The sequence below is a fragment of the Pelophylax lessonae genome (genome assembly GCF_965119305.1).
Source record: "Pelophylax lessonae genome assembly, chromosome: 6".
Taxonomy (NCBI): domain Eukaryota; kingdom Metazoa; phylum Chordata; class Amphibia; order Anura; family Ranidae; genus Pelophylax; species Pelophylax lessonae.
The window spans coordinates 330,379,090-330,500,985 of NC_138773.1; the positions used below are offsets into that span (position 1 = coordinate 330,379,090).

Genomic DNA, 121,896 nt, shown 5'->3' on the forward strand with positions numbered 1-121,896 from the left:
ATATATACCGGACAACTTAGTAAGCTCACATTTACAGGCTTTTAGGCTGAGTGTCACACTCCCCGTGGGTTCTCTGAATTGCTTCAGATGGTAAGTGTTTCAACTTTATACTCAGCTCCTCATCTTTCCTTTGTGTCAGGCTCAGCCATTTACCAACGGTCCATTACTTTCATATATCTTTTCAGATTCGGGGCTGGATCCAATTGTCTAAAGCATCCAGTGACTCTCTTATATCTAGTCTTTATACTTTCAGCACCACAATGATCCCCAAGTTTTAAAGGGGATTCTTTACTTAACCCTTTTCTCACTTAATACTGGTGCACATCTTTTAAGGGGATTCCAGTGTCCAACCCCTTTTTCACTTAAATTGGTGTACGTCTTTTTTGACTTTTACACCACCTAACACTTAAACTTTATAGAACGAGTCCCTGGTAAGTATCCACTCTTAATACTCAAATTACTATCCCCCTGACCAAAGTAATTAGATAAGGAGTAACCATATATACATATAAATTCGCTCTTTTCTTTCTGTTGATTTTAGGGGCTTTTGGCTCCCCCTTTCATACAACGTGATTTTAAATTAAACAAGTATACTCAACTTTATTCATTGTGACGTCTTAATTGGGGTAAGACAATCTAATGCCTTAGTATGTCATATCTACATTCTATAATGGAGGGAATATAGCTCTTTATGTATGCCATTCATCTTTTGGTCTCCTCCATGCCTCCTCTGTGGATGGACTGTCCCTTGATCTATAGCATTCGGGGGAACTAGCCTATCCCTCTCATTGCCCCCCCTTTGGGCTACGTGGTGATTCACACTCTACATCATCTCCCCCTTTTTTCATTTTTCTTTCACATTCATCCCTTTTCTCTTTTCCTTTTCCCTTACCCTTTCCTATTTTTCCTTTTTAGTTGTGGGATGTAGTTCCTTGTCTTTTTGACAAGCAAAGAATAAAGTGATAAATAAGTAGAAAAGTTTTTCTCTTTCTCTTTGTTATCTAAATGAATCTATAATATATGAACCAATACACTAACCAGCTATATCTGTGGGAAATCTATTTTTGATCTACCTATATAATTTTGAAATAATTAGAGTAAAATTGATGTGTTCAAGGCTAAGATAACAATGTAAGTAACATACAATTGATAGCTGCAAATAACAAACTGACAATAAAAATGTTATAGACATATGTGTATATTTATAAATCTAATAACTGTTTTATGTACCTTTAGATTATTAAAGACTGAATCTTTGTTTACATACTTTCCCTTGCTGGACCCTGAGGAAGCGAATAATGCGAAACGCGTAGCTCCAGCATTTTTATCTGTAATTGTACTAATCCTGTCATTATGTATTGACTATTCAATCTATTAGAGTGATATACTTTTTGTTTTTACCATGTACTAATAAAGATTTATGAATTTTTTTAAACAGTTGTGTACCGTTGTTATGTGACATGAACATGTGCATACTTTGACTGTTTGTAGAGGCACATTTAAACCCCCTTTTCTTCTTGTAGGGACTTAGTCTTGACCTCTTTTTTAGGGACAGGTCTATGCCCTTGCTAGAATTTTTTCCATTACCTGACACTTCTATTACTGTCACATTCCTCCCGATCCCTCCATAAAGAGTACCTGTCACTGCTATTACTGTCACATTCCCCCCGATCCCTCCATAAAGAGTACCTGTCACTCCTATTACTGTCACATTCCCCCCGATCCCTCCATAAAGAGTACCTGTCACTCCTATTACTGTCACATTCCCCCCCAAACCCTCCATAAAGAGTACCTGTCACTGCCTATTACTGTCACATTCCCTCCAATCCCTCCATAAAGAGTACCTGACACTTCTATTACTGTCACATTCCTCCCGATCCCTCCATAAAGAGTACCTGTCACTGCTATTACTGTCACATTCCCCCCGATCCCTCCATAAAGAGTACCTGTCACTCCTATTACTGTCACATTCCCCCCGATCCCTCCATAAAGAGTACCTGTCACTCCTATTACTGTCACATTCCCCCCCGATCCCTCCATAAAGAGTACCTGTCACTGCCTATTACTGTCACATTCCCCCCGATCCCTCCATAAAGAGTACCTGTCACTCCTATTACTGTCACATTCCCCCCCGATCCCTCCATAAAGAGTACCTGTCACTCCTATTACTGTCACATTTCTCCCCGATCCCTCCATAAAGAGAACCTGTCACTGCTATTACTGTCACATTCCCCCCGATCCCTCCATAAAGAGTACCTGTCACTGTCTATTACTGTCACATTCCCCCCTATCCCTCCATGAAGAGTACCTGTCACTGCTATTACTGTCACATTCCTCCCGATCCCTCCATAAAGAGTACCTGTCACTGTCTATTACTGTCACATTCCCCCCGATCCCTCCATAAAGAGTACCCGTCACTCCTATTACTGTCACATTACCCCCGATCCCTCCATAAAGAGTACCTGTCACTGCTTATTACTGTCACATTCCCCCCGATCCCTCCATAAAGAGTACCTGTCACTCCTATTACTGTCACATTCCTCCCGATGCCTCCATAAAGAGTACCTGTCACTGCCTATTACTGTCACATTACCCCCGATCCCTCCATAAAGAGTACCTGTCACTGCTTATTACTGTCACATTCCCCCCGATCTCTCCATAAAGAGTACCTGTCACTCCTATTACTGTCACATTCCCCCCGATCCCTCCATAAAGAGTACCTGTCACTCCTATTACTGTCACATTCCCCCCGATCCCTCCATAAAGAGTACCTGTCACTGCTTATTACTGTCACATTCCCCCCGATCCCTCCATAAAGAGTACCTGTCACTGCCTATTACTGTCACATTCCCCCGATCCCTCCATAAAGAGTACCTGTCACTGCTATTACTGTCACATTCCCCCCGATCCCTCCATAAAGAGTACCTGTCACTGCCTATTACTGTCACATTCCCCCCGATCCCTCCATAAAGAGTACCCGTCACTCCTATTACTGTCACATTACCCCCGATCCCTCCATAAAGAGTACCTGTCACTGCTTATTACTGTCAAATTCCCCCCGATCCCTCCATAAAGAGTACCTGTCACTCCTATTACTGTCACATTCCCCCCGATCCCTCCATAAAGAGTACCTGTCACTGCTTATTACTGTCACATTCCCCCCCGATCCTTCCATAAAGAGTACCTGTCACTGCCTATTACTGTCACATTCCCCCCCGATCCCTCCATAAAGAGTACCTGTCACTGCCTATTACTGTCACATTCCCCCCGATCCCTCCATAAAGAGTACCTGTCACTGCCTATTACTGTCACGTTCCCCCCGATCCCTCCATAAAGTGTACCTGTCACTCCTATTATTGTCACATTCCTCCCGATCCCTCCATAAAGAGTACCTGTCACTGCCTATTACTGTCACATTCCTCCCGATCCCTCCATAAAGAGTACCTGTCACTGCCTATTACTGTCACATTCCCCCCGATCCCTCCATAAAGAGTACCTGTCACTGCTATTACTGTCACATTCCCCCCAATCCCTCCATAAAGAGTACCTGTCACTGCTATTACTGTCACATTCCCCCCAATCCCTCCATAAAGAGTACCTGTCACTGCTATTACTGTCACATTCCCCCTGATCCCTCCATAAAGAGTTCCTGTCACTGCTATTACTGTCACATTCCCCCCCGATCCCTCTATAAAGAGTACCTGTCACTGCCTATTACTGTCACATTCCCCCCGATCCCTCCATAAAGAGTACCTATCACTGCCTATTACTGTCACATTCCCCCCGATCCCTCCATAAAGAGTACCTGTCACTGCCTATTACTGTCACATTCCCCCCGATCCCTCCATAAAGAGTACCTGTCACTCCTATTACTGTCACATCCCCCCGATCCCTCCATAAAGAGTACCTGTCACTCCTATTACTGTCACATTCCCCCCGATCCCTCCATAAAGAGTACCTGTCACTGCTATTACTGTCACATTCCCCCCGATCCCTCCATAAAGAGTACCTGTCACTCCTATTACTGTCACATCCCCCCAATCCCTCCATAAAGAGTACCTGTCACTCCTATTACTGTCACATTCCCCCCGATCCCTCCATAAAGAGTACCTGTCACTGCTATTACTGTCACATTCCTCCCGATCCCTCCATAAAGAGTACCTGTCACTAGGGATGATCGAACGGTTCGGGTCGACCATCGGTTCGACCCGAACATTGGATGTTCGATATTCGGCCGAATACCGAACTTTTTGCGGCAAAAGTTCGGTATTCGGCCACCAGAACCGCCCAAAATGCACTGGGACAGGAACTGGGCTTTAAAAGCCCGTGATTGGCCCAGAAACGTCTGCAAAAGCCAATGAGGGGGCAGGAGTCTCCTAGGAACGTGATTGGAGTGACTACGGGGACCAGAGGCCAATCAGGAGTGAATACGCCCCACACTATATAAGATGGCCCCGCCTAACCCCTAGCACAGTTATCCAGAGCCTGTTGAAGAGAGTTGAAGCAGTTCTGTCTGACTCCTGCTTGCTACACTACATTTCCTATATATCGAGTGGTTCTAAAGCTCCATATAGCAGAATTGTATTTAGCTTACAGCCAGTGTAGTTAGATACAGCGATTGTGCTGGTTCTTAGAGTTACAAAAAAAAAAAAAACTTAAGGGACAGTGTCAGTCTTCTGCTGTATGGAGCTTTCTATTTAGTGGAAAGGGATATCTAGTGTAGTTAGGGAACTTTGTACTACATTAGTTAGATTCGAAAATTTAGTTTCTGTAGGGAAAGTGTGAGGGTTCTGTTTAGTGAGCACGTGGCACAGTGCTGCTGTATCACAGCAGGTATACGTGCTTGCTAGGCAGCAAAATACAGTGACAACTTAACGCCTGTTGTTCAAAGCGTTAGGTGCACTGTACAAAAGCCTTTGCAACTGTGCGTGACACGCAACTGCTGTGCTGTATCCAGCGACAACTGTGGGTCGCATAGCAGTGTGCGTTTTTCACCGCACACAGTTGCCAACGCATCAGTGACAACCTAACGCCTGTTGTTCAAAGCGTTAGGTCCACTGTGCAAAAGGCTTTGCTACTGTGCGTGAACCGCAACTGCTGTGCTGTATCCAGCGACAACTGTGGGTCGCATAGCAGTGTGCGTTTTTCACCGCACACAGTTGCCAACGCATCAGTGACAACCTAACGCCTGTTGTTCAAAGCGTTAGGTCCACTGTGCAAAAGGCTTTGCTACTGTGCGTGAACCGCAACTGCTGTGCTGTATCCAGCGACAACTGTGGGTCGCATAGCAGTGTGCGTTTTTCACCGCACACAGTTGCCAACGCATCAGTGACAACTTAACGCCTGTTGTTCAAAGCGTTAGGTGCACTGTACAAAAGCCTTTGCAACTGTGCGTGACACGCAACTGCTGTGCTGTATCCAGCGACAACTGTGGGTCGCATAGCAGTGTGCGTTTTTCACCGCACACAGTTGCCAACGCATCAGTGACAACCTAACGCCTGTTGTTCAAAGCGTTAGGTCCACTGTGCAAAAGGCTTTGCTACTGTGCGTGAACCGCAACTGCTGTGCTGTATCCAGCGACAACTGTGGGTCGCATAGCAGTGTGCGTTTTTCACCGCACACAGTTGCCAACGCATCAGTGACAAATATGCCTGGTAGACCAAGAAAAGGCATACGTGGCCCTGCTGCGGAAAGGGGCACAGCTTCTAGGGTGTCTAGAGGCAGGGGTGGACGTGGTGGTCAGTCCTCAGCCAGGCCACCATTTGGATTGTTCTCCGGCAGTGGCCAAGCTATACGTCCACAGTATGTACAGGAGGTGGTGGACTATATGAACAAACCCTCATCATCGGCATCATCTGCAACTACAGTGACCCAGGCAGAGAAAAGTGGTCAGTCTTCTGCAGTTGTCAGAACAAATACAGATGAGTCCATGTCCACCTCATGTCCTCCCTTAGACCCAATTTCAGACATGGCAGAGGAGTCAGCTGAGCTGTTTGACCACAGTGTCGGCCATCTACTCCAGCCTGATGCTCAGTCCTTTATGGAGTCTGATGTTGGGTCTGAGTTTGAGGAGGAGGCAGAGCAAACAAGAGGGGAGAGCAGACGGCCCGCTCCATCTAAGGCCGCACCTGTTGTCTCCCAGGCCAGGCCTGATGCTCAGTCTTTGATAGAATCAGATGTTGGGTCTGAGGTTGAGGAGGAGGCAGAGCAAACAAGAGGGGAGAGCAGACGGCCCGCTCCATCTAAGGCCGCACCTGTTGTCTCCCAGGCCAGGCCTGATGCTCAGTCTTTGATGGAGTCAGATGTTGGGTCTGAGGTTGAGGAGGAGGCAGAGCAAGCAAGAGGGGAGAGCAGACGGCCTACTCCATCTAAGGCCGCACCTGTTGTCTCCCGGGCCACTATACACACCTCATCTTGCTGGGCCTTTTTTGAGACATCCCATGCAGATAAAACAGTTGCGATCTGCAAGATTTGTAAGAAGGGTATAAAACGTGGCAAAAATGTCAACCACCTGGGTACAAGCTGCCTAAACAGGCATTTGACAACCCACCACTCGGCCCGTTGGCAGGAGCATTTAAAGAACCCACAAAAGGGCCAAAGATTGGTCAGTCGGCCTCCTAGTTCTCCTCGCGCTCCTCCTCATGCTCCATCTGCTCCACCTGCTCCACCTGCACATCAGTCTGTTCCTGGCCCTGCTATAGTCACTCGTCACCTGTTGGCAGCCTCCACTGGCAGGGATGATGATATAGCAGGCAGTGTCGCATCTACCTCCAGCACACCACCAGCTGTATCATCTAGACGCCAAATTTCGATTCCACACATGCTGGAACGAAAAAAAATGTATACTCCCCGCCACCCACATGCCCAGCGTCTAAACAGTAGTTTGGCTAAACTACTGGCTCTGCAACTATTACCATTTAACCTGGTAGAGTCTGCTCCCTTCCGTGACTTCGCAAAATGTGCAGTTCCACAGTGGCAGGTGCCAAGTCGGCATTACTTTTCCCGTAAGGCCCTGCCATCCCTATACCAACATGTGGAAGGCAATGTAGTGTCATCCCTGGCCAAGTCAGTCAGCCGTAAGATACACTTGACGGCTGACACTTGGTCAAGCAAACATGGGCAGGGACGGTACATTTCTGTCACTGCTCACTGGGTGACACTGCTTGCCAGTGGAAGGGATTGTAGCCAGGGCTCGGTGCTGCAGCCAGTGTTGCCCCCACGTCTGCAAACAGCTGGTGGTGTCGCTGATCCGGGTAGATCGATCACTTCTACCCCCTCCTGCTCCTCCTCCTCTACCTCCTCCATGCCCTCCTCTGCAGAATGGTCCTTTGAATATGATGAGATACCACGTAAACGTTCAAAGGGCTATTCTATGTCTCAGGCCAAAAGGTGTCACGCAGTGCTGCAGCTTGTGTGTCTAGGGGACAGGCAGCACACTGCCCCTCAGATTCTTGGGGCTCTGCAGGCACAGGCCCAGAGGTGGTTGACACCACGCCAGCTGCAGCCAGGGATGGTGGTTACTGATAATGGGTCAAACCTCCTGGCCGCCCTTCGTCAGGGAAAGTTAACCCATGTGCCATGCCTGGCGCATGTCCTGAATCTCGTGGTACAGCGGTTTTTGAACTCGTACCCGGGAATGCAGGATGTGCTAAGGATGGCAAGAAGGGTGTGCAGTCACTTCAGGCGGTCGTACAGTGCCACTGCACGTTTGGCCGAAGTGCAGCGCGAGTTTCACCTGCCGGTACACCGCCTCATCTGTGACATGCCCACCCGCTGGAACTCCACCTTGGCTATGCTGCAGCGCCTGTACACGCAGCAGAGGGCCCTCAATGAATACCTATGCGAGTACGGCACCAGCACTGGCTCTGCGCGCCTGGGCTTCTTTTCCCCACGGCAGTGGCTTTTGATTAAGGATGCATGCGCTGTCCTCTCGCCATTTGAGGAGGCCACAAGGATGGTCAGCCGGGACAGCGCATGCATCAGTGACACCCTACCGGTACTGTTTTTGTTGGAGCACACTCTGCGTGGCATTATGGACAGGGCACTGGAGGCAGAGCAGCAGGAGGAAGAGGAGGACTTCCTTGCCTCTCAAGGCCCCCTTTATCCTGAGAATCCTGACCCCATTATGCCTAGCTCCCAGAGGCCCGAGCAGGATCCAGGGGTGGAAGAGGAGGAGGAGGACGATTCTGCGGGAACTTTTGCAGGGTTTGAGGAGGAGGAGGAGGAAGACATGCGGCAATCTGCAAGGCCTAGTTTGACTCCCTCGGGACACTTTGGAGTAGTACGTGGCTGGGAGGAGGAGGAGCCCGTTGAAGATAATGTCGTTATGAGTGACCCCGAGGAGTCAGCTTCTCAGGCCTTCGCTAATTTGCGACGCATGGGAAACATCATGCTCCAGAGCCTGCGAAAGGACCCCAGAATCAAGGCCATTAAAGAGACTAACCACTATTGGTTGGCCACCCTACTTGACCCCCGGTACAAGTGTAAAGTCTCGGAGCTTTTCCCATCCACCCATAGAGTCCACAGGATCAAATCCCTTGAGGACAGTCTCAAGAGGAATCTGGTGAACATGTTCCCCGACTCCCGTAGGGTGCAGGGGCGGGGACAACCTACCATGGATTCTACTGGTGGTCACGAGAGGAGCGTTGGAGAAGGCGTGCGGTTGACGGATGCCTTTCGGTCTTTTTTTAGTCCTCCCCGCCCAGGCCTCTCAGCTGCCACATCGCATCGACAGCGTCTGCATCACATGGTGGACGATTACGTGAGGGCACAAAGTGACACAGAGGGCTTTTCATGTGACGAATCCGATCCACTGGCATACTGGGTCTTAAGATTAGACCACTGGCCAGAACTGGCCCAGTATGCCATGGAGTTGTTGGCCTGCCCTGCTTCCAGTGTCCTATCGGAACGGGCATTCAGCGCAGCAGGAGGATTCGTCACAGACCATCGAACTAGACTCTCCACCGACTCAGTCGACCGTTTGACATTCATTAAGATGAATCAGTCGTGGATATCAAGCTTTGATGCACCTGATGCAGACCTTGTAGACTAGGCTATCGTTGTGATGTGGCAGTTGAGCCTCAGTTTAAGCCTGGACCATGGTGCCACCCTCAAACCCTCCTCTCATTCTCTTTACGTTCACAGAACCTCATTTTGGTTATGACAAAAACGACAATGTTTGCGCACCTGTTCCACAGGTGCACACCTTTACAATTTTTGGGCCTCCTTCAACACCAGCTCTTTGGGGTTAAGGTGGGGAGGCTATGCTAAACAAAAACTACCATGTTTGCGAACCTGTTCCACAGGTGCACACCTTTACAATTTTTGGGCCTCCTTCAACACCAGCTCTTTGGGGTTAAGGTGGGGAGGCTATGCTAAACAAAAACTACCATGTTTGCGAACCTGTTCCACAGGTGCACACCTTTACAATTTTTGGGCCTCCTTCAACACCAGCTCTTTGGGGTTAAGGTGGGGAGGCTATGCTAAAACAAAAACGACAATGTTTGCGCACCTGTTCCACAGGTGCACATCTTTACAATTTTTGGGCCTCCTTCAACACCAGCTCTTTGGGGTTAAGGTGGGGAGGCTATGCTAAACAAAAACTACCATGTTTGCGAACCTGTTCCACAGGTGCACACCTTTACAATTTTTGGGCCTCCTTCAACACCAGCTCTTTGGGGTTAAGGTGGGGAGGCTATGCTAAACAAAAACTACCATGTTTGCGAACCTGTTCCACAGGTGCACACCTTTACAATTTTTGGGCCTCCTTCAAAGCCAGCTCTTTGGGGTTATGGTGGGGAGGCTCCGCCAACACCAAAACTACCATGTTTGCGCACCTGTTCCACAGGTGCACACCTTCATAATTTTTACGCCTTCTTCAACACCAGCTCTTTGGGCTTACAGTGGTATGGCTCCGCCAACACCCAAACAACAATTTTTGCGCACCTGTCACACAGATGCATATCATTGTAATTTTTTTCCTTACAAAGGCAATTATTGCTTTCATTACCAGCACTTTCATAGGGATATGGTGTCAAGGCATCGTCCGCACCACCAAATGCCCAATTTTTAAGCATCCTTTACTTCTATTCAAAGTCAAGAGACAACACTATTCATCCAAAACATCTCTAATCTTGTTCACTCTGCACTACATTGTGGCCCCTACCCCTAACCCTCAATGTATCCGTGCATATATGTCTGTTTCTTGTGAGATTTCAAGTTAAAGAGCACCAAACACCATTTTACATGAAATAAAGTGCAATTACATACATCTTTGGACTTCTTGAAACATTTGGTAATAAAAGCCCCATTGTGGAAATACACCCGTTAATTATATGCACATTTAAAGAGACAGCACCTTTTTCCAAAAAAACCTCTAATCTTGTTCCCAGTGCACTGCATTATGTCCCCATCATACACATTGGCTGAGCCGTTGATTAGGAGCAAAAGAAAGGTGCGGTTAAGCAAAAAAGTCATTTTTGAAGGTTTGGTATGCTGTAATTCTGGTTCTGGACATGCTACAGAGCTGAAACTTCACAGGTACAACTTTTAGACCCCCCAGACACTAAATCCAAAGAAATCTCTTTTTTTTTTTTTTTTTTTTTAATTTTTTCAATAATTGGCTATCTATCAAAAACGACAATTTTTAAGAACTTTTTTTTGTGTGATTAATAGTCCCTGGGGCATGACCCAGAACCCTAGGCACTTTTTAGGGGCATTTATTGGGTTTTAGGGCTTAAAAATTGTGTTTTTTGATTACAGAAGTTCGGGTCCCATTGATTTCAATGGGGTTCTGAAATCCGAACCGAACTTTCGTGAAGTTCGGGTGTTCTGGTCGAACCGAACTTTTCAAAAGTTCGATCATCCCTACCTGTCACTCCTATTACTGTCACATTCCCCCCGATCCCTCCATAAAGAGTACCTGTCACTGCATATTACTGTCACATTTCCCCCCGATCCCTCCATAAAGAGTACCTGTCACTGCTATTACTGTCACATTCCCTCCCGATCCCTCCATAAAGAGTACCTGTCACTCCTATTACTGTCACATTCCCCCCGATCCCTCCATAAAGAGTACCTGTCACTCCTATTACTGTCACATTCCCCCCCGATCCCTCCATAAAGAGTACCTGTCACTGTCTATTACTGTCACATTCCCCCCGATCCCTCCATAAAGAGTACCTGTCACTGCATATTACTGTCACATTTCCCCCCGATCCCTCCATAAAGAGTACCTGTCACTGCTATTACTGTCACATTCCCTCCCGATCCCTCCATAAAGAGTACCTGTCACTCCTATTACTGTCACATTCCCCCCGATCCCTCCATAAAGAGTACCTGTCACTCCTATTACTGTCACATTCCCCCCCCGATCCCTCCATAAAGAGTACCTGTCACTCCTATTACTGTCACATTTCTCCCCGATCCCTCCATAAAGAGAACCTGTCACTGCTATTACTGTCACATTCCTCCCCGATCACTCCATAAAGAGTACCTGTCACTCCTATTACTGTCACATTCCCCCCGATCCCTCCATAAAGAGTACCTGTCACTGCCTATTACTGTCACATTCCTCCCGATCCCTCCATAAAGAGTACCTGTCACTCCTATTACTGTCACATTCCCCCCGATCCCTCCATAAAGAGTACCTGTCACTCCTATTACTGTCACATTCCCCCCGATCCCTCCATAAAGAGTACCTGTCACTGCCTATTACTGTCACATTCCCCCCGATCCCTCCATAAAGAGTACCTGTCACTGCTATTACTGTCACATTCCCCCCGATCCCTCCATAAAGAGTACCTGTCACTGCTATTACTGTCACATTCCCCCCGATCCCTCCATAAAGAGTACCTGTCACTCCTATTACTGTCACATTCCTCCCGATCCCTCCATAAAGAGTACCTGTCACTGCTATTACTGTCACATTCCCCCCGATCCCTCCATAAAGAGTACCTGTCACTGCCTATTACTGTCACATTCCCCCCGATCCCTCCATAAAGAGTACCTGTCACTCCTATTACTGTCACATTCCTCCTGATCCCTCCATAAAGAGTACCTGTCACTGCTATTACTGTCACATTCCCCCCGATCCCTCCATAAAGAGTACCTGTCACTCCTATTACTGTCACATTCCCCCCGATCCCTCCATAAAGAGTACCTGTCACTCCTATTACTGTCACATTCCCCCCGATCCCTCCATAAAGAGTACCTGTCACTGCTATTACTGTCACAAGGAATGTTTACATTACTTCTCACAGCAATAAAAGTGATAAAAAAAATGAATGGACAGTGAAAAAATAAAATAAAATAATTAAGGGAAAAAAAAACATTTAAAGCGCCCGTCCCTCCATGTTCATGAACAGAAGTGAACGCATACGTAAGTCGCCCCCGCAGTTGTAAACGGTTTTCAAACCACACATGTGAGGTATCACCGTGATATAGCTAGAGAGAGAGCAATAATTCTAGTACCAGACCTTATCTGTAACTCTAAACTCGTCACCGATAAAAAATTTTTAAAATGCCTAATATGGAGATTTTTAAGTACCAATGTTTGTCACTATTCCAGGAGCGTGTGCAATTTTAAAGCATGACATGTTGGGTATCTATTTACTCGGCATAATATTATCTTTCACATTATACTAATAATTGGGCTAACTTTACTGTTTTTTTTTTTTTAATTAATGAAAATGTATTTCTGCCTATAAAATTGCATTTGAAATAATGCTGCGCAAATACTGTGTGATATAAAATATTGCAACGATCGCCATTTTATTCTCTAGGGTCTCTGCTAAAATATATATATATAATTTTGGGGGGTTCTAAGTAATTTTCTAGCAAAAAAATACTGATTTTAACTGGTAAGCAACATATGTCAGAAAAAGGCTTAGGCTCCAAGGGGTTCAATGTGTGCATGGAGTGGAAGTCTCTTTGCTGCTGATTCTGCGGAGAAGCTCATTGCTGTGAATGAAGCCTTAGTGCCGGTTCACACTAGGTCGCTCCGACTTAGGGGGCGACCTGTGAAGTCACGTGCAGCGCGACTTCGGCGCGACTTGCACGGACTTCATAAAATGAATGTCAATGCAAGTCGCCTCCAGGTCGCCCCAAAGTAGTACAGGAACCTTTTTCTAAGTCGGAGCGACTTGTGTCGCTCCTATTAGAACCGTTCCTGTACTACTCAATGACCGCAACGTTGCACGACTTGCCAGGCTGTATTAGTGTGAACCGGCACTTAAAGCGATTGTAAAGTCTCGTTTTATTTTTAAAAACAAACATGTTCTACTTCCCTCCTCTGTGCAGTTGATTTTGCACAGAACAGCCCGGATCCTCCTCTTCTCGGGCCCCTCGTTCCTGCTCCTAGCCCCCTCCTCCTGTTGAGTGCCCCCACAGCAATCAACTTGCTATGGGGGCACCTGAGCTGAGCTGCAGCTCTGTGTGTCCATTCAGACACGTAGCTGCCGTTTGGCACCGCCTCCTCTCTCTCCTGTTTGGCTAACCGACTTTGCTTGACAGCCACGAGAGCCAATGGCACCGTGGCTGTGTCTCAGCCAATCAGTAGGGAGAGTCCCAGACTTTCGAGGGACTCGTGGACATCGCTGGACAGAGATGGGGCTCAGGTAAGTATTAGGGGGGCTGAGGGAGGCTGCTACACACAGAAGGCTTTTTATCCTAATGCATAGAATGCAGCTTCTGCCTTTACAACCCCTTTAAAGTGATAATAAACACGCTGTGTAATTTACATTCTTCCTTCTATTTCTGTATGTGGATGACGGCGCTGTAATTATTTTAATTAAAAACCCCATTGAAGTCCCTTTTCCTAATGGATATCCGGCTGTCACGTGACCTGGCTCTCTCCCAAACTGTCTGCAGGGAAACATAAGCAAGAGGAGCTTCTAGTCCTCTGCTTCTGGTCACATGTTCAAAAAAAAACAGCCGTTGGAATACAGAATATATATTAAATAAAATCTTTATTATTTTTTTCAGCAATAACATGGTGTGGGCGGATTTCTGCCAATCATAGACTGTGTCACACCCCTCCAGCCTGTGTCTTAAAATAGGAGGAGGTGAAGCCTCCACCAATATACATGTAATATACCGCCCCCCCCCCCCCCCGTTGTGTTTAGCTGGTTAGTGGGCATGGTGGAGGAGGGAGTGGGAGTGTCATTTACCACTGTGTATACACCCACATGTGTGACTCTATAGTCACATGGGCTGCTCAGATGTGATAGGGAGGAAATGCTCATCATAGAAACTCACTGAAAACTGAGCATGTGCAGAGCTGCCACCACTGGTCTGCAAAATCCCCAACTGCATTGGGGACATGGACAGAAGGGGGAGATAGAGAGCAGCAGGATCAACCAGGTTTTTTGCAGAATACAGAAAATGAATCTCATAGTGATGAGTGAGTATGACCAGCATGGAATACACCATTTATTCATCGATTTTTTTTTTTTATGATGTGGGTTTAGTGACATTTTAAGTCACTGAAAGCCGGCATGTGAATATGAAATGAAATGATAAGAAAACACAACTTTGTAAACATTTTATTAATTTAAATTTATCTTGTTACATTGTGGCAGACTGAGGAGCCATATATAGGAAGATCCATTTCACACAACTCATGGCAACCAATCAAATTCAGACCTGCACTGAAAAATGATCATTGAAGAATAAAAGTTGTAATTTTATTCATATGAGCTGATTCCATTTTTCCTATTGACAGTTTTTTTTTCATAAAAGAAGATGTCTGGCAGTATGGAGACTTCATATTGTTCCTGTGGCTCCATCCACACCAGTACACATTGAGGTCAGGCAGTAGTGTTGGCTTTTATTGGCAGCTTAACACACCTTTAGAATGTAACTCAGCAAAGTAATGCAGCATGTACAGTATATTGTGTTGGAGCGCAATCATTATAAATGGCTAACACAACCTGCTGCAATAAGTGTCAACACACGAAACACGTGCGCTGTGGTGAAGTTCACCCTAAAGGTCACAAACAATAATTGCACTTAAAAACTTTGGTATTTTGCCCTGAGATTCCAAAAAAATGTTATTTCAAGGACACTGACCGCATTATTCGCACTGCAAAAAAAAAAAAAAAAAAATGAGGTACTGTATTTTCTGGCATATAAGACTACTTTTGAACCTCAAAAAAATCCCTCAAAAATGGGGGGTCGTCTTATACGCCGAGTATAATATCTCCACTGTCAGGGTTATTGGGTACATTAAATAAAAGACAATTTTAATTTTGGCATAGTCATATATAGATATTCTATTTTACATAGAAATGAAGCAGTGACATCCATTTTTGTCAGCTTACTAAAAGGTTAAATATCCTTTAACAGAAAAGTGCCTGTTCAGGAAATTCTTAAACAGGTTTACCCCAGACATGCTGTGTTGACCTAAGGTAATAAATAAATAGTCTGTTGACTTTCTTTAAGATAAAGTTTAAGACACTATTCCAAGGTAATCTTATCTCTGTTTGGAATCATAAACCTTAGTTAGTATTTTCTAAAAACCTTAGTTAGTATTTTCTAAAAACCTTAGTTAGTATTTTCTAAAAACCTTAGTTAGTATTTTCTAAAAACCTTAGTTAGTATTTTCTATGCTTAAACCCATTTAAAATAAGATTTAAAGATATACGTTATAGCTTATATGTAAAGGAATATTAACAATGAAAAATATATATACCGTATTTTCCGGCGTATAAGACGACTGGGCGTATAAGACGACCCCCCTATTACATGATCTACCGGTAATACTTATACTTAGGTTACCTTGGAGATATTATACTCGGCGTATAAGACGACCTCCCATTTTTGGGGGATTTTTTTGAGGTTCAAAAGTAGTCTTATACGCCAGAAAATACAGTAACTAGCATACATAGATATGTAGAAAATTGTTATATATTACAATTGTTTCATATTTTGCTAAATTCTCACTTTACTGATTTTGATGACTCATGACTACATGTCAAGAAAGAAAGACTTCATGTTAATCCTTGTAAGTGGCAAAGAATCATAAAAATTTTTCTGGCCTTGCCAGGTGTTTAATTTAGAAGGTCTGGATTGTAAGCTCTGTCAATATAAGGTTCGAAGTTTATTTGAAGATAAATAATGCTGCTATATTGCTACAAACTGAACCTAAGAGCAATGCAATACTGCCATTTTGCTGACTGCTACTAATTGAAGTCTTGGGTTAAAAAGTAAAATCCAATATATTTTAAATAAGATATATTAAATATTAGAATGGTGTTATCAAGATTAATCTTTATTCAGATACCTGGTGGATTAAATGGACATGTCATAGATGAGAGCATGGTTACATTTTATGTTGTTTTATAATAGTCTTAAATGGAGAAATCTTTATTTAATTTTAATATACTGGTTGACCGGTCGTCTACGCCGGAAAATACGGTACTTTAAATATATGGTGCTTGTGTCTAAAGTGAGTCCTGCACCAAAAAAAAGCTCACAGTCTAAAGAGAAGAAGGACTAAATAAAGAAGTGTAGTGTCTACAGCAGCCTTTCTCAACCTTTTCAACACAGAGGAACCCTTGAAATAAATTTCTGGTCTCGGGGAACCCCTGCTAAAAATGAAAAATCTACAATTCATGACACATTAGTGTGACGGTCAGTGGGAAGAATGCTCCTTACCCTTGTCATCATTGGGAAGAATTACTCCCCTTACAGAGAGCTAAAAGGAACAATGGTGTCATTGGGAACTTATCTGAGAGGCAGAAATTGCCCATTGCTCAAGGAACCCCTAGCAACTTCAGGAGGAACCCCTAGCAACCTCAGGAGGAACCCCTAGCAACCTCAGGAGGAACCCCTAGAAACCTCAGGAGGAAACCTGGTTGAGAAACCCTGGTCTACAGTGTGCAGGATGGATATATCTCGTATATCTCAGTATATCGGATACTTAGAGGAGAAAACTATCATCACCTGAAATAAGCTGGGAGAGACCAGAAGCGCAGGGCAGAGTCACCGGTTTTCCAAATAACTGGGTGAGCTGAGAGGGTAAGAGAACCTCCATCAGATCCTCATCTATTGGGCCCATAGAGCAATGTGTGGTCACGGCACAAACAAACTAAATAGCACTTTATCTGTTCTCACCCTCCATTGGTGAACCATCTCATCACTGATATGGCATGGATTTTCTGGGAGAAGAGCCAACCCCAACCATGACTATTCTATGGAAGGCTGATGGACCACCATGTCTTTCCCATCATTATTGGCAACATGGAGTTGTTGCTGTGTAGTCACATGGTATCCAAAGGAGGATCTGCTGAACCACCATGTCACCTATAATACACTAATATTGGAAATGTGCAACTGGGGCTAGCTTTGATTGCCTTCACCTCCACCCCCTTAGCCAGAAGCAGCCAGCTCTCCCCTGTCTGGGGCTCAGTGAGGGAAGATCAGAGTCCCAGAGAATGAGTGCAGCCAGGGCTTTTTTTCTCAGAGAAGAGGTGCAGGAACTACCCACCTCCGAGCACCGTTCCTTGGTTCCATCCCTTAACCACCTCCCAATACTGCCCTTTAAGGCAATGCAGAACAAAGTATCATTTTGTGGTGTTAAGTAACTTGTATGGAATTTGGGAATGATAACAAGAAAAGCAGTGAAATAAATCCCCTGCAGCCAGCAACAATAGATCCCTCTAACAACAATGGACCACCCGCAACAAAATTTCCACCTCAGCAACAATAGACTCCCAGCAGCAACAACAACAGATCTCCCTATAGCCAGCATCAATAGGCCCCTCCCTCAACAGTGAATCTCTCCCAGCAACAACTGCCCCCCCTTGCAACATAAGACCCGCCCCCAGCAACAATAGATCCCCAACCAGCAACAATAAACCTCAGTAACAACAGACCCCCCTGCAAAAATATATCCCCTCCAGTTAGAATATATCCCCCAGCAGTGAGTATCAATAGACCCAGCAGCACACCAAAGCACCCTTTGCCATTACATACAGTCAGTCCTAGAGGTGCCGGAACTGCGTTCCCCCGCGTTCCCGCTGAAAAAAAAGCCCTGAGTGCTGCACATGGGAAGTGGTGGAGCAATGAGCCATGGAGATCCCAGAGAATATGAACCAGTGTTTCTCAACTCCGGTCCTCAGGGTACACTACAGGCCAGATTTTAAGTATTACCTTGGGGAGATGCAGACTATAATACTGCAATCACTGAGCAGAAAATGATATCACCTGGGATATATTTTAGTTTTCTTGCAAGCCTGGCCTGTTAGTGTGCCCTGAGGACCGGAGTTGAGAAACACTGATATAGACAATGTGAGGCTAGGACATTCCCCTCCTCCCTCTCTGCTACTTCACTGATGAGTCCCTGTGTGCTTGTTTCCTGGAATTATTTATCAGTGTTAAGCGATGGCGGCACGCTCTGACAATATTATTTCCCGATCAGACCAAGTGACACTAAGGGCTCGTTCCCGCTTGCTTCAAAATGTGGCATTGGACACTTTTTTAAAGAATTCTGAATACCAATCAAAGCTCCTGTCACTAAATAAAATAGTCACCTTCCAGTCCTGGTGACACATTGCGTTCACTTTGCTTCAAAATCTATAACCCATGTTGCTTTCTTGGTGCTTCAAAGCATCCTCAAAGCCTCCCTTAAAGTCTATGACAACGCTTGCCAACAGCATCTGCAGCTTTTGAGGGGCTTTTTTCAGCATTAGCTTTGCTTTGTTTTGCAGGTATGAGATATCCTAGGATGAACTGGGAAACACAACAAGTGAACTGGAAAGACGTCTTTAGCAGTCACTTCCGGGTTCATGTGTACATATCCTGGGAGTGCAGACGTCACATCTGGTGTGCAGCATGGAGTAGCGAGAAAGGTGAGCGGGGTCCGGACTGGAGCGGAACAACTAGCAGCCGGCACACGTGGTGTGCAACATGGAAATACTATAACGGAAGGTGAGCGGGGACCGGAGAGAAAGGACTGAGCGGCAGAGGATCAGCAGAGCTGGGTGACCAGAACAGGAAAAACTAGCAGATGTCACACGTGGTGAGCAGTGTGAAAGCAATATAGCAGGTGTTGAGTGGGGACCAGAGTGAGAGAAGATTCAGCAAACCAGAGGATCAGCAGAGCTGGGGGTTACTTGTTACTACTGAGCAGGGAATTGGCAGAGCTGGGGGTACTTATACTACTGAACAAGGGCACTAATAAACTAGGCCATGTGCAGCACTTAAATATCGAGTGTAGGTATGTCTATGAAAGAAGAGATGAATATCCTCCACCGACTTCTGTGTGAGATAAGAAAGCACTCCACACCACCGTGAAGCAATCCAATCTCCTTACCAGACAATAGACAAACATGGGCAGTATACAATAGATCTCTCAATGGTTAACAGCAGAAGAGCGATTCAACACCCAAGCAACCAGCCCATGATCCCACTGACCCAGATATTCAACACCGATGAGGTCCAGTCCAGGTACCACACCCTCCACTCAACCCGACAATCCAATCACAATAATCATTCCCAAGAAATGAGCAAGAAGCTCATAGTGAAGTCCGTAGTAACAAGAAGAAGATTTAATAAAATTATACTTACAAGAAACAAACAATGTGTGTGGTGTGCTTTGTTATCTCACACAGAAGTCGGTGGAGGCAGGGCCGCTGATAAGGGGGGGACCACCATCCCTCCTGTACCGGGCTCGGATCTGTCATCTCAGCAGGGGTTGGCCTAGAGGTAGAGTGGGTGGGGACTCCCATTCCTGTCTACCAGTTCGATAATCCCCCGCTGTGCAGCTATTTAGTAAAAAAAGGTCTCCGGGCCCCCTGTGTTCGGTGGGAGCGGGGACAGTAAGTGGACTATTTTATCACTTTTGGGTTTAGGCGGATTAATCAGCCGCAGCGCGCTACACAGTTGAACCCTGACCTTTTCATTATAAATACACCATGACAGACCGGGAGCACTGCAGCGGATTGATCCGCCTAAACCCGAAAGTAATAAAGTAGTCCACTTACTGTCCCCGCCCCCACTGAACACAGGGGAGATGTTTTTTTTTTTAAATAACTGCACAGCGGGGAATTATCTAATTGGTGGACAGGATTTGGGAGTCTCCGCCCGCTCTAACAATGCTGCATTTGAACTCTTGGGTAATACCAAACACGTTGGGAGTAACACATCTGAGGGGCATTGCTGTAGATTAGAGTAGACTAGTGTTGCCCTCTGAAGAGTGAACCACAGTGGATGACTTTTCAGAGGGTGTTTGACAGGTGGCAAGGAAGCATTATGATGCCTCCTCACCATCTGATTTAATCCTTAAAAACCTGCACCAACTCGCTGCAACTGCGTTCGTTTTACATGGTTGTGAGGCGTCCCCATTCAGTGGAGTGGGATGCATTTGGCCACTGAACCTGATGGGGGGATATTTTTGTATACCCTCATGTGCTGCCTTTGCCATTTCCCCCTCCTAGCCACTGCATTCTGTACATTATATATCCCAGAGACCCCTGCATTCTGTACATTATATATCCCAGACCCCTGCATTCTGTACATTACATATCCCCAGGGCTTTTTTTCTCAGGGAATAGGTGCTGGAACCCTCCCCTTTTAAGCCACCCCTTGTCTCCGCCCACTACCCATCTCCACGCCTCTTGGTTCCACCCACTACCACCTTTTTTTAGAGAATACAGAACCAAATATTATTTTGTGGTGTTAATTAATTTGTATGCAATTTGTTAACCATAATAAAAAAAGCAGTAAAATAGATCCCCTGAAGTCAGCAACAATAAGCCCCCATCCCAGGCACACTAGATCACTACAGCAATAACAGACAAATCATCTCCCCCCCATCAACAATAGACCCCACCCCTGCAACAATATACCCCCTAGCAACAAAAAACTCCAATCCCAGCAACAATATATCCCCCCAGCAATTTTAGACTCCCCCCAACAACAATAGATTCCTCACATAACATTATAACCCCCCCCCAGCAACAATGACCCCCTATTACAAAATACCACCTCAGCAACAATAGACCACCCAGCAACAGTATGTCCCCAGCAGCAACAACAGATCTCTTAGCAGCAAGTAACAATAGACCTCTCCCTCAGAAATAGGTCCTTGCCAGCAACAATTGACCCCTCAGCTACATAAGAAGTCCCCTAGCAACCATAGACCCAATGCAAAAATAGATCCCTACCACTTACAATAGATTCCCCAGCAGCCAGCATCATAGACCCTCCAACACCCCTTGCCAATTACATACACTCAGTGCTGGAGGTGCTGGAACTGCATTCCTCTGCGTTCCCCCTCAAAAAAAGCCCTGTATATCCCAGACCCCTGCATTCTATGCATTACCCACTCCTGACCCCTGCACTCTGTACATTACATAGTCCTGACCCCTGCATTATGTACATTACATAGTCCTGACCCCTGCACTGTGTACATTACATAGTCCTGACCCCTGCACTTTGTACATTACATAGTCCTGACCCCTGCATTATGTACATTACATAGTCCTAACCCCTGCCCTCTGTACATTACATAGTCCCGACCCCTGCACTCTGTACATTACATAGTCCTGACCCCTGCATTATGTACATTACATAATCCTGACCCCTGCACTCTGTACATTACATAGTCCCGACCCCTGCACTCTGTACATTACATAGTCCTGACCCCTGCATTATGTACATTACATAATCCTGACCCCTGCACTCTGTACATTACATAGTCCCGACCCCTGCACTCTGTACATTACATAGTCCCGACCCTGCACTCTGTACATTACATAGTTCTGACCCTGCACTCTGTACATTACATAGTTCTGACCTCTGCACTCTGTACATTACAAGTTCTGACCTCTGCACTCTGTACATTACATAGACCTGACCCCTGCACTCTGTACATTACATAGTCCTGACCCCTGCACTCTGTACATTACATAGTCCTGACCCCTGCACTCTGTACATTACATAGACCTGACCCCTGCACTCTGTACATTACATAGTCCTGACCCCTGCACTCTGTACATTACATAGTCCTGACCCCTGCATTATGTACATTACATAGTCCTGACCCCTGCATTGTGTACACTACATAGTCCTGACCCCTGCACTCTGAACATTACATAGACCTGACCCCTGCACTCTGTACATTACATAGTTCTGACCCCTGCACTCTGTACATTACATAGTCCTGACCCCTGCACTCTGTACATTACATAGACCTGACCCCTGCACTCTGTACATTACATTCTTCTGACCTATGCTCTCTGTACATTACATAGTCCCGACCCCTGCCCTCTGTACATTACATAGTCTGACCCCTGAACTCTGTTCATTACATAGTTCTGACCTCTGCACTCTGTTCATTACATAGTTCTGACCTCTGCACTCTGTACATTACATAGTTCTGACCCCTGCACTCTGTTCATTACATAGTCCCGACCCCTGCACTCTGTACATTACATAGTCCTGACCCCTGCACTCTATACATTACATAGTCCTGACCCCTGCACTCTGTACATTACATAGTCCTGACCCCTGCACTCTGTACATTACATAGTCCTGACCCCTGCAATCTGTACATTATATATTCTTGACCCCTGCATTTTGTAAATGATATACAATACACCTGATCCCTACCCTCCACTGTTAGTGCAGTTTTGCCACATCCTTATTTCTCAGAGGCACACAGTCCACACTGCTTCCTTTTTCTCTGCTTGCTGCCTGCAGGCTAGGGGGGAGCGGTGGTTGGACTCAGGCCCTATCAGATAGGGGGGGGGGGGGGGGGCTGTCAGGTAGACTGTACGGGGCCCCATGATTTCTAACAGTGGCCCTAGGTGGAGGATATTTATACCTACACTTGATTATACTTAATCATACTGCATATGAACTTTTTTATTTATTTATTTATTCCTTATCTACAATTTCATGCTGGCTGCTTAGTGATCTTTTGTTTATTAATAAATGTGCATTAGCCTAGTGTAGAGGTTTTCCAATTATTTTACTAATACACTATGGACTTGCTGAACAGGGGTACTAAAGAGCCGGGGATCTGCTGGGTGGGGGCACTACTGAGCCAGGGTTCTACTGAGCTCCCTAAAACAAATTTGAAAGTCAACCCACACACAGGGCATTGGCCATACTGCATTAAAGCTTCAAAAAAAGCATCACAGAGGCATCAAAAAAGCACGCTGAAGTGTTAGGTGCTTTCATGTGAGTTAAAGTAGAAGTAAGTGTAAATGAGCTGTAATAGAGGGATTGTCAGGAGTCGCTGTCCCGGAGATTTGTATGATCCCCGGACACAGTCATAGATCATCACTGGAAGATGATGTGATATTCGGGGTAGGCCTGGATGTCATTAAATATCACAAACATTGAAGGGTTCTGGACGTCATCCGTCACGCTGTCATAAAGGTCGGTGGGGTCGGCTGTATTTTTGGCTGGAGGTGTTATCATCCCATGGCGTCCAACACAGTAGACTCCGGTGAGAACGCGGGCCAGGTACATGTGTTTCTGTCCATCTCCATCAGGTTTGGAGTATATGTCATCAGCAGAGTAACTTGCATTTACTGCAAAATAAGTTCCATTTCCATAAACAGCCGCTGTTTGAAAAGAAAGACACATCACATATTAATATAGGAGCGTTCCAGAGAAGAGGTGCAGCAGGAGAAAATCTGGAGGTGCGAGTGAAACATGGAGTCACCAGTGGCGGCTGGTGCTCAAAACTTTTGGGGGGCGCAAACAGAAAAATGTAATAGGCATTGCTTTGCGGTAAAAAATTGTGTGACTTTGAGGTCATAAAAGTGTGAAAGGGTCCTTCAGTAATCAAGGTATAGTGTGCCCACATCAATGCAGAGTGACCAGTGTGCCCCCTTCAATGCAGAGTGACCAACGTGACCCCTTCAATGCAGAGTGACCAATGTGCCCCCTTCAATGCAGAGTGACCAACGTGCCCCCTTTCAATGCAGAGTGACCAGCCTGCCCCCTTCAATGCAGAGTGACCAGCCTGCCCCCTTCAATGCAGAATGACCAGCCTGCCCCCTTCAATGCAGAGTGACCAGCGTGCCCCCTTCAATGCAGAATGACCAGCGTGCCCCCTTCAATGCAGAGTGACCAGCCTGCCCCCTTTAATGCAGAATGACCAGCCTGCCCCCTTCAATGCAGAGTGACCAGCGTGCCCCCTTCAATGCATAATGACCAGCGTGCCCCCTTCAATGCAGAGTGACCAGCCTGCCCCCTTCAATGCAGAGTGACCAGCCTGCCCCCTTCAATGCAGAGTGACCAACGTGCCCCCTTCCAATGCAGAATTACCAGCATGCCCCCTTCAATGCAGAGTGACCAGCCTGCCCCCTTCAATACAGAGTGACCATCGTACCTGATTTGCAGCGGCGGCTTCTCCTCAGTCCCCCGTGTCTCCCTGCGTCTCCTCCAGTCCTCCCGCCTCCTCCTTCTTGGCCAATGGCATGGGTTCGCCTTTCGGCTAGTCAGGAAACGGGTCTCGGACTATTGTCACACAAATGGGTGGGCTAGGGCCCAGTGCTCTGCGCCCAGGACCCACCCTTTTCTGAAGCCTATTAGAGCCTCTGGCTCTAGTCAGGTGCTTCAGAAAAAAAAACCCCATTGAACTCGGCGCCCCGCATGTAAATTAGGGGGCTGAAGGCATGGATGGGGGGCGGTGCCCCTGCGCCCCCAACGCACCAGCCGCCACTGGGAGTCACACTACGTTTCACTGTGTTTAAATGTAGTTCCAATTTCACCCACCACACATGAAAGCAGCAAATTGGTGTAGACTGGTCCAACTGGAAACAATAGGTTTCAGTACATTATAGCGTTGGGCCTGTGTTGAGAAATACTATGGACGTGGTGTGAATGGGTCCCAAGATACAACTCAAGATGTGATAAGGAAGTCATACTGTACTGACCTTGAGGGAAAGTCCTGATAGATGAGATATTCAAACCTAGCCTAGTTCTAGATGGAGTGGGGAAGGGTTACAGACTCTGTCAAATGTTTAATATCTGATAGAATAATGAGGTTTTAGGACTCAGGACTCTTATAAGTAGGTATACCAGTTGGTTGTAGGAGTCCCTATTGGATCCAGGCAGCATTGTAGCCATAGGCTGGGACCATGGGGTACAGTTTTCAATTAGAAAGAGAAGAGAACACCATGAGGATTCTGATAGTCCAGACATAGCTTATGAGTTGCAGAGCCTTAAAAAACCAACAAGTTATAGCGGATTCGATGGCTCCTTCTTCGGGGCTTTAGACTTTTAGCTGAAGAGATCCTGGGCACAAGCTGGGAACCAGATAAAACCCTTAAACCAGTGAGCAGACTGCATATCAATATACTGTGAATGTATGTATATATGTATATATATATATATACAGTATCTCACAAAACTGAGTACACCCCTCACATTTTTGTAAATATTTTATTCTATCTTTTCATGTGACAACACTGAAGAAATGACACTTTGCTACAATGTAAAGTAGTGAGTGTACAGCTTGTATAACAGTGTAAATTTACTGTCCCCACAAAATAACTCAACACACAGCCATTAATGTCTAAACCGCTGGCAACAAAAGTGAGTACACCACTAAGTGACAATGTCCAAGTTGGGCCCAAAGTGTGAATATTTTGTGTGGCCGCCATTATTTTCCAGCACTGCCTTAACCCTCTTGGGCATGGAGTTCACCAGAGCTTCACAGGTTGTCACTGGAGTCCTCTTCCCCTCCCCCATGATGACATCACAGAGCTGGTGGATGTTAGAGACCTTGCGCTCCTCCACCTTCTGTTTGAGGATCCCCACAGATGCTCAATAGGGTTTAGGTCTGGAGACATGCTTCGCCAGTCCATCACCTTTACCCTCAGCTGCTTTAGCAAGGCAGTGGTCATCTTGGAGGTGTTTGGGGTCGTTATGTTGGAATACTGCCCTGCCCCCCAGTCTCTGAAGGGAGGGGATCATGCTCTGCTTCAGTATGTCACAGTACATGTTGGCATTCATGGTTCCCTTAATGAACTGTAGCTCCCCAGTGCCGGCAGCACTCATGCAGCCCCAGACCATGACACTCCCACCACCATGCCTGACTGTAGGAAGACACACTTGTCTTTGTACTCCTCACCTGGTTGCCCCCACACACGCCTGACACCATCTGAACCAAATACATTTATCTTGGTCTCATCAGAGCACAGGACATGGTTCCAGTAATCCATGTCCTTAGTCTGCTTGTCTTCAGCAAACTGTTTGTGGGCTTTCTTGTCCATCATCTTTAGAAGAGGCTTCCTTCTGGGACGACAGCCATGCAGACCAATTTGATGCAGCGTGCGGCGTATGGTCTGAGCACTGACAGGCTGACCCCTCCCCCACCCCTTCAACCTCTGCAGCAATGCTGGCAGCACTCATACGTCTATTTCCCAAAGACAACCTCTGGATATGACGCTGAGCACGTGCACTCAACTTCTTTGTGCAAGGCCTGTCCTGAGTGGAACCTGTCCTGTTAAACCGCTGTATGGTCTTGGCCATGCTGTATGGTCTTGCTGCAGCTCAGTTTCAGGGTCTTGGCAATCTTCTTATAGCCTAGGCCATCTTTATGTAGAGGAACAATTCTTTTTTTAGATCCTCAGAGAGTTCTTTGCCATGAGGTGCCATGTTGAACTTCCAGTGACCAGTATGAGAGAGTGAGAGCGATAACACCAAATTTAACACACCTGCTGCCCATTCACACCTGAGACCTTGTAACACTAACGAGTCACATGACACCGGGGAGGGAAAATGGCTAATTGGGCCCAATTTGGACATTGTCACTTAGGGGTGTACTGACTTTTGTTGCCAGCGGTTTAGACATTAATGGCTGTGTGTTGAGTTATTTTGAGGGGACAGCAAATTTACACTGTTATACAAGCTGTACACTCACTACTTTACATTGTAGCAAAGTCTCATTTCTTCAGTGTTGTCACATGAAAAGGTAGAATAAAATATTTACAAAAATGTGAGGGGTGTTCTCACTTTTGTGAGATACTGTATATATATATATATACATTTGAACCTCCAAAACACGTTGGCTTTTCCCTTAGGCTCTGCAACTCATAAGCTCTTTCTGGACTATCAGAGTCCTCATGGTGTTCGCTTCTTTTTCTACATTTCAAGATTTTTGTTACTGTCTGTGTCTCTGAAGGGGAGATTTCCTACAATTCCCTCATCTGGTGAAAATGTATGTGTCTGAGAGTGATAGGGTGTCATTAGGACTGGGAGTGAAAGGGAAATCTCTCCAATATGGACACGGACAGAGTTCAGTTGCCGGATTGAATCGTATTATGATCTTTTGAAATATTGGGATGCTTATTGTTGTCAGATCTGCAAAGCTTAAGATTAAGCTTCTCAACAATTTTCAAGTTGTCTTCTGATCGAGTAAACCGTCTGCCCACCCTCCGCTATCTCACTACAACTTCACCAGAGATCACACTTCCAATACTTAGACTGGGGAGGCAGAACAGATAGAGACAAAACCTGGAGGAGATATGTCATGGCGTGTATATAGAAAAATCAGCCCTGGTGCAGTGGCGGTTGGTGCGTTGGGGGCGCAGGGGCGCTGCCCCCCTATCCATGCGTCCGGCCCCCTAACCTACATGGGGGGAGCCAGATGCATGGAGTTCAATGTTTTTCTTTTTCTGAAGCACCTGATTAGAGCCAGAGGCTCTAATAAGCTTCAGGAAAGGGTGGGTCCGGGGCGCAGAGCACTGCGCCCTAGCCCACCCATTTGTGTGACAATAGCGAATGAAAATGCGCTATTGTCGCACGGATTCTCCGCCTGGCCAATCTGGAAGTGGGTCCGAGGCCCACTTCCTGATTGGCCAAAAGTCAAACCCATGCCTTTGGCCAAGGAGCAGGAGGAGGCGGGAGGACTCGAGGAGACGCAGGGAGACCCGGGGGACTGAGGAAAAGCCACCGCTGCAAATCAGGTAAGTGCACGCTGGTCACTCTGCATTGAAGGGGGCACGATGGTCACTCTGCATTGAAGGGGGCATGCTGGTCACTCTACATTGATGGGGGCACACTGGTCACTTTGCATTGAAGGGGGCATGCTGGTCACTCTTCATTGAAGGGGGCACGCTGGCCACTCTGCATTGAAGGGGGCACGATGCTCACTCTGCATTGAATGGGGCACGCTGGTCACTCTGCATTGAAGGGGGCAGGTTGGTCACTCTGCATTGAAGGGGGCATGCTGGTCACTCTGCATTGATGGTGGCATGATGGTCACTCTGCATTGATGGTGGCATGATGGTCACTCTGCATTGATGGGGGCATACTGGTCACTCTGCATTGAAGGGGGCAGGCTGGTCACTCTGCATTGAACGGGGCACACTGGTCACTATGCATTGAAGGGGGCACGCTGGTCACTTTGCATTGAAGGGGGCACGCTGGTCACTATGCATTGATGGGGGCACACTGATCACTGGTCACTCTGCATTGAAGGGGGCACACTGGTCACTCTGCATTAATGAGGTCACACTATACCTTGATTACTGAAGGCCCCTTTCACACTTTTGTGACCTCAAAGTCACGCAATTTTTTACCGCGTTTTTTGCCGCAAAGCAATGCCTATTACATTTTTCTGTTTGCGCCCCCCCCCCCCAAAAAAAATTTTTGAGCACCAGCCGCCACTGCTCTGGTGTCTAGCATGAAGTCAGCCACAGAGTTGCCTGTCCATTGCGTTCCTAATAGACAAACATGAATGAATATTCTGCATCCTCAGAACCTGCAGTTGAGTAAGACATTATACAGGTTGATCAGAATTCCTGCAACAGGGAAAATTCCTTCTGATCCCCAAATCACCATACATGTTACAAACTGACCATGCTATCGACTTAAGATTTACCAAAACTACACGCTATGGGGATTTACCTAACATGTCCAATTATTTGTATAAAATCAGGCAGATCCTTGCACTACATATGAAACAATAAGAAAGGGCACCAGATCAGTATGAGCAAAATTGGAATACAATTTATTCAGTAACATTTACATTTAAAACTACTGTGAACTGTATACAGGGCTGGTGTGGTGTGCTCAGCAATGAGGCAGTGGTCTCGAAGGACCGGAGGGTGGCCGCAGGCACAAGCTGGGACCCGCCACTGGGAGAACCAGCATCGTCCTGGGCTCTCACACACACCACTGATGGTAGATGGAAGCACAGACAGGCAGGCAGAGAGAGAGCAAGGGGGTGGGCCTCAATGAGTTTCTGTAGCCTGCCTCTTTCATCAGGATTAGAGATGGCCTTGAGGTTCACCCGGCGTTCGGTTTGAGGCGAATCTTGCTTGTTCGCTACCCGCCAAATTTGCGAACACATGACGTCGTTCGTGGCAGCCATATTAGTTTACATTGGGGAGAACTTTGACCCATGACACAGCCGTCAGGTGGAACGGGACAGGCAATTGAAACATTCCAGCACATGGACAGTCCCCCTACCCTATAAATAGACCCGATCTGGCGGCCATTTCACATTTCGTTTTTTGCCAGTGTAGGGAGAGGTCTGCTGTGCTCATGAGGGAGAGATTGCTAGACACATATGGCGCTGTGAAGATCCACAAAAGTCCTTTTCAGGGCTGGTATTTTTCGGTATAGGTCTACTAGTATCTTTTGAGTTTAGGGAGAGGTATCCAGTGGTTGCTTTAGGGGCAGTTAGAGATCGGCTGCAGTCACACAAATCGCTCTGTTAATGTCCACAAAAGTCATTTAAAGTGCTGCAATGTCGGTATAGAGTCTATTACAGTCAATTCAGTATAGGGGCAGGTATCCAGTCTGTGCTGTAGGGGCAGATAGAGATCGTCAGCAATGATACAAATCGCTCTGTTAATGTCCACAAAAGTCATTTAAAGGGCTGCAATTTTTTTGGTATTGCCGTGCAGTGCACTAAAAAGGAGGGGGGTAATCCACAGTATAATATACTTTGTAGAAAGCATATTATAGTGGATTAGTAGTATTATTGTGCACTGTGCAGCATTGTGACAGGTGTGGTGGTGAGACTGAGCGTTTCTGCAGCAATACTACACACAGTGACAAAAGCACTTATAATGTATTATAACTGGTGTGATAGACCAATTGCCCCCCTCCCCCCCAATACCACATATTGAAGTGGGGTGTTATCTGAGTATACTTTTATATGTTTATTTGTGTCCAGCAACAATATTTCCTCTTTTGCTGAGTTAAGTCTGATAAACACAGTGCCAAACTCACTGGCCAATTTTTTTGAACTGCTGTGATAGACCAGTGGCCCCCAATACCACATATTGAAGTGGGGTGTTATTTAACAGTATAATTTTCTAAGAGTGTATTTTAGTCCTGCAAAAATTTGGCCTCTTGCTGTGTAAACTGTGCTAAACACAGTGACAACAGTGACTGGCCAATTATTTTTAGAACTGGTGTAATAAACCTGTGGCCCCCCAATACCACAGATTGAAGTGGGGTGTTATTTAACAGTATCATTTTCTAAGATTGCATTTTAGTCCTGCAAAAATGTGGTCTCTTTTGCTGTGTTAACTGTGCTACACACAGTGACAACAGTTACTGGCCAATTATTTGTAGAACTGGCAGACTGACGGACCAGCAGATAGGGAGGAGAGGCAGGCAGAACTTGCATTGCACAAGAGGTACAAAGCAGACTGCAAATGTATCAGGAGCGAGCCATCAACCATGTACAGTCACATCTGGCGATCCCAGGACACCGGCACATGGCCCTGCAGTGTGGGCTTTTTTTAATGTGTCCGTTGCTGACAACAGTGTTGCCATCTGCAGCCTTTGCAGTCAACGCATAAGTCGCGGTAAGCCTAACACTCACCTAGGGACAACCACCTTAAGAAGGCACCTGAAATCCCATCACCAAGCCCAGTTGGAGCAACACCGTCAGAACCCACAAAGCAACACTCCATGCTCTCACCGTCCAGCCTCTTCTCCTTCTCCTGTCACCTCACAGTTGTCCAACACTCCACCTTCCATGATGCCATCGTCACGTTGTTCTGGAAAAAGGCAGGCTTCTGTGGCTCAAATGTTGGAGCGTAAAAAAAGGTGTCCGACAGGTGTCCGACTACATTGGGTTAACGGCCGATGTGGACGCTCTGAGGAGTGATGAACCCCTGGACTACTGGGTGGGCAGGCTTGACCTCTGGCCAGAGCTTGCACAATTTGCAATGGAACTGTTGGCTTGCCCCCCGTCCAGTGTCCTGCCTGAAAGGGCGTTCAGCGCAGCAGGGGGGATCGTGACCGATAAGCGCAATCGCCTAGCTCATGCCAGTGTAGACTACCTCACATTTATAAAAACGAATGAGGCATGGATCTCTGGGGAATTCAACACATGTGACCAGTAGACCATGTTTCATTGAAATTCCTCATGCCAGGCCACAAATATCCATCAGACCACCATACACCCACAGCAATTCCTGGTCCTTGACTTTGCTACATTCAGCGGCATAAAAGGCATTTCATGTCCATTGAATGGCAAATTTTTGGGGCCTTTCAGGGCCGACAATTATTTTTTCTGTCAATGCCTAATGTACCTCCAGCCATCAAATACACAACGTTCTTTGCTGTCTGTTAAACCCATGTGGGCTAATTTTTGGGGCCAATACAGGCCGACACTTACTTCTGTATCCTGTGACTGCTTAATGTACCTTCATCCTTTAAATACACAACGTTCTTTGCTGTCTGTTAAACCCATGTGGGCTAATTTTTTGGGGCCTCTACAGGCAGACACTTACTTCTGTATCCTGTGAATGCCTAATGTACCTTCATCCATCAAATACACAACGTTCTTTGCTGTCAGTTAAACCCATATGGGCTAATTTTTGGGGCCTATAGTGGCCGACACTTCTGTATCCTGTGAATGCCTAATGAACCTTCAGCCACAGAATACTACGTTCTTAGCTGTCAGATAAACCCATGCGGGCTAATTTTTGGGGCCTGGAATGACCGACACTTACTTCTTTATCCTGTGAATGCCTAATTTTTCAGACTGGAAATGAAAAACAATGGGTCTGTAAAGGTTCCGCCAAATTGTGGAATGGATGCGGACCCATTTTACAGATGTGTGAATGGACCCTATATGTATTAGACAATGTATTTACCGGCTGCTGTCAGTTCTGGCTGATTTATGAAAAAAAATATATATATTTTTTGCTGTAAAAAAAAAATAAAACAATTTAGGGCAACTTTTTCAATTGCAATACTTCTGTTATGACATTGTCCATGTGCTGGGACTATTTGTGCACAGCTAGTACGTCTTTTGTGGCTGCAAATATGACCTAAAGGTTTTTAAAGTTCGCCTCCCATTAAAATCAATGGGGCCCGCCGCAAACTCGCGGTTCGCGGCCCCGGCCGATGTTCGTCCATCACTAATCAGGATAACCCGCCCCACACAAGGGAAAGGACATTTAAATAGTCATAAGAAAGAAGCCAATCCAGGATGTACAGAGGCAGAGCCAACTCTATTGGTGGCCAATCAGAGACAGAGATAGGAACTAGCTATCCTGTCACGTAGACTTCAAGTGGCTAATACAAAAACCAGGGGGGGGGGGGCAGTCAGAGTTGGTCGCGGACATATGACTGTTCAAATGTCCGGGTTAGCCTGACAAAAGAGGGGGGACCTTGAAAACACGTTACAACCCGCCCGCTCTCTCTCTCTGCCTGCGCTTCGATCTACCATCAGTGGTGTGTGTGAGAGCCCAGGATGCCGCTAGGTTCTCGCTGTGGCGAGTCCCAGCTTGGGTCCATCGAGACTGCTGCCTCATTGTTGAGAACTCCACACCAGCCCTGTATACAGTTCACAGCAGTTTTAAATGTAAGTGTTACTAAATAAATTGTATTCCATTTTTGCTCATACTGATCTGTTGCCCTTTCCTATTGTTTCACATGCTCATGAGGGGATCCCAATCCCACTGAGGAGCTGTCGTGTGTGACATAGTTACTTTGTTTGGGGGGCCCATGGAACCAAGCTTACCTTAGAGAGGTCGGGAAACTCCTTGTTCAGCTCCCAAGGTCCTTTTTATGTGTAAGTCACCCTGTGTCTATTAGAGGCACAGGGTGACCGAGAAAGTAAAGGACAATTACTTATACTTAAAGGACGCTGAGAGCGGGGTTTGGATTACTTCAAACGGGACAGAATTTTTTATAATCAATATCCCTTAAGAAATTTATGGGCCCTGGGTTTTAAGAGAACACTACACTTTGGGAGGTGGTCTCCTGCTTCTAGTCTGTTTATTAAGGTGTTATGTGTTATTTTGTTAAGTATTCCTCTCTCATTGTTAATTGTGTTAAAGTGATTGTAAAGTCTAGTTTTTTTTTTTTTTTTCAATAAAAATAACAAACTTGTCATATTTACCTCCTCTGTGCAGGTGGTTTTGTACAGAACAGCCCAGATCCTCCTCTTCTTAGGTCCCTCTTTAGCTCTCCTGGCCCCTCCCTCCCTTTGTGTGCCCCCACAGCAAGCAGCTTGCTATGGGGGCACCCGAGCCGAGTCACAGCTTCCTGTGTCCATTCAGACATGGAGCTGCAGTTCAGCCCCGCTCCCCTCTCTCCTCATTGGCTTACTGACTTTGATTAACAGCAGGGGGAGCCTATGGCACTGCCTCTTAGCCAATGAGGAGGGGATTCTGGAACGGCTGAGACAGTCGTGGACATCGCTGGATTGAGAGGTGAGTATTAGGGGGATGAGGGGGGCTGCTGCACACAGGAGGTTTTTTTATCTTAATGCATAGAATGCACCTTCTGCCTTTATAATCCTTTTATTTAAGACCTATTGTCTCTGTCTGCTAGCACACTTTTGTGGAATGTACTTTGTTGTGACCTTGGAGCCCGTATGACCTGTAGATCTCTGATTAATCACAACAGTGTCTGGGTGACATGTTAATGTTAATTATAATCCTGTATACAATGTCCTTTGCATGCGATAACGTGATCAGGCTCCTCTGACCCGGTGTACTATATATACTGTGGGAGTTTTCAATAAAGTGTTCCGGTTCTTATACAAGCTATTGCCGGCTAATCTTGTATACTGCGGCTATAATATCTGGTTCCTATATCCGGACTGGAGGAAGCTCTATAAGAATGAAAACACCAAAGCAGGGTGCTGGATGGTTCCGTCACACAGTGATTGTATGTGTCTCTCCGTCTATCAAGACAATCATCGCCTGCATCTGTTGATTTGTTGCCATAATCCTAATGGACTCAGTATGCCCGTTGCCGCGTCATGTCATTGAAGCGCTTACTCACCTGCTATTCTATAGTGTGTGATTCTGGCCCTTCCACTACATACTTGTTTGTAAATCTAAAGGTGATTGTTCAATCAGATTGTAATGTGTGTGTGAGAGCAGTAGCAGTAGTGATCGACCAATATAGTTTTTTTATTGCCGATACCGATATTTTGATCATCGCATATCGGTATCGGGCGATATTGGCAGATATTTTCGTACATTAAAATTTTTTTTATTTTTATTTTTTAGTACTCTTGTTGGAGGGATGTGGGGGTCCAAAAGACCCCAAACCCCTCCACTGCACTTAAAAGCATTCAAAACGCCAAGTTTGACTGTTTTGAATGCTGTAATTTTTTTGAATTTGGCGCCGAGTACCCGGAAATGATGTCATGACATCACTTCCGGGTTTTTATATGGAGATCCGATCAGAGCCGAATGCGACTTTGATTGGGTCTTCCCTTCGGCGGCCATGCAGGCTGGTTGCCCGGGTCTCCCGGTGGGACGGGAGACCTGGGCAAGCCGCGGAAGGCGGTGGGAGGGGGGGGAGGATTGGTTGTCATTACAAGACAGCCGACCGTCGACTATGGCTGCCAGTACTGGGGTGATGCCTCTAACTGCCAGCATCACTCCGGTACAAGCACTTTCCTGAGAGATCGGCAATATCGGTAACCTCCGGGCCGATTCCGATATATATCGGGGAAAGTGCATATCGGCCCCCGATATATCGGCTTTGATGATAATCGGTCAATCGCTACTCTGCAGGTTCTCCCTGAACCTGTTGGATTACTCCTGCCTGTTGATGGAAGAATGTTCCAGAAAATAATATGCAAGGTTCAACCTCCAGAGTTATGAATATTTATCTAACCCAGCCACTCCCTGAGGGGTTAGCTCATAAGGGGTGGCTTGGTAGAGGATAAATATTTGGAAGGATCTAGTCAGGGGGCTGTGTCTTCCCTGGGAGGCCTGTGTGAGAAGCTGCTGTCTGCACTGTGCCCCAGTGTGTGTTATGTGCTGGTGGCCCAATGAAGAGACTCCTGTGGAAGCTGAGTGGAGAAGGGATCCCTCACTGAGGATGATAGCAGGGGAGATGGGCAGAAGCTGCTGCCTGGGCATTGTGAGAAGAACCCACTGACTATAGTGCCCAATATTGTAGGACTTTTCTGATCCTGGGACTGACCCTCATAGTGCTATTGGACTGTGGTTGCTCTAATAGAGTCACAGCCTTCCCTATATATCTGTGTCACAGCCTTCCCAATATATCTGTGTTACAGCAAGGCTGCTGTTGAAGGGCCTGTCACTGCTAGAATCTCAGTCCTGGGGTATCCTGCACCCTGAACCCTCCTATCTATATTTGTCTGTGTTCTGTAAAAAAACAGTAAGAAGACCCCTGGAAAGGCATTGGTCAGTGAGATACGGGGATGGGTAACAGGGCAGGCATCCTCCAAATAGGTAAGGAGGACCCAGTTACAGTATTGGGAGCCATCGCTACATAGATATCAATGGAAAATTATATTCTCTGCACTTACAAACACATCCAGACCTTTTTTTTTTTAATAATGCAGAGTTTGTTTTTAAAGCTGAACCCAGGAATTCAGACATGTTTTAAAATGCCAGATTAGTATAAGTTATGTCTTACTGAGCTTTAGGAGTACAGCTATCACTATACTCCTGGTGCTCTGACAGGAGAGATCCTGCTTGCTGCTTTCTCACACAACAGCAGCTCTGGCTGCCCTTTCCCTCTCCTCTGCTGTCCATTCACAGAGGGCTTTGTATTTTAGGAATGGGTTTCACATAATACAAAGCATTCTGTGACTGGGCAGGAGGAGGGCAGGGGTGGACAGAGCAACTACATGCAACCAGAAGGTCCAGTGTTGGGGCGGGGGTAAAGCAATAGCTGTACTCCCAGCGCTCAGTAAAAATTAACATTTTAAATTGAAAAGATAAGTCCACAGCGTGGCATTCACCTTGTTGGACTTTTCTCACAGTGACCTGGACCATTTTACTACGTGGCTGAATTTCTGGAGCTGTTATTTTTACTCTGAAATCTCTCACCGTTTCTCCCTGCGTAGCTCCGGTTGAATCCGTGTTGGTTGACATGTTGGATGGAGTCAAAGTCAGTCCCATGGAAAAGCTCTCTCTCATTGGTGGTGGAACCGTTCTTGGAGTCTATGCTCTTCTTCTTTATCTGGTACTGGAGCCAGAGATCTCTGTTCTGTATACGCAGAATCTGGGAGGACAGGACATACAAAGGCACAGATGTATACAATATTCTACCAATAAAGCTCCTGCATGTTCCACCCACTATACAGGACATATTCCATGAAGAATACAGTGACATATCAAGTATCAGACAGGTATGGGGGGGAATATTCTATTGAAGGTTTATTCTTATTATACAGGATTTTTATAGTGCCAAAGGTTTATGCAGGGCTTTACAATATAAAGGGGGACAATACAATTACAATACAGGAGGAATAGAAGGGCCTGGCTCATAGAGCTTTTAGGTAGAGGTGGGGTAGGCTACCTTGAATAAATTTGTTTTCAAGGATTGCCCTAAGGCAGGCAGGGTGGGAGCTGTCCGCACATACCAGGGTAGGGAGTTCCATAGGGAGAGTTTAAGGAAAAGTCCTGAAGGCGAGCGTAGGAGGAGGTAACAAGGGGGCTCGAGAGCAGGAGGTCTTGAGAGGAGTGGAGAGGACAGTTTGGGTAATATCTGCAGATGAGGTTGGTGATGTAGCTGGGGGCAGAGTTGTGGAAGGCTTTGTACGGTATGATTAGTATTTTGGATTTTATATGTTGGGCTAGTTAAATTACCCCCACCTAATCAAGCTGTGCCGTTACCAATGCTGTCCATTGAAATTATGTACAAGATGCTGTATTCATAAATATTACCAAATATATACAGTAAAGAGACTGTACTGAGATTACTGTCCATATCCCAGCAGCAAAGGTGATCTGATCTGCACTTGGAGAGTATTCTCTTCTAGAACATGCTGTGTGGTGGGGGGATGCCACAAGAAATCAAACCACAGAGCTTTCGTGGGCCCAATCACATGGGTGGGTGGGAGGGGCCACGCCTGATCATATCAACATGTTTCATCCCCAGTGTCAGAAGCATATAATAAAGTATTTTGTATATGAACAGAGGTTTCCTTGTGAATATTGATGATATTGCAGTATCAGATATGAAATATGTCAAACTTGATTTTTTATATTAAACCATTTTCTATTCATTGTCAATTGCTGTAATAGTGTTTTGGATTTGGATATTTTGTATATATTATTTATAGATTTGTATATACAGTATATTGGTATATAATTTATATTATATATTTGTATATATTATTGCAGTATATACTATTAAATATCTGGATACCATGGAGCATGCGCTCCAAGCACCAGAAGTCACTCTTAGCTTGTACCCCCCAGGGCAGAAAGGACATCCCCCCCCTTGGTCCAGATGTAGGTTGTGCAGGCTACAAGAAAATGGCTGTCCCATTCCTCCACAGGCAGCAAGATGTCACTTCCAGCCCATCCCCTGGAAGGGGTGGAAGCAGTATGGCCCCACTGAAAGCAATGCCCATCCCATCTGGTCTAACAAACCAGAAGAATCCCCCCAGCAGACCAAGCGCACCTCTGTCCACCCTGCTAGCACTTCCTAGAGAGCCCCTATCCACAGAGACATGAACCCTCTAGACAGGCCCCCACATCTCCTATGTGACAAAAGTCAGCAGGGCACATCAGCATTACCTCATATCATACGGTCTCTGGGGAAGGTAGGAGACCCTCAGGGAAGATATAGCCATACTGCGACCTGCCAAACATCCCCATACCCTCCTCCCCCCCCCCCTTGGCATAGGACCACCTCACCTGTCAGCAGCCAGAGGTGGGGAGAGGCATTCCCGGGCACCTCCTAGGAATGAAGGGGGAATCCAAAAAAACAAACAGGGCATAGCTATGCAGGTGCCTGTAGGAGTTTAGGAAACACAAGAAATGAAGGACAACAGCATGTGGGTAGATTTTAACCTCTCTGTGCTTGTGTTTCTTGTAGGGGAGGAGCCTATCTCTTGTAGGGGAGGAGCCTATCTCTTATGAACCACCCTGGAGGATGCCTTGGAAAGTATTTTATCTCCAGGTTTATTAGAAAGTTGCAAGTGGAACATACTGAAGAGCGCAGCCATAGATGAATTCCTGATACTGTTCAAAATAAGTTTCATCTTTTTCTCTGCAATGGAGGAGATACTCTCTGATTCTAAATTCCAGCTCCTGCTTAGTTTTTTTTACTATGTAGATTTATTGCATAGGCACGTCCCAGACAGGAAGGGTTAACTGTATCTAGCACCCTCCTAGGTAGGTGCTAGGAAAAGCCTATTGTGGCCCTGTCTGCTTATCAGAGGGGCCTGATTATTCAGTTAGGCTGTCATGTGTTTCCAGGGGTGACTTTTGTGTCTGGGGAGTCTCCCCACTGTGTCCAATGAGGGCTCTCATTGGACAGTAGAGGAAACCTGGCTAATAGCACTCCAGGGCTTGTGTCAGGGAAGAACTTGATCAAGAATGGCAGATATGCCAATTTCCAAAATGGCCGCACAGGACTGTCAGGAAATGGCAGATATGCCAATTTACAAAATGGCCGCACAGGACTGTCAGGAAATGGCAGATATGCCAATTTCCAAAATGGCCGCACGGGACGTCCTAATTAGTGCCAATTATCAACATCCACTTCCTATATAAACTCAGCTCTGGCTGTCATTTGTTGCTGGATTATCTTCAGCTAGTACCTGATTTCCTTGTGCCTTGAAACTCCTGCTTGATTGATTACCCGTTACCGACCCGGCTATCCTTGACCTGCTCTGGCTTTCTCCTGCTCTGAACCCGGCTTGCCTTACGGACTTCTCCCTGCCTGCTCCTGATTGTCTTCAGTGTTTGACCTTGGCTTGACCCCGGCTATTCTATCTGCCTCCGCTTCCTGATTGACTACCTGTGTATGACCCTCGGCCTGGCTTCTGACCTTGATTACACTAATCTGTCTGCACTTCCAGTGATCCAAGTGACTGTCTTATCTACTGTGGATCCGATTCCTGAAACAGCTACACCTGCAGGCAACCCGTGCTCCTTTGGGAACAGCACCCTCTGTCACCATCTCCAGGGGTGCTCTGCACTCAGCCGCAAGGGGAGGCCTCTCGTCACCTCAGCCTCCAACCAGGTTTGTGACAGCTTGTATCTATCCCAGAGGGCAGAGTCTGCCGCAATGCATCCTGGGATGGGATAAAAGTCTGAGGGGAGCACATGACAGGGTGTCTTTGGCGGGAAGCAGAGTCCCAGGAGGAGGGTGACGGCTGTCTCTACTCCTGTCAGCGGTAGAGAAGGTGTCCTTGGCGGTCGGCCTGAAGGACAGAAGATTGAGCTGAGCTGCAGAAGGGATCCAGTGTGCTGAGGACCGAGTGGAGCTGCTGTGCAGAAGTTTCAAGGAAAGCAGTGTCGTGAGTACTGCAAACTGCCCAGGGGTCTGCCTAGGAAAGGGGACCACTCCAGAAGGTCGGTGGGATTCAGGAGCCAGCTAACCAGTAGAGGGGGCTTGAAAAGGGGGGTACCAGTGCTTAAGCCCTGAAGATAAGTGTGTGTAAAAGAGGGTGCCGGTGCGGGCCCTGAAGTGTTAAGCAACGCAGCAGTGTACACAAGAATCTACCTCAGTGAAGAGGGGTAAAGGAAGCTTTAATTAGGACTTTGTGCCACTTGAAGGTGTCAGAAGTCAGTTCAGCCTTAACAGACAGCAAGTCAGCATATCCAGCAAAACGGCGGTTAATTCTGCTATATGTTTTTCCCGGGACTTGTGTTAGGCGGGTTTTTTGGTTCTGACCCCCTGGTCCTATGAACATAAAGGGGACAGTGGTCTGGAGCTCGAAGTCACAGGTCCGAGATCTGTTCCTGCCTTGGGTCGCTGCTGGTTTTACTATGACATGTACTAGGGCATTATGTAAGAGGCCACTGGAACCTGGGTCTCGCCCTGAAGACACCAGCTGCTGGGCCTTGTTACACATGGACTTAACCTTTACAGGTATGCCAGGGAAGCACACAGCCTGAGTAAGGATTAGGAAATAGGGATGTAGGGAAAAGCACTGTTCTTGTACGTTCTATTCTGTACTGTTTGGGCACTATTAAAAGTAAAGCATTGAATCTTTACCTTCTGCCTGTTCTGCATTGCAAGTAACCAGTACATTCTTACACTTAGTTACAACTGTGGGTCACTAGCACCTTGGGGTATGAAGATATAGCACTTAAAGAGTTATCCTGGTGCTGCTCAGCAAGTGGTTGCCAGAACGGAAGTCTAGTCAGTCAAGCAGCCTGTTGGTAGCCTGTACCTGTTATAGGTAGAACAGCCTCTAGCAGCAAGGGAGATGTTGTCGGCACTCCTTCTGCCAGTGGTCTGCCTCCCATAGCAACGAAAGCAGATCGGCATCACAGAGGTTCCCACCCTGTACAGAGGTACGGAAGTTTAGCAGTTAAGTCAAGTGCATGTCTGTAGCCTGCGCTAAGTTTCACAGCGTCCACTCCGCTACTGTAAAGGTCGTGGAAAACACTGGACCGTACAAGGCTTAGCGTGTTCCTCCTAATTGCAAGCAGCAGTAAGAGTGTACATTGTCACAGGGACCAGAGAGTTAACTGGAAAACAGTTATGCAGTAAGTGTACACAGTGTGCATTCATCACTAATGTCGGAGACCCACCTTAAGGTTTAGTAATCCCCCAAGGTGGCCTCAGCCTTGCCCCAGGGCATTGATGAACATGGCACAGAGTAAAGGGACCCCATGTGTAGTAGAATGATCCTGTTACAGGTGCCTAGTGTAGCCCAGAAGAACCCACGCCAGGGGCAATTCTCTCATGTGACCAAAACTTGGCGCCCAATGAGATAATTAGGAAAATATGGAGGAAAGTACCATCAGCTCTGTCCTGCCATCAGGCACCTCATTCTGTATTCCACAAAAGAGGCAGGGCAGTTCATAAAGGACTTAATAGAATTTTTTCTCTTGTGTCCACAATCCAAGAACATTGATGTACTTGACTCTGTGGGGTTGATTTACTAAAGGCAAATAGACTGTGTACTTTGCAAACTGAAGTTTTTCCAGAGCTTAGTAAATGAGGCAAAGCTTCACTTAGCAAAGAATACCCAATCACGTGCAAGGAAAATAAAAAAACATCATTTTTGCTAGCATATGATTGGATGATGGAAATCAGCAGAGCTTCTGCTCATTTACTAAACTGTGGAGCAATTGCACTTTGCAAAGTGCACCGTCTATTTGCCTTTAGTAAATCAACCCCTGTGTGCACTAGACTACACATCGTGGATGTGACTAAATCTGAGAGTTACCTCCAGCTCGCTGCCTGTTTATAAATGCTTTATTACTAAGCTTTTGAATCCGGAGTTTTAGCAGATTACTTGGCTTTCTGACCATGCTTCATGTCTGATTCTGTTCCCATATTGTGTACTGTGGCCCTGGGAGATGATGAAAGTGTCCTGCACCCCTGTGTTTGCTGCCACCTTTCTGGACTTCTGGCAAACTTCTAACATCTTAGCATTTTAGAGTGCTAAAAACTCAGGACAGCCACACTCCCAATAGCCAAGTAGTTAAAAAACATCACCAGAAGTCACCAGAAGAGCCTCTACCAGGGGATCTTTCTGGCGTCATCCAGTAGTGTTGTGACCCGGTGATCCTGCATTTCCAGAGAAGTCAAACATCCCCATCTGGTGGCATAGAGGATCCACTTACTCAATGACACATACTTAGTACCACCTCCAGCACCATGTTGGTGTGTCCAGTCCCCATACCATGAGCAGACCACCATCAATCCCACACAGAATCCTATCACTGACATCTAACATCATTCATCAATAGGTATGAGAGCAATTACCTTCACTATTTGGTTTGTACAGCTTTCCTGGATTTTCTGCTGTACAGTGGAGTATTCAGAAGATCCTGGAGTAACATCCACTTCCATCACAAGAGTCTCACCCATTGGCTTCCAGTTTGATGGTAATTTGAGAGATTCCCCATCTGAAAGATAAAATGTGCAGTCAGGACCCCAAAGAAAAACTAGACAAATAAAACTCTGGTGAACAACCTCGCTGGAAGCTGGGGCCATCTTTAATGTGGTGCAAAAGGGGCAGCTGCCTTGGGCCCAGTCATTATTGTGGGGCCCAAAGCAGCTGCTCCTTGTCATGTAGAGTCCCGGTCCAGTGGCCACAGGGAGCAGGACAGTGGAGCTAAATCCAGTGCCGGCAGCGGCATCCTTGGAGTGTGGGCAGGATGATAGCGCCTTGCTCCGCATATCATTTACACACAGTGAGCAGGCGGACCCGGAGACGGAGGCAGTGGGGAAGACTAGCAGCACGAAGGTGGCTAGGACCAAGATCCCGGGAGGGAAAATACCTCCACTGCCTCCCTGACCCACAAAGAGGCGAGCAGCAGCAGGCACAGCATCCCCAGCACCTCCCAAGGCCTGGACTCCTTCTTCAACCTCCTCCACCCACTGTCCCAGCTCTAACATCAACAGGAGGACAGGCTGACCGGGGGCCAAGAGGATGAGGATGGGCAGGAGGTAGGAATTTAGGCATCGCATACACCTACCTACAGACAGGGACTGGGACAGGGGCACAGGAGAAACTGCAGACAGGGGAACAGCTAAAGGGTCTCTCACTTCCCCTCTCTCTCTCACCTCCCTCTCTCAACCCCACTTTTCCTCTCTCTCTCTCTGCCCTCCCTCTCTCATCCCTCACTCATCCCCCTTTTCACCCCCCTCTCTCACCCCCCTTTCTCTCTTACCCCCCTCCCTCTCCCTCCTCTCTTTCTCATCCCCCCTCTGTCACCCCCGCCTCCCTCTCCCTCCTCTCTCTCTCCTACCCCCCTTTCTCTCACACCCCCCCTCTCTCTCACCCCCCTCACATGCAGGCAGGAGAACCGAGTGGACACTTACCGACAGGTGATAGCTAGTCAAGTGTTACTGATCTCATTGCCCTAGCACAGCCACTTATCCCCCTCCCCCCCCCCCAGCACTGACACTTATTCCATCCTCCCCACCACTGCCACTAATACCATCAACCCCTCTGCACTGCCATTGATCCCACGCCCCCTTCTCCAGCACTGCCATTGATCCCACCCCCAGCACTGCCACACATCCCATCCCCCCACCCAGCAATGCCACTGATCCCACCCACCAATTCCACTGATCTCACCCCCCAGCCCCAGCAACCAATGGATGAGCGGTAATGATGTTCAGTAACCTCTAGCAACCAATCAACAAGTAGAAATTATTTGTTGTAACCTCTAGCAACGAATCAGTGAGCTGTAATGTGTGCTGTAACCTCTAGCAACCAGTCAATGAGCTGTAATAATGTGCTGTAACACCTGGCAATCAATTGCAATCACTGCCTGATCTGCTGCAGGAAACAAATTTTAATCAGGTGGAAAGAACGAATTGCATGCGAGCAGGGGACAGGGACAGAAAAGGTTTGCTCAGGGTCCAATCAGTATTAAAGATGGCCCTGCAGTGACATGGCAGCCAATAAGAATGGTTTCATTGTAGAGAAGATAATTCTGAGGTTCCCTCATACACTCAGGTCTCTGTTCTATGGAAGCTGATAAAGCCAACAATCGTACCAGAGAAGCAGATTGTCCACCTTATCCCAGATGGTCTATCTTTAGACTACCCAATTCCCTCCATGTCCCTGCAATGTAGGAACGGGTACCTAGCCAAAGCCAGGCAGATGTGTCACCAGAAATGATGGATCATTATGGGACATCTGGCTGGGTGAATGTTGAGTCCCATTGTGACCTTCCTCCTGACCAAGGCTGGGGCTACTTTCTAGTAAGGGAAGGATTGACACTTCTTAGATTTTTAGAAAGTTGGAATCTCATTGTGTGCCAAAAAAAAAAACTTTTATGACAATTTAATATTCATCCTTTTTCTATTATTATGATTCGTGTCACTTTTAGATATACAGTGCCTTGAAAAGGTATTCATACCCCTTGGAATTTTTCACATTTTCTCATGTTACAACCAAAAATGGAAATGTATTTTATTGGGATTTTAATACGATAGACTGACACAAAGTGGCACATAATTGTGAAGTGGAATGAAAATGATAAATGGCTTTCAACATTTTTTACAAATAAATCTGTGAAAAGTGTGGCTGCATTTGTATTCAGCCCCCATTACTCTAAAACCCCTTACTAAAATCTAGAGGAACCAATTGCCTTCAGAAGTCACCTAATTAATAAATATTGTACGCCTGGGTGTAATGTAATAAATGCAGCTGTTCTGTGAAGCCCTCAGAGGTTTGTTAGAGAACCTTAGTCAACAAACAGCATCATGAAGGCCAAGGAACACACCGGACAGGTCAGAGATAAAGTTGTGGAGAAGTGTAAAGCAGGGTTAGGTTATAAAAAAATATTCCAAGCTTTGAACATCTCACGGAGCGCTGTTCAATCCATCATGGGAAAATGGAAAGAGTATGGCACAACTGCAACCCTACCAAGATATGGCCGTCCACCTAAACTGACCGGCCGGGCCCCTACCAAGACATGGCCGTCCACTTAAACTGACCAACCGGGCCCCTACCAAGACATTGCCGTCCACCTAAATGGACCAGCCGGCCAAGGAGAGCATTCATCAGAGAAGCAGCCAAGAGGCTCCTGGAAACTCTGGAGGAGCTGCAGATATCCACAGCTCAGGTGGGAGAATCTGTCCACAGGACAACTATTAGTTGTGCGCTCCACAAATCTGCCCTTTATGGAAGAGTAAGAAGAAGAAATACATTGGTGGAAGAAAGCCATAAGAAGTCCTGTTGCAGTTTGTGAGAAGCCATGTGGGGGACACCGCAAACATGTGGAAGAAGGAGCTCTGCTCAGATGACACCAAAATTCAACTTTCTGGCCTAAAAGTAAAACGCTATGTGTGGGGGAAAACTAACACTGCACCTCACCCTGAACACACCATCCCCACTGTGAAACATGGTGGTGGCAGCATCATGGTGTGGGGATGCTTTTCTTCAGCAGGGACTGGGAAGCTGGTCAGAGTTGATGGGAAGATGGATGGAGCCAAATACAGGGCAATCTTAGAAGAAAAGACTTAAGACTGGGGCGGAGGTTCACCTTCCAGCAGGACAACGACCCAAAACATCCAGCCAGAGCTACAATGGAATGGTTTACATCCAAGCATATTCATGTGTTAGAATGGCCCAGTCACAGTCCAGACCTAAATCACATTGAGAATCTGTGGCAAGACTTGACAATTGCTGTTCACAGACGCTCTCCGTCCAATCTGACAGAGCTTGAGATCTTCTGCAAAGAAGAATGGGCAGAAATGTTGTCTCTAGATGTGCAAAGCTGGTAGAGACATCCCCAAAAATACTTGCAGCTGTAATTGCAGGGAAAGGCGGCTCTACAAAGTATTGGCTTCACTTCACAATTATGTGCAACTTTGTCTCGGTCTATCACATAAAATCCCAATAAATTACATTTACATTTTTGGTTGTAAAATGACAAAATGTAGAAAATTTCAAGGGGTGTGAATACTTTTTCAAGGCACTGTAACAAGCGTATTCCAGCAAAGTTCATTGCTCTCCAACAGCATCCATCTATATACTGATCATTGAGTCTGCTTACACTGTATCCTTCTTATATTATCTTTAACCCCAATGAAAGGAATGAAGTTACAATCCCTGAAATGTTTGGCTTTGCAAACAACTGTCAGAATATTTATACTGCTCTGAATATAACAGTGTCTATTTATGTCAATAAGCAAAGTTCTGTGAGGAAGGAGAATCTCAACTTATTTCCAAAAATCAATATGTAGCAAATTCTTTTTAATTGATTAAATTCTTTTTAAAAGCATATACCAATCTTAGTGAGTACAGTCTACAGTATGGAATATATAAAAATATTTATTCACAAGACATGTATTCACAATATATGATCAAACAGGAAGTGACACAAAAAGATAACTCTACATAAAATACAAACTTAAAAAGATGAATGCAATGTGATGTTTAGCGCAATAATGAAAGTGAAAGTGAAAGCAAGATAACCATTTCTCCAGGTATAGCATAAACCATAGGTAAGTGTTCTAAATAATCAGACCACAATTGTCTGCGAATTGCATAGCCGAAAGTCACTTCACTGCAGATGGAGCGAGAATAAGCCATGCAAAACCGAAGACTAAAATCACAATAATGCGCTGAATCTGATATTAATAAAAATGTATAAAAACAAAAATCAGCTTTTTAGAGAAAAATCTATTATGGTTTATACGGCTGGGATTGTAATCTTATTACTCTTAAATATGCAATATAAAAGATATAAGGAAGGAAATAAGCAATATTGAATAAATTCAAATAACACAGCAAAGTTATATTTACCACACTTAAGATGGCTGCTAGCTTCAAATGGTCATTACCAGAGTCCTTAAGATGGATGCCTTTCTTAAGATGGTGGCTTCCCTCCAAGTTTCAGATAAATGATGGAGCAAGATGGAGTATGTCTAGATGAGTCTATAGATGGATGTAGTAGTGTGTATGTTGTAAGTGTAAGGTGTGTTGTCAGTATATGTAATGTGTCCTGTCTCACATCTGGGTTCTCCTTTTTATATGGTATGAACAAAGGACTATTAAAATTACCATAAGTTAAACCCAGAGGGATGAAACATTATCCCCATTGGTTGGGATATTCTATCCATTAACTGGTGAGGTCATAGTCACACCTCTCCTAATAACCCAATATTTTGTATAATAAAATTAAAGGATGATTTCTCTATATTTAAGAGTAAACATAAAAGCAACATATAAACTTGTCCAAACTCTCAGTACATACATAAATGTCCATCTAATCTCCATTATTCACCCTGGCAAGTATTGTATCTGGTAAACCATTTATAAAGATAATTATTAATAATACAATATATATTTAATTAATTAATTAATATTCACTCTTTGTCTAAGTAAGATTACTACTGTAAGAATATAAACCCAAAATGTGATATACAGATAATTTCTAAATATATATATGCCTTATATAATATAATGACACAATTATTGCTAAAATCTTCTAACACATGATAATGTATTTTTAAAAACTTATAGTTTAAATGTCTGATGAAGTACACTGAGCCATTGTCCATTGTTAAATACTTACAGACAGACTAACGTCTGGCACTACCATTTATGTCTTATCTGAAGAGATGTCTAAAGGCCTCTACATAGATACAGAGATCTTATATTGCAATTCTAGACTCTTTTGTAAGAGAACAACAGAACATATAGGAAATTTCATTCACCTCCAAACAAAATGGAAGTTGCACTGTTCAAAATCTATATGAGACTGAATATACATGGCTTTTTAAATCCATTTTTTTTCTATTATTTAATCCCCAATAATCCCGACATATCCCCCCCCCCCCTTCTTCCCAGTATGCAGGTAACCAGCCTAGCCATAACTGGGAAGAAGCTTTAGAAGGAACAGCAAAGAAAAAAAAATGTCTTGTCCTCTTTTTATAAAAGAATAGTTCATATTGGGAATTGTTCATAATTTTTAAGTAAAACAGTGAAAATGGAAAAAAAAATCAGTTCCAAATATCAGTTTGTAGCGACTTTGCTAGTGTTAGCTATGTCACAAATTGTTCCTTGTTTTTTTGATTTTCTTTACCAGGAGATCGAAATTCAAAAAGACTAACAAGGAACAGTTTGTGACATAGCTAACACTAGCAAAGTCGCTACGAACTGACATTTGGAACTGAATTTTTTTCCATTTTCACCGTTTTACTTAAAAGTTATGAACAATTCCCAATATGAACTATTCTCTTATAAAAAGAGGACAAGACATTTTTTTGTCTTTGCTGTTCCTTCTAAAGCTTCTTCCCAGATATGGCAAGGCTGGTTACCTGCATACTGGGAAGAAGGGGGGGGGGTATTTTGGGATTATTGGGGATTAAATAATAGAAAAAAAATGGATTTAAAAAGCCATGTATATTCAAACTCATATAGATTTTGAACAGTGCAGCTTCCATTTTGTTTGGAGGTGAATGAAAGTTCATATATGTTCTGTTGCAAGATGTCTCTTACAAAAGAGTCTAGAATTGTAATAGAAGATCTCTGTATCTATGTAGTCATAAATAAGAGGCCTTTAGACATCTCTTCAGATAAGACATAATGGTAGTGCCAGACGTTAGTCTGTCTGTAAGTATTTAACAATGGACAATGGCTCAGTGTACTTCATCAGACATTTAAACTATAAGTTTTTAAAAATACATTATCATGTGTGAGAAGATATTAGCAATAATTGTGTCATTATATTATGTAAGGTATATATATATTTAGAAATTATCTGTATATCACATTTTGGGTTTATATTCTTACAGTAGTAATCTTACTTAGACAAAGAGTGAATATTAATTACCTCACTTTATGTAAGTTTGTGTGTAAGTTTTTAAAGTGATATGAATTCTACAAGCCAGACACTATAGATCTTCCAATCCTAGCCTAAATGTCTGAAGTGTGTGACAGAATCAAATAATTAATGGACTTTCACTAGCAAGAGGTCAATAAGGTCATCAGATAAAAAAATGTTCTAATTATTTTAAACACTGAATTTAATGAACGGTACAATACTGCCTTCTTTGGACAAAATACTAAATGCAGTCTCGGGGTAAATGGTATTTTCCAATATAAATATATATTGTATTATTAATAATTATCTTTATAAATGGTTTACCAGATCCAATACTTGCCAGGGTGAATAATGGAGATTAGATGGACATTTATGTATGTACTGAGAGTTTGGACAAGTTTATATGTTGCTTTTATGATTACTCTTAAATATAGAGAAATCATCCTTTAAATTTTATTATACAAAATATTGGGTTATTAGGAGAGGTGTTTCATCCCTCTGGGTTTAACTTATGGTAATTTTAATAGTCCTTTGTTCATACCATATAAAAAGGAGAACCCAGATGTGAGACATTACACATTACATATACTGACAACACCCTTTACACTTGCAACACACACACTACTACATCCACCTATAGACTCATCTAGACATACTCCATCTTGCTCCATCATTTATCTGAAACTTGGAGGGAAGCCACCATCTTAAGAAAGGCATCCATCTTAAGGACTCTGGTAATGACCATTTGAAGCTAGCAGCCATCTTAAGTGTGGTAAATATAACTTTGCTGTGTTATTTGAATTTATTCAATATTGTTTATTTCCTTCCTTATATGTTTTATATTGCATATTTAAGGGTAATAATATTACAATCCCAGCCGTATAAACCATGGTAGATTTTTCTCTAAAAAGCTGATTTTTGTTTTTATACATTTTTATTAATATCAGATTCAGCGCATTATTGCGATTTTAGTCTTCGGTTTTGCATGGCTTATTCTCGCTCCATCTGCAGTGAAGTGACTTTCGGCTATGCAATTCGCAGACAATTGTGGTCTGATTATTTAGAACACTTACCTATGGTTTATGCTATACCTGGAGAAATGGTTATCTTGCTTTCACTTTCACTTTCATTATTGCGCTAAACATCACATTGCATTCATCTTTTCAAGTTTGTATTTTATGTAAAGTTATCTTTTTGTGTCACTTCCTGTTTGATCATATATTGTGAATACATGTCTTGTGAATAAATATTTTTATATATTCCATACTGTAGACTGTACTCACTAAGATTGGTATATGCTTTTAAAAATAAATTAATCAATTAAAATGAACTTGTTATATATTGATTTGTGGAAATAAGTTAAGACTCTCCTCCCTCACAGATCTTGGCTTATTGACATAAATAGACACTGTTATATTCAGAGCAGTATAAATATTCTGACACAACCTATATTTAGAACAAACTTGTATTTGGACTTGAATATGATATTGTGGTGCTTCAATTGGTCGCTTTTCCAGGATCCTGAACTCCTTCTACATAAAGAAATGTCTCTTGCCCCTTCTTGTTCAGTTGGCCATGCCGATCTCACACCCCACTCACTGGTGAAGAGGAATTTGGTTTCATTGGCAGTCCTCTCTTTCTTCTTCATGCTCGTGTAGAAATCATTCAGCATACGTTGCTGGAATAGAACCACTTTCACAGTCTGAAGAGAATGGATTGATGTAGATTTGATGAACTCCACCAAAGCATCGAGGATTTAGTCGGCCACTGTGGAGGCGGCTAATCCTCCCGCACCTGTATCAACCAGACAAAAGGATTACCATAGATATTTACTGACCACACAGTGTAACTTTTCATTCATTACCTGCTTCTGGATCACCCAAAAGCAGATTTACTGCTACAGGGCGGCCCTCCTGTGCAGGATCACGTACAGTATATATATGAGATTCTGCACTTCCGCCTTCAGGGGGCACATGCATGCTGCTGTCAGGCCACTTTTGCTGTGATTAATCACAGCCAGGGCTTTTTTTTCAGCGGGAACGCAGTTCCAGCACCTCTTGCACTGAATGTATTTTATGGCAAGGAGTGCTGGGGTGGGCTGAAAGGTCCTTTGATGCTGGCTGCTGGGGGATCTATTGTTGCTGGTGGGGTCTATTGTTGCCCGGTGGGTGGTATTATGTTGCTGGGGGTAAAGTGTTGCTGGGAGGGATCTACTGTTGAGGGAGAGGTTTATTGTTGCTGGCTTTTGGAGGGTCTGTTGATGCTGGCTGCCGAGAGATCTGTTGTTGCTGCTGGAGGTCTATTGATGCTAGGATGGTATTTTGTTGAGGGGATCCATTGTTGCTGGGGGGAAGACTATTGTTGTGGGGGGTCTATTTCTGCTGGGGGGGTCTACTGTTGCTAGAGTGGGGTCTATCAAATTCCATACACATTACTTAATAGCACAAAGTGATACTTGGTTCTGTATACTCTAAAAGGGGTTGTACTGGGAGGTGGGTAGGGGGTGAAACCAAGGGACTGTGCTCAGAGATGGGTAGGGGGCAAAGACGAAGGGTGACTTAGAAGAAGGGAGTTCCTGTACCTATTCTCTGAGAAAAAAAAGCCCTGATCACAGCAGAAGCTGATCTGTGGGTAGCGGGCACTGGATACCTGCCGATCATCGGCAAAACACACAGAACAGAGATCTTCCTATGTAAGCAAGGCAGATCTCCATTCTGGCAGTGGGGGAAGGGATGGATTTTGTGATCCTGCAAAGCAGGGAATAAAATCCATTTCTTCCCCAGTAAAAGCACCTCACACAGTACACATAAACACTGGCTAGGTACACAGTGAACCCTTTCATCACCCCTGATGTTTAATCCCTTCCAAGCCAGTGTCATTAGTACAGTGACAGTGTATATTTTAGCACTGATCACTGTATTAGTGTCACTGGTCCCCATAAAGTGTCAAAAGTGTCAGTTAGTGCCCAACTGTCCGCTGCAATATCGCAGTCCCGCTAAAAGTCGCTGCTCGCCACCAGTAAAAAATTCATAAATATATACCTTAGTTTGTAGAAACTAGAACATTTGTGTAAACCAATCAATATAGGCTTATTGGGATTTATTTTACCATAAAATGTAGCAGAATATTGGTTGAAATCTGAAGAAATTTGAGATAAGATGAAGAAATTAGATTTTATTTTATTAGATATGTTTTGTAGCAGAAAGTAAATAATATGTTTATTTTTCCTAATTACAGGTCTTTTTTTGGTTATAGCGCAAAAAATAAAAACCACACAGGGGATCAAATATCACCCAAAGAGAGTTCTATTTGTGGGGAAAAAAAGGACATCAATTTAATTTGGGTACAGCGTCGCACGACCGCCCAATTGTCATTTAAAGTAACGCAGTGCCGAATCGCAACGAATGGCCTAATCATGAAGGGGGGTAAAACCTTCCGGAGGTCAAGTGTTTAACTGTAAAAGTAAAAGACAGGCACCTGACCTCCAGAGGTTGTGCTATACACAGCTAATGACGTATGAATATGAAGCTCCTTCTGCTACCTAAAGCAGTAGTAAATCGCAGCTTAAAAAAAAGAAAAAAAAATTCCCTGCAAGGCAATGTCAATGTGTGGGGTGCATCGCATACTAGCACATTATGAGAAACCTACGAAGCCCTCCAGTGGCACTCTGTAACCACTGACAGGGCTTCCATCTTCCCCTGGAGTTTGTGGCCTCTGGCTACATGAGTGGTGTGGGCCACGATTAAGTCACTTCTGCCATCAGTGCAAGGACTATATATAGCACTTGCTAAACTATATGGTGCTGAGTGCAATAAATCAATAAATATCTCTATTAGGGTTGAGCGGACACCTAGATGTCCGTGTTCGACGGGTTCGGCCGAACTTTACAAAAAAGTCCGGGTCCGTGTCCCGGACTTTTACCGAACTTTTCCCGGACACCGAACCCCATTGAAGTCAATGGGGACCCGAACTTTAAGGCACTAAAATGGCTCTAAAACACCAAAGGAAAGGGCTAGAGTGCTGCAAATGGCAGCAAAACGTAATTAAGAGCATGGCAAGTGCTCTGCAAACAAATGTGGATAGGGAAATAACTTAAAACAACAAAAAAAAACAGAAAAATAAAACAATGTTCTTCTTCATCTCTGAAGGACGAGGCCCATATGGAGTAGGAGGGAGGTTGAGGTGGTGGTGGATGTGGCGGTGACATAGGCGTGCGCACAGGGTGTGCTGGGTGTGCCTGGGCACACCCTAATCACCTAGGGCACATAGCATTGCCAGTGAGGAGATGGGAAAGATCTCCCTGGGACCTGCTCTGCTCTATTTCTCCTTGCCTACAGGTACATGGCCCCGATACATTACTCTCCCTGCTGGCAAACACATGCATGTGTATTTCAACTTTGGGGTGCACACCTTAATGCAATAGGCTGCGCACACCTATGGGCGGTGTAGGTGGAAGCGGCGGTGGAGGAGGACCAGGGCCGGATTAACAGCATCATGGGCTTGGTGCTGAGGATTTTGAAGGGCCTTAGGGCCGTGCCTTGCCATGCACCCAGAAGAGGAAGGGTGCAGCCATGCATGCCTAATTCAACATGGGATGCTGTCTCTGAAGCCCATAAACACATCCATGCATCGCCAACTGTCCCTCCTTGTCCGGCCTTCACGCTGTGTGGGGAGGTTCTGAGGGTGCTGCCTGGGGAAGCGAGCATAGAAGCCAGACTTCTGTGTTTACAAGTGACAGAAGAGCGGTAACAGTGAATATGGCCAACCCGGGGCCTATATAAAAGGTAGGGGCCTGGAGCTGCAGCTCCAATAGCCCCTACATTAATCTGGCCCTGAGGAGGAGGACGAGGTAGCCAACACTGCTTCTTTTCACAAATTTTAAATGAGGGTACACCCCAAAAGAGTGAGAAAGAGCAAAAATGGAACAATGGGTGGGTAAGGTCGGTATCCATTGCTATTCTGCATAAGGTACGGAAAAGTCCCGTGGGATCCATGCCTGGTTCATTTTAATGAACGTGAGCTTGTCCACATTGTCTCTGGACAGGCGGCTGCGCTTGTCTGTTATAACGCCCCCAGCCGTGCTAAATACCCGTTCAGATAATACACTGGCTGCAGGGCACGCCAGCACCTCCAAGGCGTAAAGGGCAAGCTCAGGCCATGTGCCCAATTTGGAGACCCAGAAGTTGAAGGGGGCAGACCCGTCATTCACTACATGTAGGCGTGTGCACACATACTGCTCCACCATGTTGGTAAAATGCTGCCTCCTGCTAAGACGTTCCATCTGAGCTGCTGGTGCTGCTGTTTGTTGTGGCGTGCTGACAAAGCTTTTCCACATTTCGGCCATGCTAACCCTGCCTTCTGAGGTGCTGGCGGTGCCCTGGTTGCGTTGGCGACCTCCTCCTCCTCCTCCTCTGCCTTGTGCTTCCACTGTGGCCCCGCTGTCAGATGGGAATGCCAGCAGCATGGCGTCTACCAGCGTGCGCTTGTACTCGCGCATCTTGCGATCGCGCTCCAGTGAGTGAATTAAGGACGGTACGTTGTCCTTGTAACGGGGATCCAGCAGCGTGGCCACCCAGTAATCAGCACAAGTTAGAATGTGGGCAACTCGGCGGTCGTTGTGGAGACACTGCAGCATGTAATCGCTCATGTGTGCCAGGCTGCCCAGAGGCAACGAAAGGCTGTCCTCTGTGGGAGGTGTATGGTCCGTGTCCTCTGTATCCCCCCAGCCACGCACCAGTGATGGCCATGAGCTGGCCTGGGTGCCACCCTGCTGTGAACATGGTTCCATCTCCTCCTCCAGCTCCTCCTCCTCCTCATCCTCCTCATCCTCCAGAACTGTGCCCCTGCTGGACAATTGCGTCCCTGGCGTTTGCGTGTGCAGGAACCCACCCTCGGAGCCCCTTGCGAATGACTGCCCTGAAAGCCTTGGAAATGTTACCTCTTCATCCTCCTCCTCCTCCTCATCCTGTGCCACATCCTCTTCCATCATCGCCCGAATTGTTTTTTCAAGGAGGCATAGAAGTGGGATAGTTAAGCTGAGAACGGCGTCATTGCCACTGGCCATGTTGGTGGAGTACTCAAAACAGCGCAACAAGGCACACAGGTCTCGCATGGAGGCCCAGTTATTGGTGGTGAAGTGGTGCTGTTCCGCAGAGCGACTCACGCGTGCGTGCTGCAGCTGAAACTCCACTATGGCCTGCTGCTGCTCGCACAGTCTTTCCAGCATGTGCAAGGTGGAGTTCCACCTTGTGGGCACGTCACATATGAGGCGGTGAGCGGGAAGGCCGAAGTTACGCTGCAGCGCTGCCAGGCGAGCAGCAGCAGGGTGAGAACGCCGAAAGTGCGCACAAACGGCCCGCACTTTCTGCAGCAGCTCTGACATATCGGGGTAGTTTTTAAGGAACCTCTGCACCACCAAATTCAGCACATGCGCCAGGCAAGGGATGTGCGTCAAACCGGCTAGGCCCAGAGCTGCTATGAGATTTCGCCCGTTATCGCACACCACCAGGCCGGGCTTGAGGCTCGCTGGCAGCAACCACTCATTTGTCTGCTGTTCCATGCTCCTCCACAACTCCTGCGCGGTGTGTGGTTTGTCCCCCAAACAGGCAAGTTGTAAAACTGCCTGCTGTCGTTTACCCCTGGCCGTGCTGAAGTTGGTGGTGAAGGTGTTACGCTGTCCGGATGAGGAGGCGGTAGAGGATGAGGAAGCGGAGTAGGAGGAGTTAGGAACAGGAGGCAAACTGAAGCGCCCTGCAATCCTCGGTGGTGGAAGGACATGCGCCAAATTGCTATCCGCCTCAGGCCCATCCGCCACTGCATTTACCCAGTGTGCCGTTAGGGAGATATAACGCCCCTGACCGTGCTTACTGGTCCACGTATCCGTAGTTAGGTGGACCTTGGCACAGATGGCGTTGCGCAGTGCACACCTGATTTTTTCCCCCACTTGGTTGTGCAGGGAAGGGATGGCTTGCCTGGAAAAGTAGTGGCGGCTGGGCACGACGTACTGTGGGACAGCCACCGACATAAGGTTTTTAAAACTGTGCGTCTCCACCAGACGGAATGACAGCATTTCAAAGGCCAATAATTTTGAAATGCTGGCATTCAGGGCCAGGGATCGCGGGTGGGTAGGGGGGTACTTCCTCTTCCTCTCAAGTGTTTGGGAGATGGAAAGCTGAACGCTTCCACGGGACATTGTGGAGATGGTTGTTGGTGACCCAGGTGGTGGTGTTGCTGACAGATCGTCTGTTTGCGGGGTGGCAGGTGCCGGTATCACTACAGATGTGGCTGGAGCGGCCGAGACTGCAGCAGAAGAGGAAGCAGGATGAGCCAGAGACGTTTCTTGGTTTTGAAGGTGTGTACTCCACTGCAGCTCGTGCTTTGCACTTAGATGCCTGATCATGCAGGTTGTGCTCAGGTTGAGAAGGTTCATGCCTCGCTTCAAGCTCTGATTGCACAGGGTGCAAACCACTCGTGTCCTGTCATCAGCACATTTTCTAAAGAACTTCCACGCTAGAGAACTCCTTTGAGCTGACTTTGGTGCGCTCGTTCCCTTGCTGCGTTGGGCAGTAGCGGGCGTAGTGTCTAGGGCACGGCCGCTCCGCTTCTGCACCCTGCTCCCTCTTCTGCTGTGCTGGTGGCTCTGTGCGACCACCGCCTCTTCCTCCAAACTACTCAGTTCACCTGCATGACGTTCATTCCATGTGGGGTCGAGGACCTCATCGTCCTCCACATCATCTTCCACCCAGTCTTCACCCCTGCCCTCCTTGTCGGTCTCCACAATGCTGAACGCCGCAGCAGTTGGCACCTGCGTTTCGTCATCATCGGAGACGTGCTGCGATGATCCTTGCATGTACTCATCTTGAGAAATAAGTGGTTGGGCATCGCTGCACTCAATCTCTTCCACTTCTGGGGCAGGGCTAGGTGGATGGCCCTGGGAAACCCTGCTGACAGAGTCCTCAAAAAGAATAAGAGACTGCTGTATGGCTTGGGGCTCAGACTGCTGGCCTGATTTGCAAGGGGGTGAGGTGAAAGACGGTTGGACATTGGCTGCAGGTGCCAACTCTGACCTTTCTGCAGTAGACTGGGTGGGAGACAATGTGAAGGAACTGGAGGCACTGTCAGCAGCAAACCAATCTACTATCGCCTCAACTTGTTCTGGCCTCATCACTTCTAGGGGCGTTTGATGCCCTACCAAATACTGATGCAGGTTCTGTCGCCTACTCACACTTGAGGAAGGTGTTTCACTTGTGCGTGTAGCTGGCACAGATCGACCATGTCCTCTCCTTGCAACAGGAGCTCTACCAGCAGCACCACGACCCAGGCCACGGCCCTTATTTGACGGTCTCCTCATATTTCTGTAATTTAAGATCTTGCCCTAGAAAGGTTTTTATTGAATAGCGGAATAGAAAATATGATCCAAAAAAAGTGTATGTATATCACACGTACACAACCACACTAGGCCCCAATTACTATTGTTTGTACCCCTAAAAGGCTAGATGAGGAGTAGGGGGAGTATGGAACAGGCAGCACCCTCAAACCTTCAGAAGTATGAGATGAACCCCAACAACTTGGAAAGGTGGATCTCTCTCACACGTACCGACACAGACTATCCCGCAATTCAATTGATCCTCAAAGGTTTTTATTGAATAGCGGAATAGGAAATATGATCAAAAAAAGTGTATGTATCTCGCACGTACACAACCACACTAGGCCCCAATTACTATTGTTTGTACCCCTAAAAGGCTAGATGAGGAGTAGGGGGGGTATGGAACAGGCAGCACCCTCAAACCTTCAGAAGTATGAGATGAACCCCAACAACTTGGAAAGGTGGATCTCTCTCACACGTACCGACACAGACTATCCCGCAATTCAATTGATCCTCAAAGGTTTTTATTGAATAGCGGAATAGGAAATATGATCAAAAAAAGTGTATGTATCTCGCACGTACACAACCACACTAGGCCCCAATTACTATTGTTTGTACCCCTAAAAGGCTAGATGAGGAGTAGGGGGGGTATGGAACAGGCAGCACCCTCAAACCTTCAGAAGTATGAGATGAACCCCAACAACTTGGAAAGGTGGATCTCTCTCACACGTACCGACACAGACTATCCCGCAATTCAATTGATCCTCAAAGGTTTTTATTGAATAGCGGAATAGGAAATATGATCAAAAAAAGTGTATGTATCTCGCACGTACACAACCACACTAGGCCCCAATTACTATTGTTTGTACCCCTAAAAGGCTAGATGAGGAGTAGGGGGGGTATGGAACAGGCAGCACCCTCAAACCTTCAGAAGTATGAGATGAACCCCAACAACTTGGAAAGGTGGATCTCTCTCACACGTACCGACACAGACTATCCCGCAATTCAATTGATCCTCAAAGGTTTTTATTGAATAGCGGAATAGGAAATATGATCAAAAAAAGTGTATGTATCTCGCACGTACACAACCACACTAGGCCCCAATTACTATTGTTTGTACCCCTAAAAGGCTAGATGAGGAGTAGGGGGGGTATGGAACAGGCAGCACCCTCAAACCTTCAGAAGTATGAGATGAACCCCAACAACTTGGAAAGGTGGATCTCTCTCACACGTACCGACACAGACTATCCCGCAATTCAATTGATCCTCAAAGGTTTTTATTGAATAGCGGAATAGGAAATATGATCAAAAAAAGTGTATGTATCTCGCACGTACACAACCACACTAGGCCCCAATTACTATTGTTTGTACCCCTAAAAGGCTAGATGAGGAGTAGGGGGGGTATGGAACAGGCAGCACCCTCAAACCTTCAGAAGTATGAGATGAACCCCAACAACTTGGAAAGGTGGATCTCTCTCACACGTACCGACACAGACTATCCCGCAATTCAATTGATCCTCAAAGGTTTTTATTGAATAGCGGAATAGGAAATATGATCAAAAAAAGTGTATGTATCTCGCACGTACACAACCACACTAGGCCCCAATTACTATTGTTTGTACCCCTAAAAGGCTAGATGAGGAGTAGGGGGGGTATGGAACAGGCAGCACCCTCAAACCTTCAGAAGTATGAGATGAACCCCAACAACTTGGAAAGGTGGATCTCTCTCACACGTACCGACACAGACTATCCCGCAATTCAATTGATCCTCAAAGGTTTTTATTGAATAGCGGAATAGGAAATATGATCAAAAAAAGTGTATGTATCTCGCACGTACACAACCACACTAGGCCCCAATTACTATTGTTTGTACCCCTAAAAGGCTAGATGAGGAGTAGGGGGGGTATGGAACAGGCAGCACCCTCAAACCTTCAGAAGTATGAGATGAACCCCAACAACTTGGAAAGGTGGATCTCTCTCACACGTACCAACACAGACTATCCCCCAATTTAACTGATCCCCAAAGGTTTTTGATTAAATAGCGGAATAGAAAATATGATCCAAAAAAAGTGTATGTATATCACACGTACACAACCACACTAGGCCCCAATTACTATTGTTTGTACCCCTAAAAGGCTAGGAGTAGGGGGAGTATGGAACAGGCAGCACCCTCAAACCTTCAGAAGTATGAGATGAACCCCAACAACTTGGAAAGGTGGATCTCTCTCACACGTACCAACACAGACTATCCCCCAATTTAACTGATCCCCAAAGGTTTTTGATTAAATAGCGGAATAGAAAATATGATCCCAAAAAAGTGTATGTATATCACACGTACACAACCACACTAGGCCCCAATTACTATTGTTTGTACCCCTAAAAGGCTAGGAGTAGGGGGGGTATGGAACAGGCAGCACCCTCAAACCTTCAGAAGTATGAGATGAACCCCAACAACTTGGAAAGGTGGATCTCTCTCACACGTACCAACACAGACTATCCCCCAATTTAACTGATCCCCAAAGGTTTTTGATTAAATAGCGGAATAGAAAATATGATCCCAAAAAAGTGTATGTATATCACACGTACACAACCACACTAGGCCCCAATTACTATTGTTTGTACCCCTAAAAGGCTAGGAGTAGGGGGAGTATGGAACAGGCAGCACCCTCAAACCTTCAGACGTATGAGATGAACCTCAACAACTTGGAAAGGTGGATCTCTCTCACACGTACCAACACAGACTATCCCCCAATTTAACTGATCCCCAAAGGTTTTTGATTAAATAGCGGAATAGAAAATATGATCCCAAAAAAGTGTATGTATATCACACGTACACAACCACACTAGGCCCCAATTACTATTGTTTGTACCCCTAAAAGGCTAGGAGTAGGGGGAGTATGGAACAGGCAGCACCCTCAAACCTTCAGAAGTATGAGATGAACCCCAACAACTTGGAAAGGTGGATCTCTCTCACACGTACCAACACAGACTATCCCCCAATTTAACTGATCCCCAAAGGTTTTTGATTAAATAGCGGAATAGAAAATATGATCCCAAAAAAGTGTATGTATATCACACGTACACAACCACACTAGGCCCCAATTACTATTGTTTGTACCCCTAAAAGGCTAGGAGTAGGGGGGGTATGGAACAGGCAGCACCCTCAAACCTTCAGAAGTATGAGATGAACCCCAACAACTTGGAAAGGTGGATCTCTCTCACACGTACCAACACAGACTATCCCCCAATTTAACTGATCCCCAAAGGTTTTTGATTAAATAGCGGAATAGAAAATATGATCCCAAAAAAGTGTATGTATATCACACGTACACAACCACACTAGGCCCCAATTACTATTGTTTGTACCCCTAAAAGGCTAGGAGTAGGGGGAGTATGGAACAGGCAGCACCCTCAAACCTTCAGAAGTATGAGATGAACCCCAACAACTTGGAAAGGTGGATCTCTCTCACACGTACCAACACAGACTATCCCCCAATTTAACTGATCCCCAAAGGTTTTTGATTAAATAGCGGAATAGAAAATATGATCCCAAAAAAGTGTATGCATATCACACGTACACAACCACACTAGGCCCCAATTACTATTGTTTGTACCCCTAAAAGGCTAGGAGTAGGGGGAGTATGGAACAGGCAGCACCCTCAAACCTTCAGAAGTATGAGATGAACCCCAACAACTTGGAAAGGTGGATCTCTCTCACACGTACCAACACAGACTATCCCCCAATTTAACTGATCCCCAAAGGTTTTTGATTAAATAGCGGAATAGAAAATATGATCCCAAAAAAGTGTATGTATATCACACGTACACAACCACACTAGGCCCCAATTACTATTGTTTGTACCCCTAAAAGGCTAGGAGTAGGGGGAGTATGGAACAGGCAGCACCCTCAAACCTTCAGTATGAGATTGTGTTCACTGTACCCCACAAAGATTGAGTTCACTGCACCCCACAATGATTGTGTTCACTGCACCCCACAAAGATTGTGTTCACTGCACCTCACAAAGATTGTGTTCACTGTACCCCCCAAAGATTGTGTTCACTGCACCCCACAAAGATTCTGTTCACTGTACCCCACAAAGATTGTGTTCACTGCACCCCAAAAAGATTGTGTTCACTGCACCCCAAAAAGGATGTTGTTCACTGCACCCCAAAAAGGATGTTGTTCACTCCACCCCAAAAAGATTGTGTTCACTGCACCCCACAAAGATTGTGTTCACTGCACCCCAAAAAGATTGTGTTCACTGCACCCCAAAAATGATTTTGTTCACTGCACCCCAAAAAGGATTTTGTTCACTGCACCCCAAAAAGGATGTTGTTCACTCCACCCCAAAAAGATTGTGTTCACTGCACCCCAAAAAGATTGTGTTCACTGCACCCCACAAAGGATTTTGTTCACTGCACCCCAAAAAGATTGTGTTCACTGCACCCCAAAAAGGATGTTGTTCACTGCACCCCAAAAAGGATTTTGTTCACTGCACCCCAAAAAGATTGTGTTCACTGCACCCCACAAAGGATTTTGTTCACTGCACCCCACAAAGATTGTGTTCACTGCACACCAAAAAGGATTGTGTTCACTGCACCCCAAAAAGATTTTGTTCACTGCACCCCAAAAAGATTGTGTTCACTGCAGCCCAAAAAGATTGTGTTCACTGCAGCCCAAAAAGATTGTGTTCACTGCAGCCCAAAAAGATTGTGTTCACTGCAGCCCAAAAAGATTGTGTTCACTGCAGCTCACACACAGAAAAATGGATGTGGATCACTGACACCTGCCTATCTCCAATCCCACACCACACAGCAATATCGATTGTAGTTTGTAGAACACAGTTTCCCTAAAATTCAGCAGACTCTGTCCCTAACAGGATTGAGAAGAGATCGTAGATCAGGATTGAGTGCAGACCCCACCCCCCACACAGCAATATCGATTGTAGTTTGTAGAAGACACTGACCCTATATAATTCAGCAGACTCTATCCCTAAAATGCCTACAACTCGCCCTGCCTAAACACTCCGACCTGTCCCTCAATTCTATCCGGACACAAATGGTTTTTTCCTGCCTATCTTTCCCTAATCAGCAGCCAGCACGTTGATGTGTGCTCTGTCCCTGAATCTAAGCAGCATAATGACGCCGCTGCGGCTGCCTCGAACTTATAAAGACTTGGTCACATGCTTCAGACGGCCAATCACAGCTACTGAGACATTTGCAGGCATGGCTGGGATGGCTTAAGGCACACCAGTTAAACGATTGTTGATTGGCTGTTGAAAGCCCGCCATGAAAAGAGCGCCAAAGCATGCAAAACCCGGAAATAAAACGACCGAACACGGATTTTTACCCGAACATACAGTAAAGTGTCCGTGTCCGTGTTCGGGTACAAAAAATCCAATTATTCGGTACGAACACGAATAATACAGTCCGTGTTCGCTCAACACTAATCTCTATGCTATTAATCAATAAATCATTCATAGACAGCTAAATAAATAAGTAAATAAATATTATCCCAACAAGAAGAATTCCATAAAGTGCATCAGCTTGTGGATATTCCAATGTGTACAAATACATATATATAATAGTGCAAATAAATATATCAAATATATCAAATCCAAAAATTGTGCAATTACCGTAATAGTCCATATAAGTAAAGTTATAAGGTGACTGTAGTGGCAAAGTCCAAATTTCCTTGTGCAAAAGAAGAGTCTTCCAGCCTTTAATCAAAGTGCAGGTGCTCAGTATTTACAACTTTATCCAATGCGTCTTCGTGACTATAGGTGACATGAGTTCCTTTTTCCACAGTGATTTAATATAAGGTCACCTTTGAAAACGTCACAGGAAGTGACGAAACGCGTCAGTTTGGAACTCGCGGCGTGATGTCAGTATGCAGATTTGGAATGCAAGCAGGAACACTCCGCTTGCCACTCTGCAGTAAATGCTGAGCACTTTCACTGATACTGTAAACCTTCCTTGTGTTATCCTTTTACCCATGGATGGAAAATAAACCCCTTTTTAAACTTTATTATACTATTGGATCAATTTCTATCTTTTTTATACCCCGGCCCCATTCTGGATGCGAGGAAAAAGGTGAGGAGGAATCCACTACTACCTCACTACAGGAACGGCACGAGGGAACCTACCCTGGCCCTACAAGCATGATTGGTCTTGGACCCATTACATCTGGTAAGTCACCCATCCTTATATTAAATCACTGTGGAAAAAGGAACCCATGTCACCTATAGTCACAAAGACGCATCGGATAAAGTTGTAAATACTGAGCACCTGCACTTTGATCTTCTTTTGCACAAAGAAATTTTGACTTTGCCACTATAGTCACCTTATAACTTCACTCATATGGGCTATTAATTGCACATTTTTTGGATTTGATATATTTGATATATTTATTTGCACTATTATATATATGTACATTGGAATATCCACCAGCTGATGCACTTTATGGAATTTCTCTTGTTGGGATAATATTTATTTACTTATTTATTTAGCTGTCTATGTATGATTTATTTGCACATTAATTAATAGCATAGAGATATTTATTGATTTATTGCACTCAGCACCATATGGTTTAGCAAGCGCTATACTGTATATAGTCTTAACCCTTAAGACTATTTTTTGACATACTACTACATTTCCCTATAGCTGCTGGTTCAATTATTACTACTTATGTTATTTATTCACTGATACCATTAGGCGCGGGGGATACACCACTTGTTGTTATCTTTTTCTTCATCAGTGCAGGAGCCCGTGGCTGTGGCACAGAGCTCTGAAGGTCCGGCATGGTATGCGCATGTGCCAGTGATGTCACTAGCTGCATGCAGTGTATACATCTCCTAAACGGTGCAAGTTTAGGAGATATTCATTGTCCCTTATTATAGGCTTACCTGTAGGTACAACATTACAAACTGAGTTTACTACCACCTTAAAGCACAATTCCAAGAAACTGGTAGAATCAGTTGACTACATACATACATACATAAAGCATTACAGCTGTTCTAAAGTTGGCTTTGTTTTCTTTAAAGGATCACCTCACCCAGAAGTGATATTTTAGTTATAGGTGCAGCCTGGTGGGATGAATAGGAATAGGAACCAGGAACTCAACACAGGGATGGTGGGAAACCCTCATAAGGGGCACAGCCGGTGTACAGACCCGGGAACTCAGCACAGGGATGGTGGGAAACTGCCATTCCACTCCTTGACAGTGAGGTGTGAGGTTGCTGGTTCCTTTGCTCGTGTGCTTCCAGAAGCCGGGGGCTAGAGTTGCTTCTCTGCCCCAGGAGGGATGCAGGATCCCGGGGAGGACCCCAGCAAGGACCCCCTGGATAGGCCTGAGACTAGGCCTCAGTCTTTGGAAGACATTGGGTCTGGCCCAAGGAGATCCCTGTCTGCCTTTAGACGGAGGATTGTTGAAAAGCTAACGTGGATTGAGAAAGAGGAAGAGAAATTGTCAGCTTTAAAAACTGAATTTAAAAAGAAAAAGCTGTTTTGTGCCAAACTGTACAGCAAGAAGAGACCGGCTCTGAGGCCTCAGTTGAAGGACTTGGAGCAAGCTTTGAAGAAGCAGAAAGAGCTGGTGAGCTATCTGAAGGAAAGCAGTGGAGCATTTAAGGAGAAATACAAGAATGAGGAATGTTTCAGCCGTATGAGGAGAGGAGCCGTTTCCAGCATGGAGAATGACCCAGTCAGTGAGGAGATGATGGTACCGACAGAGTCAGCAGAGAGAAAGTGGGCCCAGCTCTTCAACACCTCAAACATCTGCTGAGCCCCCAATGGTGGAGGCCTCTGTCTCCCTCCCTCTGCAGCAGCAATGTGGAACGTTGAATGGGACTCCTTGAGTACAGCATCTTCTATGGATGATGAGTCCCAGGGTGCACTGAAGCACACTGGTTCTCCAGGGAGAGAGAGTAGTCAGGCTAAGAAACGGCTGCCTCAATTATCCTAATGGCCGTTCCCACTCCGTCAAAAGTGGCAACCATTAATGTTGCCAGCATAAAATCAGTGAGTGCTCCGTCATATGTCCCTATTTTTGCTCAGCGAGTTTGATGCTGACATTTTGTTTTTGCAAGAGACCCATCTGAGTAGTCTGGCTGATATACATCTGGCAAAGAAGGAGTAGAGGCATGGTCCCTCCTTTTTGTCTTTTGCAGCCGAGCCTTACACCGGGGTTGCGGTCCTTTTTTCCGGTATGGTAACGTGCCGACGAGTAATTGAGGTAGAGATTGGGAGATGCATGATTTTTGATGTCTCTGTGAGGGGGCAGGACCTGCGCCTGATTAACATCTATGGTCCCCAGACGAAATGGGACAGGAAATGCCTCTTTACAAAGATTAAGCATTTTCTTTTTACGGCTCAGCAGGTTATCTTTGGAGGTGACTTCAACACCATTACTAGGTCTAAAGACAGGAGAGGTTTCAGAGATAAGCTGGGCTATGACAGCCTTTTCCTGAATGCAATGGTTAGGGAAGCAGGTCTGGTAGATGCGCACATTAAGCACTGCCCAGACAGCACGGGGTTCACTTTTCAGCGAGGTAATAGTCAGAGTAGGATAGATAGTTTTTTTTTAAAGGGGGACTCTACTTTTTCAGCACCTGAGTGGAGTTTTCCGATCACTGTATTCTATCTGTGACTCTGAATGCCTCAGGCATGCCACCTAGGGGCAGGGGTATCTGGAGATTGAATTCAGCCCTCCTGGATGACGAGGAAGTAAGACAATCCTTTGAGGAATTTTTTCAGGCGCAGGTAACTATCCTAGACTTTTGTAACAGTAAGTCAGAATGGTGGGAGCTTATAAAACAGCGGACTGTTAGGCCTTTCAAGGCCATAGGGAGAAAGAGACAGCAAGATAAGTATATCACCTACCAGCATTTGCGGAGGAAACTTGGCCACCTTGTTTCGAATGGAAGAGGTTTTGGGGCGATGTCTGAGGTGAAGCTCCTCCTGAGGAGATATCAATATGACCAGAGACAAGTGACATATGACCGGCACGCCTCTTTGGTTCAGGAAAGGGACTATGGGAAATACCATTCGCCTGACCATTACCAGAATTGTAAACAGAACGTAGCAGTTAAGATGGTCAATGGCCTGAAGGAGAGTATGGGCTCTCTGACGAAGTCTAGGTCAGGGATCCTGGAGGTCGTCAGGTCATACTATGCTGATCTCCTGGGAGGAAAGAACCTTGATCGGGCAGGGATGTTGAGTTTTTTGGACTCTACACCAGGTCTGTAAAATATTGTTTCTTTGATAAATTTGACAGATGAAATCACTTCAGATGAGGTGATCCAGGCAATTGATAAACTAGCCATCAGGAAAAGGCCAGGGCCAGATGGTTTGACAGCCGAATTTTATAAATGTTTTAAGACGATCCTGGCTTCATACCTTGCGGAGGTTTTTAATGGCTGTTTGCATGAGGGTTCTCTCCCTCCTTCCATGAGGCAATCTGCAGTGATTCTTCTGTCAAAGGGCAAAGATCCTTCGATGATTGGGAATTGGCGCCCCATTAGACTTCTTAATGTCGATAGAAAGATACTGGAAAATATTTTTTTCTGGCGATTATCATCAGTGGCAGGCGATTTGTTATCCCATCACCAGCACTGCTCGGTCCAGGGTAGAAGCACTTTCTCAGCTGTGTTAGCTGTCCGGGAGGCCTTGGAGCGTTGTAGGGCTGCTGGTTGGGGTAAATTTCTGTTGACATTGGATCAGGCTAAGGCCTTTGATAGGGTTAATACCTATGGCTCCTTCTTGGCAAGTATGGCCTGGAGGGGGGGTTTCATTGATTGGCTCAAGATTTTGCACAAAGGGGCTGAAAGCTTTCCTCTGGTTAATGGTTGGGTTGGGCAGCCCTTTGTGGTTGGCTCAGGTGTGCGTCAGGGGTGTCCTTTGAGTCCTCTGCTATATGCGTTTGCAATTGAACCCTTCATTAGAAGGCTAGAGAGTGGACCATTGTGTGGGATACCTTTAGGCATCGCTTGTGAGCCTCCTTTGAAGGTTGTGGCTTATGCTGATGATGTTTCTGTTTTTGTCTCTGGGACTGTGGAAGCGCAGGAGGTGTTCTCAGTGATAAGGCAGTATGCGGAAGCATCAGGTTCAAAGGTCAACCAGGACAAGTGTGAAGCTTTCTGGATGCACGTGGAAGGTGAGAGCTTTGTTCTCTAAGATGACTTCCCAGAGCCCCAACAAAAAAAATTCGAGTTCTAGGCATTGAATTTGGCCCAGGTGACTATGTACATGTAAATGTGGTGAACAGGCTGGAGAATGTCAATGCCAAGGTGGCGAGCTGGAAAGGTTGGAAGTTTTCTTTAAGGGAAAAGGTTGATCTGATCAAAGGTTACCTGATTCCAATTTTTCTGTATGTCAGTTTTGTCTGCGTTTTGCCAGTGTCTCTCTATACCAGGATCTATAGTTGTTTCTTCCAGCTGTTATGGGGGAACAGAATAAACCTTGTCAAAAGGAGTGTGACTTATCTTCCCAGGCGGGAGGGTGGTCTAGGAATTATCAATCCTGTAGTCTTTTTCTCTCTGATGTTTGTAAAGTACAACATGGGTAACATGTTGGCAGAGAGACCGCCTGGGTGGGTATTTTCCAGTACTGGTTTAGGCCCTTTCTGCAAAACTGGGAAAATGGTGGGTGAAATCAGTGAAAAGCCTGAGGGTCAAGCATGATAAGCTCCCGGCTTATGTTGCCCCATGTTTGAAAATACTTTGGCAGTGGCAAGTAACGGCAGGGGAGGTCAGATCTCTTCCAAGGAAACTTCTTAAGAAGCGGATCATGAGCTCTGTTTTTTGCAAACCACTGACCTTAAGGGATTACCCAAGCCTGGTTTTGGGGGAGGGTTTGCATTTGATTAATTTGGGAAGAATCCCAATGAAGTTTAGGGATCAGGCTTGGCTCTCTTTCCATGGAAAACTATATGTGAAGGGCAACCTGAAGCTTCTTTCTATGAGTGATCGTGGCTGCCCGAGAGTAGAGTGTGGAGGAGCGGGGGAGTCCATGCATCATTTTCTGCTTCAGTGTCCTTTTAATATAGAGGTGTACAAGAGGGAAGGGAGGACTCTGAGTGTATGAGTTATGCAGAGTGGGTGTATGGGGCATTCCAGACTCGCCAGGATTATGATTTGGAAACACTTTTTTTAGTTAATCTAGTAGTCCGTTATTTCACGTGGAGTGCACGGTGCCAGGTATCCTTACGGAGTAAAATCCCCCCTGTCGAGGTGGTGGTGCAGAACATCCTTGGTGAGGTTGGGAAGATTCAGGGTCTTGAGAAAGACAGGTGGCAGCAGGAGGCCTGGATAAAGGCGTGGAGGAATATCAGGACTCTGTAGCTGCTGCCTGTTGATCTCGGGGTGTGCAGCTTTTCTTTCTGTCCTTGCTTCACTCCCCTAGATTTTCAGATCAAATATATTTTTGATAAAAGGCTCCATGCATGGTGACAGTGATTGTTTGGTTTTGTATAGTTATATTCAATTATTTTGTAAATATGTTATTTATTAATTTATTTATTATGGTTTTATTGTATATAAGTTTATAATGGGCACAGCGGGTGTACAGACCCGGGAACTCAGCACAGGGATGGTGGGAACCCCTCATAATGGGCACAGAGGGTGTACAGACCCGGGAACTCAGCACAGGGATGGTGGAACCCCTCATAATGGGCACAGCAGGTGTGCAGATCTGGGAACTCAGCACAGGGATAGTGGAAGCCCCTCATAATGGGCAAAGCAGGTGTACAGACCCAGGAACTCAGCACAGGGATGGAGGGAACCCCTCATAATGGGCACAGCAAGTGTACAGACCCGGTAACATAGCACAGGGATAGTGGAACCCCTCATAATGGGCACAGCAGGTGTACAGACATGGGAACTCAGCACAGGGATGGTGGGAAACTGCCATTCCACTCCCTGACAGCAAGGTGTGAGGTTGCTAGTTCCTTAGCTCGTGTGCTTCCAGAAGCCAGGGGCTAGAGTTGCTTCTCTGCCCCAGGAGGGATGCTGGATCCTGGGGAGGACCCCGGCGGGGGCCCCCTGGATAGGCCTGAGACTAGGCCTCAGTCTATGGAAGACATGGAGCTCGGCCCAAGGAGGGGTGAATCCCTGTCTTCCTTTAGACGGAGGATTGTGGACAAGCTGACAAGGATTTAGAAAGAGGAGGAGAAATTGGCAACTTTGAAAGTAGAATTTAAAAAGAAAAAGTTGTATTGTGCCAAACTGTACAGTAAGAAGAGACCGGCTCTGAGGCCTGAGTTGAAGGACTTGGAGCAAGCTTTAAAGAAGCAGAAAGAGCTGGTGAGCTATCTGAAGGAAAGTAGCGGAGCATTTAAGGAGAAATACAGGAATGAGGAGCGTTTCAGCCGTATGAGGAGAGGAGCCGTTTCCAGCATGGAGAGTGACCCAGTCAGTGAGGAGATTCAGGTACCGACAGAGTCAGCAGAGAGTGAGAAAGTGGGCCCGGAGGATGAGCCCAGCTCTTCAACACCTTTAAACATCTGCTGAGCCCCCAATGGCGGAGGCCTCTGTTTCCATCCCTCTGCAGCAGCAATGTGGAACACCTGAGCAGGAGGTTGAGGGGGGTACTGGCATGTTGGAGTTCATCACTGAGCTGGAAACCCCTCTGGATGGAAGAAAGTTAAATTTTTCTTCGGATTTCTCAGATGAGGAGATGGATACCGTTCCTCGCCCTATGAAAGAGAGACCCGTGGAGAGAGGAAGATTCACCATAAAATCTGCAACAACCAGGAGGGAGTTTGATCCCATCATCAGCCATGACACTGCAAAGGTAACAGAGCAAGCAGGTACAGTGAGTGTGCAAAGTGGTGATATGAACTTTAATAATGACAATGTGCTTGCTGAGGGTTGTAGTGCTATGGGCTATCAGCCCACACCCATAGACAATGTGCAGCATGCAGTGCAACCTGATGCACCTGCTGAAAAAACTCCACTTTTAAATGCAATTGGTGAGAAAACTGAAAATAACATTAAGCTTCTGGTTGAAGAGTCTGCAGAGAGGAGCACCACGGACATTACAGAGGCTTTGCTTGGACCAAATACAGTGACTGTTCCTGAGCATGGTGGAGGAGATGCTGGGAGCAGTAGTACTATAACTTTTTTGGAGTCTGCAGTAGACAAGACTCTGATTGAACCCAGGAAAGAAGCTGAGTGCTCAGAGCAGGGGGAGGGGGTGGGTCTTGTCTCTGCTGCTCCAAAGACTGCAAGGGTTGATTAAGGCTCCTTGTCATCAGGTGTGTCCGTGTCTAAAGACAATGCTGTAATTGCTGGTGTTTCTGGGAGGAAAACCTATGCTGGTGCTGCTGAAGGATTTGGGAGGGGGGTGCAAGCAGGGAAGGAGCATGGAAATGTTTTATCTTCCTCATTATTTAAAAGGAGGAATGTTGTACAGTTACAATGGGAGGCTGAGGGTATTCCCCCATATAGGAGAGCCGTGGTGGATAAGATTCTGCAGATGGGGTTTAAACCTGCAGATATCTTTGCCCTGATCAGTCCGACCGGCTCCTATGAGTATGACTTGTCCTTTGTCTGTCCGGAGTCTTTGGACATATTTTGGGAGAAATATGAGCATGTGTGTAGGAGCCTGCCGGACTGGAAAGGGCTCATCCCCAAAGTTGTGTCACGTCAGCCACTCATTAAAATGGTGACAATTCTTGTTCGCAATGAGTCCATACCACAAGGGGATTTATCATGTATGGCTGAGGAGATATGGAGACATCCTGAGCCCCTTACAGAAAATTATGGATGATCGAGGAATATGGACGGGGGGGTGGTCTGTGCAGCTAAAACTGAGGGTTATTGACAATGTCATCCAGCATCTGCCATCCTCAGCTTTCCTGGGGAGGGACAGACTAACCATATTCTATCCAGGCCAGCCAAAGCTGTGCAATAAGTGTGGGGATAAAGGGCACTTTGCATCCTCCTGTCCAGTAATGAAATGCTCTCTGTGTCAGGATTTAGGGCATTTGGCAAAAGATTGCAATATTATAAGGTGCAACTTGTGCAATGCGGTTGGGCATCCTTATAGTCAGTGTCCTGAGGCAATGCATAACCAGCCTGAGCTCATGAGAGAGTTCTTCCGCCTGGACATGGAGGATGCTCAGAGCTCAGCAGCTAGGGTGCCTGCGATTCCCCCCGAGTCTGTACCAATGCCTAGTGTGCCTGTCTCTTCCCAGTCTGTGGTGCCCCAGTCTGTGCCGATTCCCAGTGTGTCAGTGTCTTCCCAGTCTGTGGTGCCCCAGTCTGTGCATTTGCCTAGTGTGCCTGTGTCTTCTCAGTCTGTGGTGCCCCAGTCTGTGCCAATTCCCAGTGTGTCAGTGTCTTCCCAGTCTGTATGTAAGTATCAGTTACTGAGAGTGTGTCCAATCCTTCTGTGTCTATGTCCTCCAAAATTGCAGAGGCGGCAAGAGGTGCTGAGGCAGGGGCATCAAGTACAGTGCCAGTCCCCTCCCCCCCTAGACATTGCAGGGCTTCTATTAGGGACCATGGGGTGCAGAGGAGTGGGGAGAATGGTGAAGAGGCTGGCCTGGTGGCAGATAAGGTAAGGGAGGGGGGTGAAGGGGAGGGTAAGAGTGGGGAAACTGTTATTTCCAATTTGTCCAAGGATGATGTGGAATGGTTGGAGGAGAAAAGGAGGAAGGGCAAAAGAAGGAAAAAAAAGTGTTCAGCTACCCACAGTCCTGAGGTTTTGCCTTTGACAAATACGTTTGGGGTCCTGTCAGATGATGACGATGAATGGGACTCGTTGAGCACAGCGTCTTCTATGGATGATGAGTCCCAGGGTGCAGTGAAGCGCACTGGTTCTCCAGGGGGAGAGAGTAGTCAGCCTAAGAAACGGCTGCCTCAATTATCCTCCGTTAAAAGTGGCAACCAATAATGTTATCAGCTGAAAATCAGTCATAAAATATAATTTTTGATAAAAGGCTTCATGCATGGTGACGGTGATGTTTCTTAGTCTGGCTCTCTCGTAGGGTTTATGCTGTGCGCAATTTGGTTTATTTATTATGTTCTTGTTTTGTATAGTTATATTCAATTATTTTGTAAATATGTTATTTATAATTTATTTATTATGGTTTTATTGTATATAAGTTGTTGTTTGTAAGAATTTCCAATAAACAAAATTAACCCCTCATAATGGGCACAGCAGGTGTACAAACCCGGGAACTCAGCACAGGGATGGTGGGAACCCCTCATAATGGGCACAGCAGGTATACAGACCCGGGAACTCAGGACAGGGATGGTGGGAACTCCTCATAATGGGCACAGCGGGTGTACAGACCCGGGAACTCAGCACAGGGATGGTGGGAACCCCTCATAATGGGCACAGCAGGTGTACAGACCCTGGAACTCAGCACAGGGATGGTGGGAAACTGCCATTCCACTCCCTGACAGCGAGGTGTGAGGTTGCTGATTCCTTAGCTCGTGTGCTTCCAGAAGCCAGGGGCTAGAGTTGTTTCTCTGCCCCAGGAGGGATGCTGGATCCTGGGGAGGACCCCGGCGGGGGCCCCCTGGATAGGCCTGAGACTAGGCCTCGGCCTATGGAAGACATGGAGCTCGGCCCAAGGAGGGGTGAATCCCTATCTACCTTTAGACGGAGGATTGTGGACAAGCTGACAAGGATTGAGAAAGAGGAGGAGAAATTGGCAGCTTTAAAAACTGAATTTAAAAAGAAAAAGTTGTATTGTGCCAAACTGTACAGTAAGAAGAGACCGGCTCTGAGGCCTGAATTAAAGGACTTGGAGCAAGCTTTGAGGAAGCAGAAAGAGTTGGTGAGCTCTCTGAAGGAAAGTAGCGGAGCTTTTAAGGAAAAATACAGGAATGAGGAACGTTTCAGCCGTATGAGGAGAGGAACCGTTTCCAGCATGGAGAGTGACCCAGCCAGTGAAGAGATGCAGGTACCGACAGAGTCAGCAGAGAGTGAGAAAGTGGGCCCGGAGGATGAGCCCAGCTCTTCAACACCTCAGACATCTGCTGAGCCCCCAATGGCGGAGGCCTCTGTCTCCCTCCCTCTGCAGCAGCAATGTGGAACATCTGAGCAGGAGGTTGAGGGGGGTACTGGCATGTTGGAGTTCATCGCTGAGCTGGAAACCCCTCTGGATGGAAGAAAGTTACATTTTTCTGCGGATTCCTCAGATGAGGAGATGGATACCGTTCCTCGCCCTATGAAAGAGAGACCCGTGGAGAGAGGAAGATTCACCATTAAGCCTGCAACAACCAGGAGGGAGTTTGATCCCACCATCAGCCATGACACTGCAGAGGTAACACAGCAAGCAGGTACAGTGTGTGTGCAAAGTGGTGATATGAACTTTATTAATGACAATGTGCTTGCTGAGGGTTGTAGTGCTATGGGCTGTCAGCCCACACCCATAGACAATGTGCAGCATGCAGTGCAACCTGATGCACCTGCTAAAAAAACTTTAAATGCGATTGGTGGGAAAACTGAAAATAACTTTGAGCTTTTGGTTGAAGTGTCTGCAGAGAGGAGCACCACGGACATTGCAAAGGCTTTTCCTGACCCAGATAAAGCTGTTGTTCCTGAAAATGGTGCAGGAGATGCTGGGAGCAGTAGTGCTACAACTGTTGGGGATTCTGCAGTAAAAAAAACTGTGATTGAACCCAGGAAAGCAGCTGAGTGCTTAGAGAAGGGGGAGGGGGTGGGTCTTGTCTCTGCTGCTCCAAAGACTGCAAGGGTTGATTCAGGCTCCTTGTCAGCAGGTGTGGTTGTGTCTAAGGACAATGCTGTAATTACTGGTATGTCTGGGAGGAAAACCTATGCTGGTGCTGCTACAGGATCTGGTAGGGGGGAGCATGGAAATGGTTTATCTTCCTCACTATTTAAAAGGAGGAATGTGGTTCAGCTCAGATGGGAAGGCGAAGGTATTCCCCCATATAGGAGAGCTGTGGTTGATAAGATTCTGCAGATGGGGTTTAGACCCGAAGATATCTTCGCCCTGATCAGTCCGACCGGCTCCTATGAGTATGATTTGTCCTTTATCCGTCCGGAGTCTTTGGACATATTTTGGGAGAAATATGAACATGTGTGTAGGAGCCTGCCGGACTGGAGAGGGCTCATCCCCAAAGTTGTGTCACGTCAGCCACTTATTAAAATGGTGACGATTCTTGTGCGCAATGAGTCCATACCACAAGGGGATTTATCTGTATGGCTGAGGAGATATGGAGACATCCTGAGCCCCTTACACAAAATTATGGATGACCGAGGAATATGGACGGGGGGATGGTCTGTGCAGCTAAAACTGAGGGTTATTGATAATGTCATCCAGCATCTGCCATCCTCAGCTTTCCTGGGAAGGGACAGGCTGACCATCTTTTATCCAGGCCAGCCAAAACTGTGTAATAAATGTGGGGATAAAGGGCACTTTGCATCCTCCTGTCCAGTGATGAAATGCTCTCTGTGTCAGGATTTAGGGCATTTGGCAAAGGATTGCAACATTATAAGGTGCAACTTGTGCAATTCGGTTGGGCATCCTTATAGCCAGTGTCCCGAGGCAATGCATAACCAGCCTGAGCTCATGAGAGAGTTCTTCCGCCTGGACATGGAGGATGCTCAGAGCTCAGCAGCTAGGGTGCCTGCGATTCCCTCTGAGTCTGTGCCAATGCCCAGTGTGCATGTGTCTTCCCAGTCTGTGCGTTTGCCTAGTGTGCCTGTGTCTTCCCAGTCTGTGCGTTTGCCCAGTGTGCCTGTGTCTTCCCAGTCTGTGCGTTTGCCTAGTGTGCCTGTGTCTTCCCAGTCTGTGATTTCCCAGTCTGTGCCAATTCCCAGTGTGTCAGTGTCTTCCAAATCTGTGGTGCCCCAGTCTGTGCGTTTGCATGTATCAGTTACCGAGAATGTGTCCAATCCTTCTGTGTCTATGTCCTCCAAAATTGCAGAGGCCGCAAGAGGTGCTGATGCAGGGGCATCAAGTGCAGTGCCAGTCCCACCCCCTCGACATTTCAGGGCTTCTATTGGGGACCAGGGGATGCAGAGGAGTGGGGAAAATGGTGAAGAGGCTGGCCTGGTGGCAGATAAGGTAAGGGAGAGTGGGGGTGAAGGGGAGGCTAAGAGTGGGGAGACTGTAATTTGCAGTTTGTCCAAGGATGATGTGGAATGGTTGGAGGAGAAAAGGAAGAAGGGCAAAAGAAAAAAAAAAAGGTGTTCAGTTGCCCAAAGTCCTAAGGTTTTGCCCTTGAAAAATAAGTTTGGGGTCCTGTCAGATGATGACGATGAATGGGACTCGTTGAGTACGGCGTCTTCTATGGATGATGAGTCCCAGGGTGCATTGAAGCGCACTGGTTCTCCAGGAAGAGAGAGTAGTCAGGCTAAGAAACGGCTGCCTCAATTATCCTAATGGCAGTTCCCACTCCGTTAAAAGTGGCAACCATTAATGTTGCCAGCTTAAAATCAGTGAGTGCTCGTCATATGGCCTTATTTTTGCTCAGCGAGTTTGATGCTGACATTTTGTTTTTGCAAGAGACCCATCTCAGTAATCTGGCTGATATACATCTGGCAAAGAAGGAGTGGAAGCGTGGTCCCTCCTTTTGGTCTCTTGCGGCCGAGCCTTACAGCGGGGTTGCGGTCCTTTTTTCTGGTATGGTAACATGCCGACGGGTAATTGAGGTAGAGATTGGGAGATGCATGATTTTGGATGTCTCTGTGAGGGGGCAGGACCTGCGCCTGATTAACATCTATGGTCCCCAGACAAAATGGGACAGGAAATGCCTCTTTACAAAGATTAAGCCTTTTCTTTTTACGGCTCAGCAGGTTATCTTTGGAGGTGACTTCAACACCATTACTAGGCCTAAAGACAGGAGAGGTTTCAGAGATAAGCTGGGCTATGACAGCCTTTTCCTGAATGCAATGGTTAGGGAAGCAGGTCTGGTAGATGTGCACATTAAGCGCTGCCCAGACAGCACGGGGTTCACTTTTCAGCGAGGTAATAGTCAGAGTAGGATAGATAGGTTTTTTTTAAAGGAGGACTCTGCTTTTTCGGCACCTGTTTGTCGGGCAGTGGAGTTTTCTGATCACTGTATTCTATATTTGACTCTGAATGCCTCAGGCGTGCCACCTAGGGGGAGGGGTATCTGGAGATTGAATTCGGCCCTCCTGGATGACGAGGAAGTAAGACAATCCTTTGAGGAATTTTTTCAGGCACAGGTAACTATCCTAGACTTTTGCAACAGTAAGTCAGAATGGTGGGAGCTTATAAAACAGCGGACTGTTAGGCTTTTCAAGGCCATAGGGAGAAAGAGACAGCAAGATAAGTATATCACCTACCAGCGTTTGCGGAGGAAACTTGACCGCCTTGTATCGAATGGAGGAGATTCTGGGGCGATCTCTGAGGTGAAGCTCCTCCTGAGGACCCATCAATATGACCGGCACGCCTCTTTGGTTCAGGAAAGGGACTATGGGAAATACCATTCGCCTGACCCTTACCAGAATTGTAAACAGAGCGTAGCAGTTAAGACGGTCAATGGCCTGAAGGACAGTACGGGCTCTCTGACGAAGTCTAGGTCAGGGATCCTGGAGGTCGTCAGGTCATACTATGCTGATCTCCTGGGAGGAAAGAACCTTGATCGGACAGGGATGTTGAGTTTTTTGGACTCTACGCCAGGTCTGGAAAATATTGTTCCTTTGATGAATTTGACAGATGAAATCACTGCAGATGAGGTGATCCAGGCTATTGATAAACTAGCCATCAGGAAAACGCCAGGGCCAGATGGTTTGACAGCCGAATTTTATAAATGTTTTAAGAAGATCCTGGCTTCACACCTTGCGGAGGTTTTTAATGGCTGTTTGCATGAGGGTTCTCTCCCTCCTTCCATGAGGCAATCTGCAGTGGTTCTTCTGTCAAAGGGCAAAGATCCTTCGATGATTGAGAATTGGCGCCCCATTAGCCTTCTTAATGTCGATAGAAAGATACTGGCAAAGATTTTTTTCTGGCGATTATCATCAGTGGCAGGCGATTTGTTATCCCATCACCAGCACTGCGCAATCCAGGGTAGAAGCACTTTCTCAGCTGTGTTAGCTGTCCGGGAGGCCTTGGAGCGTTGTAGGGCTGCTGGTTGGGGTAAATATCTGCTGACATTGGATCAGGCTAAGGCCTTTGATAGGGTTAATCATGAGTACCTATGGCTCCTTCTTGGCAAGTATGGCCTGGAGGGGGGTTTCATTGATTGGCTCAAGATTTTGTACAAAGGGGCTGAAAGCTTTCCTCTGGTTAATGGTTGGGTTGGGCAGCCCTTTGTGGTTGGCTCAGGTGTGCGTCAGGGGTGTCCTTTGAGTCCTCTGCTATATGCGTTTGCAATCGACCCCTTCATTAGAAGGCTAGAGAGTGGACCATTGTGTGGGGTACCTTTGGGCATCGCTGGTGAGCCTCCTTTGAAGGTTGTGGCTTATGCTGATGATGTTTCTGTTTTTGTCTCTGGGACTGGGGAAGCGCAGGAGGTGGTCTCAGTGACAAGGCAGTATGCGGAAGCATCAGGTTCAAAGGTCAACCAGGACAAGTGTGAAGCTTTCTGGATGGGCGTGGAAGGTGAGAGCTTTGTTCTCCCGGATGACTTCCCGGAGCCCCAACAAAAAATTAGAGTTCTAGGCATTGAATTTGGCCCAGGTGACTATGGTCATGCAAATTGGGTGAGCAGGCTGGAGAATGCCAATGCCAAGGTGGCGAGCTGGAAAAGTTGGCGGTTTTCCTTAAGGGAAAAGGTTGATCTGATCAAAGGTTACCTGATTCCAATTTTTCTGTATGTCAGTTTTGTCTGCATTTTGCCAGTGTCTCTCTATACCAGGATCTATAGTTGTTTCTTCCAGCTGTTATGGGGAAACAGAATAAACCTTGTCAAAAGGAGTGTGACTTATCTTCCTAGGCGGGAGGGTGGTCTAGGAATGATCAACCCTGTAGTCTTTTTCTCTCTGATGTTTGTAAAGTACAACCTTGGTAACATGTTGGCAGAGAGACCGCCTGGGTGGGTTGGTATTTTCCAGTCCTGGTTTAGGCCCTTTCTGCGAAACTGGGAAAATGGTGGGCCAGTGAAAAGCCTGAGGGTCAAGCATGATAAGCTCCCGACTTATGTTGCCCCGTGTTTGAAAATACTTCGGCAGTGGCAAGTAACGGCAGGGGAGATCAGATCTCTTCCAAGGAAACTTCTTGAGAAGCGGATCATGAGCTCTGTTTTTTGCGAACCACTGGCCTTAAGGGATTGCCCAAGCCTAGTTTTGGGGGAGGGTTTGCGTTTGATTAATTTGGAGAGAATCCCAATGAAGTTTAGGGATCAGGCTTGGCTCGCTTTCCATGGAAAACTATATGTGAAGGGCAACCTGAAGTTTCTCTCTGTGAGTGATCGTGGCTGCCCGAGAGTAGAGTGTGGAGGTGCGGTGGAGTCCATGGATCATTTTTTGCTTCAGTGCCCTTTTAATATAGAGGTGTACAAGAGGGTAGGGAGGGCTCTGAGTGTACCCTTCCTCCCCCATATGAGTTATGCAGAGTGGGTGTATGGGGCATTCCAGACTCGCCGGGATTATGATTTGGAAACACTTTTTTTAGTTAGTGTAGTAGTCCGTTATTTCACGTGGAGTGCACGGTGCCAGGTATCCTTACGGAGTAAAATCCTCCCTGTTGAGGTGGTGGTGCAGAACATTCTGGGTGAGGTTGGGAAGATTCGAGGTCTTGAGAAAGACAGGTGGCAGCAGGAGGCCTGGATAAAGGCGTGGAGGAATATCAGGACTCTGTAGCTGCTGCCTGTTGATCTCGGGGTGTGCGGCTTTTCTTTCTGTCCTTGCTTCACTCCCCTAGATTTTCAGATAAAATATATTTTTGATAAAAGGCTACATGCATGGTGACGGTGATGTTCCTTAGTCTGGCTCTCTCATAGGGTTTATGCTGTGCGCAATTTGGTTTATTTATTATGTTCTTGTTTGGTTTTTGGTTTTGTATAGTTATATTTAATTATTTTGTAAATATGTTATTTATTAATTTATTTATTATGGTTTTATTGTATATAAGTTGTTGTTTGTAAGATTTTTCAATAAACAAAATTAACTCCTCATAATGGGCACAGCGGGTGTACAGACCCGGGAACTCAGCACAGGGATGGTGGGAACCCCTCATAATGGGCACAGCAGGTGTACAGACCCTGGAACTCAGCACAGGGATGGTGGGAACCCCTCATAATGGGCACAGCAGGTGTACAGACCCAGGAACTCAGCACAGGGATGGTGGGAACCCCTCATAATGGGCACAGCAGGTGTACAGACCCCGGAACTCAGCACAGGGATGGTGGGAACCCCTCATAATGGGCAAAGCAGGTGTACAGACCCTTAAACTCAGGACAGGGATGGTGGGAAGCCCCCCCCCCCAGCTTTCAGCTGCTGCATAGAAAGCTATTTAGGGCATCAGTTTTTGCAATTGCCCCCAGCAGCATTGATCACCCCCTCCTATCCGCTATCTTATTCCCCCCCAGCTGCCCAGGCCTCCCTGTTTGCCGGCCCCTTTCTTTTCTAAATGAACACAGTGAGTGAGTGGACGTCACTCACTGTGTTCATTCTTAATTGAAGCATAGGAAATCGTCTTTACTATACTTCATTTTGTGAATGAATTGTAAGCCTCTGTATAGAGCTCCCTGTTTATTCATCTTCAGTGCAGCTGAGGCAACATAGAAAGAAATTGAAGAATCTGTGTCCTCAATTCCTTTCTGTTTAGACCCCTGATATTTCACCAAAGCCCCCCAACAGGGCTGTTAAAAAAATGTCAAAAATAATAAAAAAAATAAATTTGTAATAATTAAAAAATTGTAAAAAATAAAATAAAAAAAACTACTGACACTGTCCACCATGGGTGGAGCTTGAGGGGTCGCAATGGCGACCCCACCCATTCTCTAGGGTGCCCCGTGCAGCCTCCCTGTCACATTCAGTTTCACACTGTGTCACTGGGGAATGGTGCTTGCAACGTCACCCTGCTTAGGTCCTAGGCCCTCTGAGTTTCCAGTTTCACCAACACAGGGTGATGGGGCCCCCAGTACAGCCCCTCCCTTCCCACCCTGCTCAACTGTGCAATTGCACACGTGGTGGGGCAGGCATGCCACACTCTGAGCTGCTGGGTAAAAGCAGTGTGCTTATATTTAAATATGGAAGTCAGAGGGCCCATCCCGGGGGAAGGCCCGGGCCAGGCACTCTGAGTTTCCTCTTTTACATTTAAGCACACCACTTTCACCCAGCAGCTCAGAATGAAGTAACGGGTGGTAGTGGGGGGCCTGGATCAACTTTTGCATTGGGGCCCACAAGCCTCAAGCTACAGCTCCACCTGGCACCATACATTCCACATAAAGTAACTATGCATTCCATGATATGTTTTGCCTGGAATAATCCCATTACTCATTTGTTGAGACAATGTCACACTTGTGATTCTAAAGGTAAGACTGCCATGGAGGACAGAGGAGAAGGTGAAACACCCACCGGCTGCATGAGTAAGGCATACAGGCAGGTGAGTGTTGTTCCCACACATTTTAGCCATTCTGCAGGAAAATGTTAGAATTTGTGTTTTATTGAGAGATTTTTTAGCAGTAGTTTTAGGGTATATCGCACCTTTCAGAAACAGTACACGGTCAGGTCCTGTTCATGCAAATGTGATGAAAACGGCAGCATAACTTAATTTGCTGCTTTCTGCATGTTCAGAGTTAGATGTGTAGAACACCTTCTTGTGCAGTGATTCCCAAACTAAGTAATGTGGTTTTTAGGTGCGGCTAAAAGGAAAACTTACTTCATCTTGCACATAGAAAGTAGAACTGTCTGTGATGCATTGATCATACCTGTTCCCAGAGCGGGGAAGGTGACAGAAGTGGCTTGAAGGTTCTCACACTCCTGTAAGGCATCTAGAACTATTTTCTTAGTGGTTTTTGGACCAGTTGGTCCTATCACATGGATAATCCATACACATGATTGTCGGAGCTTTCCAGACCCAGTAATGACGTATCCTTTATGAGGTCCGGAACCTGTCAGAAGTGGAAAGATACAAAAATGTACATGGCATGGTCTTTACTGGCACCTTATGAGCATCCATCAACCATATTAACCCCACTGCTTGAAGCCCATTTCCCTCTATATCTTCCATACATACTGTATGCCACATTCTATTGGTACATTGTCCGAAAAATACAATAACAATGGTCCAATGCAGAGCTTTACCCTGTGCCTTAGCAGATGATGCAATAGGTGGTCCAGCAGCTTCCAGAATTGCTTTTGAAACTCCTAGAAATAAAAATATAAAACATAATAAAGGAAATATGTGATTTTTTGATGCTTGGCGGGTTTCTCATCCAGTCGAACAACAATATACAGACTACTCCCATCTCTATTTTACTCATTCCCATATTGATTACTTTTTCATCAATAGTCCAACCTTGAGGATGTTGGAAGCCTCACATATCCTCCCTATTTCATGGTCGGGTCACACCCTTATCCTACTAACCTGATCACTGCATTCTGCTCAAATTATAGCTTGTCACTGGCAACTAAATCAGTTTTTACTTAAACATGACCCATCTACCATGGAACTGGAGTCTTCTCTAAAACTATATTTTGCGGTAAATCAGGCTCCTTAAATTTCCACTAACACTCTTTGAGAGGGAACACAAAGTGGCAGTGAGAGGCCAGTGTATATCCCTACCTACATCCCTAAAGAAAAATGCCATGGCAGCTTAACAACAAGCGAATATAAACTCCAATCCCTCAATACTCACGTTCTTCACCTTCGATTGAGTTATTACGAGAAATAGTAAAATTGAGGACTACCCTAAAAGAGTTAGCATTAGGGAGGGTTGGAAAAACACTTACTCATCTCCCCAAATGTATTGTGATAAGGGGAACAAGGAACACACATTGTTAGCCAACAAGCTTAAAGATAACGTGTGAATGGTAGCCCCTCAAGCTATCAATGATAAGTTAGGGAATCTGCAGTCACACCCCACACATATACAGTAGTTCAGCTATTTAGGGAATATTACACCACCTTATATAATGACACCTCCACACCGCACCTTCCATCCTCCCGAGACCTTCAGGAATGTATACAACAGTATTTTGTGACTAGCAGTATCTCTAGACTATCAGCGTCACCGCTTTGCTCTTTGATATCCTCAGTTGGTCTTTTCTGCTCACCACCCTTGACTCTTGGAAAGGGACCTTTCCTGAGAGCTATTCAACATCTTTATTAGACTCCGTCGGTGCAGTTTAAAATTCTCTACTCCACCTTCTTCCCCCTTCTATATCACCACAGGGATAGGGCAAGGTTGTCCCCTGTTCCCTCTACTATTTGCTCTTTGTATTATGCCTCTAGTGGTTCTCATACGCCAAGATCCTAACATTCATGGTATAATGGTAAGCGGAAGAGAATTTAAAAATTCACTATGTGTGAACAACATCCTTCTTACACTAACCCAACATTGTGTAACATTTCCAAACCTTCATCAAGCTTTGGAGATATATGGATCTTTATCCGGCTATAAGGCTAATACTACCATATCTGAGACCTTGCCTCTAAACCTAACCTCTGCAGAGATTCAGCATCTCACCACTAACTTCCCATATGCCTGGAGAACACCTCAAATAAATATTTGGGAGTCAAACTCAACCCTACATATGAGGGTCTTTATAGGGAAACTTTTCAACCCCATTTTCATGCCATATGTACAACTTTAACGTAAAGGCAACGTCATCATATCTCCTTCCTAGGTCGCATCACCGCCTTTAAAACAACCATTCTCCCCTTGCTCCTCTATCTTTTCCTAATGTTATTTTTCCCAGTGCCTATTACACATCTTAAGAATCCAAATGGATATTCTAAACTTTATTTGGGAATGTAAGAAGCACAGAATACAAAAATCTGTCCTCTTTGTTTCTAAGAATCATGGCGGCCTTGTGCTACGTTATTTGTTAAAATAATACCACACCACCTATCTTTGAGCCACCATCTCTTGGTCAACTCGGTTTGGTTACAATCGATTGAGAGAAATAGAGAAGCTTTGATTGGCACCAATTCACCCCTACAATCTCCTGTGGAACACGAACGTGTCCATTGATTCCATTAATCTTCTCTACACGATGGCCTTTCTCCATACTCTGTGGAGGACACTGAGGCACAATCACACACTTATGTGAGAAGCCTCCTTAAAGTCTGTCTTTCTCTTCAATCCCAAAGTGCCAGAAAGTCTAACTTCTTCTATGTTCCAACCACAGATGTTGTAGAAACTATTTTATTTTGGCCACCTGTTGGATGCTATGAATATAAAACTGCTAACCTTTGATATGCTTAGAGACAGATGTTATTTATCACTTCAAGCATACTTTGGGCACTTACAGATACATCCCTATTCACGGTATATAACCCCCCCTCTCTTCAATTATCAAAAATGAACACCATTTGAACAGTGTTGGCTGACCCTTTGCAAAGGTATCTATAAAATGTGAAATGCCTTTGCAATGCAAGCACTAGGGAAATGCCTATATATGCACAAATGGGAATGGGCCCTGGGAGAGGATGTGATCCTTGAGGACTGGCAGGTTGTTTAGTCCCAGGCAGCAAAAAGCTCACTTTGTACATTGTACAAAAAACTCCTACAAAAGCCTTTGTTTCTGGTATATGACCCCTGCGATCCTCCACTCAATTTACCCCTCGCTGAGTGATTGCTATTAGCGCTGTCTAAAGGATTGGGGTTCCCTTCTCCATACTGTATATATTGCCACTGTCAATGCATTTAACTATATTGGCATTTAGTTCACCAGCTATGGTTCGCCTACTTTAAACATCTCCTCCTGGGCCCACTCTCCTTACTCTTACTCTGTCTAAGCCAGCTAATAAACTAGCATGACAAGTCTTAACAGTGGTGCAGTGTTTGGTGGCCCTACACTGGACAAAACGGGTCCCCCCAGCTGAGGTGTCATTATATGGATTAGGGATGTCTAACTGATGGAGACCCTCATGGCGTGCCTCCATAATACCCAAGACAGACATAATCAAGTGTGGGAAACCTGGCATGCCAGGGAAAATCAGTTTTTGGAAGCCCATAATAACCTTCTTTGTTTTCTTGGTGATAAACTGATGATGGTCGAAGTGTTGAGCTGGTTTTCTGCTTTGTACTGTATATTTTCTATTCTGACTTTATCCTAGTTTTAGTTTCCAGCACTTAAAAGCACCTACACTATTGTATGTTTTGGGCAGTATGACTCTAAAAAGGTGCAGGGTTTGGGGGTTTCTCCATACTCATATTTCCATCTCAAGACCAGAGGATGATTATAGTCTGTTTGCCGTGGGCATTCTCTTATGTGAAGCATGTAGTTAGCTAAAGCCGCCTTTGTTGTTGCTTACTTTAAAGGAGAAGTTCACCTATTAAAAAATAATAAATGGGCATCTTTTTTGCAGGTAAAAAAGTGTGTATTTATTTATTTTATTGGGAGCCTGGAAAGCATTGGACCCATGATCAGCAGATTGTATGTGCAATGCTGGGCTCCTGCATACTCTGTGTGTAAGCTGTTTGGCCGTACATCATACATCATACATCATACGGCGTAGCAGTTACATACTAACAGGAAGCATCAATGAACTACCGCAGTGCTCAACAGCGTCATGATAGTTCATTGAGAAATACAAGCCAGCAAAGGCTGTCGGAACTTAGTAGTTTTCCATTCACAGAGTGCTGTAAATAAATGATGTGGCTGGGCGGGTGGAACCCCGCACGACCATGCTCTTTGCAGATTGTAAAATAAAATTGGTCATATTGGCGAAAAGTAGACAGGAGCTAGTCCTTACAGGTGATGGAGTGGGAGTAGCAAGATAAGTGGCAAGTCCTCAGAAGTAAATGTGGTGTTTTAACCACTTTACAACCGGAGGATTTTGCTGTCTTACGTCTGGGCCACTTTTTGTGATTCGGCACTGTGCGACTTTAATGGACAATTGCGCGGTTGTGCGACGCCGTACCCAAACTAAATTTACGTCCTTTTTTTCCCACAAACAGAGCTTTCTTTTGGTGGTATTTGATCACCTGTGCGATTTTTACTTTTTGCGCTATAAACAAAAAAAGAGCGTTTATTTTAAAAAAATAACAATATTTTTCACGTTTTTTTTATATGAAATTCCCCCCCAAAAAAATGTAAAAATCAAATTTTTTTTAAATTTTTGGCCAATTTGTTTTATGCTACCTATGTTTGGTAAAAAAAAATCACAATAAGCGTATTTTGATTGGTTTGCACAAAAGTTATTGCGTTTACTAACTATGGGAAAGATTTCTGTCATTTTTGGTGTTTTTTTTTTAACGAGTAATGGCGGCGATCTGCGATTTTTTTAGCGGGACTGCGACATTGCGGCGGACAGATCGGACCCCTAACTGACATTTTTGACACTTTTGGGGTTACCAGTGACATTACTGCAGTAATCAGTGCTATACATATGCACTGTTACTGTAAAAATTACACTGGCAGGGAAGGGGTTAATTTTATTGGAGAGGGAGGGGTTAATGTATGCCTGGTGCTTACTGACGTGTGGGGGGGGAGGTGACTGTGTGACACAGGGACAGATCGAGGGTTCAACTATGCTAAACCCTGCAATCTGTCCCTGCCTGTCACTTCAGAGACGATCGGGGAAGAGCGGCGGCGATCGCTCCTCCCCTGGCCCGACTCCCGCTGTGACTGAATACAGCGTGAGTGAGCCTCCAGCGGCGCGCGCGCGCCGCCAAGAAAGGGAAGTGTCTGACGACGTAGGTCTACGCCGTCAGACGATAACGAACCACTTTGCCGCAGTAGGCTCAACGTGAGCAGACGCCAAGTGGTTAAAGTTGATTGGAGATGTGTGCTGGCTCTTTAAGACGGCTTCTCAGTGTTCAAGCAAGAAGGGGCTTAAGGATAGCTTAGGAAGAAACACAAGCGCCATCTAAGTGCAGCATACCAAGTATTTATTGTGGCAAAAGTACTCACACTTGAGTAAAAGACACAGCTTTTGGCGTTGTATATCAAAAGTCCCCTGAAGGGAGGGATGTATCAGGGTGGCCTCGGCGGCTACAGCAGACCAGGACACGGCTGATGGATGTCAGCCTTTCCGTGGCGTGGCAAAGAATCAGCACAGCTTCTCCTGTCATTGACTTCCGGGTGCAGGGGGGTTACCAAGGAGATGCGTTTGCGGAGCATGCGCTCCTTCTTCAGGCCTAGCCAGGTCATATCCGTTGTGGACTTTAATAGGACTGGAGTTGTATCTTCTGGGTCCTAACTCTCAAAGCTTGCAATAATTATTTCAATTAAAAAACTAAACTGGCACATCATAATTATACAATGGAATTAAAAGCATAAATAAATAATAAAATTTATAAAATTATCTATAGGGTTTTTGTAAGGAAATATTAAACGATGTTTAAAAGTGTATATATATGTGTATGCTTACAGAAGTAGAAGAATGATGTAAAGACATGTAATGTATATCACTTATGATGTAATTTAAGGAATTGTGTGAAGAGATTACAGGCACTTATTTTTATAAAAAAAAATATTATAAAAAATATATATAATTTTGATGGTATTGTGTGAAGATTATATTAGAAATACAAATACAAAAAAAAGGAAAAAATAATTTAAAATAATAATAATAATAATGAAATATTTTGAAAAAAATATATATAAGCATAAACAAGAAAATATAAAAAGTAATAAATAGTAAACAATAAAAAAATATAAAAGAAAAAATAATAATGGGAGAATAAAATAAAATAGAAATAGAAAATGAAAGAAAAATATATATAAATGTGTGTATATATATATATATATATATATATATATATATATATATATATATATACATACACACATACATATATACACACATATACATATGTACACACATATACACATATATTACGCTAAAGATACAAAAAAAACAATGACATCTCAGATGAACCATTATGTTAGTGAGTGGGATATTTTTGTTAAAAGTCTGATGATTTGCTCTAGATGTTAAAATGAACTATTGATATGATGTAATGTATGCAGTATTGTTAATGTGTTAGTTTCAATTTCCTCGTTCAATCCACCCGGGTACCAAAATATCCAGGGAGTATATCCAGTATGTTTCTCTGTGGCAGAGGTGTTTGAAGCATTCTGCTGTTGGAAATGGATTCAATGATCGAGACCTTGAGGCCCAAAGAAGATTTTTGGTGGTGTTGTAAAAAATGTCGGGGAATGCTTTGCTTATCATTGCCACCCTCTACAAAGGGTCGGTGTTCCCCGAATCTATTCCTCAAGGTGCGTATTGTCCGACCTACATAGTGTGTGAGCCACAGGGGCAAGAAAGACAATATACCACGAACTCCATGGAGCAATTTAAAAAGTTCTTAATGGGATAAGGACGATCATTAACCTTAAATTCCTTCTGTCCGTGGGTAACATGTTTGCATGTTAGGCAAAGTACTTTTTGACATTGATACATGCCTATCAAGGGGATGAGGCATGGTCTAGTATGGTTCGGTCCTGGTGTACATTTTAATTTTCTGGGGGCCACTAGGCTTTTGATGTTTCTGGCCTTCCTATAAGCTACTTTGGGTTTGGATGGTAATAGATCTTTAAGATGAGGGTCCTCCATAAGTATAGGCCAATGCTTGGTCAACAATTTTCCATCTGTTTGAATTGCAAACTGTCCGCACTGTCTGTCTGGTGCACTGTCTGAGTTATCCTGTATTCTTCTTTTTGTCTGTTTTGGACCTGCTAGATAAGTAGTATAGGCCTAGTCCAAAAGAGGTTCTGGGAATTGTTTTTCGGTGAATTTTTGTTTTAGCAGTGCATTTTGTTCCATATAGTCTTTCCCTTTTGTGCAATTCTTCCACAACCTGCAATACTGGCTTTTTAGAATATCATGAATCCATCTGGGGTGGTGTCAATTACTAAAATGCAAAAATGAATTACCAGCTGTGGGTTTTGTGTCATTTTTAGCTTGAATAGTGCCATTTTCATGGTAAAGCATAAGATGAAGAAAGGCAAGTTGGACAGGATCATGTACTGAGGAAAGTGAGACCATATGTATTGTTGTTGCAGTGATTGACACATTTTTGGAAGCTGAGTTCTGGGCCATCCCAGATGACTATAATGCCATCTATATACCTCCGATAAAAAATAATATGGGAGGTATAGGGATTGTTATTCCAGCATCACCAATCCATTTTCCCAATACATAGATCAGTTTTTACAGCCATTGGCACAAGGACTTCCCTCATACATTTGAGATGGAGTCCATCACTTGGAACAATTAGAACATTACACATGGGAATCCACTTATTTGTGGACTTCCCTGGATGTAAACTCACTATACACATCTATCCCCCACCATATAGGACTTAGAGCGGTCTCTGAATTCTTCATGGAAGATCCCACATTAAATCCACAACAGATACAATTCATAATGGATGCCACTGAGTTTTGTCTAAATCATAATTATTGTAAATTTGATGGTGAATTTTATCTACAGGTTAATGGTACAGCTATGGGGGCAAATTTTGCCCCCAGCTATGCCAATTTAACAATGGGTTTCTGGGAGGCCAATCACATCTGGAATAACAATCCCTATACCTCCCATATTATTTTTTTATGGGAGGTATATAGATGACATTATAGTCATCTGGGATGGCCCAGAACCCATTTTCCAAAAATGTGTCAATCACTGAAACAACAATACATATGGTCTCACTTTCTCCTCAGTACGTGATCCTGTCCAACTTGCCTTTCTTGATCTTATACTTTACCATGAAAATGTCACTATTCAAGCTGAAAATGACACAAAACCCACAGCTGGTAATTCATTTTTGCATTTTAGTAGTTGACACCACCCCAGATGGATTCATGATATTCTAAAAAGCCAGTATTGCAGGTTGCGGTGGAATTGCACAAAAGGGAAAGACTATATGGAAAGTGCACTGCTAAAACAAAAACTCGCAGAAAAACAATTCCCAGAACCTCTTTTGGATGAGGCCTATACTACTTTTCTAGCAGGTCCAAAACAGACAAAAAGAAGAACACAGAATAACCCAGACAGTGCACTCCGGTTTGTAACACAGTTTCATGCCAAATTCAAACAGATGGAAAAATTGTTGACCAAGCATTGGCCTATACTTATGTAGGACCCGCATCTTAAAGATCTATTACCATCCAAACCCAAAAGTAGCTTATAGGAAAGCCAGAAACATCAAAAGCCTAGTGGCCCCCAGAAAATTAAAATGTACACCAGGACCGAACCATACTAGACCATGCCTCATCCCCTTGATAGGCATGTATCAATGTCGAAAAGCACTTTGCCTAACATGCAAACATGTTACCCACAGACAGAAGGAATTTAAGGTTAATGATTGTACTTATCCCATTAAGAACTTTTTCAATTGCTCAACGGAGTTCATGGTATATTGTCTTTCTTGCCCCTGTGGCTCACACACTATGTGGGTCGGACAATCCGCACCTTGAGGAAAAGATTCGGGGAACACCGATGCTTTCTAGAGGGTGGCAATGATAAGCATAGCATTCCCCGACATTTTTTACAACACCACCAAAAATCTTCTTTGGGCCTCAAGGTCTTAATCATTGAATCCATCACCTTTCCAACAGCAGAATGCTTCAAACGTCTCTGCCAGAGAGAAACATATTGGATATACTCCCTGGATACTTTGGTACCCCGGTGGGTTGAACGAGGAAATTGAAACTAACACATTAATAATACTGCATACATTACATCATATCAATATTTCATTTTAACATCTAGAGCAAATCGTCAGACTTTCAACAAAAAATATCCCACTCAAATATCCCACTCACTAACATAATGGTTCATCTTAGATGTCATTGGTTTTTTGTATCTTTAGCGTAATATATGTGTATGTGTATATATATATATATATATATATATATATATATATATATATATATATATATATATATATATTTATTTATTTTTTCTTTCATTTTCTATTTCTATTTTATTTTATTCTTCCATTATTATTTTTTCTTTTATATTTATTTATTGTTTATTATTTATTACTTTTTAATTTTTCTTTTTTATGTATATATATATATATATATATATATATATATATATATATATATATATAAATTTTTTTTCAAAGTATTTCATTATTATTATTATTTTTAGTTTTACTTTTATTTTTATTTGTATTTCTAATATAATCTTCACACAATACAGTCAAAATTATATATATTTTTTATATTTTTTTTTGTTTATATACAGTATAAGTGCCTGTAATCTCTTCACACAATTCCCTAAATTATATCATAAGTGATATACATTACATTTCCTTAAATAAAACCCTATAGATAATTTTATAAATTTTATTATTTATTTATGCTTTTAATTCCATTGTATAATTATGATGTGCCAGTTTAGTTTTTTAATTGAAATAATTATTGCAAGCTTTGAGAGTTAGGACCCAGAAGATACAACTCCAGTCCTATTAAAGTCCACAACGGATATGACCTGGCTAGGCCTGAAGAAGGAGCGCATGCTCCGCAAACGCATTTTCTTGGTAACCCCCCTGCAGGGCCGATCCTGGGCGGGTGCACGGGGTGCACCGCACCCAGGCGCCGCGAGCTGAGGCGGAGGAGGGGTGCCGAAGCTCCAGTGCCACTGAGTCCTCTCCTCCTCCAGCAGCAGCTGCGTACCCAGGGCCGGCGCTGTGACACAGGGGAGAGGCGAGCTGCGGGCTGTCAGAGTGCCCCCCATTATCAGTGCGTGAGAAGAGAGAGCGGCCGGCATACACCTGCTTTAATCCACTCCTATTCCCTCTCCATTGGCCACAGCGGAGGGTCAATCAGAAGATCCACATGTAGCACTATGGACAGGGATCCACCCCTCTGCACTCAGCTCCTCCCCTCCCCCACAAACCTATAGTGCGTCTGGTGTCTTGAGCTGTCCCCCGTCGTATCCCCTCTCTGGAGCCTGCTGACACCAAGTCACACAGGAGGCGACATACAGCACTAGACAATCCACTATCCACCCCTCTGCACTCGGCTCCTCCCCCAGGAGCCTGTAGTGAGCCTGATGTCTGAAGCTGTCCTCATTCTGGAGCCTGACGAAAGTAAGTGTCCCCAGACAGGGGAGATGCTGTAATGTAAAGAAAGACTGTGTGAGCAGACTGGGGGGTATTTAGGGGGGTGTGATCAGAGTGGGGGGGTATCTAGGTGGTGTGTTTAGAGTGTGGGGGGTATCTGGAGGGAGGGTGGTCAGAGTGAGGGGGTATCTAAGGGGGTGTGATCAGAGTGGGGGTGGGTATATGAGGGGTGTTTTCAGAGTATGGGGGATATCTGGGGGCTGTGATCAGAGTGGGGGGGGTATTTGGGCGGTGTGATCAGAGTGGGGGCTGGTATTTGAGGGGTGTTTTCAGAGTAGGGGGTATCTGGGAATGTGATCAGGGTGGGGGTATCTGGAGGTGTGTGATAAGGAGGGAGGAGTATCTGGGGGTGTGATCAGAGTGGGGGAGGGTATCTGGGCATGTGATCAGAGTAGGGATATCTGGAGGTGTGTGATAAGGATGGAGGAGTATCTGGGGGGGGGCGTGATCAGAGTAGGGGGTATGATCAGAGTAGGGGGTAGCTGGGGGGCGTGTTCAGAGTGAGGGTATCTGGGGGTGTGATCAGGGTGGGTGGGTATCTAAAGGTGTGATCAGGATGGGGGTATCTGGAGGTGTTTGTGATCAGGATGGAGGAGTATCTGGGGGGTGTGATCAGAGTAGGGGGTATGATAATAGTGGGGGAGGGTATCTGGGAGGTGTGTGATCAGGATGGAGGGGTATCTGAAAGTGTGTGATCAGGATGGAGGGGCATCTGGGGGGTGTGATCAGAGTGGGGGGTATCTGAGCGTGTGATCAGGGTGGGGGGTAGGCTGCATTTGGTGGGTACTGTTAAGGCTCCATTTGGTGGGCACTCGTAAGCTGCATTTGGTGGGCACTGGTAAGCTGCATTTGGTGGGCACTGGTAAGCTGCATTTTGTGGGGACTGGTAAGCTGCATTTGGTGGGTACTGGTAAGCTGCATTTGGTGGGCACTGGTAAGCTGCATTTGGTTGGCACTGGTAAGCTGCATTTGGTGGGCTCTGGTAGGCTGCATTTGGTGGACACTGATAAGGCTGCATTTGATGGGCACTGGTAAGCTGCATTTGGTGGGCTTTGGTGGGCACTGGTAAGCTGCATTTGGTGGGCTTTGGTGGGCACTGGTAGGCTGCATTTGGTGGGCACTGGTAAGCTGCATTTGGTGGGCACTGATGAGGCTGCATTTGGTAGGCACTGATGAGGCTGCATTTGGTGGGCACTGATGAGGCTGCCATTTGTAAAGGGGAGGAGTTGAGGAGTTAGTAAGATGACCACGCCCATATGGTGGGCGCCAGAAAAATTTCTGCACCCAGGCGCCTGTGACCCTAGGATCGGCCCTGCCCCCCTGCACCCGGAAGTCAATGACAGGAGAAGCTGCGCTGATTCTTTGCCACGCCACGGAAAGGCTGACATCCATCAGCCGTGTCCCGGTCTGCTGTAGCCACCGAGGCCACCCTGATACATCCCTCCCTTCAGGGGACTTTTGATATACAACGCCAGAAGCTGTGTCTTTTACTCAAGTGTGAGTACTTGTATACTTTTGCCACAATAAATACTTGATATGCTGCACTTAGATGCAGCTTGTGTTTCTTCCTCAGTCTTTGCAGATTGTGACAGAGAGCGGGGGGGAGAAGATCCACCCGCTCCCTGTCACAGCAGGGAGTGTAAGGTGTGGGGGCTGGTGGATTTGAAACATGTTACAACCTTAATATGGGTGTAACATGTAACATGTTACAAAAGGTGAACATATCCTTTAATTACATTGTATGGGCTCAAGCACACAGGGCCGGCCTTTGGGGTGTGTGAGCTGTGCGGCCGCACAGGGCGCCATGGGCAAAAGGGGCGCCGTGCGGCCATCGCAGCTCGTACATGATCAGGCCGCACAGTGGGAGGTAAGCGGCGACCGCGGCATGGAGAGGGTTAACACAGGCCACGGCCGCCGCTTACCTCCCGCTGTGTGGCTGTGCCTGTGTCTTCTATAGCTGCAGGGCTGAGCTATGTATCACATTCACACACAACTCAGCCTCAGATCCGCCGCCAGTGCCCGCCACTGACAGATCCCCTCCTCTCCAGGCCAGGGACGCCAGAGGAGAGATCATCGGCTCCCCCTCCTCCTGCCCCTTCTCCTCCTCCTCCTGCCCCTTCTTCTCGTGGTAAGCCTCCATACTAAGGTAAGTAAGCTCTCTCCTGCATCAAATGTAAGGGGGGCTTTGTGTGGGGGGTCTCTGATGTAAGGGGGCTCTGTGTGGGGGGGCTCTGTGTGGGGGGTCTCTGATGTAAGGGGGCTCTGTGTGGGGGTCTCTGATGTAAGGGGGCTCTGTGTGGGGGGTCTCTGATGTAAGGGAGGTCTCTGATGTAAGGGGGGCTCTGTGTGGGAGGGCTCTGATGTAAGGGGCTCTGATGTAAGGGGAGCTCTGTGTGGAGGGGCTCTGATGTAGAGGGAGCTCTGTGGGGGGCTCTATGGGGGACTCTGATGTAAGGGGGGCTCTGTGGGGATGGTCTCTGATGTAAGGGGGCTCTGTGTTGGGGTCTCTGGATGTAAGGGGGGCTTTGTGTGAGGGGTCTCTAAAGTAAGGGGGCTTTGTGTGGGGGGTCTCTGATGTAAGGGGGGCTCTGTGTGGGGGTCTCTGATGTAAAGGGGGCTTTGTGTGGGGGGTCTTTGATGTAAGGGGGCTCTGTGTGGGGGGTCTCTGATGTAAGGGGGTGCTGTGTGGGGGGTCTTTGATGTAAGGGGGCTCTGTGTGGGGGGTCTCTGGTGTAAGGGGGCTCTGTGTGGGGGGTCTCTGATGTAAGGGGGCTCTGTGTGGGGGTCTCTGATGTAAGGGGGCTCTGTGTGGGGGGTCTCTGATGTGTGGGGGTCTCTGATGTAAGGGGGCTCTGTGTGGGGGGTCTCTGATGTAAGGGGGGCTCTGTGTGGGAGGGCTCTGATGTGGGGGCTCTGAGATAAGGGGAGCTCTGTGTGGAGGGGCTCTGATGTAAGGGGAGCTCTGTGGGGGGCTCTATGGGGGGGCTCTGATGTAAGGGGGGCTCTGTGGGGATGGTCTCTGATGTAAGGGGGCTCTGTGTTGGGGTCTCTGATGTAAGGGGGGCTTTGTGTGAGGGGTCTCTAAAGTAAGGGGGCTTTGTGTGGGGATGGTCTCTGATGTAAGGGGGCTCTGATTTGGGGTCTCTGATGTAAGGGGGGCTTTGTGTGGGGGGCTCTGATGTAAGGGGGCTCTGTGGGGGGGTCTCTGATGTAAGGGGAGCTCTGTGTGGGGGGGGTCTCTGATGTAAAGGGGGCTCTGTATGGGGGTCTCTGATGTAAGGGGGCTCTGTGTGGGGGGTCTTTGATGTAAGGGGGGCTCTGTGTTGGGGGTCTCTGATGTAAAGGGGGCTCTTTGTGGGGGCTGGGGAGTCTCTGCTGTAAGGGTGCTCTGTGTGGGGGGTCTCTGATGTAAGTGGGGCCTCTGTGGGGGGTTTCTGTTGTAAGGGGCTCCGTTGGGGGGTTTCTGTTGTAAGGGGGGCTCCGTTGGGGGGTCTCTGATGTAAGGGGGGTCTCTAATGTAAGGGGGGCTAAGTTTATAGTGATCATAAAAAAGAAAAGTCAAATGAAGTGCAAAATAAGTGCAAGAAAAAATGTGCAGGGCACTGGTGGGGGAGCCACATGATCAGCTCGCACAGGACGCTTGAACACCTAAGGCCGGGCCCTGCAAGCACATTGCAGCTCAAAGGAGCTCAAAGTAGCAGCTCTTACAGGCTATTGAGCTCTCATTTTTTTCCCTCCATGTTAGCCAATGTGTCCATGTACACTATGGCTTTTTCAGGCGTTATCAGGCATATGATCCTAAATGCAGAACCCCCCCCCCCCCACTAAACTCACATTTTTGAGAGGAGCTTGTGCCCCAAAGAGCTCAAAAAGAGATTACAAAAAGCTTGAAAACACTCAAAAAACGTTTGTTCCAGCTTTTTGTTTTGTTTATACAGTAGTTTGGAAAATACTGTGTAGGAGGGTTTGAAAAAAAAAAAAATAAAAATTCTGCTCAAAGAACAGTGGCGGCTGGTGCTCAAAATTTTTTTTGGGGGTCGCAAACAGAAAAATGTAGTAGGCATTTTTTGCGGCAAAAAACGCTGTAAAAAATTGCGAGACTTTGAGGTTGCAAAAGTGTGAAAGGGGCCTTCAGTAATTAAGGTATAGTGTGCCCCCTTTCAAAGCAGAGAGACCAGTGTGCCCCCTTTCAATGCAGAGAGACCAGCGTGCCCCCTTTCAATGCAGAGAGACCAGCGTGCCCCCTTTCAATGCAGAAAGACCAGCGTGCCCCCTTCAATGCACAGTGACCAGCGTGACCCCTTTCAATGCACAGTGACCAGCGTGCCCCCTATTAATGCACAGTGACCAGCGTGCCCCCTATTAATGCACGGTGACCAGCGTGCCCCCTTTCAATGCACAGTGACCAGCGTGCCCCCTTTCAATGCAGTGACCAGTGTACATGCCCCCTTCAATGCAGTGACCAGCGTACATGCCCCCTTCAATGCAGTGACTAGCGTACATGCCCCCTTCAATGCAGAGATCAGCGTACATGCCACCAATGCAGTGACCAGCGTGCGTGCCCCCTTCAATGCAGTGACCAGCATACATGCCCCCAATGTAGTGACCAGCATACATGCCCCCAATGCAGTGACCAGCATACATGCCCCCAATGCAGTGACCAGCATACATGCCCCCAATGTAGTGACCAGTATACATGCCCCCAATGTAGTGACCAGTATACATGCCCCCAATGCAGTGACCAGCGTGCGTGCCCCCTTCAATGCAGTGACCAGCATACATGCCCCCAATGCAGTGACCAGCATACATGCCCCCAATGCAGTGACCAGCATACATGCCCCCAATGCAGTGACCAGCATACATGCCCCCAATGTAGTGACCAGTATACATGCCCCCAATGTAGTGACCAGTATACATGCCCCCAATGCAGTGACCAGCATACATGCCCCCAATGCAGTGACCAGTATACATGCCCCCAATGCAGTGACCAGCATACATGCCCCCAATGCAGTGACCAGCATACATGCCCCCAATGCAGTGACCAGCATACATGCCCCCAATGCAGTGACCAGTATACATGCCCCCAATGCAGTGACCAGCATACATGCCCCCAATGCAGAGATCAGCATGCGTGCCTCCAATGCAGTGACCAGTATACATGCCCCCAATGCAGAGATCAGCGTGCGTGCCCCCTTACTTACCTGGAGCAGCAGCGGCGGCGATCGGCTCCTCCTCAGTCCCCCGAACAGCTTCTTCTCCGTCCTCAGTCCCGGCGCGTCTCCTCCAGTCCTTTCCGGTCCCGCCTCCTCCTTGGCCAATGGCATGGGGTTTGCCTTGCGGCCAATGAGGAAGCACCTATCGGATGCGCTAGGAGGGTTTGTAAAAAAAAAAATAATAAATTCTGCTCAAAGAACAGTGGCGGCTCTTGATTGGCCAGGAGGAGGATCGGTGTGACAATAGCGAATTTTCATTCCCTATTGTCACACAATGGGTGGGCTCGGGACACACTGCTCTGCGCCCCAGGTCCACCCTTTGCATCGCCCTATTAGAGCCTCTGGCTCTAATCAGGGGATGAAAAAAAAATCCCCATTGAACTCCATGCGTCCGGTGTGCCTGCATGTAGATTAGGGGGCCGGATGCATGGATGGGGGGGCCGCCACTGTCAAAGAAGCTCAAAAAACGTGCACAAGAGCACAAAAAAGCACAAGCTTCTTCAAGTTTAAATAAAAGTTTAAATGCCTGTAAAATCAGCTTTTTTGAAGCTGCAGTGTGCATGAGCCCCAAAACTGAGGTTACATCCTTATGAAAGAAGATCTGGGTAAAGGCTAAGTTCACCTTTGGTGTGTTAGTTTTGTAAATTGGGCCCTATGTCACCAAACTTCATATTCTTTTCTTTATAACTCCCACAAAGCCCTTTACCATCTGATGTCTCCATACATTCCAGTCTTCCAGATACAACCACACATCCCTGAAGATATGTTAAAAACCATTTTAACTACTTTGCCAAAACCGGGTAAGGAAACTTCTTCACCTCAAAATTGTCGCCTCCATATCGCTGTTGAATCATGATCTTAAAATTTATGGAAAAGTGATAGTCAATAGAATTGTTGACATTCTACCTTCCTTGATACACTTAGATCAATCAGGCTTCATAAAAGGGAGACTAGGCGTGTAATCAATGTCCTCCATTATGCCAACCAACAAAAAAGTGTCTTCTCTGCTTCTAGCTCTGGATGCAGAGAAGGCATTTCACAGAATTCACCGGTCCTACCTAAAACAGACCCTGCAAAAATGTGGATTTCAAGGCCGTATCCTTTCCGCCATAATGGCGCTTTATTCTAAACCCTCTGCCCAATCTCCCAATCTTTCTCTATTTCAAATGGTACCCGACAAGGTTGTGCCCTTTCCCCACTTCTTTTTAACCTATCATGGAGCCTTTAGCATACAAAATTCGTTCTCATCCTAATATTTGTGGCATTAGAATTGGCAAATGTGAACATAAAATCAATTTTTTTTGCAGATGACAGAACTCTCTTCTATGTTTAAATAAACTTAATTCATTCTTATTCTGCTCCCCACAATTCATGAATAACATTTTGGGAGTTCCCTTCCTAACCCAGAAACGTACCATTTAACATATAATTTGTTGTCTGCAAATACAGACAACTACAATATAATATATATCATTAGCGGCTTCTTGGTAACACGGGTTTTTTGAACCCGATAAGATTTTAAATTTCCCACATGGCCTTTTCCTTCTCGTCTTACAGAGAACTTCTCTATCTATATTAACACTTTATTACTGACATGATATATATACTTCTTGGCAAAACAAATACTATGGAATGTATACATTGTAAACCCTTTTCTTTCATGACTTTTTTACACAAATGTCATTTTGAAGTGTTGATTGATGCTTCTTACATTTCCAGTCTGAGATCTGGTTCCTCTTGTTGGACTATTGAGAAAGGCAAACTGACCGAAACGCATCTGGTTCCATCCAGTTATCTCAGACACCTTCAACATCAGAGATGTATCTATGGCCATGTTTTTATAACATACATGCGGTTTTTGTCTTTGTTTTGGCTCTAATACATGTTTTTTGCATATCTTGTAAACACTATTGTTTAATAAATTCTATACTAAGCATACTCAAGTCCTGGTTTTTGCCTTAAAAATCCCACCCCTAGGGGAATTTTCTTTCTATTTTAAATAAACTTAATGTTTTGACAGTACTTCACTATGTGAGATCTTTTTCCTCTATATGGTCCGGCATTCCCCCCTATTTCATCTGATCTACTATCAATGCCCCCTGGACTCCATTGAGTTTTAAATTTGTGGAGAGGTATCCCTAACCTAGGAGACCGAGGGTCTTACCGGAGAGGAGTTCCCCTTGACCCCCCTTGTAAGGGTACAACGCTCTATACCCCTGTAGAGGTGAGGAGATTCTGGTGAGTGCGGGCTGGATTGTGAGGGGGGCACCTCTTTATTCCTCACATGCATCCCCATAAACGGATCACCTAGGACCAATCCAGTTGCTGGAGATCACCATCCACAAACTAAATGGACTTTTGTCACTCATCACTTTAAACACTTAATTGAATATTATTTATATTCATTTGTTCACTTTATGAGTCTACACTTTCGGATTGGACTATTCACTTAATTATATCCTTTTTTGGCTAAATATGATCATAGTCACTGTTTCTTAGTGTCTCCATTTTGAGACTTATTCACGTGATGACCATCTTCTTTTTTTCTCAATACCAATTTATTTTCACTGGTACACTTTAAATATTTGTGATTTTGCGATCTATTGTATGAACTTTCACCTTATTTTGATTGTCCTTTAATTTTTACCATTCTTTAGCTTTCTAAGTCAGTCCTCTTCCACTGACTAATATACGCTTCACTTTACACCTTATATCGCACTTGCAATTTTGCACTTTTATTTGCACTTTTTGCACATATTTATACCAAGTTTCTCCCTTGTTTCCCGAGTCCGCCCCTTGGTTGTTGGACGGATGTGGCGGTCCAAGTTCGGCACCCCGCCCCCTTGTTTTTGGCGGGCTGTGCTGAGTTAAACCGTAAAATGGCACCGGAAGTGATTTACAGAGGCCGGTCACGGCCGCATCACTTCCGGTAGGACCGGGTATTTAGGGACAAGCAATGGCACAGCTCAGGTAGGACACGACTACTGAGTGGTGTAATCCGCTGAGCTGTTAGCACATTTTGGATACTTCACTACCTTGGTAAGTAACTTGACCGATCACGTACTCTGTCTGGCAAACATGTATCAATACTCGAATCTCTCGTGCTCTTTCTTATCTCTCTGTAATCTCCAGTGGGATCTTTTTCCTTATTTTTATTCATTCTCACATTCCTTTTTGGCTATGTTGTTTGTTTGTTTGGATCTTATCTCATTCATTGGGCATTGCTCTTTGCATGACTATCCTCACCTGACTATTCAGTTCTGGAAACACGGGAGTAGGATTGTTACTGATGGCTCTGGGTTTATTTCTCGACTGTTTTCAGATGCATCCTCTATCTCCACCACACTCTTTTTGGGTACTATACTTGACTTATGTATTGCCACACAGGTAAAACGGTGATCACAACATTGTTTTGGCAATATGGGGGCGTTTTTCTTTTCTCCCCCATCTTGACCATGCATATGTTATTCCTTGTTATCCTCCTTTTTTCTTTTTTAAGGCAGGAAGCGTTTATATTCGCTCCCTTTTGTTGCACTGGATCTGCTGTCTGGTCTAAACCTGGTCCAGTATTCACTATCCCCTGAGGACTTTTTTGCCTGGATTCTTGTCCTGGGCTGGGATTACCTCCCGGCTGCGTCTGTAGACCACGCCACCTATTGTCGGTCCATGAATATGCCCCAAATCTTAAAGCAGTGGTGAGTGTCTGACTTCATATCTGCATTCAGATAATCAACATACAGTATATATTGCTATATCTCTATTTTTTAATGTGATGTCCTAATAAGATAATATACTGATGATGTGTTATCTATACCTAGAACCTTCATAGAGGTCACCATTACCTTTGGTCCCTGAAGAAGCCCATAGAGTCGGTGAAACATGTCGGACCTGGGTGACCCCACAACTCTAGGATATGGTTCATAATTTTATGTATTCACATATATTGCACATTGTATGTTTTTTGATGTTTTTACATCCTTGTCTTCCTTTAACATATTTGTATACATGTATTATATATTTTTTAACCATTTTCTCAATTTATCTATCTTATGCCAACAAATTCCTGCCTTTAAAGTCCCAGGTTGGGTGTTTCCTTATGATACACAGTCCCCTGTGGGGCTCATTCAGGGTCTGATGTATTTGGACACCGTCACCATTTTTCTTTTCTCACACGTCTCATGGGATGTGGCAGGATATTTCTTGGCTTGATGGCATTTAGTGTCGGCACCCAATACCTTTTATAGGCAATAATCTTCATAGTTGGCATCATCAACCCCACTACAGACAAAACACTTTCCCCACTACACATCATCTCACTTCTACCTTCCAGCTGTAATATCTCCACTTGGACAAACAGGGGCATCTTATTGGTCACCAACCTGTACTCATCTGGAGTACTCAAATCATTCCCAACACTTCAGATAGAATGTAACCAGTGTTGGAGGTAACTACTAGTTACAATACTAATATTGGTAACTACACTACTTTACTAGACTATAGGAGGTAACTACACTACTTTACTAGGCTATAGGAGGTAACTACACTACTTTACTAGACTATAGGAGGTAACTACACTACTTTACTAGGCTATAGGAGGTAACTACACTACTTTACTAGACTATAGGAGGTAACTACACTACTTTACTAGGCTATAGGAGGTAACTACACTACTTTACTAGGCTATAGGAGGTAACTACACTACTTTACTAGGCTATAGGAGGTAACTACACTACTTTACTAGGCTATAGGAAGTAACTACACTACTTTACTAGGCTATAGGAAGTAACTACACTACTTTACTAGGCTATAGGAGGTAACTACACTACTTTACTAGACTATAGGAGGTAACTACACTACTTTACTAGGCTATAGGAGGTAACTACACTACTTTACTAGGCTATAGGAGGTAACTACACTACTTTACTAGGCTATAGGAGGTAACTACACTACTTTACTAGACTATAGGAGGTAACTACACTACTTTACTAGGCTATAGGAGGTAACTACACTACTTTACTAGACTATAGGAGGTAACTACACTACTTTACTAGGCTATAGGAGGTAACTACACTACTTTACTAGGCTATAGGAGGTAACTACACTACTTTACTAGACTATAGGAGGTAACTACACTACTTTACTAGGCTATAGGAGGTAACTACACTACTTTACTAGGCTATAGGAGGTAACTACACTACTTTACTAGGCTATAGGAAGTAACTACACTACTTTACTAGGCTATAGGAGGGAACTACACTACTTTACTAGGCTATAGGAGGTAACTACACTACTTTACTAGACTATAGGAGGTAACTACATTACTTTACTAGGCTATAGGAGGTAACTACACTACTTTACTAGGCTATAGGAGGTAACTACACTACTTTACTAGACTATATGAGGTAACTACACTACTTTACTAGGCTATAGGAGGTAACTACACTACTTTACTAGGCTATAGGAGGTAACTACACTACTTTACTAGGCTATAGGAGGTAACTACACTACTTTACTAGGCTATAGGAAGTAACTACACTACTTTACTAGGCTATAGGAGGTAACTACACTACTTTACTAGGCTATAGGAAGTAACTACACTACTTTACTAGGCTATAGGAGGTAACTACACTACTTTACTAGACTATAGGAGGTAACTACACTACTTTACTAGGCTATAGGAGGTAACTACACTACTTTACTAGGCTATAGGAGGTAACTACACTACTTTACTAGGCTATAGGAAGTAACTACACTACTTTACTAGGCTATAGGAGGTAACTACACTACTTTACTAGGCTATAGGAAGTAACTACACTACTTTACTAGGCTATAGGAGGTAACTACACTACTTTACTAGACTATAGGAGGTAACTACACTACTTTACTAGGCTATAGGAGGTAACTACACTACTTTACTAGGCTATAGGAGGTAACTACACTACTTTACTAGACTATAGGAGGTAACTACACTACTTTACTAGGCTATAGGAGGTAACTACACTACTTTACTAGGCTATAGGAGGTAACTACACTACTTTACTAGGCTATAGGAAGTAACTACACTACTTTACTAGGCTATAGGAGGGAACTACACTACTTTACTAGGCTATAGGAGGTAACTACACTACTTTACTAGACTATAGGAGGTAACTACATTACTTTACTAGGCTATAGGAGGTAACTACACTACTTTACTAGGCTATAGGAGGTAACTACACTACTTTACTAGACTATAGGAGGTAACTACACTACTTTACTAGGCTATAGGAGGTAACTACACTACTTTACTAGGCTATAGGAGGTAACTACACTACTTTACTAGGCTATAGGAGGTAACTACACTACTTTACTAGACTATAGGAGGTAACTACACTACTTTACTAGGCTATAGGAGGTAACTATACTACTTTACTAGACTATAGGAGGTAACTACACTACTTTACTAGGCTATAGGAGGTAACTACACTACTTTACTAGGCTATAGGAGGTAACTACACTACTTTACTAGGCTATAGGAGGTAACTACACTACTTTACTAGACTATAGGAGGTAACTACACTACTTTACTAGGCTATAGGAGGTAACTACACTACTTTACTAGGCTATAGGAGGTAACTACACTACTTTACTAGGCTATAGGAAGTAACTACACTACTTTACTAGGCTATAGGAGGTAACTACACTACTTTACTAGGCTATAGGAGGTAACTACACTACTTTACTAGGCTATAGGAGGTAACTACACTACTTTACTAGGCTATAGGAAGTAACTACACTACTTTACTAGGCTATAGGAGGTAACTACACTACTTTACTAGGCTATAGGAAGTAACTACACTACTTTACTAGGCTATAGGAGGTAACTACACTACTTTACTAGACTATAGGAGGTAACTACACTACTTTACTAGGCTATAGGAGGTAACTACACTACTTTACTAGGCTATAGGAGGTAACTACACTACTTTACTAGACTATAGGAGGTAACTACACTACTTTACTAGGCTATAGGAGGTAACTACACTACTTTACTAGGCTATAGGAGGTAACTACACTACTTTACTAGGCTATAGGAAGTAACTACACTACTTTACTAGGCTATAGGAGGGAACTACACTACTTTACTAGGCTATAGGAGGTAACTACACTACTTTACTAGACTATAGGAGGTAACTACATTACTTTACTAGGCTATAGGAGGTAACTACACTACTTTACTAGGCTATAGGAGGTAACTACACTACTTTACTAGACTATAGGAGGTAACTACACTACTTTACTAGGCTATAGGAGGTAACTACACTACTTTACTAGGCTATAGGAGGTAACTACACTACTTTACTAGGCTATAGGAGGTAACTACACTACTTTACTAGACTATAGGAGGTAACTACACTACTTTACTAGGCTATAGGAGGTAACTATACTACTTTACTAGACTATAGGAGGTAACTACACTACTTTACTAGGCTATAGGAGGTAACTACACTACTTTACTAGGCTATAGGAGGTAACTACACTACTTTACTAGGCTATAGGAGGTAACTACACTACTTTACTAGACTATAGGAGGTAACTACACTACTTTACTAGGCTATAGGAGGTAACTACACTACTTTACTAGGCTATAGGAGGTAACTACACTACTTTACTAGGCTATAGGAAGTAACTACACTACTTTACTAGGCTATAGGAGGTAACTACACTACTTTACTAGGCTATAGGAGGTAACTACACTACTTTACTAGGCTATAGGAGGTAACTACACTACTTTACTAGGCTATAGGAAGTAACTACACTACTTTACTAGGCTATAGGAGGTAACTACACTACTTTACTAGGCTATAGGAAGTAACTACACTACTTTACTAGGCTATAGGAGGTAACTACACTACTTTACTAGACTATAGGAGGTAACTACACTACTTTACTAGGCTATAGGAGGTAACTACACTACTTTACTAGGCTATAGGAGGTAACTACACTACTTTACTAGGCTATAGGAAGTAACTACACTACTTTACTAGGCTATAGGAGGTAACTACACTACTTTACTAGGCTATAGGAAGTAACTACACTACTTTACTAGGCTATAGGAGGTAACTACACTACTTTACTAGACTATAGGAGGTAACTACACTACTTTACTAGGCTATAGGAGGTAACTACACTACTTTACTAGGCTATAGGAGGTAACTACACTACTTTACTAGACTATAGGAGGTAACTACACTACTTTACTAGGCTATAGGAGGTAACTACACTACTTTACTAGGCTATAGGAGGTAACTACACTACTTTACTAGGCTATAGGAAGTAACTACACTACTTTACTAGGCTATAGGAGGGAACTACACTACTTTACTAGACTATAGGAGGTAACTACATTACTTTACTAGGCTATAGGAGGTAACTACACTACTTTACTAGGCTATAGGAGGTAACTACACTACTTTACTAGACTATAGGAGGTAACTACACTACTTTACTAGGCTATAGGAGGTAACTACACTACTTTACTAGGCTATAGGAGGTAACTACACTACTTTACTAGGCTATAGGAGGTAACTACACTACTTTACTAGACTATAGGAGGTAACTACACTACTTTACTAGGCTATAGGAGGTAACTATACTACTTTACTAGACTATAGGAGGTAACTACACTACTTTACTAGGCTATAGGAGGTAACTACACTACTTTACTAGGCTATAGGAGGTAACTACACTACTTTACTAGACTATAGGAGGTAACTACACTACTTTACTAGGCTATAGGAGGTAACTACACTACTTTACTAGGCTATAGGAGGTAACTACACTACTTTACTAGGCTATAGGAAGTAACTACACTACTTTACTAGGCTATAGGAGGGAACTACACTACTTTACTAGGCTATAGGAGGTAACTACACTACTTTACTAGACTATAGGAGGTAACTACATTACTTTGCTAGGCTATAGGAGGTAACTACACTACTTTACTAGGCTATAGGAGGTAACTACACTACTTTACTAGGCTATAGGAAGTAACTACACTACTTTACTAGGCTATAGGAGGGAACTACACTACTTTACTAGGCTATAGGAGGTAACTACACTACTTTACTAGACTATAGGAGGTAACTACATTACTTTACTAGGCTATAGGAGGTAACTACACTACTTTACTAGGCTATAGGAGGTAACTACACTACTTTACTAGACTATAGGAGGGAACTACACTACTTTACTAGGCTATAGGAGATAACTACACTACTTTACTAGGCTATAGGAGGTAACTACACTACTTTACTAGGCTATAGGAGGTAACTACACTACTTTACTAGGCTATAGGAAGTAACTACACTACTTTATTAGGCTATAGGAGGTAACTACACTACTTTACTAGGCTATAGGAGGTAACTACACTACTTTACTAGGCTATAGGAGGTAACTACACTACTTTACTAGGCTATATGAGGTAACTGCACTACTTTACTAGGCTATAGGAGGTAACTACACTACTTTACTAGGCTATAGGAGGTAACTACACTACTTTACTAGGCTATAGGAGGTAACTACACTACTTTACTAGACTATAGGAGGTAACTACACTACTTTACTAGGCTATAGGAGGTAACTACACTACTTTACTAGGCTATAGGAGGTATCTAAACTACTTTACTAGGCTATAGGAGATAACTACACTACTTTACTAGGCTATAGGAGGTAACTACACTACTTTACTAGGCTATAGGAAGTAACTACACTACTTTACTAGGCTATAGGAGATAACTACACTACTTTACTAGGCTATAGGAAGTAACTACACTACTTTATTAGGCTATAGGAGGTAACTACACTACTTTACTAGGCTATAGGAGGTAACTACACTACTTTACTAGACTATAGGAGGTAACTACACTACTTTACTAGGCTATAGGAGGTATCTACACTACTTTACTAGGCTGTAGGAGATAACTACACTACTTTACTAGGCTATAGGAACGCGCTTTCCTGCGTTACCCAAGCCGTGCGATAAAATCGTTATTTCGAAGAATAGAGAGGGGTGAAGTTTATGACTTTTTGTTGCACTTTATGTTTTATTCTGTTTTTTCAGGTTTTGTTCTCATGTTTCCCAAAGCCTGTGTTTATACAATAAACTCTATGCAGAAAGAGTGTCATGTATCTTCTTCCACACCATCAATTAAGAAAGAGGAAAGTAAAGTAATAAGTAGTGAAGTTACTTTTCAAATGCAGTAACTAGTAAAGTAATCTCGTTACAATTTACAGAAGTAACTAGTTACATTTTTTGAGTAACTACCCCAACACTGAATGTAACCTACCCAATTCTGCATACTATCAATATATCAGAATTACTCATTGCCTTACTCACTCGCCAGGCACATAACAAAACAATCCCCAGTCGTCTATAGAAATTCTAGGTTTAAAGAATGCATTCACATTGAGGGCATCTCTTTAATAAACCAAACACTACAGAACAAAAAATTCTTCACCAAAACACAATCCCAGATTAAATTGGAAAAAGAACTAGGGTCATTTTTTTTCTGATGAACAATGGACAGCAGCAATGAATGCACCCTACAGAGTAACCAAATCCACAAAATTGTGGGAACTTTCATATAAAATACCCTTCAGATGGTATCAACCCCCCCCCCCCATATCCTCCACATCATAGACCCATCCATTTCATCACTATGCTGGAGGGGCTGTGGTTACCACGGCACTATACTGCATATCCTGTGGTCATGCAATGTACTCTCCAAATTCTGGCCTGATGTTTTCACTCTTATCCACAAAGTCATAAAAATCCGATTAGGTGTCTCCCCAGAGCTTGCCATCTTGAATTTGGGAATAGAAGATGTTCCCTCCATACTCAGATGTGTCATAATCAACATGTTACTAGCAGCTAGACTGACCATCACTCGCAATTGGCTCTCCAAGACGAGCCTCACATGCCTAGAAGCTATAAATCTTAGACAATTAAATGGTTCCTACCAATGCATGTATGCTTCCAGTAAAGGACATCCGTCAGCCCAAGCAGAACGGTCCTTTTGGACCAAGTGGTACAATCAAGAAATATCTTACAGAAACTGAATTAGTCAGCGCTCAGGTTTAAAATCCCCAGTCGCATATCACCCAAACGCACCTAGTTTTGACAAAGATCATAGTTTTGCACAATTTTCAAGATATACACTCAGTAAGACTCTCGTCTCCACCAACACACAGGTGGTAGCATCTCTAACTGAACTTATTTGCAATTAGCAGTAGTTCGATATTGGTTGTCTTCTCATAGAATGTATTAGATGTATATCTTCCACATTGTATATCACTTAATATAGCACCAATTGTGTGAACCGGGCGTCGTGCTCCTCTCTGGACACAGTGAGATCCCTGAAGGGGTGTCTGAGAGAGGGGGGCAGCGTACCTGATTCCACATTAGCCTTCTGTTTCTCGCACACCTCTTATAGTTAATTTATTTGCATTCAACTTTTAATTGTATCCAATCGAACGTTCCACCTCAACAAATCTCTGTGCAAACAAAGACAAGGAGAACTCACTGCTCCAGGTGGATCAAGAAGCCTGATGATGTAAGGGTGCACACCTCGGCTCGCCTCTGCAGATAATCAATATAAAAGAAATGGCTGCACTCCAAGTATCATCAAAATTCTGGTTTATTTACCCGAACATCCCAATGTGGCAAACAACAGGTAGACGCGTTTCACACACTAGCAAGTGTGCTTAATCATTACCAATTTAACCACTTGCCGACTGCCTAACGACCATTTACGTCGGCGGTCAGCCCCTCACAGGCAAAGTGACGTCGCTAGCCTGTGAGGCTCTAGGGAGCGAGCACGTGCCGCTGAAGGCGCGGTACCGCTCGCTCACAGACCCCCCCCCCACGCGAGTGCCCGGCGGACCCGATGTCCGCCATTACTCGCGATCGTCGGTTACACCGGGAGAAAGGCAGGTGGCTAATGTAAACAAAGCCGTCTGTCATTCTCCCCTGTGTAACAGCAGAGATCATACGGTCCTGCTATGTAGGACCGTAGATCTCTGCTGTTACATCACAAGCCACATCCAATCACAGTTAGAAGCAGGCCCTTAGGGACACACTTAACCCCTCCCTCTCAAATAAAGTTAACCCCTTCCCTGCCAGTGTCATTTTTACAGTGACAGTGCATATGTATAGCACTGATTACTGTAGTAATGTCACTGGTACCCCCAAAAGTGTCAAAAATGTCAGTCAGGGGTCCGATCTGTCCGCCACAATGTCGCAGTCCCGCAAAAAAAATTGCAGATCGCCGCCATTATTTGTTAAAAAGAAAAACAATAAAAATGACAAAAATGTTTCCCTTAGTAAACGCAATAACTTTTGCGCAAACCAATCAAAATACGCTTTTTGCGATTTTTTTTTTTTACCAAACATATTTAGCGGAAAACAAATTGGCCTAAAGTGTTAAAAAATTTAGATTTTTACATTTTTTTTGGGGGGGGGAATTTCATATAAAAAAATGTGAAAAATATTGTTATTTTTTCAAAATTGTCGCTCATTTTTTGTTTATAGCGCATGATCAAAAAATCGCACAGGTGATCAAATACCACCAAAAGAAAGCTCTGTTTGTGGGAAAAAAAAGACATCAATTTCATTTGGGTACAGAGTCGCACGACCGCGCAATTGTCCGTTAAATTCACGCAGTGCCGAATCGCAAAATAGGCCCTGGTCAGGAAGGGGGTAAAATCTTCCGGGGCTTAAGTGGTTAAGCACACTTGCTAGTCTGTGAAACGTGTCTACCTGTTGTTTGCCACATTGGAATGTTCGGTTAAATAAACCAGAATTTTGATGATACCTGAAGTGCAGCCACTTCTTTTATATTGAAATCTCTATGCAACGAATACTGTTCAAATGTTCCTTTGTTCTTTTGTTACTTTGTTTTCTTTGTGATAAACCAATAAAAACTATTGAAATGACAGATGCAACCACACATGACCTCCCCTCCTCCAATCATATCCTCACACTCCTCCACCCAGAACTTCTCTGGGATTCCCCTCCACACGCAATCACCTTTACAGCCTTCAAATACTCTCTTTACACTCACCTCTAGTGTATTTTATGCTATACTCATCATTGGATCATTGTATTATCTGTACTGTCCACCGTGTTCTGTCTAGGATTTGGGGAAAGTTTGTGACCCCTTAAAATGTTTCTGGATTTCTGCATGAATGGTTTAAAATATATAATCTGATATTCTGATTTCGGGGGTTGGGATTAATCACCTCTGCACAGAGTGAAGTTTCGGTTGGAAGAATTTACAATGACATCGGTCTCCTCTTTGGTGATATCACCGGTCTTCACCTGATAAGTGACATTTCCGATCTTCATTTCATAAACCCCGGGTGATGGGTTTGTCACCGTCCCAAATAATGCTGCAAGACAGAAAAGAAAGAGGTGATAATAAGCAGAATAGAGGGATAAAAGAAAGTCGTGTTCCCACCACCGATCATCAACTGTGCATGGAAAGATTAAAGTAGTTGTGAACATTGTAATTAGAGATGGGCTGAACACCCCCCAGTTCGGTTCGCGACGGAACTCTCGAACATCGCAAAAGTTTGGACCCAAATTACTAATCCCATAAAAGTCTATGGAACCCGGATTTTTAAAATCAAAAGTGCTAATTTTGAAGTTATTGGCCATAAAAAGGGTATGGGGGTCCGGGTACTGCCTTGGGGGACATGTATCAATGAAAAAATGTTTTTTAAAAAGGTTGTTTCTACAGGAGCAGTGATAGTGAATTAATAAAAATGAAAAAATTATTTAAATACAGTGCCTGGGGGGGGGGGGGGGGGTTCGCTTAGTCTGCCTGTAAAGTGGCACATCTGTATAGTGTATAGAACCTGCTGCAGCAAAACTGACATTTATAAAAAAAAAAAAGATGACATTTTAATTGCAGCAATACAAAAATGTTAAAAAAAACAGGCCACATGTGGGGGACGGGGATGCTTTAGGGTGATGGAGCTCTGCCCCAAAGCACCTTGTCCCCATGTTTAAGGGAACAAGGGCCTCTTCTGACAACGCTGGGTGGTGGTTGTGGGGGTCTGTGGGCAGGGGGCTTATTGGAATCTGAAAACTCCCCATGTGAATGAGTATGGGATACATTGTACCCCTACCCATTCACCAAAAAAAGTATCAAAAATAATTCAAGACAGGAGGCAGTTTTTTTTACAATTTCTTTATTAAAAAAAACCCCCAAAAAATAATGTCCTCCGATGTAGATCCATCTTCAATCACGATTAGAGTTGAGCGGACACCTGGATGTCCGTGTTCGGCGGGTTCGGCCGAACTTGAAAAAAAAGTCCGGGTCCGTGTCCCGGACTTTTTCCGAACTTGACCCGGACACCGAACCCCATTGAAGTCAATGGGGACCCGAACTTTCAGGCACTAAAATGGCTCTAAAACACCAATGGAAAGGGCTAGAGTGCTGCAAATGGCAGCAAAACATAGTTAAGAGCATGGCAAGTGCTCTGCAAACAAATGTGGATAGGGAAATAACTTAAAACAACAAAAAAAAAAAAGAAAAATAAAACAATTTTCCTTATCTGTGAAGGACGAGGCCCATATGGAGTAGGAGGGAGGTTGAGGTGGTGGTAGATGTGGCAGTGTAGGTGGAAGCGGCGGTGGAGGGGGACAAGGTAGCCAACACTGCTTTTTTTCAGTCATTTTAAATGAGAGTACACCCCAAAAGAGTGAGAAAGAGCAAAAATATAACAATGGCTGGGTAAGGTCGGTATCCATCTCTATTCTGCACAAGGTACGGAAAAGTTCTGTGGGATCCATGCCTGGTTCATTTTAATGAACGTGAGCTTGTCCACATTGTCTCTGGACAGGCGGCTGCGCTTGTCTGTGATAACGCCCCCAGCCGTGCTAAATACACGTTCAGATAATACACTGGCTGCAGGGCACGCCAGCACCTCCAAGGCGTAAAGGGCAAGCTCAGGCCATGTGCCCAATTTGGAGACCCAGAAGTTGAAGGGGGCAGACCCGTCATTCACTACATGTAGGCGTGTGCACACAAACTGCTCCACCATGTTGGTGAAATGCTGCCTCCTGCTAAGACGTTCCATATGAGCTGCTGGTGCTGCTGTTTGTTGTGGCGTGCTGACAAAGTTTTTCCACATTTCGGCCATGCTAACCCTGCCTTCTGAGGTGCTGGCGGTGCCCTGGTTGCGTTGGCGACCTCTTCCTCCTCCTCCTCTGCCTTGGCCTTGTGCTTCCACTGTGGCCCCGCTGTCAGGTGGGAAAGCCAGCAGCATCGCGTCTACCAGCGTGCGCTTGTACTCGCGCATCTTGCGATCGCGCTCCAGTGAGTGAATTAAGGAGGGTACGTTGTCCTTGTAACAGGGATCAAGCAGCGTGGCGACCCAGTAATCGGCACAAGTTAGAATGTGGGCAACTCGGCGGTCGTTGTGGAGACACTGCAGCATGTAATCGCTCATGTGTGCCAGGCTGCCCAGAGGCAACTAAAGGCTGTCCTCTGTGGGAGGTGTATCGTCTGTGTCCTCTGTATCCCCCCAGCCACGCACCAGTGATGGCCATGAACTGGCCTGGGTGCCACCCTGCTGTGAACATGGTTCCATCTCCTCCTCCATCTCCTCCTCATCCTCCAGAACTGTGCCCCTGCTGGACAATTGTATCCCTGGCGTTTGTGTGTGCAGGAACCCACCCTCGGAGCCACTTGCGAATGACTGCCCTGAAAGCCTTGGAAATGTTACCTCTTCATCCTCCTCCTCCTCTTCATCCTGTGCCACATCCTCTTCCATCATCGCCCAAATCGTTTTTTGAAGGAGGCATAGAAGTGGGATAGTTAAGCTGACAACGGCATCATCGGCACTGGCCATGTTGGTGGAGTACTCAAAACAGCGCAACAAGGCACACAGGTCTCGCATGGAGGCCCAGTTATTGGTGGTGAAGTGGTGCTGTTCTGCAGAGCGACTCATGTGTGCGTGCTGCAGCTGAAACTCCACTATGGCCTGCTGCTGCTCGCACAGTCTTTCCAGCATGTGCAAGGTGGAGTTCCACCTTGTGGGCACGTCACATATGAGGCGGTGAGCGGGAAGGCCGAAGTTATGCTGCAGCGCTGACAGGCGAGCAGCAGCAGGGTGAGAATGCCGAAAGTGCGCACAGACAGGCCCGCACTTCCTGCAGCAGCTCTGACATATCGGGGTAATTTTTAAGAAACCTCTGCACCACCAAATTCAGCACATGCGCCAGGCAAGGGATGTGCGTCAAACCGGCTAGGCCCAGAGCTGCTATGAGATTTTGTCCGTTATCACACACCACCAGGCCAGGCTTGAGGCTCGCTGGCAGCAACCACTCATTTGTCTGCTGTTCCATGCTCCTCCACAACTCCTGCGCGGTGTGTGGTTTTTCTCCCAAACAGGCAAATTTTAAAACTGCCTGCTATCGTTTACCCCTGGCTGTGCTGAAGTTGATGGTGAAGGTGTTACGCTGACCGGATGAGGAGGCGGTAGAGGATGAGGAACAGGAGTAGGAGGAGTTAGGAACAGGAGGCAAACTGAAGCGCCCTGCAATCCTCGGTGGTGGAAGGACATGCACCAAATTGCTATCCGCCTCAGGCCCATCCGCCACTGCATTTACCCAGTGTGCCGTTAGGGAGATATAACGCCCCTGACTGTGCTTACTGGTCCACGTATCGGTAGTTAGGTGGACCTTGACACAGATGGCGTTGCACAGAGAACACCTGATTTTTTCCCCCACTTGGTTGTGCAGGGAAGGGATGGCTTGTCTGGAAAAGTAGTGGTGGCTGGGCACATCATACTGTGGGACAGCCACCGACATAAGGCTTTTAAAACTGTGCGTCTCCACCAGACGGAATGACAGCATTTCAAAGGCCAAGAATTTTGAAATGCTGGCATTCAGGGCCAGGGATCGCGGGTGGGTAGGGGGGTACTTCCTCTTCCTCTGAAGTGTTTGGGAGATGGAAAGCTGAACGCTTCCACGGGACATTGTGGAGATGGTTGGTGACCCAGGTGGTGGTGTTGCTGACAGATCGTCTGTTTGCGGGGCGGCAGGTGCCGGTATCACTACAGAGGTGGATGAAGAGGCCGAGACTGCAGCAGAAGAGGAAGCAGGAGGAGCCAGAGACCTTTCTTGATTTTGAAGGTGTCTACTCCACTGCAGCTTGTGCTTTGCACTTAGATGCCTGATCATGCAGGTTGTGCTCAGGTTGAGAAGGTTTATACCTCGCTTCAGGCTCTGATTGCACAGGGTGCAAACCACTCGTGTCCTGTCATCAGCACATTTTCTGAAGAACTTCCACGCTAGAGAACTCCTTTGAGCTGGCTTTGGTGCGCTCGGTCCCTTGCTGCGTTGGGCAGTAGCAGGCATAGTGTCTAGGGCACGGCCGCTCCGCTTCTGCACCCTGCTCCCTCTTCTGCTGTGCTGGTGGCTCTGTGCGACCACCGCCTCTTCCTCCAAACTACTCAGGTCACCTGCATGACCTTCATTCCATGTGGGGTCGAGGACCTCATCATCCTCCACATCATCTTCCACCCAGTCTTCACCCCTGCCCTCCTTGTCGGTCTCCACAATTCTGAGTGCCGCAGCAGTTGGCACCTGCGTTTCGTCATCATCGGAGACGTGCTGCGATGGTCCTTCCATGTACTCATCTTGAGAAATAAGTGGTTGGGCATCGCTGCACTCAATCTCTTCCACTTCTGGGGCAGGGCTAGGTGGATGGCCCTGGGAAACCCTGCTGACAGAGTCATCAAAAAGAAGAAGAGACTGCTGCATGACTTGGGGTTCAGACTGCTTGCCTGATTTGCAAGGGGGTGAGGTGAAAGACGGTTGGACATCGGCTGCAGGTGCCAACTCTGACCTTTCTGCAGTAGACTGGGTGGGAGACAATGTGAAGGAACTGGAGGCACTGTCAGCAGCAAACCAATCTACTATCGCCTCTACTTGTTCTGGCCTCAACAGTTGTAGAGGCGCATGATGCCCTACCAAATACTTCTGTGGCCTACTCACACTTGAGGAAGGTGTTTCACTTGTGCGTGTAGCTGGCACAGATCGACCACGTCCTCTCCTTGCAACAGGAGCTCTACCAGCAGCACCACGACCCAGGCCACGGCCCTTATTTGACGGTCTCCTCATATTTCTGTAATTTATGATCTTGCCCTAGAAAGGTGTTTATTGAATAGCGGAACAAAACAACAACAGTATCGCACAGGTGTATCTCACAGTCAAATATGCAAACTATGCCGCAATTTAATTTTTTCACCCCAAAAGGGTGTATATTGAATAGCGGAATAGAAAAAAGGATATAAAACGGTGTATCTCACACGTACAAACACAGACTAGGCCCCGATTACAATTTTTTGTACCCTAAAGGGGGGATGAGGAAGAGGAGTAGGAGGAGTTCGGAACAGTAGGCAAACTAAAGCGCCCTGCAATCCTCGGTGGTGGAAGGAGATGCGCCAAACAAATTTAAAAGGTGTATCTCACACGTACCGATACAGACTATGCCGTAATTTAATTTTTTACACTCCAAAAGGGTGTATATTGAATAGCAGAATAGAAAAAAATTTATAAAACGGTGTATCTCACACGTACAAACACAGACTAGGCCCCGATTACAATTTTTTGTACCCTAAAGGGAGGAGGAGGATGAGGAAGAGGAGTAGGAGTAGGAGGAGTTCGGAACAGGAGGCAAACTGAAGCGCCCTGCAATCCTCGGCGGTGGAAGGAGATGCGCCAAACAAATTTAAACGGTTTATCTCACACGTACCGATACAGACTATGCCGTAATTTAATTTTTTACACTCCAAAAGGGTGTATATTGAATAGTGGAATAGAAAAAATTATATAAAACGGTATATGTCACACGTACAAACACAGACTAGGCCCCGATTACAATTTTTTGTACCCTAAAGGCAGGATGAGGATGAGGAGTAGGAGGAGTTCGGAACAGGAGGCAAACTGAAGCACCCTGCAATCCTCTGCGGTGTAAGATGCTCCCAAAAAATTGGAAAGGGGTATCTCACACGTACCGATACAGACTATGCCGCAATTTAATTATTTTTACCCCAAAGGGTGTAGATTGAATAGCGGAATAGAAAATATGATATCAAAAGGTGTATCTATCTCACACGTACAGACCCAGACTAGGCCCCGATTACAATTTTTTGTACCCTAACGGCAGGGTGAGGAGTAGGAGGAGTTCGGAACAGGAGGCAAACTGAAGCACCCTGCAATCCTTGGCGGTGGAAGATGCGCCCCAAAAATTTGGAAGGTGTATCTCACATGTACCGATACAGACTATGCCGCAATTTAATTATTTTTACCCCAAAGGGTGTAGATTGAATAGCGGAATAGAAAATATGATATCAAAAGGTGTATCTATCTCACACGTACAGACCCAGACTAGGCCCCGATTACAATTTTTTGTACCCTAAAGGCAGGATGAAGAGTAGGAGGAGTTCAGAACAGGAGGCAAACTGAAGCGCCCTGCAATCCTCGGCGGTGGAAGGAGGAGCGCCAAACAAATTTAAAAGGTGTATCTCACATGTACCGATACAGACTATGCCGTAATTTAATTTTTTTACACTCCAAAAGGGTGTATATTGAATAGCGGAATAGGAAAAAATTTTATAAAACGGTGTATCTCACACGTACAAACACAGACAGGCCCTGATTACAATTTTTTGTACCCTAAAGGCAGGATGAGGATGAGGAAGAGGAGTAGGAGGAGTTTGGAACAGGAGGCAAACTGAAGCGCCCTGCAATCCTCGGCGGTGGAAGGAGATGCGCCAAACAAATTTAAAAAGGTGTATCTCACACGTACCGATACAGACTATGCCGTAATTTAATTTTTTACTCTCCAAAAGGGTGTATATTGAATAGCGGAATATAAAAATTTTTAGATAACGGTGTATCTCACACGTACAAACACAGACTAGGCCCCGATTACAATTTTTTGTACCCTAAAGGCAGGATGAGGATGAGGAGTAGGAGGAGTTCAGAACAGGAGGCAAACTGAAGCACCCTGCAATCCTCGGCGGTGTAAGATGCGCCCAAAAAATTGGAAAGGTGTATCTCACACGTACCGATACAGACTATGCCGCAATTTAATTTTTTTTACCCCAAAGGGTGTAGATTGAATAGCGGAATAGAAAATATGATATCAAAAGGTGTATGTATCTCACACGTACAGACCCAGACTAGGCCCCCGATTACAATTTTTTGTACCCTAAAGGCAGGATGAGGAGTAGGAGGAGTTCGGAACAGGAGGCAAACTGAAGCACCCTGCAATCCTCGGCGGTGGAAGATGCGCCCCAAAAATTTGGAAGGTGTATCTCACACGTACCGATACAGACTATGCCGCAATTTAATTCTTTTTACCCCAAAGGGTGTAGATTGAATAGCGGAATAGAAAATATGATATCAAAAGGTGTATCTATCTCACACGTACAGACCCAGACTAGGCCCCGATTACTATTTTTTGTACCCTAAAGGCAGGATGAGGAGTAGGAGGAGTTCGGAACAGGAGGCAAACTGAAGCACCCTGCAATCCTCGGCGGTGGAAGATGCGCCCCAAAAATTTGAACGGTGTATCTCACACGTACCGATACACATTATGCCGCAATTTAATTCTTTTTACCCCAAAGGGTGTAGATTGAATAGCGGAATAGAAAATATGATATCAAAAGGTGTATCTATCTCACACGTACAGACCCAGACTAGGCCCCGATTACAATTTTTTGTACCCTAAAGGCAGGATGAGGAGTAGGAGGAGTTCGGAACCGGAGGCAAACTGAAGCACCCTGCAATCCTCGGCGGTGGAAGATGCGCCCCAAAAATTTGGAAGGTGTATCTCACTCGTAACGATACAAACTATGCCGCAATTTAATTCTTTTTACCCCAAAGGGTGTAGATTGAATAGCGGAATAGAAAATATGATATCAAAAGGTGTATCTATCTCACACGTACAGACACAGACTAGGCCCCGATTACAATTTTTTGTACCCTAAAGGCAGGATGAGGAGTAGGAGGAGTTCGGAACAGGAGGCAAACTGAAGCACCCTGCAATCCTCGGCGGTGGAAGATGCGCCCCAAAAATTTGGAAGGTGTATCTCACACGTACCAATACAGACTATGCCGACTCATCTACACAGACTCCATTTTGCTCCATCATTTATCTGAAACTTTGAGGGACGCCAAACAAAACTCCTCCCTACCTGGCCACCATCTTGGGAAGGCAGCCATCTTAAGGACTCTGGTAATGACCATTTTAAGCTAGCAGCCATTTCAAATATGGTAAATATACTTGCTGTTTATTTGATATTATTTACTATTGTTTATGTACTTCCTTAAATGTTTTACATTTCATGCTAAAGGGTAACGAGAGTACAATCCCAGCCGTATAAACCATATGTAGATTTTTCTCTAAAAAGCTGATTTTTGTTTTTATAACATTTTTATTAATATCAGATTTAGCGAATATTGGCGTATTAGTCTCACGTTTTGCATAACCTATTCTCGCTTCATCTGCAGTGGAGTGACTATCAGACTGTGCATTGCGCAGACAATTGTGGTCTGATTATATAGAACATACATTTATGGTTTATACTATACCTGGAGAAAACGTAATCTTACTTTATTTTTACTTTCATTATTGAGCTACACATCACATTGCATTTATTGTTTGAAGTTCATATTTTATGTAAAGGTATTTTTTTTGAGTCATCTCAAGTTTGATAATTTATCGTGAAGACATGTCTCGTGAATAAATATTCTTATATATTCCATACTGTAGACTGTTTTCACTAAGATTGGTATATGCTTTTAAAAAGAAATTAATCAATAAAAAGAATTCGCTACATATTGATTTGTGGAAATAAGTGGAGATTCTCCTTCCGCACAGATCTTTGCTTATTGACATAAATAGACACTGTTATATTCAGAGCAGTATAAACATTCTGACATAATGGAGTCCCGTGCGCGAGATAAGTACCCAGCGAGATATTATTAATTTCTTACATATGCCACTTATAATTATGATCATGGTGACATAATTCATAACTTCAAAAAAAAAAAATTGTTTTTTAACTTTTTTTTTTATTGAGTGTGATGTTGATAGAAATGCCTTAAAAATGTCTACATAGAGTAAAGTTCACGCTGCCAACTCTGGCAAGGTGTCAGTCCCTAGTGGTAATACCACAGCCACAGTAGATTCGGCACAGATCAAAAATATGTGGAAACACCTCTCTGAGTCTGAAATGGTGGAATATGTAAATGCTGGTTAGAGTCATATATCAAAATCCTCAGAAGTCAGGCCAATAATGGGCATCTGACACTTGGGTAGAGGAAAACCCGCTGTATGAACTCACCAATAGCTTATCTAACACCAAAAGACGTCAGGAAGTGTAATCACATACTTTTTGAGTCATGGCCAATCTTACTGTATCTTTGTGAGGAACTGCACCAGAAGGCTCAGCAAAAAGGAATTTAGTAAACTTCCAATCTCCACTCCAAATAATAGGAAGTGAGATAAGGAACCTCCTTGAGCAGGTGAAAGTAACCTCTATTGGGACACATCAGTTAAGAGAATGTAGCGTGAAACTGCAAAATGAAGTAGAACTGTGGCAGAAGTCCTATCAAGAAAGCTGTAATGAAAGTAACCATTTGAAAGAGAAATGTAAACAATTAATGCAATAAGTAGGAAGTTTTGAGCAAGGAAAAATGTTTTCTAGTAAAAGTTGCCGAGTAATCAGCAGTGAAAATAAAAAAAATAAAAAAAAGTGAAACAGTTCAATTCAGGACAGGAACTCATCAGTAAATAAATAGGAGCGTTCCAAAAGGTTATGGTGTCCATGCAAAAGGGTAATGCTTATTAGTCCTGCACTAAAAATTAAATAATTAATTAGACCCAGATATGACTCCCAGTCTGATGGTTATGACCCAGACAAGGGGGGGAGTCAGGCAGAGAGTCCACGTCCTACCCCAGCCATATTCCTAATATAGGAGGGCAGAAATTGGGCAGCCGTGCATAAATAGGTATGAGTCATATCAAGGTCACTGCAATAAGACAAGCACCCCTAAAAAGATACCATACACCTCCAGAATTATAAAGTTTTTAAAAAGAGTACTGTCCCGATTTTTTTTTTTTGTTAAAAAAGGGTCCTTAGACATCATTGATCATCTTGAGGCCTATGAAAACAGCTTTTCTGTGTTGTGTCTCAAGGATGTAATTTAAAAGTCGGTCCACACATAAAAAAAAAACCCTTACCGCTGCTAGAGCTGTAATCTACAATCTAAATGTACACAGCATCAAAGCCCATTGAATTTTTGGCTGTACTCAAAAGTGCCTAACACCCTTCAATGAAGGAGCCTGAGTACAACCACTCAGAATTTAAATCCCTGTGCTTTGAGGCATTGCCTAAGTACATAATAATAAGTTTGGCATGGGACTACAAGTTGGGGTGTTCACTGGAATGGTTGGTGAAAGAGAGCGACAATTTGTACTCCATCCAACAGACCAGTGAATACAAAGAAAGGCGTGAGCCTGTCACCAAAATTGTGGCAGAAACACATCTTTCTCCTCAAACCCTCACACTAAAATAATAAAAAGGAGCAAGATTTTATACCGGATACCTCAAGGAGGACACCGGACCTATTTTTCCAATAAGGAGGGGGGAACAGAGGCCACTTCAGTATTTCCCTCCAAGGGGACAGGGCCCAAGGTTTAAAAGAATCTCTAGGGAGTATCCCCAAAGAGCCCAATTTACCCTTGAGGATGGAAACCCTAGCTATGCCCAATATCCTCAACAAGGGGGGGGGGACACCCGCAAATAAATAGGGATTTGCCCCATCTTAGGGCTCCCCAAAATCCTCGGGAAGATCGAGAGACATTAAGGCCCAGACCCCACGCCAGAACCATTTAATTGGTTCTGATAGGGATCTGTCCCATCTGTCTGTACCCGAGAGACATAGGCACCGCAGGAGGAGAAGCCAACAATCCAATTCTGAAAAGGTTTTCAGCAGAGTAGATGCCAAGTTGGATCGGATGATCACTTGGTTCACTCAGGGCATTGCAGCCCAGAAATAAAATAATTCCTCTTTAGGAATAAATCCTGTGGCCAGCCAAAGGCCCCAAAATCCTTAAATGACCAAGTGGCAGGAATCAGAGGGATACACTGAATAAAGGCATAGGAGACAGAGATTCTAACACCATTTTATCCCCAGGTCACAGTATTAAGGATCCTGAAATCCCTGCCAGGGGATCTTGGTTGTTAGATACTAACTACCCTCCTATTTTTCAGTGGTCACTTCATCCCTCTGACTCAAACAGGTCACTCAAAGCGGGCACACTTTGAAAAATCGCCAATGGCGGTGATACCTTGGAGGATCAAACCCTAATGACGTAATGAAGTCAAGAGGTTAAAGGTTGTATACGTTAACCAAGAAGGAATCCTCAATGTCAGGTAGTTTTGTGGCATACAATAAATTGCATTGATGCCCCAAAAGGGGAGATATAATATATTTTTCCTCCCAAGTAGTAGGTAAATTTTAACAAAATATTGTATCATTGTACAATTGTTCAATGTGTGGTATCCATGGCGATGAATACATCCCCATGTTAATGAGCCCCAGAAGTCAGTCTCCCCTAGGAAAGGTCGCATATATAGTCTCACATTCCATGGTGGTCAGATAAAAGACTGATCCCACAATGGAATAAAGGAGAACTCTGAGAAAGCTTAGATTACAACCTCACATTGAAATGTCAGTTGATGAGAATATATATTCATACTGTATATTTCATCCAATAGAGGGAGATTAACCTTCCATGCCAGGTCGTTGATTGGTACAGACGATGATGTTTACCATAAACGCGGCAATTGGATGGGTCATCTTACTCCTTGGTGCCCAGCTCAGGACGGAACCCCTCATTGAATCAGGTCCCTCTTCAGGAATCATGCTGCGAGACGCCCAAGATTCTTGTTGACGGAGAGGAAGATTTGTTTTAAAAGATCTTTGTGCATTTGATCAGAGGAAATCCATTTAGATAAATCGCACTACCTCCTTTTTTCAGTTGAAGGAGATGTGAGAATGGTGCATTGCACATGTGAGCAAAACTCAGTCTAGGTGTATGACACTCTAGACCAGTGTTTTTCAACTCCGGCCCTCAGGGCACACTAACAGGCAAAATTTTAGGTATTACCTTGGGGAGATGCAGACTAGAGTACTGCAATCACTGAGCAGCAAATGATATCACCTGTGATGTATTTCAGTTTTCTTGCAAACCTGGCCTGTTAGTGTGCCCTGAGGACCGGAGTTGAGAAACAGTGCTCTAGACCATGCTGAGAGCATTCATTGTTCAATCCACGTTCAAGGAGATTTCTCGGATTCCTATTTGCCAACATTGTTTTACTGCGTTTTGAATGGTAGTTGCTAATACCATCGCAGTAGTTAATCTCTATATCTATCAAAACTTTGCAAGCTG

General features: G+C 45.0%; 1 pseudogene across 1 annotated transcript; it reads right to left on the reverse strand.

Moving 5' to 3' along the window:
• Positions 1-23,162: 23,162 nt before the first annotated feature.
• On the reverse strand, positions 23,163-118,473 carry LOC309557748 (protein mono-ADP-ribosyltransferase PARP15-like; annotated as a pseudogene). Its single transcript, XR_014226198.1, has 8 exons — positions 118,434-118,473; positions 109,655-109,804; positions 81,208-81,270; positions 80,832-81,014; positions 50,247-50,441; positions 42,121-42,263; positions 36,267-36,441; positions 23,163-23,576 (listed from the first exon to the last, which is right to left on the reverse strand). The product of XR_014226198.1 is annotated as a protein mono-ADP-ribosyltransferase PARP15-like (transcript).
• Positions 118,474-121,896: the final 3,423 nt, after the last annotated feature.